This window comes from Pinus tabuliformis, chromosome 2_1 (genome assembly GCF_031772625.1).
Source record: "Pinus tabuliformis cultivar Carrire ecotype Pingquan chromosome 2_1, CPIR1, whole genome shotgun sequence".
In the NCBI taxonomy this organism is placed as follows: Eukaryota; Viridiplantae; Streptophyta; class Pinopsida; order Pinales; family Pinaceae; genus Pinus; species Pinus tabuliformis.
Genome location: NC_142299.1, coordinates 679,603,447 through 679,747,625, shown reverse-complemented (window position 1 = coordinate 679,747,625; position 144,179 = coordinate 679,603,447).

Below are 144,179 nucleotides of genomic sequence, written 5' to 3'. Positions count from 1 at the left end.
GCGGGCCAGGGTGGCAGGAGTTGTGCCAACTCTCATCGCCCTATCCCATGGCCCCTTGGCGGTTGGGCTCAGGGTAAATATTGAAATGTATTCCTTTATTATTTATGTTTTTTTATGTTAATGCTTTTTCTTTATTTTTTTAATGCTTTTTTATTTTTTATTTTTTATAATATATTTTTTAATTTGTTATGTTTAATTAAAATCCTATTTGAATCGTTATTTTTGAAAAATAAATAAATATTATTTATAAAAATTTCATAAAAATTGTTATTTTTTCAATTTTTTTTGGTGTAATTTTTTCCAAAAAATCCTTTATTGGACATGTCATTTTTAATGAAAATTTATATATATATATATATATATATATATATATATATATATATATATATATAACATTCTTTTATTTGTTAAATATTTAATATTATTATCTTTTTAGGGACAATTATTTTATGTGTATTGAAGTATTAATGAATGATACATAAATATATAAAAGAAGACATAAGTTCATTTTTTTTCAACTTTACAAAAGAATAAAAATTTTCATTACAGAAAATAATTGTAAGGAAAAATAAAAAAACACAAAATTTAAAATCCCTTTAAAAACAATTATCTTAGAAAGGAAGAAGAAGAAGACAACTTGACAAATGGTTAAATAACAAACATTAAAAAGAAAAGAATGCATTCTTAAGGGAAAAAAAAAATTAAAGTGTCAAAAATATGCCTCGAAGGAAAAAAATTATGTTTTTCAAAATGAAAATCAACACCATTTAAAAAAAAAAATCCATATTTAATAATATCATAAAATGAGCCCCAAGAGTTAGCTCAATCGGTCAAATCAAGTGCCTCGCCAATGGGAGGTCACAGGGTCGAATCCCGTAAGCTCTTGGGGTTAGGTCAGTAAATAGGCCGAGGGGTGTTGATGCCTTCGGGTGCGTCCACTCAGTGTTGAACAACCCTGCGGCTACCCATTGACCCGGGTATCCGTGAACCACAAGTGAAAAAAAAAATAATATCATAAAATTTAAAGTGTCAAAAATAAGTCTCAAAAAGGGGATTGGTATTGAATCAACAATTTTCAAAACTAACATAAAAATCACTAACATTTAAAAAAAATATGCATACTTATTACATAAGAAAATTGAAAGTATCAAAAACATCATTCGAGAAAAAAAGTGTATTTTGAATCAACACTTTTCAAAATATGATGATTTTTTGCTACTTCTAAAAAATGATTGGTAATTTTGTTGATTACATGACTAAAGATTAAGGATCAAAATGATGAGGTTTACTTGAAAGTTTAGCAATGTATTCAATTAAAGAGAATTTATGAAAACTTGAGCATACAAATAGGGTGATTATCTCTACCAAGTAAATTTCAAATTCCTTGTTGAAAGAATAAAGGTGATGATCTATCCCTAATTAACAAAAATAACCAAAATAGATTCTGTTGGATGTTTAATGAAATTGTTGCATTGAATGAAATATATGTATTTATTATTTATACATGTCAATGAATTTTTTAATGAGTCATGATAACAACTCTTATGGTTTTGTTTATTTCCGGTTAATATGTTTTGATATGACTATCATATTGAATGATGTTAAGATATGTTATTATATTAATATGTGATTCTATATATTAGGTTGATGTACAAAATATGTTGATGTAATTTTGCATCTTTGATAAATATATGTTAATATTATAATATTATGAAAACATTTCATTATTTTATGGCATGTGCTAATTGTATATAGTTTTAATGATAATAAGTATAATGATGATATGGATGGGCATGCAATTCATTACTATTCAGGATGTTGTGATAATAATGATGTTGTATTCTCATGATGGCATGCAAGAGTTGGCATGTGAATTATTTTCTATGATATCATGTTGGCATAAATAATGCATTGGTTGCATGTCGAGAGGTGGTGATTGAGAGAAAATACACCAATGAGACGAGAGAAACTATCTATTTGAGGACTTCGTGGGAGCCCATACCTACAAGGGAGAATATGTGATACCTTATGGGTTGGGGAAATACTCAATCAACTACCTATGCTAGTGTTTCTTTTACCTGTGTAACTCCCAATGGCTTATGAGACTATCTTGAGAAGGCCAAGTGTCTAATATTGAAGTTGGCAAGTTGAAGTGCATAAGTGGTTGTGACACTTCAATGCTTGTGGCTGTACCTGGTAGGATCAATGGAAAGAGTTTAGATCAACTGAAATGCCTAGGGTATGTGAATAATAGACTGGATGCTTGCCTTGCGGCACATAAAGTTTGGGCCTTGGGGTTTTGGTGCAAATTGATGGGAATTTAAGGTTGATTATCAAAGTTAGCAATGAAGGGATTGAGAGTTCTTATTCTTTCCCTGGTGCTATTATGTAACTTTTGATGCATGTTGTAGTCACTTCGGTGGCCCTTATTAGAGTTACAAAATAGATTTGTATAGGAGAGAAGAAACAAACAAACAAATAAATATATGATTAAAATTAACTTCGACGTGAAGTTCCGTGAAGAAGGGGAATATGTAATCTCTAATATTATAAACTAAATAAATAATAATAATAATAATAATAAAATAAATAAATAAAATAAAATAATAAATAATAAAACGTGAATATAATAATTTAATAAATAAATGAAATAATAAATAATAAAGTGAATTTCAAAATAAATAAATAAAATAAACTATATATGTAGTAAGAATAAAATTATAAAAAAAATCAAGTTAAGAATAAAATAAGAAAGACTCCATTATGAAAAAATCCAAGTTAAAAGAAACTTTGTTGGCAAAAAATGCATGATGACACATGGATTATGTGCATGGAGATTATATTTATAATTTTGGAATAAATAATTATATTTAATGGATGAGAGGGAGGATGTGAGGTATTCTTGTGCAGAGGAGAATTTTAAGAGAGAATGATTTATTGGCTAAGGTAGTTGATTGAAGTTCATGGGTAACTAGTTATAGAAAAACTTAATGCAGTTGAGTGTCCAATTAAGTAGATATTTATCCCAAAAAAGTTAGCTGTGAGCAGCTAAATCCGAATAACACAACTATTTTAGAATAATAGATAAACTAATTCTTTGTTGTATAGATAAGTTTCTCTTATAAATTTCATAAATTATATACTAACTAATTAAAATATTACTTATATTTATGATTAATAGCCTTAATTTATATACGTAATACTTTATATTTTAATTTCGGTCAATTATAAATTATTAAATATCATTAATTTTTTATCATTATTTTCATTTCTCATTCCTAATAAGGATTTCCATACTTTCTAAAAAAAATTTCAATTAACTTCTCACTTTTCACCTATTTTTTAATTAATTTATTAATAGAAAAAATAAATAAAATTCGTAAAATACAGTTTGAGTTTCGGTAAATAATAAATAGTCAATTTATTCATTATAATTATTAAATATTTTTCATATTTTATCCTTGGTATAATTTTTGATATTTTATATAGTTTTTTTAACCGTTTATAACACATTCTATTAACTAGTCAATTTTCTTTTATTTTTTATTAATTTTATACATTAATTATTTTTTCACACTATCCCATTTTTGTACTTCGCAACTCTTTCTATCCCTTCTCAACATTACAAAGATGGTGACTTCTGTTATTATATTCATCTCTACTTTGGTTAACAATGGCTTATAACTCATCATTTAACTATATTCGGATTTGTTTTTTACTTTCTGGACTACAACTTATCACTTTATAAATGGCATATAAAGTTTAAATCACTAGAAATTGACTTGAAATATAAAGTACATTTCTTTTTGTGGGAACTTTCTCGAGAAAATAAATTAGAGTTTTAAAATAATTTCTTAAGAACTTAGTTTATTGGTTAAAACAAAAGATATGAGTTTATGAAAAATTCACATGGATAAGGAAAAGTTGTATGGATGGCAAGTTAAAAAAATAATGGCAATCTTTTTAAGTTTAAGGATATGAAAGCCCTATAGAAAGCCAGGTATGGATTTTCAGTGGTGCTGTGAATGTATGGAGATACAAAGTGTTAATGGGTGGCGGTAATAAAACAAATGTAATATCAATGTGAAATGCTTAGTATTATATATTTTAAAATAAGGGTTAAGTACGATTGCCAAAAGCTATCTATTGAACGAAACAAAAAGTGATACAAACAAAATTAATATGTTTTCATGATGTTGTATGGTTGAACCAAGTTTTATATAATGTAATCACTGAACCCTTTTATCACTAAAATGAACGAATATTTTAACAATGATAATATTACAATGAACTTCATGATGGCTTGCTTATATGCATGGACTCATCACAAGGCAAGGCGGAGGGGCATGTGACTTTTGAATTTTAATTAGATTATTATTTCTTATATTTTTATTTATGATTGTAACCAGAAATATGTTGAATTAATTTTTGTTTTAGAAGGAAAATTTGAAAAATATCTTTTTCTTCTTTCATTTAGTGGTTGACATCTTCCTTTGAATGTTATGTTAGCAACATAATATCCTAACCATGAAACCTAATCTAAATTTAAGTATGTTTTTATGAACAACTCACTTTTATCATTTCCACAAATTTCACTTTCATGATGCTTTAAATTGTATTTCTTTACATTCTCAATGCACCCCAAAAGATTTGTACACGAATCATCAATTTATAGAATAATCTAACAGTGAATATGATTTTATAGACTATAGTATATCCTCTAATACCTCTTGTGATATGGAAATGGTGTTTCTCGCTGAAAACACTATTGCAAGCCCTTCATTACTTTCCATGCAAAGACCATTTCTTAAAATATCTTATTTACTCATGATTGCCAAATCATGATTGTCAAATCAAAGACCAACTACCCATTATCATCTTTAAAAATGATAACGAAAAGAGTGTAGTATGCTAGGATTTTTTGACACATCTTTAGATATGTAAAACAACTCACTCTTACCAGTATCATCTCTAGTAGGTACAATATGATCACCCTCATTTTATAGTTAATAAACATTGCACTATCACATTTGATATAGGCCTTTTCTAAGGCATTCCTAAATACAATGTTTCTACTCTCAACTGTTCCAAATTAATTTTAGTCATTTCGTACCAACATCAATGCAACACATTATGTGAAACCAACTGCAATGAGTATAAACTCTATACACATGACAAATTCCATTATTTTACCTATGATAAAAGACATTCTCATCATAATTCTCCCATCCAAGAAGTTAGTTTTCAGAATTGACACTCTTTGTTATCATTGGTACCAACAATTAAACTATAGGAACATCGTTCATCACAACTCTACTAAGATCCCTCCTCCCTAACCTTACGTTCCTCTCCTGAAGATGTCCTCTAGTCCCATCGTTCTCTCACCACACTAAGACATCTATTTTTACCATTATATAAACCTCACCACAAACCCTAGTAACATCCATTATTACGCCCACACATATGTGGCCAACATTCTCAATTAAACATCCTATCTCTCACACCGTCAACTTACAACGCAATTCTCTCATCTCATACAAAATATGCATCTATAATATTCTTACCAAATCATAGTTATTCATAAAATTAACAATCGTATATAAATAAAGAAACAATAGCACACAAGTAATATATATAGGCATCCAAGGAAGGTCCTTAACACTTTATTATGTAAAGACTATTATAAGTATAATAAAGGAGAATGGTGAATCTAATTAGGACTTATTATTGGTTACAATTACATTGGGTATCCTACAATGCTCTCAATTCAAATCCTAGATAAAATATACACCTACCTCTTGCAATTCCTATTTTCATCTATTTCTCACTAAACTAGTGCAAGTCATATTATTTTGCCCAAACATTCAATGTAAACTTGAAAGAAACTCCTTGATGATTTCTTGTCTCTTGTAACTTATGCATTATCACTTTGAGGTAGTCTCCTTTCTATATGATCTTGCTCTGCGTTTGCAATCCAATTCAGTCCAATGCAGACACAACTATCAATTATGGTAACTTCAAAGACATGTCTTTCAAGTCGTTCAAAATTGTTACAACTTGTGTTGGGTCCTTTCAATTAATCATAACTCCACCCAAGTCATTCAAAGTTTCACACAAGTTTTATTGTTGTGACCAATCCATCTTATGACTTCCCAGTTCATCCTAGTCCACCTAATTGCCTAATCCCATCATGCCCAAGAGCACCCAAGTGGGCCAAAGTGTATGATTGTGCCTCCATTCATTAAAAAACTTCATATTCTATAAGATGATACACCACTTAGGTCCATAGTTCCAGCTCATATAAAGGCACCCCCAATTTTTTATAAAGGAAAGGACAAGTCACTGTTCTAATCTATTCATTATATAGGAATCATCTAGCATTGCAACCTTCCTATAAATCCTCCATGCATACCCTGGTAGCACACCTACTACCATCCAAAGGTAAATATTTATTAGTCGGATTCTCATGTGAAGGAGGAAAACAATATAATAATTAGCCAATGCAAAAAAATCATATAATTCTCTATGTGAAAGTGATGAGCAAGTTGTGGTTATGCTTATCAGCCTTTTTTCATGATAAGAAAATGAGAGATTCTTATATTCTAATCAGCAAAGGGAACTGCAATATAATGGTAAGGAGTGAGAACCAAAGAGAAAAACCAAAAAATCATGAATTTTTGTTGTTGTTAATAAATAATGTAATTTTCCTTATAGAGCATGCTTAGTAAATAAAAAGGAAAATACTAGCAATACATTTCCAAGGAAAAGGAAGATCAATCATGTGAAGTAAGCTAATAGTAGGATCCTTGAGCACACATTTAAGCTAGAATTTGCATGGAAATCATGTTAAGTGTAGGTCTAACAGGAAAATGATCATATGTTGATCATCCTAGGGTTGGAAAAAGGGAAATTACTCTAATCCCTAGGAAAAGGAAGAACGGAACAACGTATCAGTGGAGCTTAATTTTGTCAAACAATGTAAAATTATAAAGTTACTGGAATTGAATTTCTTGTGGTACAGAAAGACATTTCTGGGTGGGTACAAGCTAATGATTGTCTCACATGATTCCTTCGTGAAAATTCAAACCTTAAAAAAAAAACAGTTTAGTAACATGGAGAGATAATTCAAGGTACCTCAATAATGAACTAGAATATTGTAAAAAAATGTGAAATGTAGGAAAACGAATTATCTTTTTGAATATATAAGTTTTATTTATAAAAATTATACATATCTATGTGAAATATGAGTTTTCTTAAAACTGGTGTGTTAATTTTCATGTAATATATGATTCATATATTTATTTGAGTATTGAATTTGAGTGTGTAAACAATGAAATTTCACTGAAAATTTTATCGAATTATAGAGAACACATTATTCATATGCACAATTATTTTTTCCAATTTTTTAGTCATAATTTATATCTATTTTAAATGTCAAAGTTCATTATATCCTTGAAATTACAAGTCCTTTTCTTAGTGCCACATAAAGGGGTATTAATATTATCAAATAATATTTTTTTTAGATTGTAGGTCTTAATCTCTACTACTGAACCATATGATATATATTAAATTAGTATATATATATATATATATATATATATATATATATATATATATATATATATATATATATATATATATATATATATATATATATATATATATGGAATCTACATAGTCAACTATATATGTGTCTTTAATTTCATGCACAATGAATTTGTCTAGTTTGTAGGAAGATAATGTCAAAAATAGAGATATATAGAGGTATCCTGGAAAATGGATTTTTTATGTAGTTGCAACCCTAACTACTAGGTTTTTCATTCCCAAGTTATATCCCAGGAAACCAACAAATGCATATGCTATAATTGCCACTCTTTCCTTAAAAATATTAAATTGAAAAGAACATGTGTGCATTCTCAAAAGTCCATGCATGTTTTTAAAACCCAATACACATTCCTTAAAGCATTCATGTTATTTTAAAAGTTCAAAAATTCTTTTAAGAATGTGCATGTGCTTTTGTAGCTATATATTTTGGCCTAATAACATTCATTTCTAAATGCGGATATCATTGAAAGTATAAGATTCAGGCATTAAGTATGGCTATTATGGTCCTTAACATGGTAAAGGAAGGAAACTCAGGCCATAGGCCATAGAGGTTTCTTCTATGCCCATCCTCTATCTCTTCTCTCTGAACCTCTCCCCCTTTATACAACTTGATATATCTCCCTCTTTCTCCTTATGTGTGTGTGTGTTCACCTACACCTTTCTCCTTCATCTCTATCTATTTCCCATCTCACTCCCCAACCTTTACACCTTCACCTCACTCCCTTTCTCTCTTTATATAGTCCTCCCTCCCTCAATCCCTCCTTAACAACAAATCCTCCATCTATGTGTATATCCCCTTCCCTCTCTCTCCCCCCTCACTTCCTATATCTCTCCATATTACCCTCTCTCCTTCCCCCTCCTTCTTTCTCACCTCCCTTTTCCACTCTCTTTCTTCATTTGTATCTTCCTATATCAGTTACTACCTCTACATCTCTCTATACCCCCAACACTTTCTATCCCTCTCACGCCTCTCCACCTAACTCTATCTCTATCTCACCCTATATATTTCCCCTTCTCTCTCTCTCTCTCTCTCTCTCTCTCTCTCTCTCTCTCTCTCTCTCTCTCTCTCTCTTCCACACCTCACTCCCCTTCTCTCTCCACCAAATCCTCTCTCTCCCTTCCTCTTTTTCTCATTCTCTCCCTTAGTCCCTCATTCACAACAGAACCTTAGATCTATGTCTCCCAGCTTTCCTTCCTCTCCCTCCCTCTCTCTCTTACTCCCCCTCTCACTCCCTTATCACTCCATTTATTTCTCCTTCCCATCTTCTTTCTCTCTTCCCTCCTATTCCCTACTCATTTACCCCTATCTCTCCTCTTCCACTCTCCCTTCATCTCTCTCTGAACCTCGTTTCTCTTTCCCTCTCACTCTCCACCTTTATCCCCATCTCTTTCTCCATTTTGTACCTCTCTCTCTCTTGCTCCCTCTCCATCCATCCCCCTTCTTTCTCCCACTTGAGTCTCTCTCTCCCCCTATCTCTCCCCCCACTCCCTCTATTGCCAATATTACTCTCTCTCATTCTCTCTTCCTCTCACTTTACAATTCTCTCATGGTATCCACTTGAACTTCTCTCTTTCCTCCTACCCCCCCATCTCTCTCTCACTACCCCTTCTATCTCACACCTCTACCCTTATATTCCTTTTTCTCTCTATCCCACTCCCTCTCTCCTTATGTTCCCCTCTCTCTATCTCTTCCCCTCTTAATAAAACTTTCTCTTTGCCCTTGTTCCACCTCCTTCCTTCCCCTACCACGATACCCCCCCCCCCCCCCTCCATCCAACATCTCACTCTCTCTCCCTCACATCCCTAATGCTCTCTTTTAATTTATTTCTCTCTCCCTTTAGCCTTTCCTCTCTCTCTCTTGTATCTATATCTATATCCCCCATTCCCTTCATCTTCTTCTCTCTCCCTTCCCCATTATTCCCATCCTCTTTCTCGCTTTACCTCTCTCTCTTTCTCCCACCACTATCTAACTAATCACTCTCTCTACCTCGCTATTCCTTTCACTCACTCACTCTCCATATATCTTCATCTCCCCCTCTCCTTCAATACCCCTCTCTCTTCCCATCTCTATCCACCCTCCTTCATTTTCCTTCATCTCTATTATCCTCCATAATATCCCAGTCTGAGAGGAGATCAATAGAGGTAGCCAAAAACCAAGCTTTCAGTTTGGTAGCTAGACCTACGAAACAAAATAGGGCTCTATCTTTGATCACAACCAATGCATTGACTCGAAAAGGAATATATTTTAGGCTAGGTATACTAGGCTCAGATAGGGTTTGAACCTTTTTAGGGTTTTGATGTTAGGTAAGGGAGAAAAACCAGGTTGCTAGGTCAAAGGATCAAAGGGCTAAATAGCAACAAAGATATGGAGGAGCAAGGTAGAAATAATTATGTGATGGATTTAGGGTTTTTTGGTGTAATGTAATGTTTGGAAGATGAAAAATCATCTTAATGAGCATGAGCACATGAATTCATTCAACAGGAAGGAAACTAACACATAATGATATTCCCATAAAAATGGAGCTTTAAGCAAATAATTTTGCTTATAAAATTTAAGGAAAACCAAGGAAGAACTAATGAATGGAGAGAGAAGATGAATATATTTCATAGAAAGTTATTATAGAAGAAAAGAAAATAACAAACTTAGTTCACATAAATTCCTAGATAATAGCTACAAATTGTATCCTTTGATTTCCAAAAAATTTCCTATTACAAGCTACACGATTTCTCTACTGTGATGTCCAGCATGCTCTACGACTGATAAAATGATACATAAAGACCAAAAAAACATCACCCTACTCTCAGGGGTCAAACCCATGAGCCTATGAACTGATACGTGAGGTTTTCCAACTAAAACACTAAAGGCTAGGGAGGTTAAAGCAACTCCTCTAATTAACTTTGACTCCAATCACTCTCATAAATGAGGCTAAATTTACATAAAACCAACTTTAAAAAGACTAGTTACTCACTACTACATCAAATCTATATTAGGATTAATCATTTACACCATATAAATCTGAATCCAACTGACCAAAATGAAGAAAAACTAGCACAGGCAAAAATGCAACGAATTTGGTAAAAGTGGTTTTTGAAGGCCTTATCAAAGTCCCAATTATAATATTGATGGCTCATTAGAAAGATGAGGATATTTTATACAATATGGAATATTCAGGAGCTCAAAAATTTTATTCGTAGCCCCTAAAAGACGCATTCTCCCACATGCACTTTCGAAAACACAGTGTGGCCTTCAGGAGGGTAGCAAAAAGGTATCTTTTTATATGGTTTTTGGACTTTTTCACCTATCAAATCTTGCTGAAAGTATGTTTCCCTCTGGGAAAAAATGATTTATGAACCATGACAAATCCATAAATGTAAGAAAGGGTTGTTTTGAGGGTTTTCACCAAAGCACGGTGTGGACCACGTTGCATTTTCTTCTACATGACTGCGCTAAAATATGCAAAAATTCTAAAAAAAAGGAAGAAAATTCCTCCAAAAATCTTCAAAATTTGTATGTGAGGTTATAAAGCATTATGATATGCTATGAGGGATGCATTAGGAAGAAAATATAAGTTTACCTTCCCTTTTTTCTTTATTAGGGTTTGATTGAGTTTCTTCTTTATCTGCTTGACCTTAATCCTAACAACCTGATTCATTGTGTAATAATGCATGGCCATGTGTCTTTGCAACCTGTTGTTTCTATTAGCCCTGTTGAGAAGCTTCTCCAGTTTAAAATTCACATTTTCAGCCCAAAATTCTCTATCTTCATTGGTATCTGCTGCAATTAGGTCAACATAAGTCATCTGCTCTCTTTGGTGTTGAAGTGTTATTTTCAAGCCTCTGGTCCTTGGCATTTTCCATGCTAGCTATTCCTGATGTTCATCTAAAACCTCTGCATCCATCACTGCCTTTCCCTTTATGTCCTCTTTGCCAATATAAACCTCATGCTTTTCCAAAATAAGTTGATTTACCTCCAACTGTTGATTCTCGTGCTCTAGGAATGAAATCATGAAATTTTCCTTTGATAAACTATCATTGAGCCTTTCTATGTCAACACATTTCTCAATGAGTATATTATTCATTGTCTTATGCTCCTTACTAGCCTTCAAATCAACCATGTCAATGTGAAGATGAAATATTTCCTCAGGCTGTGATTGTGATACTTGCTTTACTGATGTTGTTGATGTAAGCTTGGCCCCTTCGACAAGATTTGGAGTAAACACAAGACTCCTTCCTTTTTGATCTATCTAAGTTATTTTAGGCCTCAGTGTCCTCTCAACTGCAGGTCTGCTAGATGAGCTACCTTTCACTTGCTTAGGTGGTGCTGATGATGTACTAGGTCTTGCAGATTGACTAGTAGAAGACAAAAGAACATCCAACTGAATGAAATTTTCCCAAGTGATACTCTTTTGAGTCAGCTAGTGCAATACAATAACTTTGATTAGGGCATGGTGGAAAAGATTCTTTTCATGGTTAGTCTATCTATGTTTCACCTTGTGTGTCATCTTAGCCAAAATTTTATAGAGGTAGTTGGATAGGTTTAGTGGCTTTACCCCTGTGAAATGGATGAGAAATATGACTTGGTATTTGTACAATCTTGAGAATCTACTTTCACATGTAAAGTATTTCATTACAACCTTCATCAATGGAGAAAATTTGTCAAGGACTTGCACAAAAGGAAAAACCTTCTTAATAGTATGTACGTTGTGTCATTTGATGAAAGGCTGATAGTTTTGCAGGTCTAAGTACTGATTCTTAAACCATTTTTCTCCATTTTTGGGTATCTGTGTGGTTGCTGCTATGATCTTAGTTGAAATAGTCAAAGTAACACATGTAATAATGAACTTATCTCTCCTCAAATGAGTGGCAAACAAACTAGTCAACTTGGCATGGTATTTCACCCTTTGAACTAATTCAAAAAACCATAACATTGTGCATTCTCAAAGCATTTCTTGGAAAATGGGTAAGACATCATCTCCTGAGTTTTTAGTGGTTCATATCCCAATATTTGACCTCCTTTTTGACAGGATTTCTTCTCCTCCTTCATTTTGACTCTCATTAAGTGAAACCCTAATTGGGAAAATAGGGGATTTGAATGATGGGATGGGATGGAGGGTTTAGGGAAGGGGAAAAGGGCTACGAAAATTTAGGGAGGTGGGGAGGGTGTTAGGGATCTCTAGAAAGTGTAATTAGGGAAAATGAGTGAAGGGTCTAGTCTAGAGAATTAAAACACATTCAAACTAGGGAAACAAAGAAAATACAACGAAGGGGGCAAAATAGGTTTTCAACTTGAAAACAAAGGAAACAAGCTTATATAGAGAGATCAAGAACATTTAAATTACTTGAAGGAGGCTGATAAACACTTGAATTGATGAAGAAAACATTTTAGAACTAGTATTAGGGATCGAAAAAATAAAGTGCAATGAATACTTGGAAAAACGTAGTGAAATCTAGAAAGTGCAGTGAATGCTCATAAAAAAATGAAACGCTGATAAAACATAACAAGACGGCTCATATGGCCCTTGGGAGTGTTTTTCCTTAGAAAATGCTAAGGAAATGTATTTTGGTGGATGAGAACTTATTTATGAATGAATATAAGAGAGAGAGGTGGAATCAAGTAGTCTTTTTAGGTTGTACAACTCAACTTTATAATGGTAGCATGGCCCGCCATAAATTTTGATTTTTATTTTGATAAAACTATGTAACTTAGAACTTTTAAATATAGTTTTAGAACATAACTTATTGCATCACTTTGAAATGAATTACATTCTAGAACATAACCTTTTGATCAAACCCTATCAATACTCATTCATTTCCCGATTTTATGAATGACATGACAAATTGAATGATTCTAACACTAATGAGCTAATGGTGAAACTGAGTTGAATGAAGACCATGATGACATGAGTTAGAAGACGATGATGCATTTTCAGTGATGGCGCATCCAACTAAGTGATGGCGATGATTGGACCGTTAAAATTTTGAAGCAAAAACGATGGACCTAGACACACTAGCCAACGAACAAATTTTATTTTGAAAACCTAGTGAAATGATAAAATTTGACTTAAGACCCTTAACAAAACTTTGTAAGAGCATATTTGATCACTGTTGAGGAAAAACTTACTAGCACTAACATTGGCTCCAACTGGTGATGGAAGCTCCTTATATGTGTCAAGCACTATAGACTAGGTATCCTTATTCATTCAACATCGAGTCAAAATACAAACACTGAAATCAAACTGAAAACTGACTGACGAAATGACATTGAAAAACAATAAACAAAACAAATTGAATCCTTCAAGCCAACAACTGATCAAACAGGCCTTATGGCGTTCTTCTCGGGCTTCAACCTCCCATGATAACCACTTCACACTCTGACATGCAAAGTAAAATGGTATATACAATGATAATGAAAATTTACATAAATGTCTTCAAGTAAGTTAGTCCTTCAGAAGCATACCATTGATCTCTCCTCCTGAATAACCTTGTCAATCCATTTCTTCTAGAAAATAAGAATTCCTACCTCTCAAAGCTAAGATTATATACAGTCCTTTCCACAGATTTTTGAACTTATCGTGCTTACCCTTCTCTTCATTCCGTGCATCCCAAAGAAGAACTATATCACCCATGTTGAAGTTATCTTCTTTATTCTTCCAGTCATAAATATTTTTAATCCTTCCTTGAAGCTTAGAAGTATTCTAAAATACTTCTTCCCTGGTTTGATGTAAATGGATCATCTGACTTATTCTTCGCTACACATCATTAGGTTCGCTGCCCACTCCTTGTAGCATATTTATGACTGGGACAACAAGGGATGGAGGAATGAAAATATCAACCTCGTACATCAACTGAAAAGGATACATGCTTATGGATTTCTTGTTACTTACTATGTCTTCCAATAAAGCAGTAATGAGTTTTTTTATGCGAGTTCTTCTCATTGACCTCTAACACTTTCTTGATTATGTTGATCAAATATTTATTGGAAGATTTAGCCAACCCATTACCTTGCGGATAATAAGCGGTTGAATGCCCCAATTTTATATGATACTTCTCATAGAAATCCACCATATTTTTTGACTTAAATGTGACAACATTGTCAGTGATTATCTTCTACGAGCGGCCAAATCTAGACAAGGTATTAGATTCAATAAACTGAATGACAACAGAATCAGTAGATTTCCTAGTTGGGATTGATTCAATCCATTTCATAAATTAATCCGTGTAAGTCAAGATCCATTTGTGTTGTGTTGACGATGAAGGATGGATCTTGCCAAAATATTAAGACCCCACTGTTGGAAAGGAGTCGAGACTGAAACAGGCTGCAATGGCAATGGTAAAAGTTTTCTTTTCCCCTAAAAAACCTAACTTTCATGACAACTCATCACTATTTTATACACATCAACAAAAAGAGTAGGCCAATAAAACCCATCACTCAAAATTTTGTTGGATGTAGTTTTCCAGAAGAGGTGGCCACCAGAATCTCCCTTGTGGAAATCACTCATGATGTCCTTTTATTCATTTTCAACAAGACAATTCAACAACACACCACTCGGATCTTCCAAAAAAAAACACCATCAAGAATACAATATTTTGAATCTTTCAAATCTCATGATCTACTTTTAACTTTGGGCACTTCAGGCGAAGGATTTAAATGCTGCGATACATATACTATGTCAAAGTACCAGAAAGATGAAGTAAACATGTCTGATACCTATACCTATGAATTTTACGCTTCGTCTTAAGAGAGGGAAGCAATCAGATTGATATCTAATGAATGAAAAATAGATACGGCAATAAGCTTTGCCAAACCTTGTCCCTTGATATGTTTTGTTGGATTTATCTACAATTCATATTCTAGCATTATTGTGATCCATTTTCCTTGCTTTCCTTCTAGATTTGTTTGCATGAGAAATTATTTCACTATTGTTGTTGGAACATAAGCTATAATATGTGATGTAGAATATGAACTCAAAAGTCCTTAAGCTATTTCACCAAGGATAAATCTTTCTTCTTGATAATGTCGTACTTTAGTGTTGCATCTCTTATAATTCGACTGAAAAATGCTATAGGCTGCTCATTTTTCTGATCCCACTTTTGCATTAGGACAACTGCTAAAGTATGCTTAGAGGCAAAAAGAAATATAGTAAAATCTAAAGTATAATCAGGATTGATCAAAGTCGGGGCAGTCAGAAATTAAAATTTAACTGCGTTGAATGATTTCTTAGCATCTTCCAACCACGTTACCTCGCTATCCTTATTCATCATATTGGTCATCTCTCAAGTTTTCAACAAGGTTGGGGATGAATCTCCTCAAAAATTTAATTTTTCCATTAAATGTTTGAATCTGTTTTTTGTTTCTTCGGAACTCTAACTATTGGATTTCTTTCACTCATGTAGGGTCAAAGTAAATACCATCTTTGGAAATGATGTGCCCCATAATTTTTCCCTCATCCATGGCGAATAAGCTTTTCTTTGGATTCAAAAAAATGTCAAATTTTCTGCATCTCTGAGAAACAATTCTTAGATGATGCAAGTTCTCATCATCAAACTTGGAAAAAATTGTGAGGTAATCCAAATAAATAACCAGTAATACATCATTTTCGTTAGCGAAATAAATTTCCATTTCTTACTAAAAAGTGGCCCCTACATTCTTCAAACCAAAGATCATCTTTGCATACATAAATGTATGCCATGGTGTCATACAAGTTATTTTCAACTGATCATATGTGTGCACCAAAATTTGGTTGTAGCCCGAGTGTCCATCAAGAAGTGACATCTTGAAAGACCCAACTACCCTCTACAAAATATGGTCCATCTTCGGAAAAGGATAAAGTAGGTTTTAACCCCGTACAAATACTACCTGCATACAAATTCTGAAACACAGAAAATAAACAATAGCAAGAGCATAACACTTGAAACACATATACACAAATATTTTTCTGTAGATCCCAAAACTAGGATTACCAGCTTGATTTTTCATTATCTTCCTTTCAATGTTACAATGTACATATTCATACACATCGAAGCATCCAATAGCCTGGACGGAAAACCATCGCATCCAAAACCGTGTTCGAAAACCATGCACAAAACCATAGGTAGGTCTGCCCAACCTAGTATAGGGTCCAAATTTTTTTACCTGAGGTGCTACCCCAGACCCCATAGAGGGGGACTACCCTTCCCCCTCAAACCCCCTGGACAGGGTGGGCTTCCGCCCCCTTGTGACCCCTTTGCTGCACAATCAGCGCAACGAATGTGGGGCTTCACCCCTCTCTAACCCCCTGGTTAATTATGGGGGCTAGTTGTGGAAAGAATATAACAAACCTAACATTCTCCCACTTGTTGTTTTCTTTCCAAAGGCAGCCACGGGAGAGCTTAGTTATTATCCAGCCCTACAATTCCCATTATTTCTCTGTACCAAGAGAACTTCTCAGAGCTCATAGATTTTGTCAATGCATTTGCAGTATTTTTCAAAGTGTCCACGTTTACCAGCAACACCCTTTTATCTTCTATCATATCCCTCACAAAGTGATACTGAACATCAATGTGCTTTGTCTTTGAATGGTAAGCAGGGTTTTTTGCCAACAAAATTCCACTTTGGCTATCATAGTCTATCCTTATAGCTCCCTGCACTAAACCCATACTTGAACACAATCTCTACAACCAAACTGCTTCCTTTCTTGCATGAGTGGATCCCATGTATTCTGCCTCTGTAGTTGATAATGCCACTACAGATTTTTTCTTACTCATTCAACTGACTGCACCTCCAAATAGGTTAAAAACACATAACCGCTTGTATATCTTCTCTAATCCAGATCTCTCGCACAGTCTGCATCAAGAAAGCCATGAATATCCATAACTCTATCCAATCCTAGTCTTCCTTGGTAGCACAAACCATAATCATTAGTGTCACGCAAATTCCTGAAAACCAGCTTCAGTATTTTCGAATTTTCCTTCCCTGGTTTTGACATAAACCTACTCAATACTCACACTGCATGTGCAATGTCTGGTCTAGTATATACCATTGCATACATCAGGCTACTGAATGCACTTGCATATGGAACACAAGACATGTCCTCTTCCTATTCTTGTGTCTTGGGACACTATTTAGTAGATAATTTTACACCTACAAGAATAAGAACCTTCATCGATTTACTATCTTGCATAATAAACCTCTGCAATATTTTCTCGACATACCTCCTCTGGTTTAACAAAAGCTTCTTCTTCTTCTTCTTTTAATTTCCATGCCCAAAATATAGTTTGCAGCACCAAGATCTTTCATGTCAAATTTGGAGGACAATTGGGTCTTCAAATCCTAGATAATTTCTTTGTCATTTCGAACCAACAACATATCATCCACATACAAGACCAAATAAGTAACATGGTCACCAACTAATTTAAAATATACACAGTGATCTTCTTTGCTTCTTGTGAAGCCAAGTCCCCATATAAATGTATCAAATTCCTGATACCACATCCTTGGTGACTATTTTAACCCATATGTAGAATTTTTCAACTTGCATACCAGTTATTTCTTACCCTTCACCACAAAACCTTCAAGCTGCTTCAAGTAGATCTCTTCTTCCAGATCCCCATGAATAAATGTTGTCTTCACATCCATCTATTCTACCTCAAAATCAAAAGCAACAACAACATATAATAGTTACCTAATAGAATCTACCTTGGCAACAGGAGAAAAAATAGCACCAAAATCAATTCCCGATACCTGGGAATAACCTATTTCTACCAATCGAGCTCTGTATTTCTCCTCTTTTTCTTTTGCATTTGTCTTCTTATTAAACACCCATTTGCTGCCAATGGGTTTCCTTCCAGCTGGCAACTCCACTAGATCCCAAGCCTCATTTTTGTGCAAAGATTCTATTTCATCAACCATGGCCTCATTCCAGAGTTTTCCATCCACTGAATCTACCACATTATTCACAGTTCCTGGGATAATCATGAGTAATAGATAAAACAAAACTTGAATAGAAATCAGATGGACTATATCTTTCTGGCTACCTTCCTTCTCGAACTAATCTTCTAACACCCAGAGTTTGTGTCTCTTTATCTTTTGATTCCTCTTCTACTGTAGAGTTTGATTCTTCCTCCTTTAGCTCAAACTCTATCTTCTCAGGTTCATTTGATGGGACTTCATGTTTAATAACATGTTTCACCTCTCTGAACACCACATCTCAGCTGTACACAAGCTTCCTTGATACTAGGTACCAAAGCTTATGACTCTTTAAACCATCCTTATAGCTAGTAAAGATGCACTTTTCAGATTTACTATCCAACTTGGTTCTTTTCTTCTTTGGAACATGTACATATGAATCAAATACAAATACCCTCAAATGTGAAAGAGAGGGTTTCTTACCAATCCATACCTCCTGTGGAGTCTTATCTTACAACATTGATGAAGGTGATCTGTTGACCAGGTAACATGTTTTCTCCACTGCCTTTGCCCAGAATTCCTATCCTAACCTGACACCGCTGAGCATACTTCTTGCCCTTTCCACCAGCGTATGAAAATCACCCAATTTTGCTTCCCATATACACAATTATCAAATAAATCAAAATCCAAAGAGCTATTAGTCATACCTTCTACCATAACTTTACCATGAAGTATTTGAAGGCCCTTCTCTCCAATATGTCCGAGCCTTTGATGCCATAGCATGGTCTTTTATCCAGAGACCACTAGATTTTCTGCTCCACTTTCAGGAACCATAGAATCATTGCACTCATTAATAACAGTGCTACCTTGCAGCTTGTACATAGTTCCAATTTGAACTCTGTGCATCAATACCAGTGCTTCCTGAACCATCTTGTAGGTATATTTCTCGAACACTATTTTTACACTTGCATCATCCAACTTGCTTACAGAAATTATATTTCTGGACAATGTAGGAATATGCAGAACATCCGGAAGTGTTCTAACCCTTCCACCTTACAACTTCAACTTTGCTTTTCTGCGATCAATGATTCTAGCCTTCCTATCATACCCTAAGAAGAAATGAGCACCATCATATTTCTCATACTCGCAGAACCACTCTCTATCAGGAGTGAAGTGAAAGGATGCACCTAAGCCAATAGACCATGCCTCATGATCTACATGTGTACTTGAAGAAGCCAAGTACACATCTGCAACTTCATCTAAGGTGGTTTTCTCCTCTGCAAAAGGAGCATCATCAAATCCCTTTCCTTTTGTTAGCTTCCTGTAGCAACCGGTGTTCATCTTTCATGATTGATAGTTTTACATGCCAAATATGTCATACCTTGCAACCTGTAATGCTCCATATTTCCCAAAAGAGGCCAAAGAAGGGACCATGAAAATGTGCCAGTCCAAATGCCACTGCTGTATTCCAATTTTGATGACTTAACCATTTTTTTGAAGAATGTTATGTTAAGGGAAGTCCAAACAGCTTAATCTTGGCTTCCCTAAGTTTTCAATTTCTTGTTTTAGAATATAGAGAATTGATATCTGTCCAAACAGCTTAATCTTGGCAGTTTCGTAGATAGGTAGAGAATCAAAGGAGTCCAACTGCTTAATCTGGGCCCTTGGAAGAAATAAGGATAGATTTAGATAGGAGGGCAGTCAAAAGAAAAATTGTAAAGCAGGGTCTGCAAGTCTAAGTGCACCCAAACCAAAAAGAACAAAAAATGTTAGGTAAGTAGGCTGGGTAGGCAGTTTTGAGGTTGCAGAATGTTGATTTATGATCGGTTTTGTGTTTTAAAGTGATATTGTACTTCAGATCACAGGTACAAGGCAGTTTTAATTTGGAGGAGCTCAAACTGGACATCTCTAACCTCCCCTTCTTCCTCTTCCCCCAAATCACTCACTAATTTCCCTGAAGAGGTCAATATCTGCTTCATTCCTCTTAGTTTCATCATTTTCCATATCATTTGCCTGGTGAAGATCTCCTTCACTCAAATATTTCCATTCTTCCTCTATGAGTCACTTTCCCCCTTTGATAGCCTAAGATCCACATACTTAGTGCTTTCTTGTCATTTCCATATTAACTACTGACTCTATTATGTAAATCCCTATATATGTTCCCCTTCCCCTACTAAAATTATGTTAATATCTCCCCTATATACTTATCCCCTCCTCCTGGTTGAAACATAACCATAAGTTCATTAGCAATTGCTAAGTTTATCTGAAACTCAGCAAGAACCCTCATCTCCACCCTCAAACTATCTCTTCATGCATATTACTCCATCACACAGCATAAAATTCCTTTCATGTGTAAAAAAACCATCTCATTTGACTTATTTTCACCCTCCCAAGGCATAAACCCCTTGTTTTTCCTTAAAACCCTTCTCAAACTGCATAAATCCATCTTTCTAGGCTTTTGGACCCCTTCCGATGCCTTTAAAGATCTGTTATAACCCATAAACCCACATTTCTAATGTTTAAAACTCCCTCCGTTTAATAAATCATTTAAATCGCGCCTCAGGCCCCGTCCCTAATCCTCCGCCACCTCATCTTTGATGCCAACCGTTAGATCTAGCACGCCGCAGATCAACGGTGGGCGGGTCCTTTCCCCAGCGAAGCCGCCAAGGGTTAACACCTGGGAGATCGGCAGTTTTCCCACCGTACTCCCGCCACGCGTCACCCTCTCGACTGTGGCAAAGCCCCCTCTGCCGAAACCACCTACGTGGAGAGGCGGTCCGCCCAGAACCGTAAACCGCCTTTCCCCCCTCCTACGTCAGCACCACGTCACCCTGCCACATCACCATCCCGCGTCGGCCTATTGCCACATACCGCCACATCACCCGGCCATACTACTGACGTCATCTTGCCACGTCACTGCCGTACTAGGACCCATTGCTGATGTCATCGTCAAAAAGTGCGAAAGGCGCAAATCGCAACCTAGGAAGCCCGGAATCAGAATCTGAGGCAGTTTTTCATGCGCGATTAGAGCCTAGCACTAATCGCGCATGGCTACGGGAAATAGGCCAAAACGGAAAGCCCCTCACCACATGTCCCCCAGCAAGCCCAAAAGGCGCAAAATGACCAGATTTTCTTCGCGAAGCATTCAGAAAGGGGCAAACACAGTTTTTAAAGCAACAGAGGGCCGAGCAGCTGCCATGAAAGATCGATGGGACAGTCTAAACCACTCAAAAGACATTAAGAGGCTAGGTTCAGCGCCAAAGAGTATCAGAGGAAAGATGAAGCGGCAAGGAGTATCAGTTCAGCAACATCGAAGCAAGTGAAAATTAAAGACCTTCATCAAAGTCAGCAAAACAATTAAGGCCATTTAAAAGCCTATCTAGTCGAGATTACTGCACATTAATGCCAGTAAACAACAGCAAAGCCAAGTTAGAGGTGGAGATAAAAGACAAATCACAGTTATTATAGGAGGACTTCACTGAGCCACCCAGGACAGACATTAACTCAGTTTGATACAGCTGCCCTCACCGTAGCTTAAAGATATTTTCATGCATTTATTTCTGGATAAGATTAGGTTAAAATAATCATTTTCTTTCAAACCTATTTAGGTCAGCGGTAGTAGATTAAATTTTTGATAATTTTCCTATTTATACCGACCCTCTATATTGTTTAAAGGGTTGGTTGGTTGATAATCCTCATTAGAGACTCACACTGGATATCTGAGATGTTTTACTTAATCAAAGATTGCTGAGAAGCTTTGGAGGAATGAGTGTCTGCTCTGTGTCTAATGGTTTGAAGAATTGAATGCGGAATTCTTGTGTTGTTATATGAATCAATAAGTTTTCCTTACCTCTGTTATTTCGATTTCACATAAGCTCAAGTCGCAGAACAAAGGATTTGTTTAGAATTTGCTTGGTTGCACTCTATGCTCAGTTTCTGTGGCTTCTTAATGTTTTCCTCTTGAATTAGGCATAATATGAATTCTGTTATGGCTCATGTTTGACCTATTTTCACATATGAATGACTGTTATCTAGGAATTCTTAACTGCTCCTAGATAGGGCTCATTTGTCTTCTCTCTGCTAACCTGAATGAGAGATTCTTAATTGCCCCTCATTCCTTAGCCTTTAATCCATCTCTTTTACCTTGAATGATTGTTTCATATACAGCTAGCTTGCTCCATATTCCTTCTTGTGACCAAGAAAATGCACCAACAGTCCTACTCCTTGACTCCATGCCCAATGGTTCTAAAACATACATGCTATCCCTGCCTCTTTACTTGAAAGCATCATCCTTCCCACCTAAAATCAAAACAAAACCCCTTGAACTCAATAACTAGCCTAAAAACCTTATCAACAAAGCTAAATCAGAAAGAGAGAGCCCTCTCTGATTGCAGGTGGGCTAGAACCTGTAGTCCAAAGATTGGTCTGTGGTTACCTCGGCCGTATCCTTTTGAGCTGACCAGAAGGACAACCTGAGTGATAACACCTTTTTCAAGAGCTTTAGATTTACATTCCCTTTTGTAGTGCCCTTCATTTCCACATCTCGAACACACCACCTTTACAAGTTTTCCTGGAGATTTAGATCTGCCTCTAGATTTAGATCTCCTACTCGATGACTTATTTTTGTTTCTGTTCTGGGACCGTCCTTGTACAGACAAGGCATCACCATTCTAGATTTCCACATTTTTTTGTCTCATCTCCTCTGTCGGCAAGGATAAGACTATTTCATCAAACTACAAGGCAGTTGCATTGCTACCTATTGTAATAACCTAACTATCCCATGAATCTGGTAGAGAACACAACAAACTGATGCACTTACCTCATATGAAATTTTAATATCAACAAAAAATCACTGACATACCATAGTATTAAATGCATCCAAATTCTCTCTCATATACTCTCCATATTTCATGCTCAGGTTATACAACTTTTTCCATAGGAACAATTTATTCACCACAAACTTAGATTGGTACAAAGTCCCTAACTTGTCCCACAAAGCCTTTGTCCTAGCTTCCCCTCATAGATTCAGAAATATTGAATCTGAGACACGCAATTGTATTGTTCTCTTTGCCTTCTGATCCAGCTTCTTCCATTCTTCATCGAACACTCCCATTGGTTTAGTGCTCGAATCTACCACAATCCATTGATCCTTGTCCACCAATAGATCTTCCATCTTGAGTTTCCACAACTCAAAACTCTAACCATTAAATTTCTCAATCTTTATCTTTCCTTTGCTCGCCATCTTCTTTCACCACCATAATCGATCCCACAAATCTCCCACTCAACGGGGTCTACCACAGGCCTGAGTGAAACCCATTAGCAATAAATGCATCCCCTTGAAGCCAAAACAACTCTGATACCAAATGTAGGTTTTAACCCCGTATAGAAATTACTTGCATAAGAATTCTAAACACAGAAAATAAACAATAGTGAGAGAGTAACACATAAAACACATATACACAAAGATTTTCCCCTGGAGCCCAAAACTAGGACTACTAGCTTGATTCTTCATTATCACCCTATTCAATGTTACAATATATATTTATACACGCTGAAGCATCTAATATCATTGTCCAAAAACCATCCCCGCCAAAACCATGTGTGAAAGCCAAGAACAAAACCATAAGTAAGTCTGCCCAACCTAATATAGGGTCCAAAAAAAAAAATCCCAGGATGCTGCCCTGGACCTCGTAGAGGGGCACTGCCTGCCCCCCTCAAACCTGCTGGATAGGGGGGGCTGTTGCCTCCCTGTGACCCCCCCGCTATGCAATTGACGCAATGAAAGGGGGGCTCACCCCCTCTAACCCCCCCAGTTAACTAGGGAGGCTAATCATGGAAAGAATATAACACAACCCAATAGATAATTGTCCTTTAAGGACACTTTGTTCAAGTTTCTGAAATCAATACAAAGATGAATATCCCCCGTCTTCTTCCTCACTAGCATAAGATTTGACATGCATTCAAAAAACTGAATAGGAAATATAATACCATATTTATAGAGTCTAATTACCTCTTTCTCAATGGACAAGCTTGACTGGTATTGTATGTTGGATGATGTTCTTCTCATACAATTTAAGATCTGAATAATCCCAATCAAATATATCTAAAAATTCTGTCACCAATGCAATGTACTTACTTTCCACCTTAAGGGATAAAGACTTTGACACTTTGACCATCGTGTGCTTGTCCTTGTACCAATGTTTATATCTTCGACACATTTTTCTGTGCAGACCATGGTGGGCTTTTTGGCAACACCATCATGATCAAATAACTCTTCGAGAGGTACAAGAACTCGAGGGATGTTATTTTCTTTCAGCTGCACCATTTCAACTTTAGTAGCCTCAATTTCCCAATCATTCTCATCAGATGCATCATCATATGAGAATTCAGGAATTCATCCTCCATCTGTAGAAAATCGTTAATCTATTTTTCATCCTCAAACACCTACCAAAATATCATATTCTTAGGGACATTTGGGTTGTGCTTAACATGAATTGACTACTTATTTGAGTGGATGGGAACCTTAACAATACATGTTGCAATAACAAGGGAATCAACCATAATATTTTAAGTTCTAGGAATCAAAGACAAATGGTATTATGGAAAAGTCTTAAGAATGACAAGGACAACATTTTGATAAGCTGGCATCCTTAGATGCTTGGGCTAGTACTCCACTTTTACCTATTTAATTACCAAATCGAAGTTTACATAAACTGAAATTTTCTTTGCTCCCAACTTTTTAAGAATGTTAAGGTCAACAATCAATGCTTCGTACACTGCCTCATTATTTGAGCACTCAAAAGACAACTTATATGAACTCAATCTTACATTACGAGGAATTTTACATGACTCATGTAAGGGGCCATGAATCCACATGCCAATCCCAACTCCTTCTTTCCCCAATGCACCATCAATGGTCCAAATACCATCTTCTTCATCCGAAAAAATAACCTTGGAAGGATGGTCTGTCTGATTTTCTGGAGGACGACTCACTCTCCTAAAATTCTGTGTTTCTGGCACTGATTCAAAAATTTCTTCGAGTGAATTTTCCCACTGTGGAAATTCTGCATCATTTTTCTATTTTTCTGCAATCAAACCTTCTTTTACACTACTTATGACATGCAAAACTTTTGAAATCTCTACAATTTGACTATCATCATCAACTGAAATCAAATCACTATACAAACTGAAAGACACTAGGTTAGTATGTACAACATGGATGGGTTGATTATTTGGTTTCTCTTTGCTACTAATCATGAAATTCATCTTCTTCTTCCATCACAATTTCATAAGTTGCCCGAATACAAGTATAATAGCATATGATAAATCAAGCTGCAAGGTTCCTTTCAACTTTTCTCCCAAGACCGTTAGAGAATTATGGCAACTCGTGGAAGTATATCAATGACCGCCACATCCATCAACACACTTTTGGCTAGAATTTGGTCAAGGGACACTACTAAGTCTTTAATAAGACCAAGGCATTCCACTCTCCCCGAATCAAATGATTATAGGTCATGGTAAGGTTGGGTGATATCTAATCCAAGTTTCTCCATAATAGATTTGGGCATAAGGTTATGTGAGGCCCCAGAATCCATTATGGCATTATGGAGGATAAACTCATGGAGCTTCAAACTAATATAGAAAGGTGGGACTTCATTATCTTCAGGATTTCCCTCTACAGCAGGACTAAGCATAATTACGGGCTCATCATCGACAACATTTACCATGTCTAACATCTAGTCTACATTCAACATCTTAGCAATCTGGGGTTTGTATTTGTCATTCTTAACTAGTTCAGTTAGAGGAATTGAAACTTTTAACTTTCATATTTCATTCTCTAAACTAAACAGATGGGATTTCTTGCCTACCTCTTTGGCAGTGATCTGCTTCTTTTCAGGTTTCCTTTTGGGATCAGACACTATGACCGTCAGTTTGAGCCTCTCTGTCCTTCCTTACATTGCTGGTGGAAGCTTCATTGTTTTTGTCCTGACTCAGAATGATGATCTCCTTTTCTTTGTTTTATTCTGCAGAAGCTATTTCTTTGTCTGGTGCATCCCTCTAATAATTTTTCCTTTTTTGATTCAATGTGATAGGCACATTCCTTCTCCTCAAATTGTATTGTTTCTAAAAATGAATGGGAGAATTGTAATATCCCTGTTGGTACTCTTCAATCTGCACAGACCATGAATCATCATTTGCAAGGACAAGCTGCTGATCACTTGGTGCAAGAGATTCCTGAGAAAACTAATATTCCTTAGGTAGAAAATTTGGTAGTTCATCTTCCTCAAAGAAATTATTAGCTTTAGCAGTGTCTTATTCATCTTCTTTCGGACCTTGAGTCTAGTTTTGTTGAAAAGGAGTTTCGACCTCTCCCTAAGGATCCTGAGTTTTCTGCTCTTTCTTCTTATTTATGAATTTGTCCCTGTAATTTGGATTCCTTATTAAGTGCTCCTCATTTTGATCAACGATGGTCATTTTTTCCATGTTCTATATGAGAGTGTCTAGTTTACCATCAACATAAGAGGAATACTCCTCCTTAATGGTGACTTTCTTCTCCAGTTTCTATGGTGACTTCTTGATCAGTAAATTAACTTCTACACTTATAGCATTGCGCTGCATTTCTTCTAAAGTGTTTGGATATCTCTTCCTAAGCCAATATGCCATGTTTGGGGTAAAGGCATCAGGATAGTCGAGGAGGGCTAAGCCAAGGGGAGGTTTCATGTCATTAGGAATTGAATTGTATATCAGATTGAACCTTGATGTAAATACCTGCACTGTCTCATTCGGGCTCATTTTCATGGAATTATACTCCACCAAAATCTCTAATGGATTCTTCTTCTCTGGCCACCGGGCTAAGAAAAACTCTATGAGCAACTAAGAGCTAATGATGGAATTAGCTATGAAACTATGAAACTACTTTTTCACATCCCCATAAAAGCTTTGTGCTATTATTCTCATTTCGCATATCCATCATCAACCTCTTCTAGATCGGTGAAATCCACCAGTTTGTTAACATGTTGTTGCATTGTGATTTTGGGACTTCCATCAAACAGAGGAAGTCTTGGCCATAGTTTTGAGGTAGAGCTGCAAGTTTATCAAGCAATATTAAAGGAGCAAATCTTTCCATGACGGCTAGAGGAAGTTGTACGAGAACTACAATGGGTTGTGTTGATTGAGATCATCATGTCAAAGGAGGGAGTGGTGGCTTAACAATAACATATGTGGTGCCTGATGTATTTGGAGGTACGGTAGAGGATGTAGTAGTAGATAGAATTTCAAAGTGATATTGAATGTAGGCCTTTTCGGTGGTGATTTGAAGGTGGTTAGCAATGATTTGGAGCTTATCAAAGTTGGACCAAACCTCGTGATCAAGTTTAGAAAACAAAGAATTAGCAAAAGGTCTAGGAAACAAATATTGCGAAGTAGGAAAGTACTTTTGTAAGAAAATAACTACTTTTGTAAGAAAATACTCACACGTTAATCGAAAAAGGGATAGCTTGAATTGAATATCAAAAGGAAGATCTTCACGAGTAAACAATTGATCAGGTAAAGAGGTGGTTCTTAGCAATTTCCAAGTTTCACTTTCAAGAAGATGGGTTTTGAGTTTTCTCACTAGTTTCTCTGGATCATCAACAACTCGAGGTGTATTTGGGTCAGGATTTGACCTCATGTGTCATTTAGGAGCCAGAGCTTTTACACTTTGAACATAATGTGATTTTTAAATCACCCTTCTTTGAATACTGGAATATGTCACCCACATAACCCGTCTTTAATGAACTCTTAGAACTAATCCTAGGAATAATATATTAGTCGTTTCCCTAGAAACAAAGCCAAAATGTTATCCTCTACAATTTCCCAGGCTGAGAGGAGATCAACAGAGGTAGTCACAAACCAAGCTTTCAGTCTGGTAGCTAGCCCTACCAAACCAAAGAGGTCTCTCTCTATTATCACAACTGATGACTTGAGTGGAAAAGGAATAGATTTTAGGCTAGGAATACTAGGCTTAGATAGGGTTTGAAAGATTTTAGGTTTTGATGCTAGATAAGGGAGAAAAAATGGTAGCTAGGTCAAGGGATCAAAGGATTACAACAAAAAAGATATGGAGGAGCAAGGTAGCAATAATTATGTGATGGATTTAGGTTTTTTCAATATAGTGTAGTGTTTGGAAGATGTAAAAGGGCCTTAATGAGCATGAGCACATGATTTCATTAAACAACAAGGAAATTAACACATAATGATATTCCCATAAAAACATAGCTTTATTCAAAGAATTCTGTTTATAAACTTGAAGGAAAACCACTAAAGAACCAACGAATGGAAAGAGAAGCTAAATATATTTCATATAAAGCTATAACAAAGAAAAAAACATCACAAAATTACTGCACATGAATTCCTAGATAATAGATGTAAAATGTATCCTTTGATTTCCATAAAATGTCCAAGTACGAGCTACAATATTTCTCTCCTCTGATGTCCAACCTGTTCTATGATTGAGAATGATACATAAATACCAAAACAACACCTCCCTCCTCTCAGGGGTCGAATCCATGAATCTAGGAACTAATACATGAGGTGTTCCAACCAAAACCCTAAAGACTAGGGAGGTTAAAACAACTCCTCCAATTAACTTTGACTCCAACCACTCTCATAAATGACACTAAATTTACATAAAAAGAACCTTAAAAAGACTAATTACACACTATTACATCAAATTTATATTAGGATTAATCAATTATGCCATATAAATCTAAATCCAACTGACCAAACTGGAGAAAAACTGCCATAGGCAAGAACGCAACAAATTTTTGAGAAAATGCAGCGAAAGTGGAGAAAACACAACAATTTTGGGAAAACATGTTTTTGAAGGCCTTCCTAAAGTCCAAATTCTGATCTTGATGGCTCATTGGAAATATGAGGATGTCTGCTATAATAAGGAATATTCATGATCTCAAAAGGGCTATTCATAGGCCCTCAAAAATGAATTCTCCCACAGGTACTCTAGAAAACGTACTGTGGCCTTCAGCAGGGTGGTAGAAAGGTGGTTTTTTGATGGTTTTTGGACTTTTTCACCTGTCAAATCTTGTTGAAAGTATGTTCCCCTCAGAGAAAAATTGATGTATGAACCATGAAAAATCTTGAAATGGAAGAAACAGGTGATTTGGAGGTCTCCAACAAAAGTGCACCATGGAGAATGCTACATTTTCTTCTCCATGACTATGCTAAAATATGCAAAAATTCTCAAAAAACAAAAATTCTTGCAAAACTCTTCAAATTTGGTATGTGAGGTCATCAAGCGCTATGCTATTCTATGATGGAGTCATCAGCAAGCAAATATAACTTTAGCTTCCCTTTTTGCTTGATTATGCTTTCATTGAGCTTCTTCTTTAATTGCTTGACCTTAACCCTAACTGATCTAAAATTAATATAAGATAATGAATAAAGTATTACAGACTCATGTGCATGGATGTGCCTATGTTATTTTATGCAACGGATCAATAACATTGCGAAATACACCGGAAATGAAGCATTTAAAGAAACCATAACAGGAAAACATATAAACACAAGAAGTTTAATAAGGAGTTTACCCAATACTCCTGGGCTACGTCTCCTGGTCCAACCTTCAGTGGTGGCCTCTCTATTATGTTTTCAAGCAGATTTTTTACAACAGTGAGCTCAATTTGAGTCTCACATAATAGATATAAATCAGCAAGACTGTACTTGGATCCCCCAAGTCTCTCGAGTACACAGACTCTCCTTACCGACTCTCGACCTCTTTTGGTCACAGTGGTATGAGCCCAATCTGAGACTCATACATGACAGGCATATATAGAGGAGTTTTCTTGAACCTCTCAAGCCTTCTCTAGAGTATACAGACTCTCTGACTCTCTCTGGCTCTATCTTATCTCTGGCTCGATGTTGCCTTTGATTTTGTAGGTCAGCTAGGCTCCTTCTCTCTGCTTTCAACCTCCGCTTCTCTCTCTATCAATTTGTTGCTTTCATGCCAATCTGCTTCCTGACTATTCGTTTCAGCTTCCCCTGCCTCTGTCTATTTGAATCCCTCTGTCCTATGTAATCAGTCATTATATAACACCTCATAGGGAGGTGGCCACTTATTTCATAACGGATGAGTGTCACTTCTCTTGGACATATTTGAAATGACCATTTTTCTATTAACTCCAAGAGTGCCTGTGAAACACGACCTTCTGCCAATGCATCATCCATATCAGACTTCAAATCCTATGTGACCTCACTTCATAACCTTGTCAAATCTGGTCATCCATCAGAACGCGTCTCTGCCATTTATATAGGGCCTCCAAATCCTACGGTGATCGTCCATATTGTGGGAATAACACAATGTTTACCCGTCCGACGTAAGTGGTTTTCTCTCTCTTCCGCGGGAGACATGGCACTCGTTGTATGGCATCAGGCGGAACTTGGTTGAAACTGCTTACCGCTTACTGCTTCCGATTTTGTGGAATCCCGCTTCGATGGAACCAAAACAAAACTTTCCGCATTTTATAATTATTTCAGGGTCGGGTCCTCAGGGCTTCTCTTCATTGAGGGATTTTCCCTGCAATATACAATTAGCGACTTGTCACTAATCGCATAGCAGAAAATAGCTCCGCTGCTTACATTTGTCCCTTCATTTTCTGGTTGGTGTCAGTGCGCATTACCATGGTCCACCGCTTTGCGTGCTAGATCGACGGCCCTCGTTGATCTGCGCTGATTTCCATTGCAACTATGTGAGGATTCCTTCCAATAGATTTCTCTTTATAAGACTTTTAATATTTGGCATGATTTTTAAAGAGTTCATAAAAACTTAGAGAGTGTTCTAGGATCCAATTTCGATCATGCCTTCCCACTGAAAAGGATTTTGGACCACCAAAAGTTGGTTTTTAAGCATCAATCAAGTGAGGATATAGATTCCTTGCTTGCACAATTTCTATCCATCTTGCACTGCTTGGTTTTGAACCTTTGAGTCGAATCCTGAGCTACTCAGCATCCCCTCTGTGCATAGTTCTCACCTTCTTGTTTAGAACTATATCTTCTTGCAATTTATTGAGATATTTAGGAAACAAATCACCAATAGAAGGCAATTGACTCCGTTCTTCAGGATCTTCAATCAATGAAGGTTCAAATAGTCTCAAGATTTCTGCATTAACTACTAAATAGATGTGCTTGCAATCTGGCAAATCAAGGCGAAAAACATTCTCACCGGTTTTCTCAAGTATTTTGAAAGGTCCATACCTTATTGGCTTCAACTTCTTACCTTCACCTTGCATTTTGTCTTTGTTGATATGCAGCCAGACTTGATCACCAACTTGGAAACTATGCTCAATCCAATGCTTATCATGCCTTGCCTTATACTTGGCTTGGCTCTTTTCCAGTTGTTCCTGTACTACCTGGTGAATCTCTTGGATTTGTTCAATGAACTTGGTTTTCTTATCCACATCACTGTGTCCATCAACCGCTATGTCTTTACCAAAGACAAAACCCAAGGGAGACATTGTTGTGAAAGAAAAATAGGTCTCAATAGGAGTTCTCTGTGTAGAAGAATGTTTAGCTCACCTGTAAGCATGTTGCACATAACACAAATGTTCATCCAAAAGCTTGGGATGCTTGCTAAAATAACCTCTGAGCAACTGGATCACTGTCCTGTTGACCACCTCTGTTTGGCCATCTGTTTGTGGATGAAAAGTTGTGCTCTTCTTAAGTCTGTTGTCCATCATTTCCCAAAGGCTTGACCAAAATTTCCCAACAAATCGGGAATCTCGATCAGATACAATGGAAGTGGGTAATCCAAAATGAACCCATACATGTTGAAAGAACAACTTTGTTGTTTGTTTAGCTGTAATATGTTTGTTACAAGGTATTAAAATAAACATTTTGCTGAACCTATCCACAATAACATATAAATAGTAATGACCTTTTCTAGATTTAGGCAGTCCCCCACAAAGTCCATGGAAACACTTTCCCAATGATGAGAAGGAACTGGTTGTGGAGTGTACAAGCCTAGTTTTCTATTGCTGGGCTTGCTTTTAGCACACATGGTACACCCTCTTACATACCTAGAAATTGTTTCATTCATTCTTGGCCAATAACAAAATCTTTGTAGTTGTGAAACTATTTTACTTACACCAAAATGACCTGATATTAGGGAAGTACGTGCCTCCCTAATTATGTTAATTTTATTTGTTTGTGGGATGCATAGCTTTCCCAAATGATAGAAGAGAATCCAATTCTTCTACCTTTTTGCCATTACTTAAAGTTGCATATACATCTTTAAAGTCTATACCTTGGGCATATTGTTCAAAGTAGATTTCATGCAATACTAAGTTATGCTTAAGTATAGTAGATGCATTTATGATTGGTCTAGACAACATATCTGCAACTTTATTGTGTATGCCCTTTTTATATCTAATGACAAGATGAAACTATTGTAGAAAACCCATCCACCTATATTGTCTTGATTGCTACAACTTAGTTTGTGAATGTAACTATTAAAGTGGTTGATGATCAGTATGTATAATTGTCTCTTTGCCCATTAGATAATGTTTCCACTTTTTCACACTCTGTACTAATGCATACAATTCTCTATCATATGTGGGATAATTAACTACTACATAAGTAAATGTCTTAGAATAATAACATATGGGTTGATCGTGCTGCATCAACATTACTCCCATGGCATAGTCACTGGCATTCGTTTCAATCTCAAAGAGTCTTTGAAGATTAGGCAATGCTAGTACTGGTGTTGTGCTAATCTTTTCTTTTAAAGTGTCAAAGGCTTTTTGCTATTTGCCTCCCCACTGAAACACCTTGTTCAATCCCGTTAAAGCATGTAAGGGAGTTGCAATCAAGGAAAAGTTAGCAATAAACTTTCTCCAATACGGTGCTACTCCTAGGAAGCTTCTAACTTCTGTAGCAGATTTGGGCTTAGGCCAGTTTACAATGATTGCAACTTTAGAGGGATCTATCTTCAATTCACCACCCCCTACAATATGACCCAAATAAATCAAATATGTTTTGCCAAATTCACATTTTGATAGCTTAACGTAAATATTTTCTCTTTTCAAAACATCTAGAGTCTGCTTTACATGCTTCAATTATTCTTCCCATGTTTTACTAAATATAAGGATGTCATCTAGATATACAATGACAAAATCATCAATAAAAGGCCTGAGTACATCATTCATTATTCTCATGAAAGTAATTGGAGCATTAGTTAAGACAAAAAGGCATAACTAACCACTCATACAATTCTTGCTTCGTTTTGAAAGTAGTCTTCCATGCATCTTTCTCTGCAACTCTGACCTGATGGTAGCTACTATACAATTCCAACTTGGAAAAGTAAACAACTTCTTTCAACTGATCTAATAGATCATCTATGCATGGAAGGGGATAACGATTTTTTATTGTTATCTTATTCAATGCTCTGTAATCAATGCACATTCTCCATGAGCCATATGTCTTTCTCACCAAGACAATTGGAGACCCACATGGTGATGTGATAGGTCTTATGAACCCTTTCTCGAGCAGCTCCTGTACCTACTTCTTGATTTTTGAATTCTCTAAAGTAGATAACCTTTTATACCTATGGTTATGATCGTTGCTCATCCCTTGAGTCTAAACCCAAATCCTTCTGAATTGCTACACCAGTCTTCTTCTTTTTTCCATTGAAATTCTTGGGCCTTAGCTCCGGATGTAGAATCCAGCAGTGTTCATTATCATGCCCATCCTTCTTGCAGTGAATGCATGAAGGTTTGGTATTTTGTAGAGTATCTGTCTTCCTCTCTTTCCATTTCTTCTTTCTCTTTTCCTTGTTCTTGTTGGCAGTGGGTTTTGATGACCCCCAAACTTCTGGGTTCACATTCTTGCCTCTAGCCTCTAGATGTGTAGCTTGAACAGATACCTCATCTATGCTAGTAGGATTAAACATGAGAATGGTGTGCTCTAAATAGCTGTGTATACGACCTATATACTTCAGCAGAGTTTCAGGTGAGTCTAAAGAAATACCCAAAATCAAACCTCTTCTTATAAATTCTTGGGTGTAACTTTGTACACTTTTCCCTTTCAATTGGCGAAGAGTTTTCCAACTCATCCTAGCTTGCTGCACATAAGCTAGTGGATAGAATTGTTTTTTAATGGTAGAAACAAATTAATTCTAGGTAGAAAGAATTTTACCATGCTTCTTCAAATCAGCGTGGGTTTTGCCTTCCCACCATACTAGGGCAGTGCCTCCAAGGCATAGGCTAGTCAGTTGAATCTTTCTCCTTTCCGAATCAATTTTCTGCACTATGCAATAAACATCAATCTCTCTAATCCAATTATCTATCTTTTCTGCATTCAATTCTCCATCATAAACTGGCAAATCAAACTTCACTTTTAATTTAATCAAAGAAGGTTTCTTCTTTTTATTTTTAGGACTATCAGGAGGTGTGGGAAGCTTTTCTTCTTTCCTTTGCCTTTATAATGGTCATTTAGGAGAGATTCTTCTACTCCTTTGTCATGCTCGGAAGTTGAAGAATCTTCACTTTGACCTTTCTTAAATTCTCTATACATTTCTTCCACCATGGCTCTCATGGTCATGAAACTGTCCATGAACTGGGATTCTGATTCCAAGGGAATTTCTTCTGACATTTTCCTCCTAGGATAGACTCTTTCAATTTCTGGGTTTCTTCAACCAACTCTCCTTCTCCTAATTTGAGCCTTGTTCTAGTTAACATTCAACAAAAAAATCCAGCACAATCTTGTCTAACTTTAGAAACCTAGAGCTCTGATACCACTTGATCTGAAATTGATCTAAGACAATGAATAAGGTATTACAGACTCATGTACATGGATGTGCATATGTTATTTTATGCAACGGATCGATAATATTGCGAAATACATAGGCAATGAAGCAGTTAAAGAAAACATAACAGGAAAACATATAAACACAACAATTTTAATAAGGAGTTCACCCAATACTCCTAGGCTACGTCTCCTAGTCTAGCCTTCAGTGGTGGCCTCTCTATTATGTTTTCAAGCAAAGTTTTTACAACAATGAGCTCAATTTGAGTCTCACACAACAGATATAAATCAGCAAGACGGTATTTGGATCCCCGAAGTCTCTGGAGTACATAGAGTCTCCTTACTGACTCTCGACCTCTATTGGTCACAGTGGTATGAGCCCAATCTGACACTCATACATGACATGAATATACACAGGAGTTCACTTGAACCTCTCAAGCCTTCTCTGGAGTACACAAACTCTCTGACTCTCTATCGATCTATCCTAACTCTGGCTCAATACTGCCTTTGCTTCTGCAGGCCAGCTCGGATTATTCTCTTTGCTTTCAACCTCTGGTTCTCTCTCTTTTAATTTTTGGCTTTTAAGCCAATCTGCTTCCTGACTGTTCATTTCCGCTTCTCAGCTTTCTGATTCCCCTGCCTCTGTTTGTTTCAATCCCTTTATCCTGCATAATTAGTCAATGTATAATGCCTCACAGAGAGGTGGCAACTTATTTCATAACGAATGAGTGTCAATTCTCTTGGACATATTTGAAACAACCTTTTTTTTTTAACTACAAGAATGCCCGTGAAACACGAACTTCTACCGATGCATATTCCATATCAAACTTCAAATCCTATGTGACCTCGCTTCGTAACCTTGTCAAATCCGGTCATCCATCGGAATGCATCTCCACTGTTGACCTAGGGCCTCCAAATCCTATGGTCATTGACCATATCAAGTGGATAAGTAACACGATTTCTACCTGTCCGATGTGAGCAATTTTCTCTCTCTTCCGCGGGACGTGTGGCACTCATTGTATGGCATCGAGTGGAATTCGGTTGAAACTGCTTACCACTCAAAGCCCCTCTGATATCCTTCCAGTTTTGTGGAATCCTTCTTCCATGGAACCGAAACAAAAATTTCCACATTTTATAATTATTTCGGTTCTAGGTTCTTGGGGCTTCTCTTCACTGATAGGTTTGCCCTGCGATATGCGATTAATGACATGTCACTAATCACATATCATAAATTACCTCCGCTGCTTACATTTGTCCCTGCATTTTCTGGTTGGTGTCAGCACGCGTTACCATGATCTGCCACTCTGCGCGCTAGATCGACGGCCCTCGTTGATCCGCGTTGATTGCCATTGAAACTGTGTGAGGATTCCTTTTGATAGCTTGATCTTTATAAGACTTTTATTCTTTGGCATGATTTTTAAAGAGTTCATAAAAACTTAGAGAGTGTTCTAGTATCCAATTTGGATCACTAGCAAACTGATTCCATTTGTAATAATGCATGGCCATATGTCTTTGCAGCTTGTTGTCTCTTTTAGCCCTCTTGAGAAGCTTCTCCAAGTGACAATTCACCTTGTCATGCCAAAATTCTCTATCTTCATTGACTTTTGCAACAATTAGCTTAACAAAGGTTATCTGCTCCCTTTGCTGTTGAAGTGTTCTTTTCAGGCCTCTGGTCCTTGGCCTTATCCTTGCTACTTGTTCCTAATGTTCATCTAAAACATCTGCATCCATCACTACCTTTCCCTTTATATCCTCTTTGCCAATATAAACCTCATGCTTTTCCAAAAGAAGTCGTTTTACCTTCAGCTGCTGATTCTCCTGCTCTAGGAATGAAATCATGAAATTTTCCTTTGATAAATTGTCCTTGAGCCTTCCCATCTCAGCATATTTCTCAATGAGGAGCTTCTCAATTGTCCTATGCTCCTTACTACTCTTCAAACCTACCATGTCAGTGTTAAGATGAAATATTTCCTCATGTTGTGAATGTGATCCTTGCGTTACTGATGTTGTTGATGTAATCTTGGTCCCTTCCACAAGATGTGGAGTAAACAGAAGCCTCCTTCCTTTCTGATATGACTGGGTTACCTCAGGCATTAGTATCCTCTCAATTGCAGGTCTGTTAGATGGGCTACCTTTCACTTATTGAGGTGGTGCTAATGATGTATTAGGGCTCGCAGATTGACTAGTAGAAGAAAAAAGAACATCTGACTGAATGAAAGTTTCCAAAGTAATACTCTTTTGAGTCAACTAATGCAATACAATAACCTTGATTAGGGCATGGTTGAAAAGGATCTTTTCATGGTCACTATGTCTATGTTGCAACTTGTCTGCCATCTTAGCCATAATTTTATAGTGGCTTTACCCATGTGAAATGCATGAGAAATCTGACATGGTATTTGTACAATCTTGAGAATATTCCTTCACATGTAAAGTATTTCATTATAACCTTCATCAATGGAGAAAAGTTTTCAAGGAGCTATGCAAAAGGAAAAACCTTCTTAATAGAATGTGTGTGGTGGACTTCTATGAAAGGTTGATAGTTTTGTAGGTCTATGTCCTGATTCTTAAACTATTTCTCTCCATTATTGTGTATCCCTGTGGCTACTGCAATGATCTCAGTTGAAATAGTGAAAGTAACACCTGCAATAATGACCTTATCTCTCCTCAAATGAGTGGAAAACAAGCTAGTCAATTTGGCATTGTATTTGACCCTTTCAACTAACTCAAAATACCCTAAACACTTTGCATTCTCAAAGAAATGCTTGGACAATGGCGAAGACATCATCTCCTCAATGTCTAGTGGTTCATAGCTCAAGATATGACCTCGTTTTTTACAAGATTTCTTCTCCTCCATTTTCAGTGTGAGCAAGTGAAACCCTAATTAGGAAAACATGTGATTTGAATAATGGGATGGGATGGAGGGTTTATGGAAGGGGAAAAGTGGTAGGTAAGTTTAGGGTGGTGGGGAGGGGTGTTAGAGATATTTAGGAAGTGGAATGAGGGAAAATGAGGAAAGGGTTTGGTCCAGAGAATTAAAATAGAGTCGAACTAGGGAAACAAAGAAAAGTTAATGAAGGGAGCAAAATAGGTTTTCAACTTGAAAACAAAGGAAACATGCTTATGGAGAAAGGAAGAACACTTAATTTCCGAAGAAAACCTTTTAGAACGGTGTCAGGGCTAGAACAAAGAAAATGCAGTGAATACTTGGCAAAACACAACGAAATCTAGAAAGCATCACGGTAAAACACAGCCAAACACTCATAAAACAAAGTGAAACAATTCAGATGGCCCTTGCGAGTGTTTTTTCCTCTGAAAATGCTGAGGAAATGTATTTTGGTGGATGAAAGATTCTCTAGCAATGAATATAAGAGAAAGAGGTGGAATGAAGTAGTCTTTATAGGTTGTAGAACTCAAGTTTATAATGCTAGGGTGGCCCACCATACATTTTCATTTTTTTGTTGATAAAACTATGTAACTTGGAACTTTTAAATGCAGCTTTAGAACATAACTTATTACATCACTTTGAAATGAATTACATTCTAGAACAAAACCTTTTGATCAAACCCTATCACCACTCCATTTCTGGGTTTTATGAATGACATGACAATTTGAATGATTTCAACCCTATTGACCTAATGGTGAGACTTTGTTGAATGAAGACCATGATGACATGAATGAGAAGAGGATGATGACCGAGTGATGGCGGTGACCAATCCATGAAAATTTTGAAGGAGCGGCGACGGACCTAGACACACTAGCTAGTGACCAAAATTTATTTTGAAACTCTTTCTTTATCCTTCCTTCCTTCCTTTAGTTCCTCCTTCACCAAAATGCCTGTTAACTCTATCTCTCCCTCTCTCCCTCTCAAATATTATAGACATAAAAGCATGACACCTTCCAAGAATGTTCACACACATTTAAAAATTTATGTACATTGTAAGGGTAGGTCGAGTGGTTAATATGGGATGCTAACTCTCTCTCCACTAAAGTTTGATTCTACAAAATGACATGTTAAGTTTGTTGTGATGAGGCTAGAGGAATAGGTGGCCCCAATGAATCACTACATTTGTTATCAATACATGACATCGTTATATATTCGTAGTATATTTAAAATACAAGTTTGATGGATATTAGTCTAACAAATTACCAATTCAACATACTTTAAAACAATAAAAAAATTTATATACATTATTGAAAATGCATACATGTTTCTGAAAATGTGTGCATGCTTTTAAAAACACATTAATACTTTTGAAAATGGACTTCCACATTTAAGAACATGGGCACATGCATGCATTCCCAAATACGGTAAGAAGTTAGTAAGCTTCAAGGTGTTTTATAAATTCGTAATTATCATATATATCTCCCTTAAATACAAAAGGCAAAAACATCATAAAATCATTACTATATATGCCGTTCACTTGATTCTGATCGAACGCATCTAGGATTTTCAGAAGATGCAAATACGGTAACTTCACCGGGAAAATGGGCAAATTTAACTAAGCAACGAGGCTTAGCGTGAGTCACGCAGGGATCCGAGTGAAACCATGATGAAAACTCCCAAATGGAAAAAAAAAGTTACAAGTCCAAATCAAAAATTAAAATCAGGATATGCATGAATTCTCAAAGTCCAAGATAAATGACCTTATTTTCATCAAATCTATCCATGCACACATTGAAGTGCCTTTTCGTAGGAGAAAACTGATACGGTATAATCTTTGACCTCCAAAAATAAATATATACGTGTCGCCCAACCATTATTCATTTTATATCCACAACGCGACCGCCGAAGAAATGTCCACAAGTACTCTTCCTATATAAGCAACAACTCTACCTATATAAGCAACTATCAACGTAGTTAGAGATGCACACTTCTTTGTGAGATTGAATTTTTTCACGGATCATGGCGTCGGCAGAAATTCATACAATGTCCATTGTTCTTGGCTTTTTCTTAAGCTACTTGGCTTTGGGTGCTGCCACTAACGATGCAGCTCAAGAGAAGGCTTCTGACTCTGTCGTGGTTGTTGGGAAGGTGTTCTGTGATGTATGTTTAGAGGGCAAGCCCTCTGAAAATGGCTACGTTATATCTGGTATCATTTCATGTCATGTTCATATTTATTGATGTTAAAATACTTCATTTTTCGTGATATTTGTGGAATCTGCCATAAAAATGACTTACTTACACATAATTTCTTTATCTTTCTGATGAACATAGGTGCATCCATAGCTGTGGAATGCAACCTCAACAGGAAAGCAATGACCGTATCCATCACGGGAGAAACTGATGGAAATGGAGAATTCAAGGTGGAGCTTCCTTCCAGTATTTTTCCATTTGCGGATCAATTAAGCAGCAAGTGTTCAGTGAGAGCGCGCAATAGCCCTCACGACTCGTGCAGGATTCCCTCAAATTCTGCACCATCAAAGCTCACGCTACATTCGACTTCCAATGGAGTTCTCACGTACAGTGCAGGGTCTTTCAGCTATCGCCATGAAAGCCTACCTCCATCGTGTTACAGGAAAGATATCTTGAAAATAATGAGGGGTCGACTGATCGCTGAAAATGTTGATCAGTTTTGGAAAGCGGGCTTACAGACGTCCGCAAACGATAATTCCTACGCTTCTGAACCATCTCCACAATCGACCACTCCAGGCTTCGCTCCGTTTCCACAACCGAACACTCCAGGCATTGCTCCATTTCCACAACCGAGCACTCCAGATTTTCCTCCATTTCCTCAACCGATTACTCCAGGCCTTCCTCCTTTTCCCAAATGTCCTCCAGGGTCCCCATTCGCTTGGCCTCCTCACCACAATTTCCCTCCAGGGCCCCCATTCGTTTGGCCTCCTCACCACAAGTTCCCTCCATTTCCCTTTCCACGACCGGGTACTCCAGGCTTTCCTCCATTTCCTCCAGGGACTCCTTTTCCCAAATTTCCATTTCCATTTCCTCCGGGGACTCCTTTTCCCCAATTTCCATTTCCTCCAGGGACTCCTTTTCCCAAATTTCCATTTCCTCCACTTCCTCCAGGGACTCCTTTTCCAAAATTTCCATTTCCTCCATTTCCTCCAGGGGCTCCTTTTCCCAAATTTCCATTTCCTCCACCGGGCACTCCAGGCTTTCCCAACATTCCTCCAGGCCCGCCGTTCAATTTTCCTCCTTTTCCCAAAATTCCTCCAGGACCGGGCACTCCAGGCCTTCCTCCCTTCAGTGCTCCACAACCGAGCACTCCAGGCTTTCCACCTCTGCCCGCTAATGCTCCTTCCACCACCCCGCCGCCTCTGCCCGCTAACGCTCCGTTTGGCAGCGCCCCACCTTTCGCCATTAGCCCGGCACCATTTTAGTACGCCAGTACCTGGGCCGACTAGTCAGTGGAAATCCCCATTGATTTTTCGGGTCTCAGCAGGTTGTGTTTGATTCATCGTTATCGTTTTCAGGTCTCAGCAGGTGTTTTTAATGTACAGTTATCGATTATGTCATACAGTAGGTCTCCCGACATGTAATATCGTATCTATTTGTGTGCCCTAATATAGATGCTATCGTCATTATAGAGCCTCATTTGCCATGGTGATTGTGTTAAATACAGATTTGTTGCGTCTAACAGTCATTAAAATAAATAAATTATTACACCACAGTTTTGTTAAAACGTGATCTAAATAATCTACGTATTTATTTTTCCAAATAAAATACCTGCAAGCCTAATATAAGCTCTGATTCATACTTCGGACTAACCATAAAACAATCCTTCGATACACAAAAAATACTTCACATTAATTGAACAATATAATCACTTTGGCTGAAGAGAATTCGATATGGATTGTGATGCTTGGCCTCAACCACAACCACGAAGCATCATTCTAGAGACAAGTTTGTGATGGTATTATTGGGCAAGATTGAGTTATTTATTTATTTCTATGTTATTGTTTTGGATTAATTATAATAAATGAATTGTTTTATATAGACATTTCTAATCAACCAATATGGTTCATTATGAAACATTTGATTATTTCAAATTTGGTTGTCTCGCAACTTTTAAATCACTATTATGTCACTCTATTTTAACTTAATCATACTTTCCTAAAACCCAATTGGTTTGCATTACTTTCAGTTGATAAAACACTGATGAGTTAATAGATTTTATCTACCTTGCAAAGATAGATTTCTGTTAAATAATATTTTTCATTCTAAATTAATAGGCATAGACATGTACATAAATAAACATATAAATGTACATAAACATAAATAATACTTTTCATTCTAAATTAATAAGCATAGACATGTACATAAATAAACATATACATGTACATATACATGAAAGAACTTTGGATCCTCATAATAAAGCATTTCACCTGACATCAAAAGATTAACGACCTCATGCTTTAGGGGGCAACTGTTATAGACATTTTTGGGCCCTACAACCCCAAGCATGAAATGTCCATAAACCAAGGGCTCCTAAGTCCCTAAAAGTGTTGTTCTAACCCCTAAAGGAACAAGGTCAACAGATTACAGCTTCTCCCAGAGGTTCTCCATGAAAAACTGCTCAGAATTGGTCAAAACGGGATCATTTCAGCTGCTCCACAGGCTAGGTGCGTTGCTTCTCGCCTAAATACACTGTGTGGGTGCATTTCATTTCAAAAATCCCTTCTATGGGGTGCGATGGGCGAGAAATGACAAATGGCAGTGTCATTCCGCAAGGTGGAGAGGCAATGGAAGCTTCCAGAAACTTCTCCTGTGACACTTGCCTCTCTGAATTCGACCAAGGATGAGTAAGAGATCATCAATGTCCAAGTGGAAGCAAGAACTATCAGAGAGAAGACACTAATCAAATCATAAGCTGACTCATCTCCATTACAGATATCTATATATGGATCCCTCATCCCAGAGATCCAGACGCTGGAATTTTGCATATTGTGAGGAATTGTTGTTGGTTTCTTGAGACAAACATCAGATTGTTGGGTGATTTAAGCTTTGTATGAGGTGAAGAGGGGCTTCCTAGCTGAGAGGTTGATACTGGGTCAGAACAACTGGTTGTAATTCCTCTTGGCTTTTTCTTGTTTATCAATAAAAGCTATTCAAGTTTTCCTCCATACTCTTGTGTCATTTATGTTTGTTGCATTTGTATGGTCAATTTACATCTGATCTTAGATTTTTTATGATTATAGATCCATGTCTTTATATAGTGCTATGCTACTGTGATCTTACAGGTACTCTGTAAAGCTGGGCGTGAAAGGGAACAAGTAGCGAAAGACTATCAAGGAAGAGAGGAATCAAACCAGGAAATTAGTGCAAGACCGAGGTTGGTGTTGTTTGTTCCTCTCTATCTATACTTTATAAAGGAAAAATGAAAGTAGCTTTACTGTGTTTGTTTCTAAGGTAGCTATCACACCTTAGTGGGATAAGCAGTTCTGAGTAGACACTTTTCCCTGTAACAATAGGATCTAGTTATGTCAAGATATAAATGCTTCATGATATTTTTGGCATAATATTATGTGATGCACCATAATCAAGCATACAATTGTATAACATAGAATCATTCGTTTTAAGAGTCACATAGAAAGGGGGTACTATTTCATCTACCATATCTAAGCTAGTACCAAAAGCAACTGCTAGTTTTTCATATTGAATACTAATGATATCACTTTCAGCATCAATCGAGGTATTTTGTATCCATCTGGAGACTTGATTTTTATATCCAAGGTTTTTGGAAAGTTTTGAAAGTGGTATAGGAATTTTAATTATTTCTAACTCTTCAATATTAAATGCAGTTAAAATAGTTTTTTCAATTTGAGTAGTATAAGTTGACTGATTTAATGGTCGAATAATAGTTGTTTGAGTTTCAACAACTTTGGTAGGAGGTTCAATTATTGGAGCTTCATTAGGGGGTCTTCCAGGACCAGGTCTAGGCCCAATATCATATCTTTTGTTTAGTTCTACAATTAGGAATTTAGAGAAGGCATGGTATTTGGAAGCCTATGAGAAGTCTTGATCTAATTGAACATTCTTTTGCATGAGAGAGGAATAATAATAGTCTGACCAAAATAGGTATCTATATTATTAATATCTTCAGTGATAGTCATAGTGTTGTCATCAAGCTATTGATCATCTATCAATAAAGGAGTTGGAACCTGTTGATCATTACTAGGACTTCGAAGAATTTGTAACGGTGGATTCCCTTTGTATTGACCTTGATTTTGATTTTGGGGTTGAGTGGCCTTTTGTTGAATTGTTCTAGGTTGAGTCTCAATCCTGGAAATTATATTGGACAAATTTCTAAGAAGTGAAGTTATTTCATCTATTTTAGAGTCATTAATTTTAGTCTTAGAGGAAGTTGAGGCTCTTGACATGATTTAAGTTTTCTTTAGCCTATTTCCTCTTTATCTTTTAAAGTGGCTAAGGCAGACCTATTTTCATCCACCTCTATAGAATTAGTCTGCATGTCTTCAAGATTTTTTGAAGTTATTTCTCTTAACATCACAACAAAATCATCTTCAAAAGCTCTTGAAAACCTAGATTTAGCTGCTACTACAGGTGGTTTTCAATTAGGGGGCATCTTATGATAAAGTTTGTTGAACCTTTTGATAAAAAAGAGACAAGTTCATCAATGTTTCTTTTAAGTTCTTCAAACTCAGTCAAAAAGTAAAGATCATCTTTCTTCACTCTCAATTGATTTTTGAATATATTTGTTAACTCTTCCTAGTTCCTAATGGAACTGCCAGGTAACTTCCTAAACCAGGTCCTCACATTTCCCTCAAGAGACTGAACAAACAACCTAATGTAAACATTTTCTTCTTCTATCTTCATGTTATCTACAAAGTCTGGAAACACTTGAAGGTGATCCTCAACTGAGGAACATGTTTCTTCATTATATCTAGGAAGATGCTTTAAATATCCGTTAGGGAAAGCATCAAGGACTGGAGGTAAAATTAAAGCTACATATCTTGCCTATACAATGGGTTGAAATGCCATAATAGAGGATGATGAATGATATGTTTGTGAAGATGATGATAAGGAAGAGGGAGATGGTGAAAGAGGGGGAGAATTAGTATGTGGGGGTGAAGAAGGAGGAGATAAAGAAGGTGGAGACTCCCTGAATGATTTTAAAGAAGTTTTAATAACCAACTTGTGGACCTGAGAATGAATATCCTCTTCAGTTTCAAAGAGTGGAATTGAAAGCAAAGGTCCCTTTAGGTTGTTTATAAGTAGAAGATTCTAGTGGTTCAGAGGTTGAATGAAATGAATAAGTGGTGGGGGATATAAATTCTATAGGTTTGTATTCAGGAAGATGAACACCCAGGTCAGACATAGATTTAGGTGATCTTGGTGGAAGTAGTGGTTCTGGATGAGATTCAAGTGAATGAATAAGGAAATATGATTTGAAATCAAATCCTCTATCCAAGAGCTCAACAACCCTAGGTGATAGGTGAGTGTACTCTGGATTGGATGGAATGTTTTTATAGGGATCAAATTGTAATATATCTTCAGACTGCAAGGTTGAAGCAGAAGAAGATGTTTGATGTCTTCTTCTTAAACTGGACTTTATCACAAGTATTTCTGGATCTGACAAAGGACTAACTGTGTTAGATTCTAAATGGGACCTAGTGTGCTTAGAAGGTGCCAGTTTAACATAGTGGAGTCACCATGTGAAGGATCTTGACCTATCTTGACATTTAATTACCTTCAAGGAATAGGAATAGTATCGTTGACCCAGGAAAATGTAATGAAATTCAAATCCCTAACAACAACGCCAGATTGATGTTGTATCTCTGAGATGATAATGGTTAGCTATCATGGCAGGGAATTTAAGAGAATTGTTTTGGGGTTCTTATTTTAATTTGGAGGACCAATGTAGGAAAAAAATTTAAAACAATGATGCCTAACCTTTTGAATAATATTAATGTTGGAGCAGAGGGATACTATTAGAGTTCACACAGTGATATAACTTGCATGGTGGTGAGAAGAAATAGAGAGGTCATATGACTATCACATATTCAAGTTGAAAATTAAATAATAATAAGTAAGAAAACCTTTAAACTATGTTCAGAAGGTTTAACAAGATATGCTTAAGCTTACAACAAATGATGATGATTTTATGATTTATAGGGAATTAATAAAACAAACAGTTTATATAATTCATTCTCTTTATAGATGATCACTTTATAAGCTTATACGAGTAATTGAAACACAATTAATCCTACCTGGTTATCTTTGTGAAACATAAGGCTATGAAGAAAACACTCTGAAATAAAACTAGAAAAAACCTACAGAAAAGTGAAACAGTATGAATTAGAATTCAGAATCTATTTTCTTTTGTATTAATGATTTAGAAAAGTCATGTACATTCGATGTTTAGAAATGATTCTTCCAGGGTGAAACCCTTAATAACTCATGAAAGAGAGTTATTTATACAATGATAGAACTGAGAAAATATCTTAAACTATTTTACAAAAATAGATAGTTACAAAACCAGGAATAAAAATTGCTAGCTGATCTGGCACTATTATGGTGCTGAGTTGTTGATGACTGTTGCTGAAAAAATTGAGAACTGTTGATCTTGTGATGACTGTTCCTTTAAAGGCTAAATGTTTTTTTATCACCTTCTAGTCAAGTAAATCAACAAATTCTTCCCAGCATTTCTTATCTAGGATAGATATCTTGGTTACCCTTCTGTAAATTTCATCCATCTCTATATATTTTGTAAAGCTAGGTTTTACCGAGAATATATGCATAATCTCATATAAAATGAAGAAGGTGCCCTTGAAAGCATTTGTAACCACTCTTGGTGTTGCTGCAACTCTTATGTTTGAAACTGAACCAACATTTGTACCCACCTCTGTAAGCTTTCGAACATAATCCTCAATGGGCATTAATTTTTAATTTATCATAAGGATAGAGGGCAAACCCTTGTTGATCAAGGGTTCTAACTTGCTAAAAAATTGTTTAACTATTGTATTCACACTACCGAACAATTCTTCCAACTTAAGGATGAGGTTCTTCTTGGTAATGATCTTCTTTACTTCTATTATAGTTGTTGTCCTGTCATTTATCCCTAATTATTCAAGCTTATAGTTGTCTTTAGAATTGAGGAGCTTGATTATATCAGAAGAAATTTCTGGCATATCATAAAGCTCCTTATAAATAGTTTCAACAACTTGCTGAGCTTTCTCCAAGAACTCTTTTTCATAAAATACCATCTTGATATAGGGATAGATATCCTTAATTGCTTCAGTAATTTCTTTCCACAGAATTTCCTTTACCAAACCCAACTTGTTTGCAAGGTAAGATTTAACTAAATTCTAAGAATATTAGTAATTTAATACTATTTATTTGTATTTAAATAAATTTGGGGATAATAATAAATATAGGTTATTTAATAAATATGAAGATATAATTTAGTAGTGACCATTATAAATTATATAATTAGGGGTTTGACTTTGATCATCGGGTCAAAGTTAGCCGTTGCAATATAGCTGTTGGAGTCTCTGCACACTCTATTTAATCAAGCTAAGCCAGATTAGTCCTTCAACTTGTCCTGACGATGAACCACACTAGTTGGTTCGAAACACGTCGACAAAAGATTGATTATGTGATTTTGCCGAAGATTATCTAAACAATGTTATGGATCACAGAAGTCTAAATTCCTTAAAGGTAAGATTATTTGAGTTCCCTCTACAATGATTCAATTTGAACTTTTTGTCTCTGCAACTCAGTTGCATGTGAAGTTCCTGCAACTGCTTTCATATGTTGTAACTCCTTGAGTTCATTTTGCAACTTCTTTATTTCTCTTTTCTAAATAAATAGGTTCTTAATAGCTTCAACAGGCTATTCGGCTCCTTCTGGTGTACCTATATTTGATGTTGTGTCTGAAGTAGAAACCTTGGTTATAGGGATTGCTGCAAGGGGTACTACATCCATTGGAGCTTAAGTTCTTTTGGCAACATCCTCTTTCTCCTTGACCAATTTATCCATCTCCTCTTCCATCTGTTTTATTTGCATATTTTGTTCCATGATGAGCTTCATCATGTCAGACTTCTGAGTTTCAGTTTGTTCAATCTCTTTAGCCAATGGGTCCTTAGAAGCTGGCAATTTCAGTTGCTTCTTTAATGCTTCTACTTCAACATTTTTCTTCTTAATTAGTTCTTCAGCAACATTTATGTTGGAGGGATCATATGCCATCTTCAGCACCAGATCTTCTAAAAATTTTATCTTTGCATCCTTTGTCAATGAGGAGACTTTCTCCAACTTTAGCTATGACTATGTGTTTGCTAAGGTAACCTACAACTTTGACAAACTCATGGTAGTATGAGTTAAGTTGGAAGAAATCAACAGTACAATTTATTTGTGCATCTCAATTTGATCAATTTGATGCATATATTTTACATTACACTTAAATGATGATTGCTTATGTTAATGTGCATGAGTCCTGGGTTGTGCAATCTGAGCTTGTAGGAAAGCCATCTGCATTTTTCCCTCCTCAAAGTCAAATACTGAAAGAAGTCTCGCCTGAGAGATGGAGGAATGTTTCCAGAACTGGGTGTAGGTATTAAACTTCAACTCTTCATTCTTCCTTTTAATCTCTCTAAAAACATGAAAGATGTCCTTCTCCTTATCCTTTTGAATGCTTCCACTGGTATGATTTACCCGTTGTTCTTGAGAAGTAGTGGAATGAGTTGGAGACTAGGTAGGCTATCCACCAGACTTTGTATAAAGCACAATTTCTCCAAGTCCATGAAATGTTGTTTTTTGAGACTCATGTGTTGCTTCAACAATCACAGAGATCCTAGGTCTCTTTTTCCTATGCACAATCCTAAATCACCTGCTTTATTCTTTAGTTGTAGTGGATGATTGTTCTTCCATTTCTCTTTTAATTATCTTTTCTTGTGCAAGTGGATTTTTCATATTTGAAGTAGAAACTTCCCGCTCTTCAGCTTCTTGGAGCGCATTGTTTGTCCATTCCAGCTAATTTTTATATCGTTGTATTTCAGGCCTGGCTGTGTGGTGATATGAAGTAAACTTGTCTTCCACCCTAATTTTAGAAATCACTCCATTTGGGTCATAAGACCAAGTGAATCTGAGACCAAAATTCATTTCCCTTAATAACCTATCTGCTTCTTCTCCTACTACTCTAGTGTTGCAGATGAGTGGACCAACTTGAACATTCAATTTGAATTGTGATTTCTCCTTTGCAGCCACAATGTGTAGTTCATCCTAATTTAACCTCTGCCTAATCTATTTCAGTGCAAAGATTCTGATGTGGAGGTACTTGGTATGTTTGTAGGGTGGTAGCTCACAACCATAAACATTGATTTTTGTGTAGTTTTCGTAAAGATACCAATCTCTTGTTGTGGCTTGGTCGACCAGCTGCAATACTTCGACAATCTCATAATTGATTCTTGGTATTGGAGTGTTGCTCATAAGACTGATAGCTGGATGAATAAACAATTCTATGAACTATTTATAGGTAAACTCTTATTTCTCATTCATTCTCATTGTAGCCCAAAATATCAGTAGTTGCTAGTTGCCTTCTTCATCTAGTTTGTGTAAGATGAATGGAAATTTGTCTCCCTAATAATATATAAAAAGGTACACAAGTACTAAAGCATACTTGAATTCTCTTTTAGTGTTAAACCAGACAAATTTCTCATGTATGGCTTTAGCTCGGAATTGGCTGAAATTATAAATAACAGTGGGTTTGGAATCAACAGAAAAGATAGATAAGAAACCTAGGATGGCATCATTAACATATTGATTAGAGTTATAACCAAGTAGATAGGACAAAATAGTGGTGTTTTTCTTGGTTGTATCAAGGAACATGGATGAGTAATAAGGAGGGTTTCTTTTAGGCAGAGGACTATTAAAAGCTAGGAAAAGTTCAAGAGTCTGGGATATTTTAGTAAAATATAGTTTCTTATAGGCTTCTATTAGGCTTTCATGGGAAAAAGGATGGGTTGGTGTAGTAGTAGGGGCCTATAACATATTTTCAATGGACTCAACATTGATTAAACAAAGGATTTCTCCTATGGGTGAAATGATTTCTCTTTGGTTGGGATCATAGGATTCATGGAATTTCCTGACAAATTCAGGTGCTCTTTGCATTTGAGGGAAAATGTAGTGGGGAAGGAGGGAGTCCCAATGTCCTATTTCATCTATCTGATTAATTAATTGATCTTCCATCCAATACTAAATTTCATATAGATCAAATTGAGAAGAAGTCTAAATGGTTTTACAATATTTGTTAATCAGGGGGGTATGATGGAAGTAAACCTGTGGATGTACGTGAGGACTTGGGATTTCTTCAACTCCTTTTCCCTTGGGAGGCATTTTATCAAATGAATTTGCATACTAAAAATGATAGAAATGGAAAAATCGGTCTAAAACAGAGTGATCACAGTAAAAACAGTATAACTAAAAAAGAGACAAGTGAACCTGGATGTCGGCTTTCTTCTGAACGGGACCAAATAACTTCTTAACTGTTCAACTGTCCTTGAGCCGTAAGGAGGAAATATTCAGTGAACAATTTGGCTACAGAAATGTACTGTGTAACCATTTTCATTGAGGAATAGAGATTTTAATGCAAAAATTGGAGTGGAGTTGTTGAATGAATGGTTAAATGTGCATTATTTATCCAATAGGATTATTAACGTGTCTTTGGGAGATAAATTTGTGGGAGTTATGAATTGAATGAACAATGGATAGGTGACAGTCGATTGGATGGAAGAAGTGATGTGGAGTAGACGTGGATGGTGATATGGAGTGGTGGTAAGCGGTCACTTGTAAACTACATTCGGGAGTAGCTTGAGGTGGCTAGTCATTTCCGAATTTTGAGTACTGAAAGACTAAAATGAGGATAAGGTGGTTTAATAAGGCAGTTTGGAATCTACCAACTTTAGACAGCCCCCCCCCCCCCCCCACACCAATAATGTTCGAATGGAAAATGAGGGCCGAGGAGGGATGTCAGCCTTCGGATCTTGGGGGAGCATACATGATTGTTGGGTGTGGACACTGATTATCTTTTGTATTCAAAGGTATCACCGTATTGGACCCCAGTTTGAAATGGGGTAGCAACATTTCCTGTAAAATATTCACTACAAGGGGGCTTTAGGGGGGGCAGTTGCGACCTTTTTGGAGCCCCACCCCCCCTTAATTCATCTGAGTGCATTTAGACTATCAACTCAATATTTCCCTTTAATGACTAATCTAAATCTATCCCTTATTTTCTCCATGGGCTTAAATTAAATTGTTGAGCCAATTTTATTTACTACCTATTGACAAAAAATTTAAATAAAATCCAATCATGATTAAATTGTACAATTGGATTGTATGAACTGAGTGTGGAATTTAAGCAATCTGCACAGAACCTTTATTTGCAAAAATAAAATTAACTAAGAGTAGTGGCATTTGGATTTGCAACACTTTCAGAGTTTATTGTTTTTCCTTTACAAACTAACACTTTATTTTTTCCTTCATTTTTTAGGGAATCTATTCTAACAAGTAGGATGAATCTCTCCAATAAAATCTAGTCCCCATTGGAGAAAAGTTGCTCAGACAATTGTTGGGATCAATGGAAGAGATGCTAGTTTTTTCTTACCAGTAAACATCTCACAAGGGACATAAATTCTGACCTTTGCTCCTACTTGTAAGAACAATTTGGGCCAATAAAATCTTGCCCACAATATCTTATATGTTGTTGCTATCCAAGCATAATGTCCTCCACAAAATCTTTCGTGAAACTGGTCAATGATTCCTTCAATTTCTGATTCTGTCAAACATAATACCAAGATATTTAGTGGGACCTTCCAGTAAATATTTGCATTTATAGTAAATTATTTGACTGTCTTCAATTTGAGAGAATTACATTGAATTTTGGAAAATGATGTTGGACATTCAAAATGGATTAAGAAATTTACAATATCCTGATACTAATTTCTCATCAATGTGTAGAGATATGGCCTGATCTAAAGTTAAAGGTTCTGATGGATTCTTTTCTTCAAGATGGTGAGGAGGTTCTTGTGTATTCTCTTCATTCAAAAATTGGGAAGGTTCTTGTGGATTCTCCCCTTCTTCATGAACATAAGGTTCTCATGGATTCTCCCTTTTTGAACTTTGAGGAGGTTCTTGTGAATTCTCCCCTTGTATTTCCAAAATAGAGTTAATGCCAAGCACTTTACAGTTTGATTCAGCTAGAATCTTAGCTAATCCTTAACCCTTTACTAGTTTTGTAGTTTTGATAATTATATCAAACTCCAGTATTTGAGTGATCCTTCTACCCATCTTCCCATCAATGTCAGGCTGGGTTAAAACAATTTTGACAACACTGTTAGGAACATAAGCAGTAATAGGTGAATGTAGCACATACATCCTGAATGATTTCAAAGCTTGTATGAGGGAATAGGCTTGTTTCTCAATTATATCATACTTAAGCTCGACATCTCTCATAGCCTCACTGAAAAAGGCTATGGGTTGGTCATGGGAATCTTCATTCTTTTGTTAAAAAACAATGGGAGGGTTGTTTCAGAGGAAAAGGAAAATATACTAAATGGTTTGGTATAATCAGGATTGGCCAAGGTTGGAGCTTCAAAGGTAGCTTTCTTGATTTTTTCAAATGCATACCTAGAAGAGACAATCCATTTAACTTCATGATCCTTTCGGAGCATATCATTTATGTCTTTTACAATTTCAGCATAATTTGGGATGAACCTCCTTAAAAACATAATGTTGCCTAGAAAATCTTGGATCTCCTTCTTGTTTCTAGGTAATGATAATGTTTTTATTGCATAAATATGTTTGGGATCTATCACCAATCATTATTTTGAGATTATATGGCCTAACATCTTTCCTTCTTTGATAGCAAAAAGATACTTTTTAGGATTGGGGGATATTCCAAATTTCCTACACCTGCCAAAAACCTTCATCAAGTGCTTTAGATGTTTATGATCAGAATTAGAAAAAACAGTTATGTCATCAAGATAAATGACTACAAATTTGTTTACCTATCCCACAAAGGCTATGTCCATAGCTCTTTGAAAAGTTGCTCCAGCATTGGACAAGCCAAAGGGCATTCTAGAATACATAAATGTACCCGAGGGTGTAGTAAAAGTTGTCTTTTATTTGTCTGCTGGATCAACATTTATTTGATTGTAACCTGAAAAGCCATCAAGCATGGAAAGTCTTTGTGCTCCTAAAACCATCTGAAGTAATAGATCCATTTTGGGTAAAGTGTAATTTTCCATTAATGATGCTTTATTCAAATTCCTTAAGTCCACACAAACTCTGATTTCCCCATTTTTCTTTCTGATAAGAACTAAATTAGCAACCCAATTAGTGTATCTAAGAGGGATAATAATGTGGGCATCTAGGATTTTATTAATTTCTTTTTCTACAGTTGGTAGAAGTGTTGGATTAATCCTTCTAAGTTTATGTTTACAAGGTTTTGTTTATTGTTTTAAAGGAATGTTATGTTGTATTAATGATGTATCATAAGTTTTTAGATCAGCATAGTTCCATGCAAAAACATCGTTGTATTTTTCAAATAACTTAAGGTATTGAGCTTTAATTCTGGGATCTAAGGATGCACGTATTTTGATGCTCCTAATGTCATCATTTTTTCCAATGTTCACTTCCTCTATGTCATCTTTTGGAGAGATTGACTATGGGTTTCTAAGGACATCATTTTGATCAAGCAGTTTTTCTAAAGGAATGAGTCCTTTGGGAATAAAATTGTTAGACAACTAAATGATATCATGATTGGTAATTTTTGAGTTGGAATTTGAATTATCATTTCCATTCGAATTCTCAATTATTTCTGTTGTATTTTCGTCAATTTGGAGAACTGAAAATTCATCTATAAGTTGCAAAAAATATTTTAACTGTTCATCATCGTCAAATATTTTCTAGTATTTTAGGTTATCTAGGATGGATGGACTGTATTTGACTTGTATTTGATAGAGCACATTAGTTTGATCAGGCATTTCAAATGAACTAGTAGAAATAGCTAGGGAATTTGCATGAATATTCTAATCCCTTGGTATATAATTCCAATTAAAAACATTGAAGAAATTTTCAACTAAATCCAAACCTCATTTTGATAGGATCTAAGCCTAGGATGTTTTGTTTGGAAAATATTTCTAATTTGTTTAGCAATGAGCTCTAAATCAATAAAAACACTTAGGTTTTGTACTTTTAAGATCCTGGCTAACTTCAATCCTAAAAGGAAAGCTTCATATTCAGCGATATTATTTGTAACTTCAAAATCAAGTTTGCATGATTGTGTAATGTTTTCTTTTTCCAGTGAGATTAATACTACCCCAACTCCTACTCCATCCTTTATACAAGAACCATCAAAGAATAGTTTCCAGATATTAGTCTGGTTTGGTATAGGTCTTTCAGTTACATCTTCAATTTTTTCTTGAGTTTCATGTGTTTGGTTTGAAGAAAGTTGCAAACAACCAAAATCTTGATCAATTGCATATATGGGATGGTTTCTTGATTGATCTGTTTTGCAAAAATTGTGCACAAACCTGACCTCTCTATACAGCCTTAGTTGCTCTCGCCCATAAACTTGAATGGTGGCATCAGGCATGTCCATCTGAGGAATTCCCCCTAACTTGGCACAACAAGACCTTGAAAGGAGCATTCCAAATTTGGGAGGGATATGTGTGACAACTATATCTAACACTACACTCTGTACTAGGATTTGAGCAAGAGTAACTACTAAATCCTTAATCAATCCTAGACAAGGCACCCTTTTGGAATCAAAGGTGTACAAATCATGATAGGATCTAGTTATGTCAATATTTAAATGCCCCATGATATTTTTGGCATAATATTATGTGATGCTCCATAATAAAGCATACAATTGTATAAGATAGAATCATTTGTTTTGAGAGTCACATAGAAAAGGGGTACTATTTCATCTACCATATCTGAGCTAGGACCAAAAAAAATTGCTTTTTTTTCATATTGAAGACTAATGGTATCACTTTTAGCATCAACCGAGGTATTTTGTATCCATCTAGAGACTTGATTTTTTTATCCAGTGTTTTTGGAAAGTTCTGAAAGTGGTATAGGAATTTTAACTCTTTCTAACTCATATTCAACACTAAATGTAGTTAAAACAATTTTTTCAATTTGAGTAGTATAAGTTGACTGATTTAATGGTCGAATAATAATTGTTTGAGTTTCAACAGCTTTGGTAGGAGGTTCAATTGTTGGAGCTTCATTAGAAGGTCTTCCAGGACTAGGTCTGGGCCTAAGATCATATCTTTTGTTTAGTTCTAAAATTAGGAATTTAGATAAGGCATGGTATTGGAAGCCTGTGAGGAGTCTTGATCTTATTGAACTTGATTTTGTCATGAAAGAGGAATAATAACAGTCTGACCAAAAGAGGTATCTATATTACTAATATCTTCAGTTATAGTCATAGTGTTGTCATCAAGCTATTGATCATCTACCAATAAAGGAGTTACAACCTTTTGATCACTACTAAGCTGTCGAAGAATTTGTAATGGTGGATTCCTTTGTATTGACCTTGATTTTGATTTTGGGATCGAGTGACCATTTGTTGAACTGTTCTAGGCTGAGTCTCAATCCTGGAAATTATATTGGACAAGTTTCTAAGAACTAAAGTTATTTCATCTATTTTAGAGTCATCAGTTTTAGTCTTAGAGGAAGTTGAGGCCTCTTGACATGATTTAAGTTTTCTTTGGGCTTTTCCCTCTTTATCTTTTAAAGTGGCTGAGGCAGACCTATTTTCATCCACCTCTATAGAATTAGTCTGCATGTCTTCAAGATTTCTTGAAGTTACTTCTCTAAACATCACAACAAAATCATTTTCAAAAGCTTTTGAAACCCTAGATTTAGCTGCTGCTACAGCTGGTTTGCAATTAGGGGGCATCTTATGATAAAGTTTGTTGAAAATTTTGATAAAATCAGAGACAAGTTCATCAAAGTTTCTTTTAAGTTCTTCAAACTCAGTCAAAAATTAAAGATCATCTTTCTTCACTCCCCATTGATTTTTGAATATTTGTTAACTCTTCCCAATTCCTAATGGAATTTCCAGGTAACTGCCTAAACCAAGTCCTCACATTTCCCTCAACGGATTGAACAGACAACCTCATGTAAACATTTTCTTGTTCTATGTTCATGTTATCTGCAAAGTCTAGAAACACTTGAAGATGATCCTCAACTGAGGAACCTATTTCTCCATTATATCTACGAAGATGCTTTAAATATCCATTAGGGAAAGCATCAACGACTCGAGGTAAAAATAAAGCTACCTATCTTTCCTATATAATGGGTTGAAATTCCATAGTAGAGGGTGATGAATGATATGTTTGTGAATATGATGATAAGGGAGATGGAGATGGTGAAAGAGGGGGAGAATTAGTATGTGGGGGTGAAGAACGAGGGGATAAAGAGGGTGGAGATAAAGAAGGTGGAGACTCCCTGAATGATTTTAAAGGACTTTTAATAACCAACTTGTGGATGTGAGAATGAATATCCTCTTCAATTTGAAAGAGTGGATTCCAATATATAGCAAAGGTCCCCTCAGGTTGTTTATAAGGAGAAGATTCTGGTGGTTCAAAAGTGGAATAAAATGAATAAGTGGTGGGGGATATAAATTCTATAGGTTTGTATTCAGGAAGATGAACACCCAGGTTAGACATAGAATTTGGCGATCTTCGTGGAAGTAGGGGTTCTAGATGAGATTCAAGTGAATGAATAAGGAAATATGAGTTGAAATCAACTCCTCTATCCAAGAGCTCAACAACCCTAGGTGATAGGTGAGTGTACTCTAGATTGGATGGAATGTTACTATAGGGATCAAATTGTAATATATCTTTAAACTGCAAGGTTGAAGTAGAAGAAGATGTTTGATGTCTTCTTCTAAAACTGGCCTTTATCACAAGTCTTTCTAGATATGACAGAGGACTAACTGTGTTAGATTCTGAATGGGACCTAGTGTGCCTAGAAGGTTCCAGTTTGATACAGTGGAATCGTCAAGTGTAGTATTTTGACATCACCTTAAAGGAATAGGAATAGTATCGTTGACCCAGGAAAACCGAATGAAATTTGAATCCTTGACAACGATGCTAGATTGATGTTGTATCTATGAGATGATAATGGTCAGCTATCACGGCAAGGCATATAAGAGAATTGTTTTGGGGTTTTTATTTTAATTTGGAGGACCAATGTAGGAAACAGATTTAAAACAATGATGCCTAACCTTTTGAATAATATTAATATTGGAGCCAAGGGCTACTATTAAAGTTCACACAGTGATATAACTTGCATGGTGGTGAGCATAAATAGAGAGGTGGTATGACTATCACCATCTTCAAATTGAAAATTAAATAATCATAATTAAGAAAATCTTTAAGCTATGTTCAAAAGGTTTAACAAGATATGCTTAAGCTTACAATAGATGCTGATGATTTTATGATTTAGAGGGAATTAATAAAGCAAACAATTTATATAATTGATTCTCTTTATAGATGATCACTTCATAAGCTTATAAGAATAATTGAAATACAATTAATCCTACCTCATTATCTTTGTAAAACATAAGGATATGAAGAAAACACTCTGAAATAAAACTGGAAAAAACTTAGAGAAAAGCGAAACTGTATGAATCAGAATTCAGAATCCATTTGGTTTTGTATTAATGATTCAAAAAAGTCAAGTACATTCGATGTTTAGAAATGATTCTTCAAGGGTGAAACCCTTAATAACTCGTGAAAGAGAGTTATTTATACAATGATAGAATTGAGAAAATATCTTAAACTATTTTACAAAAATAGATAGTTACAAAACCAGGAATAAAAATTGCTAGCCGATCTGGCACTATTATGGTTCTGAGTTGTTGCTGACTGTTGCTGAAAAAATTGAGAACTGTTGAACTTGTGATGACTGTTCCTGTAAAGGCTAAATGTTTGATCACCTTCTAGTCAAGTAAATCAACCAATTCTTCCCAACGTTTCTTATCTAGGATAGATATCTTGGTTACCCTTTTGTAAATTTCATCCATCTCTATATATTTTGTAAAACTGGGTTTTAACGAGAATATATGCCTAATTTCATATAAAATGAAGAAGGTGTCACTGAGTGCATTTGGAACCACGCTTGGTGTTGTTGCAATTCTTATGTTTGAAACTGAACCAACATTTTTACCCAGCTCTATAAGCTTTCGAACATAATCCTCAATGGGCATTAATTTTTCATTTATCATAAGCATAGAGGCAAACCCTTGTTGGTTAAGGGTTCTAACCTACTAAAAAATTGTTCAACTATTTTATTCACACTGTTGAACTTTTCTTCCAACAAAAGGATGAGGTTATTCTTGGTAATGATATTCTTTACTTCTAGTATAGTTATTTTCCTATCATTTATCTCTAATTCTTCAAGCTCATAGTTTTCTTTAGAATTGAGGAGCTTGATTATATCAGAAGCAATTTCTGGCATATCGTCAAGCTCTTTATAAATAGTTTCAATAGCTTGCTGAGCTTTCTCCAAGAAGTCCTTTTGATAAAATACTATCTTGATACAGGGCCAGATATCCTTAATTTCTTCAGTAATTTCTTCCCACATAATTTCCTTTGCCAAACCCAACTTGTTTCCAAGGTAATATTATTTGAGTTCCCTATGCAATGATTCAATCTGACCTTTTGCTATCTGCAACTCAGCTACATGTGAAGTGCTTGCAACTTCTTTCATATGATGTAACTCCTTGAGTTCATTTTGCAACTTCTTTATTTCTCCTGTCTAAATAAATAGGTTCTTAATAGCTTCAACAAGCTATTCAGCTCCTTCTGGTGTACCCATAGTTGATGTTGTGTCTAAAGTAGAAACCTTTGTTATAGGGATTGTTGCAAGGGGTACTACATCCATTGGAGCTTGAGTTGTTTTGGAAACTTCCTCTTTCTCCTTGACCAGTTTCTCCATCTCCTCTTCCATCTGTTTTATTTGCATATTTTGTTCCATGATGAGCTTCATCATGTCAGACTTCTGAGTTTTAGTTTTTTCAATCTCTTTAGCCAACAGGTCGTAGAAGCTGGAAATTTGAGCTACTTCTTTAATGCTTCTACTTCGACATTTTTCATCTTAATTAGTTAATCTACAACATTTATGTTGGAGGGATCATATGCCATCTTCACCACCAGATCTTCTAAATATTTTATCTTTGTATCCTTTGCTAATGAGGAGACTTTCTCCAACTTTAGCTGTGACTGTGTGTTTGCTAAGGTAACCTACAACTTTGAAAAACTCATGACAATACGAGTTAAGGTGGAAGAAATCAACTGTCCAATTTGTTTGTGCATCTCAATTTGATCAATTTGATGCACATCTTTTACATTAGACTCAAATGCTGATTGCTTTTGTTAATGTGCATGAGTCCTGGGCTGTGCAATCTAAGCTTGTAGGAAAGCCATATGCATTTTTCCCTTCTCAGAGTCAAATACTGAAAGAAGTCTCGCCTGAGAGATGGAGGAATGTTTCCTGAACAGGGTGTAGGTGTTCAACTTCAACTCTTCATTCTTATTTTTAATATCACTGAAAACATGAAAGATGTTCGTCTCCTTGTCCTTATAAATGCTTTCGCTGGTTTGAATTACCCACTGTTAATGAGAAGTAATGGAATGAGTTGGAGATTGGGTAGGCTATACACCAAACTTTGTATAAAGCATAATTTATCGAAGTCCATGAAATGTTGTTTTTGAGACTCGTGTGTTCCTCCAACAATCACAAAGATCCTAGGTCTCTTTTTCCTATGCACAATCCTAAATCACTCACTTTATGCTTTAGTTGTAGTCGATGACTGTTCTTCCCTATCTCTTTTAGTTGTGTTTTCCTGTGCAAGTCAAGTTTTCACATTTGAAGAAGAAACTTCCTTCTCTTTAGCTTCTTGCAGGGCGTTGTCTGTCCATTCAAGCTAATTTCTGTATTGTTCTATTTCAGGCCTGACTATGTGGTGATATGAAGTAAACATGTTTTCCACCTTCAATTTAGAAATCACTCGATTTGAGTCATAAGACCAAGTGAAATTGAGACAAAAATTCATTTCCTTTAATAACCTATCTTCAGAGAAAATTTTAGGGGCGAATGTTCGCCCTTTGGCGAAATTAAGGGGTTTTAAATTTTTAGTGGGCGAATATTTTGTATCATAGTACATTTTTACAAATCACCTCAAATAGCCCACCTTATTTTAAGGGAGAGGGTAAAAAAGGTAAATTTAGCCCTTGAAATTAGGAGTTACAACCTTCCATTCACCCATTTTCAAGAATAGGTTTTATTTAAGTGAATCCATTCGCCCATTTTCAAGAATAGGTTTTATTTAAGTGAATCCTATGTGCCAAATACCATATTTATAAAAGAGGTATGGTAAATTAATAAAAATATAAATAAATGAGAAGTATGGTAAATAAATAAAACATTTTTTATATTTACTCAATAAGTCACCTTATATACATGCAAGGGTGTAAACAAATAAAAATATAAGTAAAGTGGAGGTATGGTAAATAAATAAAACATCTTTTTATACTTACTCAAAAAGTATGGTAAATAAATAAAAATATAAATAAACTAAACGTATGGTAAATAAATAAAACCTCTTTTTATATTTAGTCCATAACCCTCGTTCTATTTATGAAGGCTCAAGAAAGAGGTTTTATTTAAGTGAATCCTATGGGCCAAATACCATATTTGTAAAATAGGTATGGTAAATTAATAAAAATATAAATAAACGAGAGGTATGGTAAACAAATAAAACATTTTTTTATATTTACTCCATAAGTCACCTTATATTTACGAACACTCAAAAAATGCGTTATATTTAGGTGAAACCTATGGGCAAAATACTATGGGACAAATACCATGGACTAGATTGTTATTAATACCATGAAAAAAAAACATTATTAACCCTAATATTAGTATTAATAAAAATAAAAATGGCACATGGTATTGACCCATGGTTTTCACCAAAATGGCACATGGTATTGACCCATGGTATTCACTAGGAATGTAGCCTATTTAAATGGGGGAATTAAACCAGCATAGATCCATCTTTACTCTGGATCTACTAACCCCCGAGAGGTATCAAATATCGTGATATGCAAACTAGCATAGAGTGATCTTTACTCTCGATCTACTAACCCCCGAGAGGTATCAAATATCGTGATATGCAAACTAGCATAGAGTGAAAAAATATTTGATCCCTCTCGCGGGATCAAGAGTAAAAATGGATGTTGTAATTTAATGTATGTTAAACATTTTAGCTTGATTAAAATAAAAAATAAAATAGTGATATGCAAACTAGCATAGAGTGAAAAAATATTTGATCCCTCTCGGGGGATCAAGAGTAAAAATGGATGTTGTAATTTAATGTATGTTAAACATTTTAGCTTGGTTAAAATAAAAAATAAAATAAAAATCAACTATTAATTTTATTAATTTTTATAAATTACCAATAGTAATTTTTAAGCTCCAGGTTTATGATAACCCATGGTAATATCAAGATCTTACAAGATTTTATAATTGAGTAAAATATTCGCCATGCTTGGTGAGAGATTCGCCAAAAAATTATATATACATATTATATTATTGATAAAATCGCCTTCCATTTTTCCTATATACCATGGAGATTCGCCCATTTATTATACTTATAAATTTAGGGGGGGTTCTTAAAATCTTCCCTGAGTTAAACCAATTGTAAAGGATAAAATCAAGGATATTGAAGACTATGAAATTGATACTTATGAATAGGAGTTTTGGTAATTTCTTATATTTAGAGCTTTTTGTCTACTAGTCAACTAGGTTTTTGAAATCATGCACAAGAAGCTATATTGTTTGTATTTTAAAAACAAGGATAAAGATAACCTCTCTACTAATATGACAAATATGATAAGTCTTTTTCTATTTTAAAACAAGGATAAATATAACCTCTCTACTAATACCACAAAGATGATAAGTCTTCTTCTAGTTTAAAAACAAGAATAAAGATAATCTCTACCAATATGACAAATATGATAAGTCCTCTTCTAGCCAACTAATCCATTATAATTTTCCAAAGGAGAAGAGTAAATGGTTAGAAATTTAAGAAACAGGTTATAAATCACAAGCTAATTTACAAATCTATTCTTACACTCGTGACAACCTAAGGCCATTTTGGAGGAATGGCATAATAATAAAACCAATATCTTTCAATTTTTTTTTTTTGTTGACTATAAGAAAAAAATTGATATGGTATTTGGAATTATAATTTGGAATAGATCAAAAGAGTTAAATTTTCTATTTGAGTTGAGAGCACCTTTGAAAGGTTGTAGATGAATGTAGCTGGTTAAAAGAGATTACTTGTAATATAGGAGTTATGCAATGATTTTCTCTATTCCTTACCCTTTTGGCATTTACATTGACAAGTTAGATACATATTTCAAATAATCTACTTGTGCTAGCACTACCTTAGCTAGAATACTTATCATTCTTCTTCTCTATGTGGATGATATTTTTCTTATTTTGAGGAGTGCCTATGATCTCATCCAATAATGAATAATCCAGAAGGATTTTATTTTATCATGGGTATGAGAGGAGACATTGACAAAGATTGCGATTATCAAATAAAAGTCATCACTTACACATATTTGTTTTATGAAAATAAAAAATTTTAGGGTGTGAACATGAAGATGATGGACCCAAGAGTGGCGACAGGGCCATCATAAATGCATGCATACAGGAAAGTATGTGTGGCCTTAAGAATGTACATTCATTCTTGGGCATCTAGGCTTGGTAAGGTTTGATTTTCCAACAAGGATGTTAGCTAGGACATCAACTTTCCATGGCTCAAGAATGCGCACACATTTCTAGGAATGTGCATGCTTTCTTAGGGGCATGCACATGGTCCTTGTTCAATACATATTTTAAGCGCCTATCACCCCATTTTTTACTATTTTAAGATTGTGCAACACGTTCTTTGATGTCATTAGGTAAACTTGTTGATTCCTACATATAGCTCATATGGATTCAAGCTAAGCAGTATAATGGATTATTTTTGTTTGTATTTGTATTTTTTAAATTTGGTTTAAAATTGAAAATAATACCTAAATAACACCCGAAAAAAAATCACCATATTGAATTACAAGGAAATTGGTTAAAACGAGACCTAGTCAGAACACAAACCTACTATCACCATACCAAATTTATAGCAACCAAACCCCAACCAAGAGCATAGAAATCCAAATGATAAAAATGATGCATCCTTGGTTTCTTTGAGGTTACTAATATAGAATATCCAAAATACTAGAACGTCATCATGATTGTCTCTTGCAATTTCATTAAACTCAATTGTATCATATATCCCTAACGCCCAAAGAAAGTTCACCAATATTTCTTATTATAGCGCTAGAATATATGAACAGTATAGAATGAATCTAAATATAGAATAAATCATAGACATAAGCATTACTAAACAAGATTTTTTTTCCTTGTTCATTGACCGAAGAAAAAACAACATTTATTATTGTCCGAAAAGCACATTTTTATGGACTAGTGCAACTACCAACTATTTTGAGACTATTGGATGGAGAGGTGGATCATCGTATTTGATAAAATTCCTTGTAATAATAGGCAAGTACATCTGTATTCTTTTAGTATTTTATGGGCAGAGTTTAGGCTAGGACTAGATGTCAACTACTTTGACATGGGAGAATTCCAAGGGATGGGTTGTGGGCCTTCACAAGATAGAAAAAAGCGTAGGTGAAACCCATCACTAGGTTCTTGTTCACTTAGACAAGCTTTAAATCATTATTATATCATTGAATTTCAAATTAATCATACCTTTCTAAAACTGAGTTGGTTTGCAATACATGGAATAATGATCATGGGTTAATATTTATTAATAGCTTTTATCTTCATTCTAAAGATAAATTTCACTTTAGGAAAAAATTTAAATAATGTTATTTATCCTAGAATGAAAATGCTTGAGGTTAATTGATAAGCAAATACATGTACACTAGAAAAACCACATTATTAAATGGGGTTGACATACACCGATAGGTGTATATAAATAACATGCATAACCACTATTAAACACACATGGAATGTCGACAAAATATGAATGATAAAACATTTAATTGCATTTACTATTCACATTGATGTACATTTATAAGACATTGATATGATCATTGGATTCATATTTGAAGGTCTCTTATACTCCCTTTGACTGTTCAACTTCCACATCATAAACCTTAGCAAATTAGGTGACCAACATTCGCCCCCTTAATCCAAAGGGGTATATAGAATTCCAAGAAGAGAGATTTCAAAAAATAAAATAATGCATGACAAGAATACGTTTAATGTACTCTCTGAGATGATGACATAAGGTGGGAGGAGGTCTCAATTGATGGTGGTTTAAGGATGACCACCAACATTGCAACACTTAGTGGAGTTCCTAGAACTCTTCAAAACCTAGCAAGAAGTTGAGGTCTTCTGCTAGAGGAAGTGCTCCATATTATTTTGAAAAGGGAGACTACTGGGGTCTCAACTTGGAATGCTTAGTGTAGTTCCTGGAAGTCTTCCAAAAATGGCAATAATTTAAACTATTCTACTAGAGGAAGTTTTCCTTAATGCTTTGAAGAGGGGGACATTAAGTATAGGAAAGGGGAGGTCTTCAGCCTGTAGTGGTTTAATGATCGCCACCCAAGTCATGCTTAGGGGTTTCTATATATCTAGCTACAACTTTGAATTTGGGTATGGTTATCTCTGGCTACAAGCTCAGGCAACAAGTTCAAGTTGTGGCTCATGCTTACTTGATGTGGCTTTGAAACTTGTAGATGACCATCATCTCCCCCCCCCCCCCCATCAGATACAAGGTGAGAAAATGGGGAAAACTCAATTTCCATACTTTTTAATAATCTAGAATAAATGAAACATTTTGCTTTCTGGTTTTAGTAGTCCTTTTAGCAGTGAAAATCTAGGGGGATTCCTGAGTAATTGAAAACTCATTTCTGAAATGTGAAAGAGGCTTTTATTCCTAACATACTTAACCACAAAAACCTCTTTCAGTTTCTTCAAATTCAGTATGAGGTGGGAGAAATTGATGGTTTAACTTGCGCTACGAAACTGCTGAGAGGAACTTTGTTTTTTGGTTTTAGCAGTATTTTTAAAGATCAGTTTCTGGCCACATGAAAAATTATTTAGGAATTCTAAAGGAGAATTCTCTTCATAAAATCTCCAACTACAATAACCTATCTCTTTTTCTTCATAAGTGTCACCAGATGGGAAATACAAGGCTTTCTTTAAAGTCATAAATGCTGGAAACAGGTTCATGGTTTTCAGGACAAATAAGGGACGAGTCAATAGAATATAACAACAAGGTTAAAGGCTTCATCAAATTCGAATTCATTGAGTTATAAGTGTCAAAGAGAATGTTTAATTCCTAGATAAGGTTGTTTTAGTCATAATAAGGAGTTTTACTCCTAATTGTATTAGGACTCTAGAAGAGACAGTTAACTGTCAAATGCATTTAAGGATCTATTTTATGGTTAGAATAGGTATCAATCATAGAAATCCGAATTCTCTTGATGAAGGATCATGGAATCCTTATTGTAAAAGATATATATGAAGCAAGAGTTTGAATGAGAAGGGGCTGGAATTTGTATTAGCAAAAGAAGTTGTGTTATGTGAGCAGACTATGTGTTTTTTAAACTTAATGCAGAGATCAATTTGACTAGTTAAGATTCACAAAGAGTTTATGTGTTTGATGTTGTTATGGCTTTGTCCAATTACTTACTTCTAGTGGTATGAGCTTGTTATACTTAGAATTCTTTGGAAAATGTTCTAACTTCCATCACATGCTTGTAAACTATGTTGTTTCATTGTGTTACTATTTTATTCGTAAACCTAAACTCTAAGTGACTTACTTCCATGTTAGGCTGATAATGTTGTTTTCTTGAGGAATATTTTGACTCCATAGCCCAATAGATATTTTTTAATCATAGTTTCAACCAATCAACAAGTTATACTTCTATTCATTTCGTTCCTAGAGTTAGCCATATAATCATTAATCAAAATCCCTAAACCTAGTGAGAGAGCCCTCTCAGGTTGAGGAGGCTAAGCCTCAACTAAAATATTGGTTTGAAATAGTTACTCAAAGTCTTCCTAATCAACAGCGTATCAGGGTTTGGTTTTGTGATAATAGATGCATTGGAAGTATCACTTCACGTGATCAGGCCCTTGCACCATTAGTGTAGGAGTAGGAGTAGTTTTTGCTTGCATGCTTGTTTGCTTACATGCTTTGTTTGCTTGTTTTTTTTTCTTGCTTGTTTGTTTACTTGTTTTTCTTTCATTTTTGCTTTTACTCTTACTTTTCTTTGTTGATTGTTAGTTCATTCACTTGTTTCTTTCATGGGATAGTTTGCAAGAAACCATGTGTGACTCATGAAATGAGATGGGTAAACTACAAGAGGGTTTGTACAACTATCACTACTTGGTTATATGTCATCTTGCCTCTGTATGATGAACTTGTTACTATTAGTCCATGATATGCCGAAGAAAAATACATACTCTTCGAAGTGAACCTTGGTGTAAACACAATGCTTGCGCTCTAACTATTGTCACATTCTCTAGTCAATTGTTTTTTGGTTAACCCTTGTTAGCTTAGTAAAGTAGAGTAAGGTGATAGGGAAAACCTTAATAGGCACGTTAGAGATACATTAAACTACTTCTCTACTGGAAAAACCTCTTCTACTCTCAATAAGTAGTGATCCCTCTTCTGCCTTTGAAATGAATAAGTGTTATGCACAGTGAAAATGAAAAATTAAAAAAATGAAAAGTCAAAAAATTCAAAATTAAAAATGAGTAAGGCGAAAAAAGAGAAAGGCTTCTAGCATAGGGAGGTGATGCAAACAACTCTGCCGAGGTACTGACCAGGCTCACGGCTGTGAAGCCATGCTTGTGTTCCTATGTGACTCCACCGGGGTACTGTCCAGGCCTGCTGGTAGTGGAGCAACACCAGAGATGAAAATTAGACTCTGACAACTATACTACTTGTGCACTTCTACACCCCTCAACCCCAATAGAAACAACTGTGTTACCTTGGCTTGGAATGTGTTTTAATCGACCAAGAGTCTGGCAGATGCTACATCTTGAAATCAAGCTAGTGTGAAGCCAAGACAAGATGAGAGATGAACAATACTTCCAGAGGTGTTAGACTTTCTTTTCATGAACAAGGTCTATTCAGAGGGCTGGAGTTCTATCAGTGTGTCACCAAGTGTTGTAGCAGCTACAACCACCCTCCAAAATTTTTCCTTAGCCTGTTTTGGAGCCTCCCTACCAACCTTCACAAAAGCTTTCCTTGCTTCGTCAAGTGCTCAAGCTTCAATGTCTTTCTTGCTCAAAGGTAGCCTATTGATCGCAATTTGATCGTTTCCCTTCACAGGCTGCTCATCCAGACTTGGTCTAGTTGTAAGCTGAGAAACTTCCCAGTGAAATTTACACATTCCCAGAGTGCATCTAGCCTTCCCTCTAGGAATTGCGTTGTTCCCTCTGACAGCCTGCTGGGCCCTAGGATTGCGCAATCCTACCAGCCAACCCTCCCAGCAGGATTTGCATGATTTTTCCCATCAACAGGGAGTTCAACCAAGGATTTGTACAAATCTGGGCAAGAGTCAGTTGTTGGGCCTAGAAATTGCACAATACCCTTGGGTAGTCAGCCCAGCTTACAGTTAGGAATGCAAATTTTCCTCCAGCACTCAAGCAGTCCCTTGCATGTGTAGCTGAGTTGATTGGTTCCCTCCACGACTGAGAGAAACAAACTTGCATGCATGGGTTGTCTCTCCCATGGAAGCATGCAAAGGCATCACTTGTTTAGGCATCTATTTTTAGCAGTTGGAGGTTACATGCAAGGAACAATTCAAAAACCTCCCTCCAAGTGTCACTTCCCCTAGATTTGTGGCATGCACATCACAACCTCGATGTTATAAAAACTCATCAAACAAATGCTACAGAGGTCATTCCTAACATCTACCTTTTAGCTCTGACATCCCATATCGCATCTAGGAGTAGTCAGCAGATTCAATTTAGCTGTTTTGGGGTAAGCTCAATTCCCATGCCTTGTGCTGCATTTCTGTTGCTTTTTGTATATTCTCTTGTGTGAGTTATGCTTGCTTGATTTCTTTGAACACTTGCTACTGTTTACATGTATACTAGCTTGACCTAGCTCTGTTTCATTTTTTGTTGCTATCTCACTACTATCGCATGCATGAAACTGTTTTGCATGGACATTCACCCAACCGACGAACTGCCTCACCCACATGCATGTTGATCTATTTGCTAATTCTTTCATTCATGTTTTGCATGCACTGTTAATCACTTCTGCTATCAATTTGTTTCGCCATGCATTTCATCAACTTACTTTCTTTCAGTTTCCCATCTGTGAGTCGGGCCAACCTTGTCTTAGCCTATGCCTTCACCGAGGCTGCATTACAAAATCTAGAGAAGGATGGATCACCTTCCTCTCCATATTTATGCATTTTGGCCCAGCACACACCTCCTGGAGTGAATTGCACATTTGTGGATGTTGGTTGTTGCTTGGCACAAAAAATTGCGCAAATCTGTCCCTAGGCCAACAGTGTTTCCCAGCTGGAATTGTGCATTGCATAATCCCAATATCCAACTGCCCAACTAGATTGTGCATTTTGCAGTTCTATCAGTTAGTCAGTCTCCCAAAAGCATGAACTATGCCTTGTGTAGTCTTGGCAATTAGTCTCCCGACCTCCTGACTGAAATTGCGCAACCCTCATGACCATTCACCCAGGTATGTTGCAAGTCAGTTCTCATGTTCATTTTTGTTTTCGACTAACAGATTGCTTGTTATGATTGTTTCCATGTCTCTAGGTATCATAGTTCTTCATCTGCCTCTCAGTAGTATAGGTACAATGGTGTCCAAGAGAGCAGAGATGAATAAACTATTCAGAGAATGCTTGGGGATCCAATCAATCAATTTTCCATAGGCTTACCTACTCACGGAGACATCAAGTTGTTCGTGGACAAGGACATCAAGTAGTAGCATCATAACGAGCAGCATCATGAACAACAACTGAAGGCAGCATACTGAATGCAGTGAACATAGTGAATGCAAGAGGAAGGTTTTTAATAACATAGACATGGAGCAAAGTTGCAAGATCAAGTAGATCCACTCATAATGAAAGCAACTTTGGAGACTCAGGCTATGAAGTGATGATGCATCATGAAGATCATGCGAAGGCAAAAGATGGAACAAGGAAGGATTTTCATGTGTTGAAGCAGCTACTTAGGAAGAACATGAAGCTACATAGATAGCCCAATGAGTTGAAAGAGGAATAGGAATAGCAATGGGTGCAACATGCACTCACAGATGAAACTGTGCCAGTGCAAGTCAAGGATCCATCCTAGCAGGTGACACAAAGCAAACATGGTTTCTTCAGTCCCCCCTTCATTCCTAGAAATATAGGTGGGCTAGCATAATTCAAACTCATCGGCCATGCAAGTAGCTCAGATAAACTGACACGAGAAGGAAAGGAGGTCGTGTGTGCCATTGAGTTCCTCACTATTGCCAATCTTGCACACTATATCTTCGCCACAACTTAAGGTTCATTCAGTAAACGGTTCCATAGAGCATCCGTGGAAGCCAAGGTGTAGGGTTGTTCTAACCTCTACTTATCATGCCAAACTTTTATTCTGAAAGGAAATGAACATTAAACTATACTGAAAAATAAAACTATGAATAGCTAAGAAAACAGAAGGGAGCTATCGTATAATATGGGGCTAGCAACCTTGGGGTTACTAGGTAAAATAGAACCTAAGGTCTTGTCCATTCACAGGGAGGGGTTCAACTCACCCTCCTAAGGTTTGCAACTTAAAGGTGTGTTGGCCAATTATATCTTTGATTTGGAAGGGGCCAATCCACAATGCTTGGAACTTGGTGTGTTTTCCCCTGTCCTCATGGGCCTGATCCCATTTAAAAACCAAATCGCCCACATTAAATTCATAGGTCCTTGCACTTCTTGTCAAACCACCTTTTAATCTTAGCTTGGTGAACGACAAATATCTCTTTTGCCTTTGGCCTCTCCTCTTCCAATCTCATAAGTGTGTCAATGCTGCTCTAAATGGTAAGGCACGAGGAGACTTGTGACTGTTGAGCTAGTTTGAGGGCCAGGAGGTAGGGGTTAGGTGGAAATATGGCTTCTTTCCCATAAACCAGGAAGTATGGGGATGTGCCAATGGATGGTTTGGGGGTAACCCAGTCAAGCCACAGGGTGTTGTTGAGTGCATTGTGCCAGTTTCTTTAATGAGAAAGAAGGGTTTTCTTGAGGATGTAGATGAGGTTTTTATTGGTAGATTTTGCTAGGCCATTCCCCTCAGGGTAGTAGTTGGCTAAATTCCTTAACACGATATTGTTTTCCAAAGTGAAATCATACAATTTTAAAGATGAAAATAATTTAGAATTATCAAATACAAGTGAGGTTGGGATACCAAACCTGGCTATGATGTACTGATTAATGAAAGATATTACCTCATCATCGTTGACTTTTCATAATGGAATTTCCTCTACCCACCTGATGAAATAGTCAATGGTCGTGGGTATATACCTATGGTGTTTTGATGAGGCTGGAATGATCTCACCTATGACATCGAAAACCCCATTGCTCAAAGGGATCTTCAATTGATATGGGTTGTAGTTGAGCAAATGATCTTGCCTACCTGCATGTGTGCTTCTGGCAGATGAGACATTTCCTAGTGTAGGCATGCATGTCCTTGAATAGTGTGGGCTAGTAGAAACTTTCCCGCATGATCTTGTGGAGTGGTGTCGCCTGCATAATGACTTCCTGCGGGTACATCATGTATATCTTTCAGCACTCCCTGAGCCTCATCGTATTCCAAACATCTTAGCAATATACTGAGGTGGTGCTTTCTGAAAAGGTTTCCTTGAACCATTTGATATGCAGTAACCTTAAGGCTAATGACTCTCTTCTACTTGGTAGGCATGGTCTCGTGTAGAGATCCTCACACTATGTATTGCCTCAAGTCAGAGTGCCACGAAGAGGAGTTGTGTGAGCTAAGTATTTCCTTCAGGTACATTTCAATCTCATGTTCCCAGCCTTCTACCTCTGAAACCAATTGATCTTCCTCCGGAACCTGTTGATCTACTGCCTCGGTGGTTAGTTTATAGAGTTCGTGTCCTTTCATGGTGTGAGAGGGTTTGAAATTGAAATCATACTCTTAGAGGGAGGTCATCTAGTTAGCTCTCCTCTCACCCAGCTCCTGTTAGACGAAGAGTGATCTGACGGTCAGGTATGGGACCATTACTGTGGCTCGGTTTTTTAGGATGTATGGTCTAAAGTGTTTCACCACTTTATAGAGTACATATGCCTGCTTATCGATGTCCTAGTTAGTTATGAGCCTTATAGCCCTGTACTCATGAAGGATATGTGACGTTCATCGTGGTCACAATACTTTTGTGTGAGGATCGCGACCAAGGACGAGTCTGAGGTGAAAGTGTATAAGATGAAGTCTATACTGAAATCTAGGCTAAAAAGGGAAGGAGCCTCAACGATCGTTGTTTTGATGTGATCAAAAGATTCCTTTCCTTCTTGATTCCATTTGGAAACTGCATATTTATTTATCATATTCTATAAAGGTTTGACAATTTGCGCAAAATATGAAATAAATTTGCAAAGATAATTAAGTTTATCAAGGAAAGATTGCATACCTTTTTAGGTGCTCGCTAAGGAATCTGTGTTATAGATTTCACACAGTCAAGGTATATGCTGATTCCATCTTTGGTGATGACGTGTCTGAGCATGTTTCCCTCAGAAACCATGAATATGGTTTTTTAGGGATTGACAGAGATTCCATATTTCCGGGAACATTTGAAAATCTGTTTCAAATGGTGAATATGGTTAGCCCATTTCTTCGAGAAAATGCTGAAAACATCAAGGTAGACCACTATGATATGACCCATTAAACCTCGGAATGTGATATCCATTGCTCTCTGGAATGTTTCCCCAACATTTATCAGTCTAAAGGGCATACGGCGAAATGCAAATGTTCCCCACCTTGTTCGGAAAGTTATTTTGATCTGATTAGTTTTAGCTACTAGGACTTGATTGTAGCCAGAGAAGCCACCTAACGAGGAGAATTCTTCTGATCCCTAAACAATTTGGAGATTATGTTCCATGGAGGGAATTGGGTAGATGTTTTTATTTGATGCCCGATTGACGTTTCAAAAATCGATGGACATACATATTTCTCCAGATTTCTTTCATACTAGAACCAGATTGGATATGCAAGTAGAGTGTCTAAACTTAAAGATGATGTGAGAATCTAGCAGTGTCTTGAGTTCCTTTTGGATGAATGGTTGTAATGCAGGATGTATTTTCCTTAGTTTGTGATGAAATGGTTTAGCCCCTTCTTTTGTAGGGATGACATGCTCGATAATTCGAGTATCATATGGTTTAAGGTCATCATATGTCCAAGCAAAATTATCATGATACACCATGAATAGGCTAATGGGTGTCTGTCTTTCTTCGGAGGTGCATCCACGCCCTATGTTGACACACTTGGGGTTGGATTCGTTCCCGAGGTTGATCTGTTCATGTGAGAGAGTGGAACTATGAGTCTTGGTGTTTGATGGGCCTCGAAAATGATTATGTAGGTTGAACAATTTCTCTAAAGTGACCACCCCTTTAGGTATGGGGTTTCCTTTCTGTGAGTCTGATTCTTCCTGTCGGACCTCTCATGTTCTTCTTCATCGATGGTTGCATCTTTAGACACTTCCACACTTGTCATGAACTCTAGAATCTATTGTTCATCATTGAAGACACGCAATTTAGTTATGTCATCTGGCACTACCGGTTTATACATAATTTCAATAGAAAATGTGTCCCTAAGGTGCATGAATCTAGCTGTTGCATTAGCTAAAGTGTTAGCAGTGGTACTATTAAATCTAGGAACATAAATGATATTGAAAGCTTTAAACGAGTTTATCAAATACCATACCTCTTGCTAGTAATTCTTGAGGTGAGGGGACAAATAATGAATTGTATTGCGTACCTTCCTCGTAATGATTTCAGAATCCTAGATCCCCTTCAAACAATCTCCATTTAGGTCGATGGATTTTTTGAGGTTGAGGACCAATCCCTCATACTTTGCATTGTTGTTGGTGCATTGGAACTCTAATCTACAAGAAATCAAGAATCTATTTTCTTTAGGGTCTAGCAAGACACAACCTCCTCTAGCTCTGTCATGAGTCTTGGATCCGTGATAGTATAACGTCTAGATTCCAACACTAAGGGAGGAGGGATCTGGACTATGCAAGTTCAAGGTGAATATTTCATTATTATGGCTTCGGGTTTGTGTTGGAAGTTCTAACTGGGTATCTGGAGAAACGGTTGATGTCTGAGATTGACAACAACCAAACAGGGTCTCGAGGATACACAACCACAGTTCTTCTTGGGTGTAGATGATTGGTTCGATAGATCCCTCAAGGTTAGTGATAGTGTGCTTCATTCAAGGCTCACTATTAACCCTCATCTGCTTATTCTTTCCCTTGTAGGGCAGCCATTAATGGGACCATTCTGTGCCGAAGTAGCATTGAAGCTTGGAATACCAATCTCTACTAAGGAGTAAATCATAGGCTTCTGGAATGTCTACAACGATTATGTCAATGCACTGATGGACCTGAGAATCAGAAGACAACTGAATAATAATGTTAGTTAAATCTCCCACAGTCGAAACATGGGATTTATCGAGTTCAATGATTTTAGCATTAATTTTGTTTGGTTGGATGTTTATCTTTCTGCATACTGACCATGGCATGAAGTTGGATGACACATTAGAGTCGATGAGGTAGTTGTGTACATTATAGTTGAACATCATGAAGGTCAAGCAGAAAGGAGGGGTTGAACCTCTCGAGTTTGTGTTTGCAACATTTAATATGGCCTGAAGATAAATCATGGCTGGGGATGGGCCTGCGAAGTTCGTCTTACTCGATGAGGGGGCTTTTGAAGGTGTAGGAGAGGTAGAAAAAGTTTTTATAATCAACTCAAGTTGCCTAGTCAACTTGCATAACTCGTACAATGAGATATTAGCTCGAGTATTCTTCATATCCTCGATGATATTGTAATCTAAGTCTATGGAGGAAGTATCTTGTGTCGAGCATTAAGTTAATGAGGTAGTTTTAGTTGTCACTCCTTTGGTGGAACTTTTGGGTGTGGATGAGTCCCCTCTCACATCGGTCGGGGACTCCATAGAGCTTAGATCATTTGTCCCTTTTGGGGAAGGGGTGGATGGTTGGCTGGTATTGGTGGGTGGTAGATTCCTTCTTAACAAATCCCTTTTCTTATCTTCCAGTGTAGCACCCGACACAGGACCTCTACTCCTAAGGTTGTAGCATTTTTGGGGTTTGAGTGGAGCATTTCCTATGATAACATCTTGAGTGGTCAATACCTCTTCCCCATGCATGACTTTGAAGGTTAACACAGCGGATGGAGCATCATTTTTGGGAGGGCAGTCGTCGTCTTCAGGGTCATTAGTTTCTTCTTCACCCTCTCCCGTGGCTTGGTCTTCTAAAAGCTGGGTGACTACAATGGTCATGTTATGGAGCCATTGCGAATACGTCTTCTGAGAGAAAGAGCCCTGATGGAAAGTGCACATGTTATCCTTTCCTAGCTCTTCCACATTGAAGTTTAAACAAGAGGCCTGCGATGCTTTAGGGGGGCATTGTTATTTTTCTGGAAAGGGGTTTCACAGGTTTTCCTCCCTCGAAAGAATCACCGGTCTTTCTCTTTGATTCAAACACTTCGTTAGTCAATTTATTTAAGGATTTTGGGAGTCCTTCGAAATCAAAGGAATTCTTGTCTTCATCTGTGGTTATACTTGATGAGGCCTGATTTTACTTACTGCAGGGTTTTGCCTCCTCCAAGGACTCGTGCTCTAGGGTGCCTATAAAAGGAAGATTCTTTTTGAGCTCGACTGTTGTAGAAAAGTTATTAACCAAGGTGGGTTTTTGTTCACATTTAACCAACATGGAAATACTCCATGGCAGGGCCCTGGCATAACAATCAATCATGATGGAATCATCAAGGATGATGTTCATCGGGAACTTATTCAAAATGGTGGTGAATCATTGGTTCAAATATTTCACCGTATCCTTTTATGACACTTCAACGCGATAAGCTTGGTGAGGAGCATAGAAGTTGTCTTGTCTTCTAAAAATTTATCGAGAAACATTTCCTAGAACCCATCCCAAGTTTTGATGGAGGTGTTAGGCATGGAATCCCCCCAAGGCATGTTTTGGGTCCCAAAGCCCAAGTTTTGACCGAATCTTGTCGTAAGGATCCATGAATTGCGGGTGCGGGGTGCAAAATTATGATAGAGTCACAAGGTTGTCCGCCCTAGTTTTGTAATGTAATGTCAGTTGGATAGACCTACCCATGGTCCATGGACCATGGGATTGTATAAATAGAGCGAGGCTCTAAGTAGAGAAGGAGAAATTGAGAGGAAAACGTCTAAGTGATTGAGTCGCAAATTGAAGTGTGTCTTTGGGTCGTAGAGTAGGAGAAGGCTCTGTAGCTGAGTGTGCAAAGGCCTAGGCTGAGTGCGCAAGGTGAAGTTGAGTCTGTAACTGAGGAAGGAATTAATAAAGAGAAGTTTTGTTATAATTTTGTGTATCTACTTTTTGGTTAATGAACGACTGATATAATTTGCAAATATGTTGTTTGTTTACTACGCGCACCTGTATGAATGATTTTTGTTGTTAAGTATAACTTAAAGCACGCAAGTAGGCTAAAACAATCAACTAACATTAGAATACTAGTAAGGCACTTGAGTGCATTTGGGATGAGGGTGGTTCGTTTGGCATTCACCTGTTTATTCAAGGTCACCAGTTTGGTGTAAATCCTTACTGGTTCTACCACATAACATGTGATATTCCTTATGGTGACGGGCATGTCCTCTGCACACACTGCTTGTTTATATGTATCCACAAAAACTCATACTTCCTTTGAGATACCCTCCTACCTCCTCACTTTCCCGAATTCTCTGATAGAAGGGACCCCATCAAGTTGGCTCATAGATTCTAGACAACTAAAAAGATGCTCGTGGGAAGCTAATACCCTGTCCACATCGTTGGTCATTTGTCTTTCGATTGAATCTTGATGTGGAGTTGAACCTTGGCATTCTGCATGGTGATCCAATCTTTCTTATGGACCACCGCTTGTGCTTCTAGGTACTTAACAAACCATTCGTGTATTTTATCTAGAGAGATCAAAATCTCCTTTAGCATTGCGACTCTTTCCTTTGTGTGAGCTTGCATTGTCAAGATTGGGGCCACTATGTGATGCAGTTTAGACATCTCTTCATAGACCATCTCCATGGCTTCCCCAATGGTCTCGGCCTCTCCTTTGATCACTCCCTAGAATTCTGTTATGCTTGAGTGAACTAAATAGAGAGTTGCATTCTCTTCATCTACTCTATTTATGTCTTGCTCTGCAGTGGTAGCCCTTTGTTCAGACGCGTAAGACATATTCTGAAGGTCTTTAATTGTTTTCTCATCCAGGCCACATTTTGTTTCGTGTTGGAAACAAAAGTTGTCCTGGTCGAGGCGATGATTTCCCGGTTCGCTGTGATGTTGGGCACAATTTCCTTGGTCATGGTGACTCATAAGGGTTGAGCTAGATTCTTGGCATAACACTTTTTCCTTTCTTGCACAATTTTGAGGTTGACTTCCTCAAAGGTGAGCCTTGTGAGATCTAGGACTTCCTCTTTTTGTCCTTCCCAGAAACCCATCTCTTTGCAAGGGAAGGTGCCTGCTAGTGAGGAGACTAGAAAGAGGCACATCCAATGGGGGTAGCTCACTTTTTTCTCTATGTAGCTTGGTTGTTTTACTAGTCTCTCCTTGCTCAATTCCCCTGATTTCCTTTTCTTTGTTATTCCTTAGTTCTTCCTCCTGCTGCTTTCTTTCTTGGTCTGCGAATGCTTGTTTCCTCTAGAGCTCATCTTCCATATTTTTTATCTCCTGCTCCAATCTCCTTTTCTCCTCTTCTTCCTTAGCCTTGCGCTCCTCCTCCTGTTTTTTCTTCTTTTCCTCTTCATGAGCCCTTCTTTCCTCCTGCAACATTTCTTGTCTTTATTTCTCATGTTGCTCCTCTTCTTCTCACCTTGTCTTCTCAAGCTAGCCTTGGTCGCTAGAATCTTGAGACTATATGATCTCTTGCTCTCTTCCTCTCTTAAGCTCCTACTTTTTTCTTGTCAGGGTGGCATTTCTTTGTTCTAGCATTTCATTGATGTCTTCATCTTCATGGTCGCTAAAAATATCTTCAACGTCTTTCTACTTTTTCTTGTCAGATTCCCCAGTGCCGTTTTGTGTCTCCTGTTGTTTTCTCTTGGTGGTGGAGGTTCTTTCTTTAAGATTAACATTTTCCTAGGTATCCTCAAAGAGCTCCTCATCTATGGCTTGCTACTCACTTGAACTAGGTTCCCTCGTGGCGTTATACCAATTCTTCACCTTGTCCTCGGGATCTTGTCTGGTGTGCAAATATAACCAACTGAAATTTGCTTTCTTTTCTTTCTACTGAGGTGGTAAAATATTCTGGAATCACATCTAACATACCTCTGTAGGCAGTTTCCCGGGAGATCTTGTAGTGGCGATGCACAGGGTCAGCCGCTGATGTATCCCAGTTATAGCTCCAACCCTCAAATTCGCATCTTGTGCAAACAACATCTAGGAGGTATGAAGCCATCTGGAATTCTGGAGGTTGTTCTAGCTATGGGTTCTTAGTTGTATCTATGTTTGTTTTCAAAGACGAGGCCAGGATGTTTTCCCAATTGAAAATAGTTCCTTGAGTGGTGACAGCATGCATGAGGGGCACCAAGGTGCCATAGAATACGTCACAATCTGCCTTACCATACAAGCGGCACATCATAGCGGCAATTAGTTGAAGTACCTTTTGTAACCCCTTTGTGATGTATGTCTGATGTGATCTAACCTGGAACTTTGACATGTCCTGCCACCATTCCCTCAGGATATCTTTAACTAGGGTTACAAAACCTGAGAGCCACCTAGTATTGAAGGTCTCCTGTTTCTCCTGGAGTCTATAGTAGGCGGCAATGTCTGTAGGGGAGATCGAAGCCAAGGATGCTCTAGTGTGATCTTTGACCATCCATGAACCTGCATCTATATTTTGTAGGATCCATTCAATAGTCCGTGTGTATGGCAAGATCGGTGGGTGTGATGCTATCTAGTGTAGCATTGACCTTTTGATATTTAGGTATATTGGGAAATCCTCTTGTGTTTTCGGTATATCTTTCTTTGCAAACTCTTCGTATATGTTATGCCAGGAGAGTTTCGTGGTTTTATTAATGTTGCAAGTTCTATCCCCATAGATTAGTGGCTCCTCATCCTAGTAGATCTCCCACAAACTGCTTCTCGAACCCTTGCACACGGCCTTAGTAGTTGCGGGATCCATCTCGTTTTCAGAGGAGAAGATGGATATGCACTCGAGGTGCACATCACCTGGCATGTCGAAAATACAATCCCATGATGAGAGTGATGGCATGAAAATTAGGGTTGAAGAATGGTACTAAGGGGTCAAGAAAGGCTTAAAAACGCCAGGGAACTTGTTTCTTTGGTATGAGGTGAAAACCCTAAGGAAAAGGGGATAAAAGTCCCTCTCGGGTGGAAGGTGGAAGGTCCAAAAGGCATGTAATGACACTTGGTTAAAAAACATGATTACCAAGAAGGTGAAAGGTCACCTACGTGAAGAGCGCGCAATTCTCTTTGTCTTTTGTGCGACCAAAGGAGTTGTTACAAATGAATGAGGTGACCTCCCTATTTATAGTTTTGGTGACATGTGCGAAGGTCGCGTGGGTCTAAAGTGTGACCTTGCGACCTATGCGACTTGGTGGTCACGAGGGTCACATTGAGGGTTAAGTGCGACCTATGGGACATTGCGACCTGGTGGTCACGAGGTCGCAATGGTCGCATGGTCGCATCGAGGGGTAAGTGCGACCTATGTGACCTTTGTGACTTAGCGACTTGCGGGTCGCAAGTGTCGAAAGTGTCTGAGATAGTCGCATTCCGAAGTTGCGACTGACTTACTTAAACAAGATCTTGCGACTTAGCTTCACTTAGCCAGAAAACTTAGGTTTTTATGGGGTTCTTCTTGGCTCGCAAACTTCTTCTTAGATCTCAAAGGTGTAGGAAGTCTTGCACAGTACGGGGCCTCTGAAAATTTTAAGGATTTCGGAATATGTGGAGGGGTTGTTGCAGCAGCTACAACACAACCACAAAGACACACTTATGACCATGATTGGTGGAGGGAAAAGCTTGACATGTAATCCATTCCTAGGGATTTTCTTTTTCAGGAGGTAGAAGAGTGTATGACCCTTGTTTCTTAATGTTCATTGTAGCTATGCTAAAGGAAGTGAAATGTTTCATATACGAGTTGATGTTCTTTTGACGGCTCGAATAGTAGAAATACTTCTAAATTACAACTATTAAGTCTCCTCCATGTTGAAGTTCCCTACAGTTCGACTATAATGTGCTCCCTAAAATAACGTTTCATGCTCATTTAAAGGAAAGACATATAACGAAGGTAGCACAAGAATGCATCCCAAAAGTGGAATTGTAAAACTTGTTTTCCTATCCCTAATCTGTAATAAGTAGCCATGAATCCCTTTGCTTCCTGATAAGAAAATAAAATTATGTGATTTGCTTAAAAAAAGGTGGGAACCATGTACAAAACCCAAAACAAATCTCACGGGAACACTATCTTTCAAGAGACATTGTGCTTTGTGCTTTATTCTTTAGAGTGTGCTTAGAAAACGAAAAATAAAGATTGATATAGCATTTCCAGTTGGAAGGAAGACTCATGATGTCAAGTAATCTAATATTAGGATCAGCGAGTAGCCACTTAAGGTAGTAGGGTGAATGTGTTTGAGAAGCAAAGGACTCAAACTTTTTTCCCCAGGTTTGTTTCGGGGATGGCTTAAACTTTATTATTGCAGCGGGAGACGACATCTTATTATCACACGTATCATATCATTGACCTTTGCGGGAAATCTGAAATGAGCAATGATTGATAAATACTTGCATAACTAATATTTTTTGTGGCTACTGCTAATTACAAAAAGAATTACACACAAACGGAAATACATTGGGAAGCAAAGCTTCCACGTATAAATCAAATAATAAAAGAAAAATATGTATATTTACTTCATTTAAAAAGAAAATATTGGCGACGGGTAAAACAATCGCAACTCCAAACATAAATATAAAACCATCGTCTAGTTCACTGAATCTAAAACTGAGGCCAGGAGGAAAACACGCGAACGTAAAAGTGACCGCAACTCCAAGCCCAAATATAAAATTAGGAAAACTCAAACCATGAGGAAAACTCGCAAATGGAAAAACGATGTATGGCAACTCCAAACCCAAATATAGAATAGCGGATGTACATGAATTGTCAAATTCCAAGATAGATGTAGATAGCCTTCAAAACTATCCACGTACACATTTTCTCCAAACCCAAATATAAAATAGCGGATGTACATGAATTGTCAAATTCCAAGATAGATGTAGATGGCCTTCAAACCTATCCACGTACACATTTTCTACGATTACGTGGAATCATTGATCTCCAAAATTAAACATGGAGTACGCGACCCTTTTTACATGGAAAACGCGACAACTGCCAAGGAAATCTAATCCACACCACTACCTATATAACCTACTCTACTCTCAATGAGTGACAGATACATGCACACACTTGTGTGTAAGTCTAATTGAATTTCTTCACTGCCGATCATGGCGTCGCTTGAAATTCCTGCAATAAACTTGGCTTTCTCCTAAGCTACATGACTTTGGCTGCCGCCACTAATTCAGCAGCTCAAGAAAAGACAGGGTCTTTCAGCTACCACCATGAAACCATACCTTACAACAAAGGCATGTTGAGAATGATGAGGGTTCGAGCAATGGCTGAGAATTTTGATCAAAACTGGAAAGTAGGTTCGCAGATGTACACCGACCCTGACCCTTCATTGCAGTGGTGTCCCTTGGGTAATGCATCATTTTTTCAACCTGATTGCATTCCCAAAGTTCCTCCAGGCATTCCCTTCGTTTGGTCGCCATTTCCCAAAGTTTGGCCTCCTTTTCCAAAAACTCCTCAAGGGCCTCCATTCAATTGGCCATGACCGGGCACTCCAGGCTTTCCCAAAAATCCTCCCAGCCCTCCCTTCAATTCTTCGTCCACTCCAGGTTCAGGCTTTGCCTTTTCTCCTCTTCCCGACACTCCCTCGTTCAGTACTCCACCATTTCCACAACCCACGCCCACCACTCCAAGCCTTCCACCTTAGCCCGCCTCTGATTCTCCTTTTGGCACCCCCAGTACCAATCAATATTTGACTGAAACCGGCCTACAGGAGTCCACAAACCCTTTGCGCAGTTTTCCACCATTTCAACAACCACGCACTCCACGCTTTCCTGCATTTAGACCAGACACTCCAAGCTTCCCCAAATTTCCTCCATTCAGACCCGACACTCCAGGCTTCCCCAAATTTCCTCTGGGGCCTCCATTCAATTTTCCGTGACCACGACCGGGTTCTCCAGGCTTTCCAAAAACTCCTATAGGCCCTCCATTCAATTTTCCACGACCGGGGTCTCCACGCCCTCCCTTCGATATTCCACTACCTCAGCCCCCGTCCTCTGATGCTCCATTTGGCGCACCCATTGCTCTAGGATTTCCACCTGAGTCCGCCCCCTCGATGCTCCTTTTGGCACCTCAGGCCTTCAAGCGTTCACAACCCCTTCGTTGCAATGGTCTTCGCATGGTTTTCCACCATTTCAACAACTGGGCACTCCACGCTTTCCCAAATTTCCTCAGAGGTATCCATTTAATTTTCCACCACCGGGCACTCCAGGATTCCCCAAATTTCATCCAAGGCCTCCATTCAATTTTTCACGATCGGGCACTCCAATGTTCCCCAAATTTTGTCCCGCCCGATCTCCATTCAATTTTCCATGACCAGGCCCTCCTCGCTTTCCCAAAACTCCTCCAGCCCCACCCTTCGATATTCCACCAACCCCACAACCCACCACTCCCTTTGGTATTCCACCAACCCCACAACCCACCACTCCCTTCGATATTCCACCTCAGCCCCCCTCTAATGCTCCTTTTGGCATCCCAGGACCTTCTAGTCAATAGAAAATCCCATTCATCATCTTTTGGGGTTCTCATCAGTTGTATTTGACGTATTGTAATAGTTTTTCGGGGTTTTTTTCCTCAGCATGAGTTGCACTTGATTTACAGTTATCATTTATATCATGTCGTTGTTGATAAAAGAGTAATTGGTACGACTCCTGAGGTGTAATAAGAAACCTACCTGTCTGCTGTATAGATTGCTATTATTATTACTACTATATTTTTATAAATAATCCTTATTTGCTTCTATATACCGGTGTATATTGTTATTACTATATATATTTCCTTATTTGTCTTTTTGGTTACAGTTGTTACTATGTATTTCCTTCTTTGTCCTTTTGGCTATGGTGGTGATTGTACTACAGCCTATAAATGAATTTAATCATGATTATATAAGTAAATTTCATCTTAATCATTCATTTTTCTTTCTAAATAACCAACTTTAATGATCATGAATTAAATAGCGAGAGAGTTTTGTAATATTGAAAATAAATTATTGTCGAGATTGTTTTGTAATTTGGAAATAAATTATTGTGCAGATTGTTTTGTAATATTGAAAATAAATTATTGTATGAAGTTTCTAATATCTTTTATGAAGTTTGAAAGTAATGATTATAAATGAATAGATTTTTATAGCTAATACAATTTTTTTTTAAATAATATTATACATTTTAAAATGAAAATATACCAGGCTAATTAATAAATAAATATAATTTATCATTTGACATCAGAATAAGGTGTTTTTTTAGGACAAAGAAGCATCTTTCTGAACTCTAAATATTTAACGTAATGATCATTAAGATTGTAAAATCTTTTATAATTGAAAATAATCGTCATATAATTGAAAATAATCGTCATAAATTCATACACTTTATACTGAACACAATTTTCTTTAAATAATATTATTCTATTTTAACATGAAAAAAATAAAATTAATTAACAAATATAATTTACATTTTGATAGTAATATAATGTTTGTTATCTTTTTTCCTTTGAAATAAAGAAACACTATTCATTTTAACTCTAAATATTAATCAAATAGCTTGCTTCTTTGTATACAAATCAACACATTTTAATTAGTCACATAACATTTTAGAAAAAAAAACTATTTGGAATAAGAAAAAAGGAATAACAGAAATTAAGTCAATTGGTTGTTAGATGATTTATTGTTTTTATTCATAAAAAATTAACTATATGTAAAAAAATATATTATTTTCATTGTTTTGGTTGTTATTTTTACATTTATAATAATAATAATATGTTATAAATGTAATTAAATTAATATAAAATAATTTTAAAAAATTTAGATACTAATTTAAGTGATTCGTTTTTCAATATTATAATTTAAATTAAATAAATAATGAAAATAAAATTATGTTGTTTTTCATTATATATTATACAAATAAAAGGTAGATGTATTCTTACATTTTTAAAATTTGATATTCAACAATTACAAAGATATATTTGAATTAGTAAAATTAAAAAAATTAATATTATTTCATTGTTGTATCGAAATTCATATCTAACTAATATTTATGTATCTTGCAATGTTAAACATTTAACAAAACAGAACAACTTTTTAGCTTGAAAGGTATAGAATGTTGGGTTAAACAAGTTGTAAAGGAGAAAATTCAGGAGGTCCAAAGCTATCAAATTGAAATCCTAAATTAGGAGGTCATATTTTGATCCTTCACGCTATCAAATTGAAATCCTAAAATAGGAGGTTATATTTTGATCCTTCACACTCACAAGCTATTCAATCTAGTAGTCAAGGAATTTTTCCCAAACCAGTGACTTAAAGCTTCATTTCTCCTTTTTTTTAAACCGATGACTAAATTATCCCTCTACCTAGACTACCATTATGATACACTAGGATATTCTAGCCAAGTGAGACTTATAATAATTTCTCAAAAAAAAAAAAGATTAGGATATAGGTATAATGTTAAGGGAAAGGAATAAAGAAGCTTGAGAAGATTCTACAAGCCATCATTCCACTGTGGACCACCTACTTATAGCTTAAGGTCATTATAGAGGAATGACATAGTAATAAAACTAATAACTTGTGTTCCATTATCGACTATAGGAAGGCATTTGACATGGTTGGTGGAATTTTCGTTTGGAATCTATAGGAAGAGTTATATGGTCCATTTGACTTGACAACCTCATTGAAAGGTTGTGTAGGATTTTTTTTCACAAAGTTTAGGAACATTGATGGTTTGTGAGAGGAGATTACTTGTAATATAGGAGATAAGCAAGGACGTTCTCTATGACCTAACCCTTTGGCATTTACATTAACAAGTTAGACGCATGTTTAGGAGAAACTGATTTTGTTGGAACATTGTAGCTATAGGAGTTATCATTCTTCTTCCCTACATTGATGATGATGTTCCTATGCTAAAGAGTTTCTCTAACATTATTAGTTAACTGGGAATTTGCAAGGATTTATATTATGGCATGGGTATGAGGGTAAACACTAAAAACATAAAGGTTATGTTTATCAAATAGAAAATGATCACTTACACTAATTTTATATATGGAAACTAATTCAAAAATATACCCTAAAACCTCTAAAAATATAACATTAAGAAAGGATTCATAGAGGGAAGAAAACCTATATTAGTCTTGAAAATAATTGTGAATCAACTAAATTTTAGTCTCATGAAAGAGAACATCCACTTTGATTCTCTTGGTACTACTTTTATCTTATATGGATGTGAATTTTGGGTGATAACATCTATAGATAATTGCAAAAGTAAAACCAAAATCCAAAAAGATTTTATAATTTATAATCTTAAAATTAAAAACAATATAACATAGTCTCCGCCCTTTAAGTAATCCAACATTTTCCCATTAAAAACGTAGCTATGGTTTTTTATGAAATTTACAAAAAAACCAAAAAATAACATGAAATATAAGAGGGTGACTAAGTAATCTATAACATTTTCATGCACTCGACAAGGAGGATTCGGCCACAATAGTACCTAGCTCTTACGAGAGTTCTCCCCTGATTTCTAGCACATTTACTTTGCATTTAATTCATACGTGAGCATACACATAAGAAGTTTCATCTTTGTGCCCTCTGCGATATGCACATTAGTTTATTTATTATGTATTCATCCTATTGAAATATTTGCATCAATGTTTGAACCCATTGCCAAACTATAGAAGGCTATTTTCTATGAAGAATACGATGAAACCATTTCAATTTGAGGATATTGGTATATATTTTTTCTTGCTCCCTTATTTTAGGGTATCATTGATTTCGAATTTTGTGCTTCCCTCTCCGTGATTGGTTATTTGGTTTGACAGGTTCCATTTTTTCGATTGGTACATGATATTAAAATTTGGACCTGTATCCCTTCTAGCATTATACTTTGAGGACAAACTCCAGCTCCACACGCTCTACTCCGTTATATCTTGCATCAATGTTTGAACCCATTGCCAAACTATAGAAGGCTATTTTCTATGAAGAATACCATGAAACCATTTCAATTTGAGGATATTGGTATATATTTTTTCTTTCCTTTATTTTAGGGTATCATTGATTTCGAATTTTGTGCTTCCCTCTCCGTGATTGGTTATTTGGTTTGACAGGTTCCATTTTTTCGATTGATACATGATATTAAAATTTGGACCTGTATCCCTTCTAGCATTATACTTTGAGGACAAACTCCAGCTCCACACGCTCTACTCCGTTATATCTTGTTCCTTCTTAGAGAATTCCTTTGTACTCAAATCTCACTTCATTGCAAACACTAACACTAGACATCACTAGCTAGAAAACTTAGGTTTTTACAGGGTTCTTCTCGGCTTGTGAACTTCTTTTTAGATCTCAAAGGTGCAGGAAGTCTTGCACAATACGGGGCTTCCAAAAATTTTAAGGATTTCAGAATATGTGGAGGGGTTGTTGCAGCAACTATAAGACAATCACAAAGACACACATGACCATGATTGGTGGAGGGAAAACCTGACATGTAATCCATGGAGATTGATTCCTAGGGATTTTCTTTTTGGGGAGGTAAAAGAGTGTATGACCCTTGTTTCTTAATGTTCATTGTAACTATGCTAAAAGAAGTGAAATGCTTCATATACGAGTTGATGTCGTTTTGATGGCTCGGATAATAGAAATACTTCTAAATTACGACTATTATGTCTCCTCCATGTCGAAGTTCCCTACAGTTCGACTATAATGTGCTCCCTAAAATAACGTTTCATGCTCATTTAAAGGAAAGACATATAACGAAGGTAGCACAAGAATGCATCCCAAAAGTGGAATTGTAAACCTTGTTTTCCTATCCCTAATCTGTAATAAGTAGCCATGAATCGCTTTGCTTCCTGATAAGAAAATAAAATTAAGTGATTTGCTTAAGAAAAGATGGGAACACTGTTTTGCAAGAAAGAAGACTCCAGCTAGAAAGAAGACTCGTGATGTCAAGTAATCTAATATTAGGATCAGCGAGTAGCCACTAAAGGTAGTAGGCTGAATGTGTTAGAAAAGCAAAGAACTCAAACATTTTTCTCCCAGGTTCGTTTGGGGGATGGCTTAAACTATATTATTGCAGCGGTAGACGACGTCTTATTATCACGCGTATCATATCATTGACCTTTACGGAAAATCTGAAATGAGCAATGATTGATAAATACTTGCATAACTAATATTTTTCGTGGCTGCTGCTAATTACAAAAGAATTACACACAAACGGAAATACGTTGGAAAGCAAAGCTTCCACGTATAAATCAAATAATAAAAGAAAAATATTTATATTTCCTTCATTTAAAAAGAAAAGATTGGCGACTGGTAAAACAATCCCAACTCCAAACCCAAATATAAAACCACCTTCTAATTCACTGAATTTAAAACTGAGGCCAGGAGGAAAACTCGCGAACTTAAAAACGACCGCAACTCCAAGCCCAAATATAAAATCAGGAAAACTCAAACCATGAGGAAAATTCGCAAACGGAAAAACGATGTATCGCAACTCCAAACCCAAATATAAAAAAGCGGATGTACATGAATTGTCAAACTCCAAGATAGATGTAGATGGCCTTCAAACCTATCCACGTACACATTTTCTACCATTACGTGGAATCATTGATCTCCAAAATTAAACATGGAGTACGCGATTCATTTTACATGGAAAACGCGGCAACTACCAAGGAACTCTACTCCACACCACTACCTATATAACCTACTCTGCTCTCAACGGAGTTACAGATACACGCACACACTTGTGTGTAAGTCTAATTGAATTAATTCAGTGCCGATCATGGCGTCGCTTGAAATTCCTGCAATAATACTTGGCTTTCTCCTAAGCTACTTGGCTTTGGCTGCAGCCACTAATTCGGCAGTTCAAGAAAAGGCACGGTCTTTCAGCTACCGCCATGAAACCGTACCTTACAGCAAAGGCGTGTTGAGAATGAGGGGTCGAGCAGTGGCTGAGAATTTTGATCAAAACTGGAAAGTAGGGCCGCAGACTTACACAGACCCTGACCCTTCGTTGCAGTGGTCTCCCTTGGGCAATGCACCATTTTTTCAACCTGATCGCATTCCCAAAGTTTCTCCAGGCGTTCCCTTCGTTCGGCCGCCATTTCCCAAAGTTCGGCCTCCTTTTCCAAAGACTCCTCAAGGGCCTCCATTCAATTGGCCACGACCGGGCACTCCAGGCTTTCCCAAAAATCCTCCCGGCCCTCCCTTCAATTCTCCGTCCACTCCAGGTTCAGGCTTTGCCTTTCCTCCTCTTCCCGACACTCCCCCGTTCAGTACTCCACCATTTCCACAACCCACGCCCACCACTGCAGGCCTTCCACCTCAGTCCGCCTCTGATGGTCCTTTTGGCACCCCCAGTACCACTCAATATTTGACTGAAACCGGCCTACAGGAGTCCACAAACCCTTCGCGCAGTTTTCCACCATTTCAACAACCAGGTACTCCACGCTTTCCTGCATTTAGACCGGGCACTCCAGGCTTCCCCAAATTTCCTCCGGAGCCTCCATTCAATTTTCCACGACCACGACCACGACCGGGCTCTCCAGGCTTTCCCAAAACTCCTCTAGGCCCTCCATTCAATTTTCCACGACCGGGGCCTCCACGCCCTCCCTTCGATATTCCACTACCTCAGCCCCCCTCCTCTGATGCTCCCTTTGGCGCACCCACTGCTCTAGGCTTTCCACCTGAGTCCGCCCCCTCTGATGCTCCTTTTGGCAACCCAGGCCTTCAAGCGTTCACAACCCCTTCGTTGCAATGGTCTTCGCATGGTTTTCCACCATTGCAACAACCGGGCACTCCACGCTTTCCCAAATTTCCTCCTAGGCATCCATTCTATTTTCCACGACCGGGCACTCCAGGATTCCTTAAATTTCATCCCAGGCCTCCATTCAATTTTTCACAACCGGGCACTCCAGGGTTCCCCAAATTTCGTCCCTCCCTACCTCCATTCAATTTTCCACGACCAGGCCCTCCTCGCTTTCCCAAAACTCCTCCAGGGCCTCCCTTCGATATTCCACCAACCCCACAACCCACCACTCCCTTCGATATTCCATCTCAGCCCCCCTCTAATGCTCCTTTTGGCATCCCAGGACCTTCCAGTCAATAGAAAATCTCATTCATCATCTTTCGGGGCTCTCAACGGTTGTCTTTGACCTATTATAATAGTTTTTCGGGTTTTTTTTCCTCAGCATGAGTTGCGCTTGATTTACAGTTATCGTTTATATCATGCTGCTGCTGATAAAGGTGTAATTGGTAGGGCTCCTGAGGTGTAATAACAAACCTGTGTGCTCTATAGATCGCTATTATTACTACTATATTTTTATAAATAATCCTTATTTGCTTCTATATACCGGTGTATATTGTTATTACTATATATATTTCTTTATTTGTCCTTTTGGCTACGGTTGTTACTACTATGTATTTCCTTCTTTGTGCTTTGGCTAGGGTGGTGATTGTGCTGCAGCCTATAAATGAATTTAATCATGATTATATAAGTAAATTTCATTTTAATTATGCTTTTTGTTTTTCTAAATAACTAAATTCAATGATCATGAATTAAATAGCCATATAGTTTTGTAATATTGAAAATAAATATTATATGAAGTTTCTCATATTTTTTTTATGAAATTTGAAAGTAATGATTATGAATTAATAGATTTTTATAGCTAATACAATTTTTTTTAGATAATATTATACATTTTAAAATGAAAATATACCAGGCTAATTAATAAATAAATATAATTTAGCTTTTCAAACGAGAATATGGTGTTTTTTTAGGACAAAGAAGCATCTTTCTAAACTCTAAATTTTCACGTAACGATCATTAAGATTGCAAAATCTTTTATAACTGAAAATAATCATCATAAATTCATAAACTTTATAGTGAACAAAATTTTCTTTAAATAATATTATTCTATTTTAACATGGAAAAATAAAAAATTAATTAACAAATATAATTTACCTTTTGATACTAATATAAGGTTTGTTACCTTTTTCTTCCCTGAAATAAATAAATACTATTCTTTTTAACTCTGAATATTAATCAAATAGCTTGTTTCTTTGTATACAAATCAGCACATTTTAATTAGTCACATAACATTTTAGAAAAAGAAAATATTGTTAACCAAAAGACCTGATTTTAGAATATTGAAAATAACACCTTTTATATATGGATATTTAATTTGGAATAAGAAAAAAAGAATAATAGAAATTAAGTCAATTGGTTGTTAGATGATTTATTGATTTTATTCATAAAAAATTAACTATATGTAAAAAAATACATTATTTTCATTGTTTTGGTTGTTATTTTTACATTTATAATAATAATAATATGATATAAATGTAATTAAATTAATATAAAATAATTTTAAAAAATTTAAATAATAATTTAAGAGAATTGTTTTTTAATATTATAATTTAAATTAAATAAATAATGAAAATAAAATTATGTTGTTTTTCATTATATATTATATAAATAAAAGGCACACACATTCTTACATTGTTAAAATTTGATATTAAACAATTAGAAAGATCTATTTGAACTAGTAAAAGTAAAATTAATATTATTTCATTGTTGTATCGAAATTCATATCTAACTAATATTTATGTATCTTGCAATGTTAAACATTTAACATAAAAGAACAACTTTTTAGCTTGAAAGGTATAGAATGTTGGGTTAAACAAGTTGTAAAGGGGAAAAATTGAGGAGGTCCAAAGCTATCAAATTGAAATCCTAAATTAGGAGGTCATATTTTGATCCTTTACGCTATCAAATTAAAATCCTAAAATAGGAGGTTATATTTTGATCCTTCACACTCACAAGCTATTCAATCTAGTAGTCAAGCAACTTTTCCCAAACCACCTGACTTAAAGCTTCGTTTCTCCTTTTTTAAAACCGAGGACTAAATTATCCCTCTAGCTAGACGACCATTATGATACACGAGGATATTCTAGACAAGTGAGACCTATAATAATTTCGCAAAAAAAAAAAAAAGATTAGGATATAGCTATAATGTTAAGGGAAAGGAATAAAGAAGCTTGAGAAGATTCTACAAGCCATCATTCCACTGTGGACCACCTACTTATAGCTTAAGGTCATTATAGAGGAATGACATAGTAATAAAACTAATACCTTGTGTTCCATTATTGAGTACAGTAAGGCATTTGACATGGTTCGTGGAATTTTCATTTGGAATATATAGGAAGAGTTATATGGTCCATTTGTCTTTACAACCTCATTCAAAGGTTGTCTAGATTTTTTACACAAAGTAAAGGAAATTTGATGGTTCGTGAGAGGAGATTACTTGTAATATAGGAGATAATCAAGGACGTTCTCTATGACCTACCCCTTTTGGCATTTACATTAACAGTTTAGATGCATGTTTAGGAGAAACTGATTTTGTTGGAACATTATAGCTATAGGAGTCATCATTCTTCTTCCCTACATTGATGATGATGTTCCTATGCTAAAGAGTTTCTCTAAAATTATTAGTTAACTGGGAATTTGCAAGGATTGATATTATGGCATGGGTATGAGGGTAAACACTAAAAACATAAAGGTTATGTTTATCAAATAGAAAATGATCACTTACACTAATTTTATATATGGAAATTAATTCAAAAATATACTCTAAAACCTCTAAAAATATAACATTAAGAAAGGATTCATAGAGGGAAGAAAACCTATATTAGTCTTGAAAATAATTGTGAATCAACTAAATTTTAGTCTCATGAAAGAGAACATCCACTTTGATTCTCTTGGTACTACTTTTATCTTATATGGATGTGAATTTTGGGTGATAACATCTATAGATAATTGCAAAAGAAAAACCAAAATCCAAAAGGTACTTTATAATCTTAAAATTAAATGCAATATGACATAGTCTTTGCCCCTTACATAATCCAACATTTTCCCCATTGAGAGTGTAGTTATGGTTTTTTGTGAAATTTACAAGAAAACAAAAAACTAGGTAATCTATAACATTTGTGTGGACTCCATAAGGATGATTCAGCCACAATAGTACCTAGCTCTTACGAGAGTTCTCCCCTGATTTCTAGCACATTTACTTCGCATTTAATTGATACGTGAGCATATACATGGGCAGTTTCATCTTTGTGTCCTCTGGGATATGCACATTAGTTTATTTATTATGTATTTATCATATTGAAATATTTGCATCAATGTTTGAACCCATTGCCAAACTATAAAATTCCATTTTCTATGAAGAATACGATGAAACCATTTCAATTTGAGGATATTGGTATATACTTTTTCTTGCTCCGTTATTTTAGGGCATCATTGATTTTGAATTTTGTGTTTCCCCCTCCATGATTGGTTATTTGGTTTGACAGGTTCCATTTTTCTTCGATTGGTACATGACATGTCTTCACATCTATGCCCTAGAGTCCATTTTTTCCACACTTACAATCATCACTTCTCTCATTTTCCCCTTCTCTAGGTGATTCTTTTTAGTTGTGTTATAATCATCTATTACAATGTAATTGGTTGTCTTTGAAAAATCAAAGGTTACCCCACTTTGAATATTGAGCTTCCTTTAGATTATGTTTTTTTTGCTTCTATATTCAACCAAATTTATAGGCCTTGATACTCTTAGCTCACTATGAATAATGGATATTAACCTTCAAATGTAAAATTTTAGTAGTTGATATTTTGTGAGGTCTAGGAACCTAGTAGCTAGTCTTCCCATTCATGGGTATATTCACTAATTTTTCCTCTTTATTTTAAATGAGTTAACCTATTAAATGTGTCATCTTCCTCATCATCATGAAATATTTTTAGAAGGTCCTATATGAACATTTTCCAAATAATAGATAAACCACTTTCCTTATTTGACTATTAGTTTATCTAATAATAAGCATCACTTGCTAAGTATAGGGAAATTCATTAATATTTTTCTATATATTTAGCGAGTTGGTTTACAACACAAGTCCCTTCGATGTTATTAATCTACATGATAACGTTTTTGTCATCTAGTGAACCATCATATTTAGGTATATCAAGATTTATTTTGTTAGACAAGACACATTATCTTGATCGATCTAGATTCTCCCAGCTACCAGAATTAACCAAGATATTTTACATATGTGATGTTAGTAGTATTGCATGTGATAGAGCATGAAGAAACCACATGTGCATAATTTTAAAAAGAGGAAACATAAAGATAGCCATAAATTCAAAGAACACATGAAATTTGATAACGAAGTTCTTCCATTGTGGACTACATTTCTGGGTCCAATGTCAAGAGTGGGGAGGTTGCTTCATTAATTTCTACAAGACAATGATGAGTACATGATGAATTATTTGTCAAATACAAGGATGAAATTCCTTAACTAGAAGAGATCTCACTCATATAATCTCTCCTTCAGCATGACAAAGTATCAAACTCTCACATGAAGTGACATACAAGGATCCTCCAACAAAGTGGCAAACAAGGATCTCAACATCAAGTCATCATCTCAGAAAAAATCAAAATAAGACATGGTATCAATGCATATTATACCTCCACTTCCGGTGATGACTTTAAAATGCACACATTTTCTTAGGAAACAAATTGCATAGTTGAATTCCTGGCAAAAAATCATGAAATCTAATTGTAAACTTGACCCTTTTCTTACTCGGTCAAATTTGGGCTCCCTTGGAATCTCAAAGATTCCTCAAAGATTCTATTATGTAGTCCAACTAATATTTGCTTCTCAAAAGAATAAATTGATCAAAATATCATGTTCCTTGCCAAAAAGCTGAGAAAATTGAGTACAAAGTTGGTTTTTTTTTTAAGTTTCATTTTCAGGTCTCTAGGTTATCTTTTAGATTCCATTTAGATTCCTACATCAATGCTCCACCTTCATGGTTCGCCCTGAACATCCTGCTTCTAAAAAATCAGATGCTCAAATCCCAAAACCGATCATGCCATCGGACTCCTAACAAAATTATGATCAATCTAAGTTTAAACTTGCCATAGTTCCAACACTAACAAATTTTGGTTCCAGAGGAATCTACAAGATTCCTCTATGATTCTTTAAATCATGGATCTTCCCTCCTTGTTCTACATGCTCACCTAGGTTTCCATTCCTAAACTTGCATGCTGGGTTCTACGATGCAGTTGGGAAAATGAAAAAACTAGTACATATATGTATTTGTGGTTACATTTCCCAAAGTACCCAAGTGGGTGTTCTTGATTGGCACTACTCCATTTAGTAATTGGTTGGGGGGTGGGTCAGGTTCAAAACCCGTCATCCCCAATTTTCACTGCCTTCTATTATTTTGGTTATGATGGTTGGTGATTATATAACGTGTGGGTACAAACCCCACCGACAGACCACTAATGGAATATTTTTAATACAAAAAGAAACAAATTTCGAGCCACAAAACTAATCGTGACCATACATAAGCTTGACTACCGAAATTTTGGATAGTTATTGGTTGACCACTTGCTCTAAAACTTATTATGTGCCACCATAGTTTTTAATAATCATAATGTGGTTTCTAATGTCATATATGGCACACACCTGTTGAAAAAATATTTGAATATTTTATTTTTGTTTTCATATGGTTATAACAATATTTGAACATATATAACTTTGGATTATATGGTTATTAAATAACCATAAAGATATATTGATTTTAAAGTATTTGATATATATATATCTATATATATATATAGATATATAGATATATGTCTTTTCTGTAGGCGCAAGGAGCCAATGATGGAGTTCCATGTGTCATTGGTCAACTCACCAATCACTCACCACAAAAACTTACTGTGTCCCACTTCCCTATGTAACTTTAAATATTCCAATGATAATAAGTTGGTCATAAGGAATCTGATTGAGGTGTGGTTCACATCATTGGCTTTATAATGACAGACACTACAACTTGGTACCATTATTGCTCACATCTATGAACTTCAAAAATTGAGCCTCTCCATAGCCATTTGGATAATTCCTCCCCACTAAGGAGCTTTTGGTCCTCCAAAAGCATGAACACTATCTGTAATATGTTATACTCCCTTGTCTTCACAACAAGTTCCCTAACATGCCACACTTCCCTCTCCTTCACCTTTGTTATACAAAGCCATAATTGATTGATCAACGCCTATACTCTTTGCAAACCTGCAGTACATACTGCAAAATACATGTTCAATTACATGACCTATCATGACCCAAGAAAACCCCATACTTTCCAATATTTTGCAACACACTCTTTGGTCAAGTTTACACCATAATCATATGAGAAACCAATACCCCAGCTATCACCAAGAGGACAAAATATCATCATGTTGCTCTTATAAGTGATGGAAACGACATCATCACTTTTACAATAATTTTGAAACATATGATCGTAGCAAGCTAATACCACCACCTCTAACTCGTCAAAGTGAATGGGTCATCATTTTGGACTTGATTCTCTTGTCGAAAATATTCATTAATTGGTTCTTGCACAAACACCTTTTTCTTCTTAAGATGCTTCTTTGGACGTAGCCTCCAACATGTAGCTCTTTGATGCTCACGGTTGTTACAATGGCTGTAATAATTCGTCTTCCTTCAAACATGTTTTTCCTTCTTCTTATAATGATGTGGAGAAGGGTTTACATGTCTTATATTTTTCCTTGTTGCCATTCTCTTCCAACACTTGGTGACCACATGGTTATGTAAGCCATAAAAGCTACACAATTTTATATGCCACAAGTTTTGTTTACTGTTACCAATTTTCTTGTAATCAAAAATAACTTTAGAATACTTATTCTTTTTATACCTTACTTTATCCCTCTTCTTCAAATGCTCACTTCCATTTGGAAATAACTGTAAATTGTGATCAATGGAGGATTATGATGTAATCTCAACATCCTTCATTGTCTCGAACTTATCACCTGAATATTTGATTGTCTCTTCCTTTCTGACATAGCCCAATATTACATGTCTTGGTAATTCCACCACTTGGATGGAATTCATAATTCCTTGCTCATTAGCTCCTAGGCCCTTTCTTTCATATCCCATATTTTTCATTAATCTTGAGCCAATGGATGTAGTGTGGTTTCCAAAAACACAGAAATCATCATCATCATGTGAAAATGAAATTAAAGAACTACCAACATTGTTTACCTTAGTTGTCGATTTTGAAGGAGGTGATGATGGCTTCGCTAAATGTTCATTGAACTTCAACTTTTCCAAGGCCTCTTATGTGGCTTGTAATTGAATTTTCAATATGTGGTTCTCCTCTTTGGCTTCTTGTAGAAATCTCCTCAGTTTAGCATTCTCTGCTTTAAGGCTCTAATTGATCTCTTGATTTGAATGATCAGAATAATATGAAGAAGAATAATATTCACTCAAAGATGGAGATGGAGCATCATCATCTTCTCTCTCTTTCTCCTATTATGATTTTTCCATTTTCTCCACATAATCTACATACATTATATCTACCATGCTTGTCATCCTATAGAAAGCCTCGTAGAGATCTGTGTTACCCTATATTTATCTTTTCTTATTGCACATTCAATCTTTGGTTATCATTCAAATTGGCAATTCACATCAGCTAGAAGACTGCTTTGATACCAAACTTGATCTGGATCCTCTCAGCTATGGGGATTAACCAAGATCTTTTACTTATGTGATGTTAGTATAATTGCATGTGTAACAATATGAAGAAACCACATGTGCATACTTTCAAAAAGAGGAAACAATTGAGCTAGGTGGCTATTGAGCTCAAGTATTGGCTATATATCTATATTTGTCATTGAAAATCCATATGTTCATTCAAATTCGTGAAAAACTCCTCTTAATTTCAAATTTTGCAATCTGAAATCCAAAAACCCCTATTGCATGAGGATTGTGCAGTATACTCAACAACCGATATTTGTAATTTCAGTCATTTTTCTATGTTTTGCACCACATTTTAAATAAGAGCTATCTGGAAGATGCAACCTGAAAATTTCCAAATCGTACCATGCTCTTAGAGACATATTTAGATTACAATATTTTGAACTTCGTGGGAAACAAAACCCATAATTTTATGTTAGCAAAAGGAAAAACAATATAAGAAACCTTTCAAGTACTTGGCCAGGGAAACATTCCATGAGCACTCAAAATGTGCTTTCGGTGAACTCGTGAGGAAATTCAACCATGGGACCCAGTAGGCCGTACTTCACAAACCTTGACAGAAGTGAAGCATAGCTGCACAATCATAGAGCTGAAAAAATCTCTTAAATTCCAAGGAAGATCCTTATAAGAATTATTGTACGACAATATTTGTTTGGAACAGATGGGAAAAGGTTCCCCCAACGATAGTTTTGGGGCTAAAATCCCATGCTTTGGGACAAATTTTGGAATAAAGTTGTAAAGTCTCTGCATTTTGTGGTCGTGGAGTGCGAAGGTGTCAAGAGTCATAAAGAGTTGTCTACCCTTATTTTGTAAAGTGTAAAATTGTTGTAAAGATCCACCCATGGTCTGCATACCATGGGATTGTATAAAAGGAGCTAAGTAAGTAAGCTCTAAGTAGTTAGTAGGAAGACAAGTTTTGAAGTTTTGGTAGAGAAGTCTAATTGTTTCAGATCTTAGCATAGGTAGAGGCTCTGCAGCTGAGTGCATAGAAGCCTAGGGTGGAATCTCAGAGCTGAGTGTGCAGACCCCTGCAGTTGTGTGCGTAGGGTGGATAGAGTCTGTATTAATCTAAAGATATCAATGAAGAGAAGTATTATGAAAACTCTATGTATTTATCTCTTGTTAATGTATCTAGTTATATTATGTTTTGGGTTTAATTTACAATGTTCATGTGATGCGCGAATGTATGTGACTATATGGGTTAATTGAATGCAAGTAAGAATATCAGTTTACACGGTGCTAACTGTGGTTGATTAGTAAGATAAGTAAAACACTTAAGATAACATGGAAACCTATACAATACACAGTCATAGCAGTGTGAATGTACCTGGATTGGAAGTTAAGGCTACGCGAAGGGCAATCATACACCTTCGCGGAGGTGGCAGAATAAAGAGGTAGACTAACAAAGCCCTAAAGCTTAGTGACCTGCACGAAAGTAGGAACATAGGGTATAAACTGACATCACGACCATCTCACGGTGCGGAAAATTGCTTCCAACACCCCCCCTATTACTTCGAGTGAGACTTTGGGCTACGCTCTGCGGGTTGATGTTGAAAGGGCCAGTAGTGTAGGAATTTGTTTGGCTAACTAACTCTGAACCTAGGTTAGGCCCCATGAAGCCAAAAAATGGATCAGTTGTCGTGACCTAGAATCTACATAAGAGATGTGTGATGTCGTATCACTAGAATCCAACTAAGAAAGAGGTATAATATTGGTTAGATAGGAAGATCCACTAATTCGTGATGCCGGAGAACAAAATCCATGACTGACAAAGGAAAAGTGGCTAGACATGTACTTGTATACAGATATCCACGATATATTTTTATGTTCCTTTCCAGTTGAGTTACATGAGTGGATCGTGAAGCTAGCGGATAGCGAAGGAAGGTGGAGACTTGATGGTCCTATTGTCTAGACCCTGGAGTTAGTACAAAGACTGGAAACCTCTAAGGATAAGTTCACCCGTGCTATTGATCATTGGATTGATCACATCATAGGAGAATTTGTGGTTGAATTTGCGGTCGATACCTAATTCAGTTACAGCAAGGCGGAGTGACACTTTTTCAAAGTTCTGCAAGGTAAGTACTTGAAGTAATTAAATACCTGGATTAAGATGTTATTATGTGAAAAACAGGTTATGCATCTACCTTTATGTTTAGAGCTAAGAGAAGTGGAAAGACTTACAGAAACAAAGGAAGAAAGGGTCTTGAATATAGTCCATTGATTTCACCTCCATTGTGTGACAAAGAGGGAGTAGCATAGGCTTCTCCGCGAAGTGTAGTTCAATTAATACGACGTGGATTCCCACGATTGCCACCTCCACCTACACCACCTCCAACTTCACCACCATCACGTGCGACTTCATCCATACCACCACCACCTCCACCGTAGTTCAACATGGAAAATTCAGTGAAGCTACCTTTGTTTAAGGGCTTTGGAAATGAGGACGTGGACCAGTTTTGGTTCATCGTGAAAGTTGTATGGGAAGCTTAGGGCATCACACACAATCACATGAATAAGGAAATATTGGTTAGCACTTTGCAGGATCATGCACTAAATTGGTACATCAAGTACTCTAATGATAATGCAAAGTTGAGGCACAGTCGATTTTTGGGGTTCAAGGAAATTATAATGAAACCAAGTGAGACACCTTGGGAATTGGATCAGAGGTTGAAGTGTAAAATCTGCGAAGCCAATATGAACTTAACAAATCGACAACACCATGAGTGGTTCGTGGCTTTTCTCTTGCCACACCTAAGGGTTGCAGTGTCACAATAGAAGTAACGACTCAGGTAGAGGCCTTGGAGATTACCATAAGACTACATGAAACACCGATGCAAGAATCGAATCTAGGAGTTCAGTAGATCCATATGCAGTTGTAAAACCTTTGTCTTGAAATGAAAAGTTTCAAGCAGGATAGAACAGTTTGACTGGAGGTGCGCGAAGAGATATGGTGCTTGAAATGTAAGGGTCAGGGGCATGACAATGACCACTGCCTGATCTTTGTGAACTATATTGTAGGAGGATGACCGATGCCTTTAAGGCCGAAAGCCCAAGCAGGACCGAGCGTGGGGCCTATGTTGTGGTGAGCTATATTTCAGGTAGCAGGGAAACATACAACTGATAATTTCCATTTGCTGCAGAGGTTTGTACAAACATAGCAACAATTGTTTTGCAAATTCTATAGGTCATTAGGGCATGATGAGCATAACTACCAAAGTTAAGAATTAATGATGGACAGAACACCCGCCTATAGAGTTTAGGTAGCAATGCACCCCTTTGACCAGAGCACTGGGATGGCACGAATAGGCATGCAAGGGCATGGACGAGGCCAAGGCGGAGGAGTACCTGGCAGAGGTCAGGGATAGCTAATATGCTACAACTACGAACGACCAAGACACTATGCTCATGAATGCACTAACCCAATGTGACTTTCATGCAAATATTGTACTTAGTTTGATCATGAGACAGAGGATTGTCCTACGTTGATAGCAAGGATATGTGACAGGGGGGTGCTACCACCTCAGGCAACTCAGAACTTATAGATGATGGTGGTTGAGCCTGACAAAGAGGATCTGAATGGGATATAGTGCTCTGAAGTGGAATTGCAACAGGCAATGACAAAGGGAAACAACCCGAAGGCAACGTATGGGTTCACAAAGCTCCAGTGAAGGAGGTTGAATTTGATTTGAAGCACGCATGCGAAACATTCATGGAAGCAAAGAAGAGCTTCGTTGAGGTCTCTACCTCAGGGAGCAGGGATAAGCCTAATTAGGAAATGGGACCTTGTATGCTTACGAACTTTTGAGAGACCTGCATGAAGTTGTTGTGTGACAACAAGGCTGTGAAGGGTTTATAGGAGCTTATAAATAGATGCATTGGAAACACTCCGGCTGAACCGCACATGATACGAACGATTGGTAAGCACAAAGCAAGGATAGGACGAGAGATGAGACTGGCTGCGCAGATAGGAGAATATGAAGTGGATCTGGTTATTTTGGATCTGGGGTTAGACACAAATGTTTTACCAAAGCTTACTTTGGAGTATATGGGGAGACCCACGTTGCAGTGGTCTCTGATTCAGTTAAGGATGGAAAATCAATAGAAGGTCATCCCCATGGGATGATTGCAAGGAGTAACTGTAGATATTGAAGGTGCAAGTGCATTTGATGACTTTGAGGTCATAGAAATTGTGGATGACAACAACCCCTACCCTACGCTCCTTGGCATTGATTGGGCTATTGACATGAATAGGGTAATCAACCTAAATATGAAAAAGTTGATATTTGAAAAGAAATACTTCTTGTAATAGTACCCCTAGATCCTACTGAAGGATCGCGCTATACTGAACTAGTCCACGATTACAATAGCGATGATGATTTGGACTACATATATAATATAATAGCACGAGACCAAGATTCGGTCAATCCGACAGCGAATGGATGAATTACATGGGATCGGGAGAGTTCCTGGACCTCAAACTCTGATGAAGAATTTGAGTGTTGACAGAATCAACGACATCATGTAACCATGCTGAGTTGTAACATGATGACCCGATTGTTGCACTGTGTATCGGCAGAGGTAAGAGATTTTCCCACTTACAATGGACTAAATGATGTAGATGTATTTTTGGATGCATTTGAGAGGGACGTACCAGAAAAGTAGCGCTTCTAGGCTTTGGATTGGGCACTGCGTGCTACCCCCTCAAGATGGTGGGGTACGCACAAGGGTAGCTTTGATGATTGGTGTGACTGTAGGGGGATGATGAGAACATGCTTTGCGAAACTGAAGGTACGAATGATAGACAAATATGACAGGAAGGATGATCCCCATGCACACTTGGCCAAATGGGCTAAGGCTTATGGAGCAAAGCCCCAACCTGAATGGGTCCAATTTTACTATTCACACCTTTGATGTCATCCCAATGAACTGGTACTTGGAGATAGAGCTCTTCCATGGCATAGGTGAATGGGATATTTTGAACGAAGGATTCATAATAACGTGTAGCTTTGAAGACATGTTTGACTGTATTAATGAAGCATTATAGGAAGTTAAAATACAAATATTTAGGATATCGTAGGATCCTTTGGATCTAATCCAACCCAATTGGACTACTCAGTTAAGCCACGCACTGGAATTCTATAACGTGACTACTAAAGAAGAAGACGAGGATCCACGAAAGATTAATATCCCTAAAGCCGAGGGTCACCGCGAGGTCGAGGGTCCGCCGATTGCAAATCCTTATATGACCGTGCCACTAAAAATGAAATGGGAAAATATTGGTACGAAGGTGGAGCCCAAATTTGCGAAGATTGGAGATTACTGGGATGACGTGACGGTAGATTAGGTCTCTGAATTACTCTGTGAATACTAGGATTTGTTCCCTACCAAGTTTATGCAGCTAAAGGGGATAACAGTAGACCTGGGAATTATGAAGATCACGTTAAAACCCAACGTGAAGTCGTTTAAGAAAAGACCTTACCGTCTCAATCCGAAGTATAAGGAGAATGCCCAATTAGAGCTAGACGAGATGCTTGCGGCAGGCATCATTGAGCCCGTAGAAGAATCTGATTGGGCAAGCCCAATTGTGGCATAGGAAAAGAAGAAGAAGGATGAAATAAGGATATGCGTAGATCTCAGGAAGTTGGATGATGCTTGCATACATGATCCTTTCCTCACTCTGTTTACTAATGAGGTATTGGATAATGTAGGTGGCCAGGAAGCATACTCCTTCAATGATGGATTCTCTGGGTACTATCAGATTAAGATCACGCTTAAAGATAGAAGCAAGACGACCTTCGTGACTGAGTGGGGATTCTTTTAATACACTATAATTCCTTTTGGATTGAAGAATGCACTTGTGATTTTTTCACACATAGTCATTGCTGCATTCAAATAATTCATTAATAAGTTTCTGGAGGTGTACTTTGATGATTGGACTATGTTTGGGCTGTTAAAATTCCATTTGATAAGTTTTCGCCTGATGCTAGATACTTGTCAAAGGTACCAGATTGCGCTCAATCGAAATAAATGCCTATTTTGTGTTCCTTTTGGGACTCTGTTGGGTCATGTGGTTTGTAGATAGGGACTAATGGTAGATCCCGTGAAGATCGAGGTGATACCTAAGTTGGAGGTGCCGAGGAGTGTAAAACAATTGTGTGCAACCTTAGGACATATTGGGTATTTTAGAAAGTTTATCAAGGGCTATGCCTAGATCACCATGCCTATGGAGAAGTTGTTGAAAAAGGATGTCACGTTTTGTTGGAATGAGGACTATCAGAAGAGCTCAGATGTATTGAAAGGAAAAAATGTCACCGTGCTGATTTTAGTCTTCCTGGAATGGAAGAAGGAGTTTCATGTACATGTAGAAACTCATGTATAGCACTGGGAGCAGTACTGACACAGGCTGGTGGAGGCGAATTGTAGCATTCTATAGCATTCACAAGAAGGAGGTTATCCAAGGTTGAGAAGAACCATTCCACCACCGAGCGCGAAGCGTTAGCCATGGTATACGTGCTCAAGAAGTTTAGACACTATTTCTTGGGTGGACATTTTAAGATTTATAAGGATCATTACGCTTTGAAATACATGGTCAATAAGCATGTGTTGGGGGGTTGAATCTGTAGGTGGTTGTTATTGTTCCAGGAATATGATTTTGAGGTTATTGTGAATCATGAATGACTGAATGCAGGACCATACCATCTGTCGCACATCAAAACAGGAGAAGAGCCCACTAATTTGGAGGAGGGATTGCCAGACATGTAGCTATTTATAGTGCATGTTGCGGATGGTCACTTTGAAGACAACATACACTTCCTAACAACAGGAAATGCCCCAGAAGGTTACACCGTCCAGCAGAAAAAGGACTTGGTGGTACACACGACAAACTTTTCTATCATTTCCAAACATCTATACAGAATAGGGACTGATGAATTATTGCGACGATATGTATTGGAGTTTATGCGGACGCTCATGGGGGATCTGTGAGAGGGAATTATGCAAGAAGGGTGACCACACAGAAGATTCTACGTGCAGGGTTGTGGTGGCCAACCCTCCATTAGGATTCAAAAACTTAGTATAAGGCGTGTGATCTATGTCAAAGGTCTGGCAGGCCATCATAGAGGGATGAGCTGCCTCTGAACTCGCAGATGACATTGCAACCCTTCAAGAAATGGGTGACAGATTTTGTGGGACCCATTCAGCCCCAAGGGAAGAAGAAGGGAATGCGATACATTATCACCACAACTAAATATTTGACTCGATGGTCAGAGGTTCAACCTATGAAGGACTACACAGGTGCAATCACTATGAAGTTTCTCTTTGAGTATGTACTAACACGATTTGGGTGTTAAAATATTTTGATGAGTGATCGCAGTATGTAATTTCTGAACTAAAAAATCAACACGATGACAGAGGAATTTCAGGTATATCACTAGAAAAGCATGCCTTATCACCCACAGGGTAACAAGACAGTGGAAGAATTCAATAAGGTGTTAGAGAAAACGTTGACCAAGTTTTGCATTGCTCAATGAAGTGACTAGGACGTACGCATACCCGCAGTTCTATGGGCCTATTAGACGACATGCAAAAAGTTGACTAGATAGACACCCTTTCTGCTTGTATATGGTGTTGAAGTAGTGATGCCCATGGAATACATTATGAATAGTCTACGCATAGCGGAACATAGGGGTATGACCTATCGCGAAGCCTTGGAAGAGAGGCTTGCATACTTGGCTGAGATTGAGGAAGACAAATTTCTATCTAGATTTCACCAACAGGTCCAAAAAAAGCACAAAAAAACATTGCATGATCAACACATTAAGTTGTGCACCTTTAAGGTAAATGATCTAGTTTTGTTGTATGAGACTTAGTTTGATAAATTTCCAAGGAAGCTTAGAATGCACTAGTTAGGGCCCTATGTCATTAAGGAGATTACCAATGGTGGAGCAGTTCAGTTGGTTAAATTAAATGGAGATCCCTTCCCAGGAAAGGTGAATGGCAGCTGATTGAAGCCATACACCGGTGATCTGGCTAGATGATGATATGAGGGTAGCATAGTCTTAGTGCTCCAGGCAGCTCAAAGGAGGAACGGGACTATTAACTACACTGTTTAGGTTGGGGAACTGTGTGACTGGAGGATTGTGCGGGACGAGGAAATGTCACAGGGTTCATGAAAATGCAAAGGGAGTTGTACTACCCAGGGATAAATCACACATGACAGCCAAAAAGTGATTGTTAAAGTGATTGTTCATGATTTGACGGTAGGAATGCAACCAAATGGAGAGAGCGACTGACATTTAAGACAAACTTTATCGGTAAGATCCTTGGCAATTGGTTGCCAATATGGCATTAATAAACTGAATGTGGGGGGAATGGTTAGATTTGAATGCAAAATGGCCTATAAATTACATGTGGAGGCCCAACAAAAAACACTTGACATTTTGAGAATTGAGTTGTTGAGCTCTTAGGTGCACATGAACCATGAAAACTTCGAAGCTTTGCTAACCAGTTTAGTATTTGAGACGTTACCAAAGGAGACACAAGAGTTTTCGCATAGCGTCATGTCGACACTCACAGAAGTTATGGACTCCGAAGCAGTGACAACTGAGGGGGCTGTGTCGGAAGTTATTAGGGAGGCAGAGGGAGCTGCCTCGGAGGTTTCTGAGGTATTAGCTAAAGTTCCCAAATCACCACGGATGCCTAGACCAAAGCCAAACCCAACCAAGGAGAGTGCAAAGGACAAGAAGGGAAAGCAGGCTATGATACCGGTGCGCACATCACTGAGAAGAAACCCACTGAAGGACAAGCCCATTGCATAGGAAAAGGGAAAATCCATTAACTTGGAGCTGGAGGAGGAAGAAATTGAGGACATCTGATGGATGATGAGGACTTGGGGGTAGAAGCAGAGGAGGTTGAAGTCTAGGGTGCTGACTCTATCACTAAGTTGCCTGAGTATGTACCTCCACACAAGGGCAAGACAAAGGTGTGTTATCGAGCCATTTGGGCATATCAACTCCGACTTACAAATTAGTACTATTAGGGCCCATCAAACCCTAATTCAGTTTTTACATGCCCTAAAGAAGTCAACCATCAGAATTCCTAGCTTCCCAAGAAGTTCCATTACTGAAATCATCTAGAAACTGCCTCTAAGAAGATCAACGTAGGTTGGCCTTCATCAGGGCGCACTGTAATGTAGTCCAGTACACTACTAGGGTGCTATGCATTGTACTTAAGCCCTATTTGGCCTATGCTAGGTGAATTTGAGTGAAATTTCATTGGGGTTTGGGAGTATTCTTATCCATTGGATGCTTCTAGAAGTTTGCCAATTTTATCTACTCCTTTGGGCTTGAATTTGGATGCGGTAGGGAGTTAAGGAACATCAATCCCTTTATCCCTTCCTCCATGGAACTAAATCCTATGTTTGGGAAGGCATTCATTATCACCATTTATGGCATAACTTCCTTCATTCACCTACAAAAAGACCACTCATCTAAGTGACCAGGGGCTGGAGAGGCTAAAAATCATTGAATTATAGGGAGATGCTGTTAGTATGAGACTTGAGTTGATTTCAAGTATTGCGATGATGTCAAAATGTCTTGCTTGATATGAGGAGAGGATGGGATTGAACTAGAGGAGGGATGTTGAATCAAGCAAATTGGGTTGTAACTCTTCCTTTATTAATAAAGTGTTCGAAGATTTTTCCATATGTTTGTGTTATTCATTGACGCTTTCATATTTGTACTATGTCTTTAATCAATAGATCATTATCACATTCTTTGATCAGTTTCTGTCTTCTGTTTGTGTGTAGGTACTCTTCAAGCGGATTAAGTATGGAAAGGAGCGACAAAATTGGTCAAGGGAGATAAGGAGTAAGTGAAAGCTTTAGGTAGGCTTCTTTACCTATTATTTAATCTATTTTTCATAAAAAAAGTGGAGAATGCTTTGCACTATTGTTCTAGACTTAGCTACTAGCCTAGGGGTTTAAGCGTTTAACTGTAGACACTAAAACTTCCCAAAACAAGGTGCCAAAGGACATTGATGAGAGCAAGGTCCCCTTGCAAACCCCTCTGCTATTGGATGGGATTGTCTTTGAAGGACCGTGCTTGGGGCGGTTTTCTTTGTTAAAACTAGAAGATTGAGACTTAGCTGACCATGAGAAGTTCCTGCACTTAGTGACAGAGTAGCTAATGTGCTGCATTATTGACACAACCACCAAGATGGCTGCATTAGAACCATGGAAGTGGCTTAAGGGAGTAGAGAAGGCAGGTTTGCTCAACATAATATGGGTGCCACACTACAATCACACCCCCATTACAGTGTTGGTCATCAAGTAGCTACTATGCTTGGTGTGTGATGGGGGTCTATGGCTGGAGGAGCCGATACCCATCACCAAAAGATTGATCCATAGGATCACATGGCTGCCCTACACAGGGGAAAATCCGACATTGATTTTTGGTAGGAAAGGTGGCAAGCTGGCCCTTGTGGAGGCCATTAAGGAGAAATTCAAGCTTGTGAAGAAGCTCCGAGGCTATGCCATCTCAAGAATCTGCGACCCTGCAGTTAAGGTGGCCACGTAGATTTTCGCAGGAAAGGTTATGAGGAAGTGTTGCACAAATCAAGTGTCGGCACCAGTCGTCTCTCTTGTAGCCCAATGTGCTAAAGGAGTCTAGTTTAATTAGACATGTTATCTCAGTAGTGAGTCCCTTGTGAATTGTCGCGAGGAATAGGAGCTCAACAAGGCCTTCCACTATGCATTGCTCTTGCTGTATATTGTGCTGGTAGCCTGGGAGCTACCGAAAGATAGTAAATTCCCCTCGGTCGAGCCAGACCTACCAGAAGTAGAAAAATATGCTTTGTTGTGGGTAACCAAGGATGATCAATGCATCAAGGACAACAAGATCTTTTGGATCTTGATGGAAATGAACATCTGCATGGCTATCAATCGCAAACTGCAGTGGTCGCCTATTGTGTTATACAAACTGCAGGGGTACACAGAGCTCAAGGTAAACTTTCACCGGGTATCAATCAGGACATCGAAGGACCCTGAACTGACATGGTATGACTTGCCTTACCTAGCAATGGATGACATGATTGATAGAGTACTTGATCACTGGCCAACAGAGTGGCGCACTACCTCAGACATGGCAGTGGGGTCGAGCAAGTCCACCGTGCAATGCAAAAAGGAGGAGGCTAAGTTCAAGATGGTGTAGCTAGCCAAGAAGAGGAAGAAGGGGGCCATTGACAAGGCCCAGGAAGGGCATGATGCCACCCAGTGAATAGAAAAGTAGACAAGTGATACAGAACGTGGCTCTGGAAAGGGCGCAAGGTCACCTTCACTTGAAACAGAGGAAAAAACACATGAGCAAATATAGAAGCATAGCGTAGACCCAGAAATGATGTTGGACTGCATCAAACATCTAAGGGAACAAGAGAAAGTGGGGTCAAAGAAGAAATCCAAGGCCACTAAGGCATCGCTAGACCTAATCACCCTCACTGAAGGTGATTTTCATGACATTGGAGACACAGTGCAGGATGTCACCATAGAGGCACCACAGTAGCTTGAGAAGCAACAACAGGTAGTATTGGGGACCATCCAGACAAGTCTGCAAGAGCTATAGACCCGTGCATCATAGGCTGGCACGGTGTCCACCAGCCTCACTATCGATACTTCAAAAGATGCTGAGATGCTGCGAGCAATGGTCTCCTGAGTGATAGTGCTACCGGATGGAGCATTGACAACAAAAAATGAAGCTGATAGGCCCACTGTTAATGCTCTCGAGGGAGTGGGGTTGAACTTGGCAATTCTCCCTGGCAAGGTGCTCCACATATTACAGGATGGAGTGAGGCATGCCAAATGGTCCCGAAGTTGGCCATTCCTGAGGAAGAACTAGTCAAGGTGCACGTCTGCCAGCTCGCTACACGGTTGTGCGACACTCGCATAGAGTTGGCTAGGATTTAGCTGGAGCTGAACCTAGAGATTGTAGATCTATAGTTGAAGTGCCAACCTTCAAATCCACCAAAATTAAAGGAGAAACATGCAACCACTATCACAAAGGTGATAGCGGCGGTAGACAATATAGTAGTAGACTACAAACAACTTTTTGAATAGTCGTTCGAGGTCCTAATGAGCCTACAGGAGGACACTAATGTACAACAGCTAGAGACAAAAACGTGGGAACTGCAACAGTGATATGACGAAGTAAAGGGTACAACATGAACCATCACCTTCATGTAGAGACTGGTGAAGCTGCAGGATGCCAAACAATTGAAAGAACAAGTAGATGCAGTGCATCATCAGGAGGTATTGTTGAAGGTGTGCTTGAAGCCCTGGTTAGAGGAGGCTTATTCACTCACGACCTCTATTAAGGCCAAGCTTGCAAATCTACAAGCAACTCAGCAGAAGCTTCATGTTGATAGTTCAAGACCAGTGACAAAGACGTTGGTTGAAGAAGCGAAGTAGGTGACCGCACAGTGCACTGTCGGGGTTGCCGTCATACAGGTTGAGGGGGGTGGTCGTTGGGCCAAAATCTTCGCGCCCTCATAGTGACTCAAGGGAAATTCACCATGATTTTGTTCGGGGCCTGTAGGGAATGGGTTCCCCCAAGGACAGTTGTGGGGCTAAAATCCCATGTTTTGGGAAAAATTTTGGAATATAGTTGTAAAGTCTCCACATTTTGTGGTCGCAGAGCACGAAGGTGTCAATAGCCATAAACGGTTGTCTACCCTTATTTTGTAAAGTGTCAAGTCAACTGTAAATATCCACCCATGGTTTGTGGACCATGGGATTGTAAAAAAAGGATCTAAGTAAGTAAGCTCTAAGTAGTTAGTAAAAAGACAAGTTTTGAAGTTTTGGTAGAGAAGTCTAAGTGTTTTCGGTCTTAGCGTAGGTAGATGCTCTGGAGCTGAGTGCACAAAGGCTTAGAGTGGAAGTCTATAGCTGAGTGCATAGACCCCTGTAGCTAGGTGCACAGGGTAGATAAAGTCTGTATTAATCTGAAGATATCAATAAAGAGGAGTATCCTGCAAAATATTTGTATTTATATCTTGTTAATGCATTTGGTTATATTATGTTTTGGGTTTAATTTACAATTTTAAAGTGATGCACGAATGTCTATGACTGTATGGGTTAATGGAACACAAGTAACAATATCAGTTTACACAACACTAACTGTGGTTGATTAGTAACATAAGTAAAACACTTAAGTTAATGTGGAAACTATACAATACGTGGTCATAGCAGTGCGAAAATACCTGGACTGCGGGTTAAGGCCGCACGAAGGGAAATCATATGATTTCGTGGAGGTACTAAAGGGAGGAATGAAGGGGTAGACTGATAGAGCCCTAAAGCTTAGTGACCTACTCTAAAGTAGGAACAAAGGGTATAAACTGACATCACGACCATCTCAGTGTGCGGAAACTTGGTTCCAACATCCCCCCATACTGCTTCGGGTGAGACTTTGGTCCATGCTTCACGGTTTGATGATGAAAGGGCCAGTATGTAGGGATTTGTTTGGCTAACTAATGCTAAACATGGGTTAGACCCCACAAAGCCAACAATATTGTGCACAACATTTTTTATCAACACCATGAAAATAGTGGGGGTGGGCTTCCATATATCATGTAGGGTGGATCAACTGTTAAATATGTCACATGTTTAGTGGGTTTTGTGTTGCAGTAATTCTATGGTAGATGTGTGTAATGAAATATGGAAGCCTCCAATAAATGTAGAAATTTGTAGTGCCCAAAGGCCTACTCATATATTAAATCTATTCATTTTCAACGATTCTCTTGACAACATGAGCTCGTTAATAAGTCACTCTGTGAATTATTTATTATTAAAGTGCATGTGATAGAATAATCCATCGTATGTGTGTCAGGTTTAATTAGGTTGATAGGTCTAAGTAATCTTTCATTTAATTAAAATATTTATCATAATAATTAGGTTGATAAGTGAAGTTACCTCACTTTCCAATGAAATATTTATCATATTGTAATAAATGAAATATTTTTATATTTTATCATATTCTCATAAATGAAAGATGTTTTTAAGGATACTGTTACACATGAAAGTCGCCATCATTGTCTCTAGATCAATAGATGGACAAGAAAGTTGTGTATCGTTTTCTCTAAATCAATAGATGGAACTTTAAATATTAAATAGTTTTTATTTTTAAATTTATGTTTACATTTTTTTACATTTATCTAGTGTAGTTATGAAATAATCATGAAATTGTTCATGTTTTCAACTAGGTAGCTATTAAGCACAAGTACTTGGTACGGTTATTTTTTACTATTATTTGATGTATTAGACATTGAGCAATGATAAGGATAAGTTGCTTACTGGTTCATTACTGAGTCAGTTCCATAGGGACGAGGCTCTTGAGTTTGGGCCCAACCTAGTGGCTTAGGTCCCTCTTATATATTTTTATCTCTGTTTAGTTCAGAGTGCTTATTATTTTCTTTCATTTCATTAGAGAACAGTCGATCAAAAATCTATGATTGCAACCTTTACCTCATCTCTCTCATGGGAGCATGAATAGAAGGACTTACAACCATAGCCAAAAAAATATTATGTTTATGATTTCTTGGAAGAAGATTGATGTTGGTTACCTTTTTTGCATGTGCTTTTTATAGCTTAGGAGTTGATTTATTGATTAGATTAGTTTTTTGGCATATATTAGATAACATTTAAAGTCAACTCATCTTTTCCACTATTAGTTGTTTAATTTTGTCAATGATAAATGGGTACATACATGTGATGATTATAGAACTATTTGGATCTACATGTGAGGGCACCTTCACCACGTCCATCTTAGAATTACTCACCTTCCCTTATGAATCCAAAATTTGTCCTAAGAGTTCTTTTCATGAGATCATTTTCCTATACCATTGTGAGCATCTCTCTTAGTGAAAAACAAGCCTTCAAAAGGTTACAAGTTTGGCTAGGGATTTATTCACCCTTCATTCATTTACCTCAACCTCCATACACCTTTCCATACCTTGAATCCATCATTTCCACCTCCTAAACTTTGTCGACAACCTTCCTGTTGCATTACAGGCCTTCTTGTAGCAATACAAGGCACTTGTAGTAGCCTCCTGTAGCACACCTATAGCAGCTTGTTTCTTCACCAGTTTTGACCTTTGTTGCAATTTGGACTTAGTTTAGTAGTATTTTTACCCTGAGTTATGACTCCATGATCAAGGGAAGCTCCTAGGCCATTGCAAACCCTCCTTTTCCTTCACTAAAAGCTAGAATAGTGTTAGTTCAATTATCATAGATTTGGTAAAAATAAAACATTGATTGATATGAAAGTGTTAGGTAGATAGATGATACATCAAATCTTGATTTATGATTTGGTAGGTAAGCTTCTTTTCTACAAGTAGATTTGATACCTAGATGATTGATTACAAGATAATGTAGTATTCTTTATGTAAGTATTGTAGCTCTTGTCTTTCCATGAATTGATTCAATAGCATTTGCAAGTTGAAGTTAATATAATATCCCTTTCCATAGTTGTAGGTAGCTTATAAATTTCACCCTCATTAGCAATTTTTCTTTCTAATTCAGTAGGAGGAACGGGATTGGAGTACTATTGATCAAATTTCCTAGTTGAGGGTGGCATGAGTGGAATCCCATCTATTGTGCATATAGCATTGTCCCCTCAAAGTTTGTATGAACCCCAAGTTGATAAATAGATTTAAGGATCCCTTGGGAGTTGCAGCACTCTTGGTGCAATACCAGGGCTCACCATTTTGTGGCACTATTGACGAGGAGGTTTCTAGGTAGATGTTATTTATGCTTAAGTATTGTTTTCTATTTTGCATATAGATTTGAAAAGGTAACATAAAAGAAAAAGAGAAAAATTTTCTTTCATTCCTTGTAGGAGTAGAGATACTTAATGAAAATTATTACCAAACACCAACACACCCTCAAGCAGTTAACCTCCACTCTTCTTCGGTGACTATCAACTTCCCTCTCTAACTACAGTGGAGTTAGAAGACCCTCTAGGTGAGAAACTTGAAATCTTTGAAGAACATATTGACGAAGAAGAAGAGGCCGCTTAACCTACCCAACCTATGGCTAAAAACATGAATAATGATTTTTTCCCAATCAGAGAGACTAATATAGAGGCTAGAATGAAGAATATAAGCCCTACTGTCCTTCCACACTTTCATGGCTTAACCTCTGATGATCCTGATAGCTTCATGTTTGAGTTTTTTTGTTGTCTATAGGACCTATGACTATGCCTATGATGATAAAAAGTTTAATTTATTCATATGTACCCTTAAATATGCAACATTGTGTTTGTTTATGGGTTTATCTCAAGGTAGCATCAGTACTTGGCCTCAAATGCAATAAGCCTTTAATGAAAAGTACAAGGAGTACTATAGGTCCAAAGAAACCAAGGAAGAAATATTTAGAATGACTCTTAGACTTAATTAATCCATAGAAGACTATGAGGAGAGATTCAACTCAGTTATAGGAGGGCCAGATGCACCCTTGATCTTTAATCACTCAAACTAGTTCTTCTACGATGGATCAAGGAAAATATGTTGGATACCCTCAACATGTTTCCATGGGGAGATATATATGAGTTATCCTAATAATACATTAAAAATGTGTTGAAGAATCACTCTAGGGCCACTAGAAAGAAGGGTAGGGCTAGCCAAGGATTGCTGAACTCCTCTCCTTCTCTAATATCCATCAAGAATGAGATTAGGAACATGTTGAGGGTTTCCTGAACTTGGAGAAGTGCTTGAAGCACAGGGATACTTCAGACTTGATCAAGGGATAATCTTAGTATATTAATTCTATATATTCTCTCCTCCTTAATGCCTTCCCATTGAAGTCTTTTTATACTTCTCCCAAATTAATTTTCTAGTTGGGAAACAGTTGGGAACAGTTGGGCCACAAGAACTAATAGGTAATCAACAGGTAAAACCCATGATCACCGCCCATATTTAAGGAAATTTAAATTTTTTAAGTGTTTTAACACATATACGTGGGTTGGATATAGACTGACCCACGTGTAAATGCTTTTAACATAGGGCAAAGTAGTGTACAAGGAGTAAAACATTGTTTTTAAAATATTTGGACCAAGTCTGGAAGGAGGGGTTGCCCTAGGCCATAGACCAAGCATCACAAATACATAGGGTGATATTTGGAGCTACAACAAACATCCATCAAGAATGATATTAGGAACATGTTGGAGGACTTTAAAAGTGAAATTATGCATAACTTTTCTTTGAAAATGGATACCACGTAGGTCAAGAGGAAACAAGAGGAAGAAGAGAGAGCCCTAGCTATTTTATACCCTAAATGCACTAGAAAGCACCCCAGAAATGAATGTCCGTTAAATCTCATAGAGGTCTACTCATTTTGTGAGGAAAACCATGCCACAGATAAATTCCCATCTTTTCCTGGATCAAAATTTGTATAGCAAGGTGCTGAAGGTGGGTCTGAGTAGCTCTACTTTATAAATTAAAGGACACCTCAAGGACCTCGACCATATTAGTAGGGCATGCATGGTGTATCTTACCCTTATTACCATCCCAACCATAATGCACCCTTTCCACCTAGGTGCTCTTCCACTCATCCATCATGGTCCACACTTCCTTATTGGCCTTATTCTACTCAATATCCTCCCCCACCTGTCAATCAACCATTTGTGCCATATGCTCCTCAACCTCCTCAATGGAACAACCCATCACAAGGGTAGAGGCCTCGACTCAACCAGCCCCCTACTTTACTGCCTCCACCTCAAACTCAACCACAACCCACTCATCCTGCTCCACCTAAGAAACCTTAGTTCCTTTCCCAACCCAATCTAAACCCGATTAACAAGAAAGAAAAGGATGTCTAGAATGAAGAGACATCTGTCCTTGCCTATGTTGTGGATACCCAAGAGATCAAACTTACGTCTAGAAGAGTTCTTCCAAATAACCGTCCATAATCTCCACTTGAAGAGCTTGAAGAGGAAAAGGATGATAGTCTCCCTCATGTAAATCCACCTTCTTTACCTCAGATATTGATCCACCCTAGCTAACACACACCAGAAAAAATTGAACTTCTGGGAGAATCGAAGAAACTATGTGTTAAAATACCCCTTCTCTAGGTTATTAAGGATGCTCCCACATATAATAAGGTTATGAAGGAGAAATGTTTCAAACACCTAATTTAATGCTGGGGAGAGTGATGTTTCCAAAATATTTAGACCTTGGAAGTCCAGTAGTAGATGTGCACATTGATGGCATCATTCTACCTCATACCCTGATTGATCTTCAGGCTTCCATCAATGTGATAACTAAAGACACCATGATAAACCTAAACCTCTAAGGAGCTTTGCCACTATAGTGCTACAACTTGTAGATAGATCTACAGTAGATCGTGAGGGAGTTGTTGAGGATGTCATGGTCACAATTGACTCTTAGGAGTATCCTACCGACTTCTTAGTTCTCTAGCCCAAGGACAAGTTCAATTGGTATCCTTTCATATTTGGAAGGCCATGGTTAGTCACTACTAATTCTTACATTAGTTGCAGGGATAGGAACATGACCATTAATAATGAATATTTGCCTAAACAATTGGTGACCTGCCCTTGTGGCTAGAAGAGGGGGGTGAAGATGAATTTTATCATACAACATCCTACCCAATCTATACAATAGATATTTTTATAGAAGGGGGGAAACTTGATGAAGATGACCTTATTGACTAGATCCTTTAGAGCCAACCCCCCAATATCATGCCTCTTGATGAACTAGTGAAAGAATCTAAGGGTAGTGTTTGGACTTAATTATGATAAGTCGACCCAAGTCTTGCCCATGTCAAAGTTGTATAATTTGTGCCATCTAGAACCTTGAAGATTAACTCCTCTCTCTTGACCAACCAAGAAGAGAAATTATGCAAGATATTGAGAGAGAACTTAGATGCATTTTCTTGGAACTATAAAGAAATTAAGGGGGTGCATCACTCAATTGTACTCATCACATCTACATCAAAGAGGGATGAAAACCTATGTGCCAACCTCATAGGAGAATGAACCCATCCCTCAAGGACATAGTAAAGTAAGCGTTACAAAATTTGTTCAACGCAGGGTTCATATACCTCATCTCAAATAGTGAGTGGGTGTCCCCTCTGATCTCAGTCCTAAAGAATAATGGGAAGTGGATGATCTATGTGGATTATAGAGAATTGAAAAAGGCCACAAAGAAATACCATTTCCCTTTTCCTTTCATTGATCAAGAATGTTGCAACTCCCAAGGCTACCAAGTTAAACTATCAACTCGAGATTCGTACAAACCGAAGAGGTGTCAACATTATATTTGCAACATACAATGTGTCCTTCCTTCATTGATATGATGTAAAAGAGTGAATGTCATGAAATCAAATATTAAACTAATTGCAGAAATGGAAATGTTCATTTGAAAAGAAATTAATAGTAGGCAAGAACAACAATTTGTAACTGAAATTCTAAGAGAATGAATTCAAATAAATAGGCCTAATATATTTTCTAAAAGATATTTACATGGTTGTTATTATTACAACAATTTGATTGGACTATCATGGACAAGCAAGGAAAAAAATGTAGTTGTAGATTTTTTATCTAGAATTATTTTTCTTTTAGATGAAGGGATGGTCGATGATTAGCTTCCATATGAGCACCTATTTTCTATCTCAGTTCTATCTCCTTGGTTTACTAACATAGCCAACTACCTAGTTACTCGAAAATTTCCTCCAAATTTGTCATCCAGGGAGAAGGGAAAGTTTTTAAGGAGATTTGGGGCAATCTTTTCAATCTGGGACCAAATCTAATTTTAAGGAGATGTATTAGGGAAGAGGAAGTCTTTTACATCCTCTAAGCCTGCCATGATGGGCCCTCTGGGGGTCATTTTGTTTCCAATAGAAAAACTTTCAAATCTTTACAAGTTGGCTACTATTGGCTGACTCTCCACCAATATTTAAGATGGTATACATGTGATCAATGCCAAAGGATGGGGAAACCCACACCAAGGGACGAAGAATTGGATTGCATCTACCAAATTGCTGCACAAAGTCCAATAAAGGGTAAGGTAATGGAGGAACGTAGAATTTCACAGGGTTACGCAGAACCATACACCGATGATTTGGAGGAAGAAGATGAGCAATGGCAGAAGAGAATGAATTGGGCAACTGATTTAAGCTGCAATATGTTGAAAAAATCATGTACTACGTTAAAGCTCAAGACTGCAAACTACCGGTGTATGAAGGGCTCACAATAGTAAATAAATTCTTGGAGAAGTTTGAGAGTGCAGTACCAGAGTACCAGCGATTTAATGTGCTCAAATGGGCATTGTGTGTGACACCGGCATGATGGTGGGGTACACATGAAGGCACTTTCGCAGATTGGCAAAGCTATAAGTGCATGATGCAGATATGATTTGGGAAGCTAGCACTCCAACTAACAAAGAAATATGATGGATGAGAAAATCCACACATACATCTGAGCAAATGGACCAAAGCCTATGGCAAAGAGCCGCAACCAGAATGGGTGCACCTATTTTATCATACCTTAGATGTCATCCCAAGGAATTGGTATACTGAAACAGAGCTTTGACGTGGCACAGGTGAGTGGGATATCTTGCGTGAAAGGTTTCTGTCAACATTTCTTTTTGAGGATCAATGGATGGATACAGTGGAAGACACGTTAAAGCTAGTAAAGACCACAATTTTCACGTTTCCTCTTGAACTGGAAGAATTCGTGCAACCAAATTGGTCACGACAGCTGAACTGGGCCTTGGAATGTTAAAATGTAAAAGCAAAAGGAGACGAGGATGATCTGCGTGACATCAATATACTAGAATATTAAGGAAGTCAAGAAGTGCGTGGCCCCGAAATAGAAGATCCCGTAGTAGCAGTTCCATTAAAAATGAAGCAAATGAATATCAGAACAGAGGAAGAACTGAAGTATGCTACGCTTGGAGATTACTGGGATGACGTTACCGTGGAAAAGGTCATCGAGCTACTCAAGGAGTATCGAGACCTCTTCCCTACTAAGATTACGGAGCTGAAATGGATTCGGGGCAAACTAGGAATGATGAAGATAACCTTGAAGCCTACGCAAAGCTAGTAAATTAGTGACCTTGCCGATTGAATCCAAAATACAAAGCAAAAGTACGAGAAGAGCTGGACAAGATGTTGGCAGCCGGGATCATTGAACCAGTCGTGGATTTCAATTGGGTAAGTCCGATGGTGGTATAGGAGAAGAAACAGAAGTGTGAGATCCACATTTGTGTGGATCTATGGAAACTAAATGATGCTTGTGTTAACAATCCATTTCCCGCACATTTTACTGATGAAGTCTTAGAAAATGTGGGCAGACAAGAAGCGTATTCCTTTACGGATGGATTCTTTGGATACCATCAAATCAAGATCGCACTGGAAGATCGAAGCAAGACAATGTTTGTTATAGAATGGGATTGTTTTCAATATATGGTGATGACATTTGGGCTGAAGAATTCACCGGTAATATTTTCCCGCATTGTGGTAGCTGCATTCAAGGAATTTATACATGAATTCTTGGAAGTCTATCTCAAGAATTGGACTGTCTTTGGCCTGGTTAAGAAACATACTTGGTGAGCTCCAATATTGCAGCAATAATGTTGCAACTCATGTGGCTTCCTTCTTTACTTTTATCAACCCAGTAGTTCGTAACAAACTTGGAAGCAATGGTGCTGTATGCACAAGTACTAGCTCTTACTACAGGCTATCACTTGATCAGCTAGCGCAAGTTCGCTAGGAGCATAAGCCAACTTCTATGAGTTCTCAACAGAAGCTTTAACTGTGATGAAAGGAAACTAACTTTACAGGGGCTATTCTACTTGCAGAAAGAGAAGGAAAACTGAAATGAAACACAAACCCTAACAAACCCTAGTTGTGCAAGAAAAGAGATGGAAACTATTGAAATGAATGCCATTGATTATTGACAAGGAAATTTGCATTTATTCAAGCTACTTCTAAAGAGAAATGAGAAGAAATCATCTTTTTGTACTTTTGAGTATTTTTATGTGGAATTATTATGCTTATGGTTTGACTGGTTGTGACTGTGCAGAGGTTTGGTGGAAAAGGAAGATGGAGTTGGCTTGTGCAGATGGTGAGGAAGGTATGTAGAGGTCCTAAGAAGTCTCTAGCACCCTTCTGGAGACTTCCATTTTGATTAGACTTTGAAAAATCACTCGCAGGAAATTCTATAGGAGGCTGCAGGGGATCTACAAGAGATTCTACAGGAGGATCTATAGGAGGAGGCCAAAAGTGGTTTTTTGGAGGTTTGAAGGTGGAAAAATGATGGTAAAGGGGAGATGAAGGTTTGATGTAGGTTTTGAGGGGCCTAGAACTTTGCCAATGAGGATCAGGGCCGAAGGAGATGGTTGGATTTGTTTAAAAGGGAAAAAGAGCAACTTTATGGAAAAATGCAGAAATTAGGGCAGATCAGCGGAATGTGGCAAATGAGAGGGGAAATATTGAGAGATGAACTGGTGCAGGCTATGTTATGGAGGAATGATAAGCTAGAATGTTCTATAAGAGAGCTGCACACTTACTTCTCAAAACTGACCAAAGCAGGAACTGAAAAACAGAGTTTTGTCTATCTTAACCTAATTCTGACCTAAAACCAGAAAAATGTTGAACAAACTTTATGAATAGAAAATTATGTGAGAAAACCATGGTAAATGAACATGAAATGATCTAAGCATGTGAATCCAAACTAATGTCAACTTCTCCAACTCGAAATATCACACTAGCATTTGCATTGGAAGAGCAAAAACTGTGTTTTTGGTGGCAACAATAGTGCCTTGACCTCAAATCATGGTACCAAGGAGGGAGAAAGGAGATCAAGACTTGCTGGTGGCCTTTTTGGATATTTTTCTATTACTATAGCAAACTACCTAAGAAAATTGAAGCAAAAACAACTATTCTAACCATCAAAAGAAACCTAATTTAACAAAGCAAAATTAACCTAAACAACATAAATTATCTTATGAATGCAAGAAAAAGCATATAAATACACAAAGGAGGTGCTACACACTTGGGTTGGGCCCTAACCGAAGAGTTTCAACCCTCTAGAAAAGATTAGTGCTGGTTCAAAACTTGGTTCCACTTCATTTATCAAAAAATAGCAATTACATCACAAAACTGTTTTCAAAAAGAGCTCGAAAATGATCTGAGTACAAGGCTGCACAAAAGTGCGAAAATATACTATGAAATGGCTAACCTACTGAGGCTTGAAGCCTTCTTATTTATACAAGTGGGGACTCCCAATAGTCCTCCAAAACTTAAGGGACTCGGCTGCCTAGAACTAAAGATAATAGCAGCCCTACTTGACTTTCTCGGCTGCCCCTTGGAATCATCAATGTGGGCCTTTGTACTCTGAGTTGCTAATGAAGAATTCGAGGAAGGGGTCATTAATGAAGGAGACACCCCTTCTATAAGTCCTCATCGCTGTTTCCTCGAGTTTGGCTGTCATTTTGCTCATAAATTCCTTGTCGTTGTCCAAAATTTTCCAAAAAATCTGCAACAAACACTAATTAGATTACATGGCAAAGTGACCATCCCCATTCACTCTATTGATATAAATATATTCAAAAACATGCACAAAACTATTGATAATGGTGGATTAAATGAAAATAATAGGCAGAATGAGCCCATATAGTTACCCATTTATGGGGCTCATCATCACCATCCTACTGAATGACTTGCTCATCCTCTAAGCAACTAATCCAGTTCTTCATCTTTAATAGCTTTAACAGCTTCCCTGACATCCCAAGCCTCTAATGTGATGTATTCCTCTCTGTCATGGAAACCCACTTTCCTATCCACTTCCTCCCATTGTTCCTATTCTTCCTCCTCCTTAACTCCTTCCAACAGTCCTAACAGTAGTGGAGGACTGAACTTAAGACCAATCTAGTTGGCTTTCAGGTTTTGCATTGTGTGTTTGTATAGGGGTACTCTCCTCATGGCCTCTCTCATTCTGCTTGGGGAGTTATAATCCCCGATCCTTAAGCTATGTGTCAATGTATTCCACCTCCTAATGCATGCATGAAGGCATTCATCGCCAAACAATCTCTCCATATCTTCAAAATGAGCAATAACTTGTGCTTTCCAGTCAACATAATCAAGGAGAACTTGGGGATTGGCTGTAAGGTTTTCATGGGCATAGATGATAGCCAATGGTTCTATTGGTTCTGCCCTTATCATCGGGGGCTCACTTAGCTCTTTTTCCATTATCTTTTGAATTTCCACTGCTCTCTTTCCCTCATGGCTCATCCAGGAAGCCATAGTCTGATATTTTTACTTTTTCCTCTGCTGTCTCTGGTGGTGTCTTCTACTTTTCTTGCTGAGTCTCTGCCTCTTCTGTGGCAGTATTTTTCTGTTCTTTCTTGGGCTTCTTTTTCTCAGCTTTTGTTCTCTTCCTCTTCTCTGCTTTTGATGCTATTTTCTTTCCTGACTTAGGTTCAACTGTGGTTTTGTCCGGCTTCTCCTCTTCTTCTAGTTTTTCCTATTTTTTTCTCCTATTAGAATATTTTATGGCTTCTCATGAATTTCCTTCTCAAGTTCCTCTTTCTAGTCCTCCTCTTCACTACCGGATGGACTAAGTTCATCAGTAAGAGTTTTGATGTTGTATCCTCTAGACATGTTCTGGAAAATTTCCCAAGCTATAGGGATGGTGTATGTGTGTAGGGCATCTTATACCAACAATTTGATGAGCCCATGGTGGGCCAGTTGGTTTGGAACCCCTGCATTCAACTTGGTGCCACATTCTATCAAATATTGGAGGAGGAAATATGGGAGATTGAGTTTTCTAGCTACAGATAGGTCCATCCCATATCTTACTTCATGTAATAACCTAAAGTGATAACCATAAAAATACTGAATCTTCCTTCACAAGAGATATATTTCATGATCCGGTAGCTGACCTCACTCCATGGAGGAGGTAAGTTTGTCCTTCTGACCCCATTCTTATCCTCTACAAGATGCTCATCAGGCTGAAAAATTGTCTTTTTAGCAACCTGTCCTAATGGTTTTACTTCTTTGCTCCAGGGGAGCCCAAGTGGAAGACCTGTGATTCTACTGATAAAATCTGGTGTAATCTCTAGGGTCAAACCCCTGAAACTAATTGTAGCATGTGTTTTGGAATGGGGTCTTAAGGACAATAAAATTTCCTCGGTCACCTCTTCGTCATAACGATGAATTCTCTCATAGAAAGACATCCAGTTTGTGCTGGTGAAGAGGGCCACCACATCAGGGTGCTCATGCAATTTGTTGGATTTCAAAGGCTCCTTTCTCATAAAACCTCCTGGCACGGTGTTTAGTGACTTCTGAAAATTCTCAAGTGAGGAAGAAGGCAACAATTTTCAAAACTGGAAACAGAGGGATAGCTAAGTTTTGTTTTTTTTTCTAAAACTAGAGAGAGAATTTCCCGTGTTCTTCTTTTTCACAACATCAATTTGCAATTTTTCCCTCCCTTCAAACTCTTTTCAACCTGAATTTTCTTCTCGGCTTTTGGAAAAAATCAATACTTTGACAAAACAGAGAATATATAACACAGTGTTTTTTCATAGAGTAGACAGACTTGCAAATTCATTTTTTTCACAGGCTTGGTTTCTATGGTTGCATTCCTTTTTTAGGAGAATATTGGAAAGGAAACAAAAAAAACATATTTTTGAGCACAGAGAAGAAGATTGAGACACTGTATGGAATTCAAGAAAATGCAAGCAAACTTTTAAGCTCTCTTTCCTTTCCTTTTTTATTCCAATACTTTACTTCTAATCCACCACCTTGTGTAGATATATCACATGTAGAGTGAATTTCCGAGCCTACCTCTTTTCAAGCTCGAACTTGAAAAAAATTCTGAATTTTGCCTCTGCAGAGCTTCTCTCTGGCTTTCCTGTAGAAAGGCTCCTGTAGACAGTATTCATGCTCCTGTAGAATGCAATAGTGCTCCTGTAGAACCCAATAGGTAAGAGGGTTTTGAAAAACTGGCAGAAAACAACTGGTTCGCTATTTTGAAGGTGGTAGGTGAGTACTGCATTCGAGAACTCATCGATGCAATTGAAGAAAAAAGATGGTGGAGGCTTAGACCACACTATACTTAAGGTGATGGCGTAATCTGCGGTGACAAGGTGAGGTGGCCGGATGGGTATGTTATCCCCATCCGGACCATTGGTCCTATGCCAGTGTCATTATGGTTTTTCATGTTGCCTAACTACCATTACCTCCATTATTCCACTTATACGTCGCCACCACTACAGGTTTTGATTTTTCCTTCATGAGTTGATGGGCCACATGTGCTGACTGCATATCTGAACTGTGGTTTGAAGTGGACGAGGCCCATTTGAACTCCTAAGGTTGTTTTTAAGTGAATGAGGGTGTCCAGTTAGTTCGCCACCGATTCCATTTAATTTTGACCATCCCAATAGTTCATGCAGTTCATAAATAATATTCATGCAATTGAGGAATAGGTTTAGCCACTTACCTATTAGTTGTTGTTGTGCTCTGCATGTTTGGACTTTGGCACTTCATTTTCTCATTGCTGCTGCTGACGGTGCTCTGAATGCTCGGACTTTGGCTTATGCTAGTGATTTTTTGATTAGGTTCTGGTCCTTGCATGTTGCATGCATCTTGGCTGCGTTAACCCTATCTCTGGAGCTTGTTTTTTAAAGGGATCAGCTGCTACAGGAATCCTGCAGTATTTCCTGTAGCTGCTTCTTCCTCTAAAATTTCAGGCTAATGGTTGAGCAGGGCTAAAAAGACATATGAGGAAGGCTTTGAATGAAAGGAATAACAGCTGGAAGACAGCAGGTAGGAACAAGTGAAGAACACTGTTGCTTTATTTATCATCATTTTTTTGTTTAAGGAATGAAGGAAACAGAATTTTCGTATTTGTCTATGCAGGGAAAGAAAAGCAAGTGGAAGTGTGGGTGTGTAGGGATGGAATGGATAGTTAGGTAGATGGATGGTGGCAGGAAGGTCCACAGGCCTTCTATACAAATTTCCAACCCTCAGATTCTTCTTTGAACTTGATTTTGGGCTTTCTATAGCTTCTACAGGAGCCTCGTGTAGAATGCACAGAGTTTCCTGTAGGATGTAGAATTTTCAGAACAAATGAGACCAAGGCCTGGGAAAAGACAATGGCGATGGAGGAATGAGTTATCAAGGTTGTATGCAGCCTGGCCATGTTTTCTCTTGTGTAACCCTCTTGCAACCTACAATGCATTAAAAAAATTTAGGTTTTTCTGTTTTTTTTTTGTTCTTTTTTTTTTTTTAATGAGATAGCTGGAGCGTCTCAAGGAGGTTTTCACCCTCACTGCCTACCCTGGGTGCCTCCAAGAGGTTTTCACCTAAGGATCTTTTATTCCTTTTTCTATTTTTTTTATTTTTTTGCTCAGGGTGTGGGTGGAGTGGAGACAGGGACCTGCTCCACTACCAACACTGTTTTACCCAAATTCTCAATGAATTCTATCTTGGAAAGGGGCTTCCTGTAGATCTTCACCCTATGCCCATTGACGAGCATGGGAATGGATTCTTCATCAATGGTCCGGATCAAGATTGAACCATTTTCATTGCATTTTTCTGCTGTGTATGGTCCCAGCAATCATGTCCTCAGTTTTCCATTGAAATCTTTATATCTTGAATCATACAATAGCACCCAATCTCCTTGCTAGAATTGTTTTTCTTTGAGGTGTCTATCATGCCATATTTTTCTTTGAAGTTGGACTACCTCCAAGTGGAGAAGGGCCTGCAAGCTCTACTCATCCAATCCATTTAGCTGAAGTAACCTTTCCTCTTGTGCATGGCTGAGATCTAGGTCTAGCTGATCTGCCATCCTCAATGTGTTATATTCAAATTCTATTGATAGCAAAGCCTTCTTCCTGTAGACTAGCTCATAGGGTGTGAACCCTGTGATTGTTTTCCAGGTGGTGTTATAGGTCCAAGTGGCCTCAACCAATCAATCTGCCCAATATTTTCTGCTGTTGCTCACTACCTTAGTCAAAATTCCTTCCAAAGCTCTATTAGTGACTTCCACCTGTCCATTTGCTTGTGGATGATAAGGGGTGGAAGTTCTGTGCTTAATCTTGTGATGTGTGAGCAGGTCTTCAACCAGATTGGAGGAAAACTGACTCCCTTGATCTGTGACTAACTCTCTTGGATAGCCAAACTTGTAGAAGATATTTCCCTCAAAAACTCAGCTACTTTTTCTTGTGTTGCTACATTGATCACCTTTGTTTTTGCCCATTTTGTCAGATAATCAGTACACACAATGATGTAAGATTTCTGTTTTGAAGGAGGGTTGATAGGACCCACAAAGTCCATGCCCCACTTCTCAAATGGCTCGAAAGTCACTTGAGGTTGTTGGTAGGCTCCAGTATTGTAGCAATAATGCTACAACTCCTGGAGCTTCCTTCTCTAATCTTATCAACCCGGTAGTTCGTACAAACTTGGAAGCGACGGTGCTGTATGCACAAGTACTAGCTCTTGTCGCAACTGTCACTTGGTCAGCTGGCACAAGTCTGCTAGGGCTCAAGCCAACTTCTATATGTTCTCAGAAGAAGCTTTTTAAGTGATGAATGAAAGCTATCTCAAAGGAAATTAACCTACTTTGCGAGAATGAACTGAAAGCCAACAAAACATGGAAACCCTAGTAAACCCTAATTCTACCAGCTTAATCCTTATGATGCAATGGTGGGAATGCAACTTCTAAAAGTGATTCCATTACTTCGATTGAGATGAGATGCATGTGTCTACACTACTTTCATCTGAAGAGAACATGTTTTTGTATTTTTGCTCAAGTTGTTGGAGTTATTATGACCGTGCTTCTTACTGGGTCTTGACTGTGCAGGGGTAGATAAAGGGGAGGAAGGCTTGGAAAAGGTCAGGAGGACTCTGAGAGGGTCTAAGGGATCCCTTACATCATTCCACAGAAGTTCACAAAGTTCAGATGCCTCGCAACCGTATTTGCAAGCTTCTACAGGATGTCTGCAGGGGATTCTACAAGAAGTTCAGAATTTCTACAGGAAGTCTGCTAACTTCTGCAGGATGTTCTGCAATAGGATTTTTGGGTGATGGATGAGTGAATGAGCTGTATGGGTGGATAGAGAGGTAGGGGGGGAGCTTGTCATGGCTTATGCACAGAGAGATGAGATGGAGAGGGAGTGGGTAAAGCTGGTTGGTCTAGAGGGGGGTAGAGGCAATGGAAGGCCGAAAAGATAAAACAACGTGGATGATAGAAGAGTTGGGAGGCAAATGATCTAACTGGGAGATAAGTGGATGGCTTAGGCACGGCTTAGAAGGATAAGGAAACGATGGAGTGGTGCTGCGCAGTGTAAATGAAACAAATTACCCTTGTTTTGCGTATAACCGAAATGTCATCAACCTACTCTAACTGTTTTATTAGAAACCAAAGAACAACAATGTAGTTCAAAGGGAAATCGTGCATGGTGCTGAAACAAAGAGTTATTGCTCAAGATCCAAATGCATGGACACTCCTACAAACGGAAATATTACGTTAAAGCTTGCATGAACATGTAAAACTGTGTTTTTGGTAGTTGGCACGGTCTGCACTCCCAATCTCTAAACAGAGGTGGAAGTGAGTGTGCAATCAACCTTTTTGGAGCTCTGATGAATTCTAATCCCCTTACTCTAATTTAAACTACTGAAAGCACTTTATCCATAAAACTAACCTACTTAATCACATCAAGAAATTCAACTCAGCAAACTGTGTTTCCAAATGCATGTAAAGGCAAAGAAATATAATGCTGAAAGAAAGACAAGTAACAATACAAAGGAAGGAAGCCTTAGGCTCTCAGGTTGGGCCCAACCCTGAGAGCTTAAGCTCCTTTAAGAACTCAGAGCTGCCTCAAATCTGCCTGCTTATTCATTAAGAGATAATAGTCAAAAGTCTGATAACATGCCAAAAATGGCTTACAAAAAGCAAAACAGAGCTATCAGCTCGTAGTCTAGAATAAACAACAAAGTTTCAAAAGTCCCCATCGAAGGCTACAGCCTCAATATTTATACATTATGAGGGCCAAGCTGGCCTCCTAAATTAGTGGGGCTTGGCTGACCAACTAAAAGTAAACTGTTGTTCCCTTAGAATCCGTTGGCTGCCTTCTAGCTCGGTGGTGATAGATGTTGGAGCTCGGAGTTGGGGTGGAGATCACGAGGAAGGCCATTCAAGGCTTGTGGACAACCTTCCTACAAAACCACAATGCCACCTTGGCTGTCTCCTTGCCTTCATCTACGTGGTTTTGCTCCATTTAATGTCAAAAAACCTGAAATAAACATGTATTAGCCACCTAGGAATAGTGACTGCCCTCCTTCCTACAAATAACATGAATATACTAAAAAATGATGCATAAGTGATGAAAAATGAAGGGTTGAGCAAGGGTAAGTAGGCCAAATGAGCCCAAAATGTTACCAAATTTGGGGCTCATCAGTTGTAGGGGCATCTCATCCCTTGGAGTAGGTTTCCCCATCCTTTGACATCAGTCACATTGGTTGATATATCTCCTGACATCGTGATGAAGAGTGGGCCAATAGTAACCTGATTGCAAAATTTTGAAGGCAATCCTTTTTGCTTCAAGGTGTTCCCCACAGGGTCCATCATGATAGGTTAGGAGGATGTCAAAAACTTCCTCCTCCCTGACACATCGCCTCAAAATCTGATCTGCACCAAGTTTAAAAATATTTCCCCCAATCCAGGTGAATGGGGAACTTTTCCTCATGACCTTGCTCTTCTCTTTTGAGGACAGATGTGGTGGAAATTGTGTTGAAACCAAATAATTTGCTATATCAACAAACCATGGAGAGAGTACTGAAATAGAAAATAGGTGTTCATCTGGCATTTTATCATCCACTATTCCTTCTCACCTGCAGGCAAATCTAGTCTAGACAGAAAGTTGGCGACAACATTTTCCTTACCTAGCTTATCAACAATGGTCAAATCAAATTCCTGCAATAAAAGTAACCATCTAATGATATGAGCATGTACATCTAGTTTATTCATCAAATACCTAATTGTGGCATGATCAGCGTGTACGAATGTTTCATAGTTGGTGATGTAGTGTCTGAACTTATTTAGGGAATGGACTATAGCTAGGAGCTCCTTTTCGGTTACAGTGTACATTAGTTCAGCCTTGGATAGGTTTTTACTGACAAAATATATGGCATAAGACAACTTATCCTCAACTTGCCCTAAGGCTGCTCCTATTGCTTTATTCGAGACATCTGTGTGAATGTGGAAAGGTAGGGCCCAGTTTGGACCTCTCAAAATTGGGGCAGTTATCAGTTTACCTTTCAAGGTATCTAGAGCCTTTTGACAGTTGTCAGTTCATATGAACTCAACATCTTTTCCCAAAAGACCAAACAACGGAGAGGCTAGCTTATGAAAATCCTTAATGAATCTTCTATAATACCCTTGTAGGCCCAGGAAACTCCGAACATCTCTTACCTTTTAAGGAGGTGGGACCCTTTGGATGATAGCAATATTGTTGGGATCCACCTGTCACCCTTGGTGAGAAATTGAATGACCTAGCATGGTCCCTTCAGTCATCAGGAATTTGCATTTTTTAGCACTGAGGGACAGGTTCATTTCGATGCATTTGGCTAAAAATTTTCCCAAGTTAGTAAGAACTTCATGGAACTTAGAACCATAAGGGGTAAAGTCATCCATATAGATTTCCACTGAATCATGCACCAGTTTAGAAAATATGCTCAATACTGCTCTCTAGAAAGTGGTGGGAGCATTGCACAACCCAAAAGGAAGGACTCGGTAGGAAAAATTACTCCAAGGACAAGTGAAAGTGGTGTTATCCTGGTCTTCCGGGTTGATTTGGATCTAGTTGTACCCGCTAAACCCATCTAGGAAGGAGAAGAACTTCTTCCCTACCAGGCCATCTAACACTTGATCTATGAAAGGCAAAGGGAAATGGTCCTTCTTGGTGGCCTTGTTTAGTTCACAGTAATCTACACAGATTCTCCACTTCCCGTTTTTCTTTGGCACTAGGACCAAAGGAGAAACCCATTCACTGTCAGAGATGGGATAGATGAATCCTGCATCGAGCAACTTTTGCAGTTCTTCTTTGACAATGTCCTTAAGGGTTGTATTCATCCTCCTTTGAGGTTGCCTGACTAGTTTACAATCTTCTTTAATGTAAATGTGATGAGTATAGACTGAAGAGTGGAATCCCTTCATCTCCTTATAGCTCCAAGCAAAAGCATCCAAGTGATATTGTTTAATAAGCTACATAGTTCTTTCTCCTGAGAGGTGGATAGGGATGAGTTGATCTTCAAGGTTTTTTCTGGGCCAAATTCCACATTCTTAACTTAGATAGAGGTCGGATCAGACACACAAAGATCAACTAAAGGATTGGCTTGGGTTTCTTCCACTAATTCTTCTAATGGCAACACAATGGGGAGTGGATTCTGAATCAAGTTCTCATTAAGATCATCCTCCGTTTGTGGACCCCCCATGGTAAACTCTACTGTACAAAATGGTGCAGAATAGACTTCATCCTCATCTTTCTCCTCCAACCAAAGGGGTAGATCATGTTCTAACAGAGGTTGGGCAGGAGGATATAGGACTAGCTATTTGGCCATATGCCCGTTCTCGATCGTCATGTTCCCAACTCGACAACTAATGTAGGCATATGTAGTAGCCAACCAAGGTCTTCTCGGGATGAGAGAATACTCGGTGAGCTTTTCCTATGGCTAGAGAACTAGGAAATTAGTAGGGTACTCCCAAGAATCAATAGAGATCATTACATCTTCCACAATCCCCTTAGGGGTCACGGTGGAGTGGTCTCCTAACTGCAGTACTATTGAGGTCTTTCTCAGGGAACCCTGAAGGTTGAGTTTGAGCATAGTGTCCCTGGTCATCACATTAATGGAAGCCCCTAGATCAATCAAGGTATGGGGGATTATGGTGCCATTGATGTGGACATCGACTACAGGACTCCCAGGGTCTAGATATTTCAGATAGATCACTTGCCCCAACATCAGGTCGGATGGTTGTCTTATGACATTGATAATTGGGGCATCTCTCTTGTGCCTGCCTGGGTGCCTGAAGCACTTCTCCTTGATCATCTTGTTGTATATAGGCACATTCTTTATGGATTGGAGAAGCAATATCTTTACACGTAATTATTTCAATTCTCCTAGAAGTTCAATTTCTTCTAGGGTCAATTATGTGGTTCCAGTTAGTCTTTCAGGAAAGGGTGGAGTGACTTTTTGTTCACTTTCCTATTTTTCTTCCGCATCCCCCTTATGAGGAGGTTGGCTATCTGGGAGAACCTTCCCAGATCATAGGTTAATCTCATGAATCTCCACAACATAGGTTGGGCATGCTGTTTCTCCACTATATACCTGTTGGGCCTGTCTGTTATTAGGGTTCGGGTTCGATTGAGCATGTATTTGGGGTTGTTTTAGTAGAGCAGGAGGTAATGGTTGTGGTTGAGCAGGTGGTGGAGGCAAAAGAGCGGGAGGAGAGTTGTACTAGGGCCTCCACCCTTGATAAGGTGCATTCCACTGAGGCTATGGCTAGGCATAAGAGTGAAACAAATGAGCAACTAGCAGAGCCTGGTATTGAGGAGGATACAACCAAGGAGAGGGTGTGGACTAGGAAGGATGAGCAAGGGGACTCCAAGAAGGCATAGAAGTGGCTTGATTGGGGTTGTAATAGTTCTGGGATGTCCCTTGCATTCCCTGCTGGTAAGGTTTGGGTCCATGTGGCCTCCTTTGGTTCATAAAATAGAGTGGTTTAGTGGCTCCTTCAGCCGCTTGATATGCAGCTTTGATTTTGGGCAAGGAAGGACCCTGATTCGTAGGATGGTATTCTTCACAGATTAAACACACTTCTATAGAGTGCAATGGACATTCATTCCTAGGATGCTTTCTAGTGCACCTGGGACAAAAGATGGCCAAATCCCTCTCGGCTTCCTCTTGCTTCCTTTTGATATGGAAGGTATCCATTTACATGGCAAGAGTCTGTCTCACCTTACTCTTGAAATCTTCTAGCCAATTCTCAAGTTCATTTCTAAGGGATGAAGTAGATGAGGATGTACTAGGTAAATGTTGACTTCCCCTACCTCTCTTTCTTGCTGACTTGGAATGGTTTCTCAACAAAGTCTTTATGTCATCATAAGGTAGGTTGTAGATGTCTCCCCCAACCAGCAAATGGAGGGTATCTAGAAGGTATTCAGCGACTCCTCTGAGCAGAACCAACTTCATAGATTCGGGGTCAATTGTGCACCTGGACCTTTTATAACTGAGTGGAAACCTTTATTCATAGTCTTCTAAAGATTCATCACATCCCATGGTAGTTCGAAAGATTTCTTCCTTAGTATCCTTTGACCTATAGTAGTCCTGGTATTTGTTGTTAAAGGCTTACTGCATCTGAGCCCAGGTTGTGATACTGTTTCTAGGTAACCCCATGAACTAGCGCAAGGTTGCATCCTTGAGGGTAGAAGGAAATAGTTTCAACTTCTTCTCATCTTCTGCATAGTCATAGGTTCGAAAAAGAACAACAAATTCAAACAAGAAGGTATCAGGATCTTCAGTAGTCAATTGATGGAAGTGAGGTAAGGCTGAAGGGCTTATGTTTTTCATTTTTTTGTCCCCATTGGTCTCTCGGATAAGAAAGGCACCTTCTATTCTTTCCCCATTTCCTCTAACGTTTCTGTTTTCAGCCATGGTCTTAGGAGGAATGGTTTCTTGCTCTTCTTCTGTTATAGGATCTTCATATATCTTTGGAGGTTCACCTATAGGTTCTTTTAGATCACTACCACCAAGGAGGAGAGAAGGGTGACTCAGTGATGTGGTGGGGGTGTTGGGTAGGAATTTTCCTGAATTGTCTCTGTTCCTACGGGGCATGAAAGGAAATCTCTTTTTTTGGGTGATTTTTGTTTTTTTTTTGCTTGTACCTGCAAAAATGAAATGGATTGAACAACAAATTGCAACTAACTGAAATAAGCCTTTCAGAAATGGAAATTGCAGAATTGAAATGAAAGCAGGAAGTGCCTACTCTACACTTGCTGAAATTAAATTGCAAAATTGAAATGAAAGCAGCAAATGTCTAATCTACGCTTGCTGAAATGAAATTGCAAAATTGAAATGAAAATAGGAAATGTCTAATCTACGCTTGCTGAAACGAAATTGCAGAATTGAAATGAAAGCAGAAAATGTCTAATCTAATTTTGTAGAATTGAAATTGCAGAGTGGAAATGAAACAACTACTCTACTTTTGTTGAAATAAACTACTTAGTAGAATGTTGCAGTAGAAAATAGAAGAAAAGCAGTAATCACAAAATACTCTGACGCTTCTCTGGCAATGGTGCCAAAAAGAGTGGTGAGCTCCAGTATTGCAGCAATAATGCTGCAACTCCCGTGGCTTCCTTCTTTACTTTTATCAACACGGTAGTTTGTAACAAACTTGGAAGCGACGGTGTTGTATTCACAAGTATTAGCTCTTACTACAGGCTATCACTTAATCAGCTAGCACAAGTTCACTAGGATGTTAAGCCAACTTCTATGAGTTCTCAGAAGAAGCTTTAACCGTGATGAAAAGAAACTAACTTTCCAGGGGCTATTCTACTTGCAGAAAGAGAAGGAAAACTAAAATGAAACGCAAACCCTAGCAAACCCTAGTTGTGCAAGAAAAGAGATGGAAACTACTGAAATGAATGCCATTGATTATTGAAAAGGAAAATTGCATTTATTTAAGCTACTTTTGAAGAGAAATGAGAAGAAATCATCTTTTTTTACTTTTGAGTATTTTTATGTGGAATTATTATGCTTATGGTTTGACTGGTTGTGACTGTGCAGAGGTTTGGTGGCAAAAGAAGATGGAGCTTACTTTTGCAGATGGTGAGGAATGTGTGTAGAGGTCCTAAGAAGTCCCTAGCACCCTTCCGGAGACTTCCATTTCGATCAGACTTTGAAAAATCACTCGCAGGAAATTCTACAGGAGGCTGCAGGGGATCTACAGGAGATTCTACAGGAGGATCTATAGGAGGAGGCCGAAAGTGGTTTTTTGGAGGTTTGAAGGTGGAAAAATGATGGTAAAGGGGAGATGAAGGTTTGATGAAGGTGTTGTGGGGCCTAGAACTTTGCCAATGAGGATCAGGGCTGAAGGAGATGGTTGGATTTCTTCAAAAGGGCAAAAGAGCAACTTTATGGAAAAATGCAAAACTTAGGGCAAATTGTCGGAATGTGGTGGATGAGTGGGGAAATCTTAATAAATGAATGGGTGTAGGCTGTGTTATGGAGGAACGATAAGCTGGAATGTTTTACAAGAGATCTGCACACTTACTTCTCAATACTGACCAAAGTAAGAACCGAAAAACAGAGTTTTGTCTATCTTAACCTAATTCTGACCTAAAACCAGAAATGTTGAACGAAACTTTATGAACAGAAAATTATGTGATAAAAACATGGTAAATGAACATGAAATTATCTAAGCATGTGAATCCAAACTAATTTCAACTTATCCAACTCGAAATATCACACTAGAAGTTGCATTGGAAGAGCAAACACTGTGTTTTTGGTGGCAGCAGTGATGCCTTGACCTCAAATCATGGTCCCAAGGAGGGAGAAAGGAGATCAAGACCTGCTGGTGGCCTTTTTGGATCTTTTTCTATTACTTTAGCAAACTACCTAAGCAACTTGAAGCAAAAACAACTATTCTAACCATCAAAAGCAACCTAATTTAATAAAGCAAGATTAACCTAAACAACAGAAATTATCTTATGAATGCAAGCAAAAGCATATAAATACACAAAGAATTTGTTGGGCACTTGGGTTGGGCCCTAACCCAAGAGCTTTAGCCTTCTAGAAAAGACCAGTGCTGGTTCAAATCTTGGTTCCTCTTCATTTATCAAAAGATAGCAATTACATCACAAAATTGTCTTCAAAAAGAGCTTGAAAATGTGTTGAGTACAAGGTTGCATAAAAGTGAAAAAATATACTATGAAATAGCTAACCTATTGGGGATTGAAGCATTCTTATCTATACAATTGGGGACTCCCAATAGTCCTCCTTTTTCCTCAAGTTTGGCTATCATTTTGCTCATAAATTCCTGGTCCTTGTCCAAAATTGTCCAAAAAATCTGCAATAAACTCTCATTAGAATACATGTCAAAGTGACCATCCCCATTCACTCTATTGACATAAATTTATCCAAAAACATGCACAAAACTATTGAGAATTGTGGATTAAATGAAAATAATAGGCAGAATGAGCCCATATAGTTACCCATTTCTGGGGCTCATTAATACTGAGAGCTTAAGATTAATGCTGGATACCTGCCATCGACAGCAGATTGCACTCAATCTAAAGATGTGTATGTTCCTTGTTCCTTTCAGGAATTTGCTGGGTCACGTAGTTTTTAGGCAAGGCCTAATGGTGGATCCAGCAAATATCGCTGTCATACTAGGTCTGCAAACACTGTGCAATGTCAAACAACTCCGCAGTACACTGGGACACAGGGGGTACTATCGAAAGTTCATAAAAAGTTACACCCAGATCACGGCTCCAATGGAATTGTTGAAGGAAAGAATGGTATCTGCCCCTATCTTGATCTTTCCAAAATGGGACGTGGAGTTCCATGTGCATTTCGATGCATCGTGTATCATGTTAGGAGCAATACTTACTCAAGAAGGCGTGAAGGGAGTTGACCACCCGATTGCGTTTGCAAGTTGAAGGTTGTCAAAAGCCGAGAAGAAATACTCCACTACTGAGTGAGAGGGATTGGCGATGGTGTACGCACTCCAGAAGTATTGTCACTATTTTCTTGGAGGACATTTTAAGATATATACTGATCACTCTGCACTAAAATACCTAGTGAATAAGTCTGTGTTTGGGGGGTGCATCTGTCGATGGTTGTTGTTGTTTCAAGAATATGATTTTGAGGTTGTTGTAAAGCCAGGACGTCTGAATGCGGGTCTAGACCACTTATCCCTGATTGAGACGGGAGAGGAACCCACGAATCTAGAAGAAGGACTCCCGAACACCCATTTGTATGCAGTGCACAATGTGGATGGCTACTTTGAAGATATAATTTATCTTTTGACTACCGGCACTGCGCTGCAGGGGTATTCTGTGCAACAAAAGAAGGAATTGTTGACACGACTAGCAGATTTCACTGTGATTGCTGACCATCTCTACAAGATGGGCCATGATGAGATATTATGCATATATGTACCAGAGTTTGAGCGAGAACAAATCATTGTCGAACCACACGAAGGGGTTGCTGGCAGATATTATGCGGGTCGTGCCACAACCCAGAAGGTTCTTCACACAGGATTATGGTGACCCACCCTACATCAAGATTCAAAAGCATACTGTCAGGCCTACGATGTATGCCAATGAATAGGCAAGCCATCGCAAAGGGATGAAATGCCACTCCAGCCACAAGTAACACTACAACCATTTGAGAAATGGGCAATCAAATTCGTCAAGCCTATTGAACAGCCAGGGAAAGACGGGCACGCATTATATTATCACTGGGACCGAATACTTGACCCGATGGGTAGAAGCACAGCCAGTTAAAGATTGCACAACCACGACAGTGGAAAATTTCTTGTTCGAGAATGTGTTGACCAGGTTTGGGTGTCCTAAGATTCTCATGAGTGATCGACGAATGCATTTTTGAATGAAACCATCAGCGCACTCACTGAGGAATTCCAGATATATCACCAAAAGAGCATGCCATACCATTCGTAATCAAATGGGACCATTGAATCATTCAACAAAATTTTGGAAACTGCGTAGACTAAGATCTATAATGCACGATGAAACGATTGGGACTTGCACATCCCTACTGTGCTATGGGCATATTGAACCATGTACAAAAAGTTGAAAGACCGGACACCGTTTCAACTAGTCTATGGTAAGGAGGCTATGATGCCTATGGAATATATCATTCCTAGCCTGTAGATTGTAGCAGCTACAAGGATTGCAGATCATGGGGCTTTGGAGGAAAGGCTTGCAAAACTCAACGAACTAGAAAAAGAACGATTTCTGGTCGGATTTCATCAGTAGGTACAAAACAACGTGATAAAGCATGGCATGATCTCCATATCAAGGTGCGCATGTTCAAGAAGGATGATATGGTATTACTATATGATAGTAAGTTCAAAAAATTCCTAGGTAAGCTCTGTATGCATTGGTTGGGGCCTTATGTCATTAAAGAAGTAACTGATGGGGGCATAGTTCAGCTGGCTAAGCTCAATGGAGACCCCTTCCTGGGAAGAGTGAGTGGCAGTCGCCTGAACCTGTATACAGGTAGGCTGACTGCGTGACTAACCATTCCATGGAGAGTCTCACCGCTCCAACCAGTTGAAAGAGAGCGAGGGACAATAAAGCAGTCTGGGGGAAAGATGTGTGGGTATCAGGGTACGTATACAATTGGCCAACAATTAGGAGCGTGGTTCCACGAATAGAGCCACATGGTTGCACCGCTCCAAGGGATGATGATCATTAATACCACTGTTCATGGCAAGATGGTTGCACTATGGCAAATGGGAGCGTGTGGCGGGAAATTAAGAGCCACAGTACAAGCCAGATATGAAATGATCGACCACAGATTTTACATGGGAAGGTTACACGAGCTGGAATGAGTGGTAATCTGGGAATTTGAAGTTCACATGGCCTATAAATCACCATGGGGAGTCTGCTAGGCAACCTATGCTTTGAAATAAAGATGGATTTGTTCATCATCTCTGCACTCGGCATGCACCCGAAGGTAGTAATCTAGCGGAAGAAGGGGTAAGACTCTCTAAGGTGTCTAGTATTAACAACTATGGGTATCTCTCAAGCTACAGTGTCACTAGTAGGAGATGTAACAGGAAACAGGGAATGCGAAGTAGAATTGGTCCAGATGCCATCGCCCTGCCTAGGGGCAGGATGGTGCATTACAACAAAACAACAGAAGGATGGACACACGGTGACCATGGGTGGAGATGTAGTCAATAAGTTACCTCTAATGGTTCTCGATGAGTGGGATTTGGTAGATAGCAACCAGGGTCTTGCAAAATTGCAGCACAGGTTTCAGCAGGCAATGCAAAGAGAAGATACGTCGGTCAGAATGGGCTACGGTGGTACCAAGAGGTCTTGTATGCGGCTCCCCCACTGGTGCTAAAATCATCGAAGGGGGTGTTCTGTGTTAACCGAGTAGAGTAGAATGAGCATCATCGGTTGCGAGATATGGTAGAAACACTGAAGCCAGAAAAGTGTTGCAGGAGACAAAGCAAGAGCAGCTGGATGATGAGCGCCACTCAATGAAAGGTGAACCGCTAAGCCAAAACTGAGCATCTAGCCACACCAGTAAGTGACTTGGGATGAGTCATGATGATTGTGTTGGGGGACTGTTGGGTAGCACAAACCCCATGAAACAAGTATGGGGTGCAAAGCCTGGAATTTTGGGTAATAGTAGGGTAAAAGAATATGTGGAAAGTGCGGAGTGAAAACTATAGTAGGATGAGTCAAAGCATAGTCCACCCAAAAATCATGTAAAGAAATAGTAATAGAGTCAACTTGCGAAGGGATCACATGGTAAGGGAGAGTATAAATAGAGCATGGCTCTATGAGGGAAAAGTAATTCCTTTGAAAGATGGAATGTAATGGGTTCTGAAAGGCAATAGCTTGAAAACATATGTAAGTTCGAGTTAGGGGAGTAGGGATTTTAAGGAGATGTGCTAGGGAAGAGGAAGTCTTTTACATCCTCTCAACCTGCCATGATGGGCCCTGTGGGGGTCATCTTGTTTCCAATAGAAAAAATTTCAAATATTTTCAAGTTGGCTACTATTATCTGACTCTCCACCAAGATGTAAGATGATATACATGTGATCAATGCCAAAGGATGGGGAAACCCACACCGAGCCTCAGAGCCATTTGATAAGTGGTGCATGTATTTCATTGAGCCAATTGATCCACCATTAGGAGAGAGAAAATACGTCATTGTCTACACTAGTTACTCGAAAAAGTGGGCTAAGACAAAGGTTGTCAAAGTGACAACAAATGAAAAAGTGGTTGAGACCTTAAAGGAAAATATTTTCTACATATTTGGGTACCCAAGGGAGATAGTCACCAACCAAGGTGCTCAATTCACATCACATATAATTGAGAATATCCTAAGGAAACATAATATCAAACAAAACATCTACTACCTATCACCCTCATGAAAATGGGCAAGTAGAGGATAGAAATAGGGAATTGGAGAGCATCCTCACCAAGGTTGTGAGAAAACAATGAAGAGATTGGTTAGACAGATTAGTGGAGGCCACTTGAGCCTATAACAACACCTAGAAGAAAACTATTGGGTTCACTCCATATGATCTAGTTTATGGGAAGAAAGATTTGATTTCTATTGGGTTTGAGTATAATATTATGAGAATGGAAACCCAATTGGACATAGATGTCACCAAAGCACATCAAGAGAGGTTAATTCAATTGAATGGCTTGGAGGCATTCAGAATGTAGGCCCTCATCCACACTGAAGTTATACAATTGCAAAGGAAGGTATGGCATGATAATCCTATCAAGGAAAACGTTTTTCAATAAGGGGATTGGCCATTATTATATTATTTCAGGTTCAACGATTTTAAAGAAAAATTGATGACAAGATTGTTATTTGTGAAAAAATACCCAATTTTAAAAAACAATTGGACGAATCAGAGTTTGAATGAGGGCGATATTGTTGATTTAAAAAATCACCCGTGTTGCAGATATTTTTTGGGGCGGCAAGTTTATAGATCAGCTCTATAGATGCTAGGGAAATATTTGGAGAATATAATTATAGATATGGAATTTTTTTGAAAAAATACCCAATTTGAAAAAAAAATCGGCTGAATTAGAGTCTGGATGAGGGAGATATTGCTGATTTAAAAATCTGTTGTGTTGCAGACATTTTTCAAGGTAGCGATTTTGAAGATCAGATATGTATGTTCTAGGGCAACATTTGTAGAATATAATTGCAGATATGGGTTCTTTGCAATGAAATACCGAATTTCAAAAAAAAATCAGTTGAGTCGAAGATTGGATGAGGGAGATAGCGCTAATTTAAAGTCAACTCTTTTTTCAAAAAATTTTGTGATGACAGGACATTTGTAGCGCAAATCTGAAATTCCAGTGCCTAGATCGGGATTCATATCACATGGGAAGATCCAGAATGATTATTCCATTTCTGAAAATAGGTCATACTAGAAATTCTGAGAAATACTGACTAAATTGTGGTCATGAAAAATCAAGTCCTAAGAAGACTACTGATCCCATAGAAATAGAGATACCCAAAAAAAACAAGTTTGTTTCCAGGAACCACTGAACATGAGGCAACTACAACTTTAGCTACCTTAAGCACCCTAGCCAAACTTAAAAACAAGAGACAAAGACAAGCTCCCCGTATATTTTAAGACCAGTGAAAGCACCAGGATCAAGCAAGGGAGGCGACAAACTCCTATAAAGGTTCCCATCACAATTGATGAGTCCCCAATCAAGAAAGAGGAGGTAGGGCCAATTGAAAGGAAAATTGAAGAGGTCACCTTTCCAAAACCCACATCAAAGACTCCAATAGCATATGTAAGGAGGGCCACCACTTGATCAACCTCCTTCAAACAACCCAAGCCACCAATAACCCTCCCATAAGAAGAAAAAGGGAAGTTATAGGAGGGGAAGAGCCTACTACAGGAGGAAAAGAGGATGCTATAGGAGGGGTTGAATATGCTACAGTAGGGAGAAAATGAGCTACAAGAGGGGAAAAATGTGTTGTTAGAGGGGAATAATGTGAGACAATAGCTACAGGAGGTAGAAACCTCCCTAATAACATTTGAGTACTTCTAAGAGCTCTAGGAGCCTAGTCCATAACCCAACCTAAGATCATACTACAAATTCATTGAAGGAGGGAGGATTATTCCCCAAAAATTCCCAGTTCCAATTTTCTATGAGCTAGAACTAGAAAGAGGAAGAACCCACAGGTGGATGAAAATTTCTAAGTCTAAGAAGGTAGAGGATGTGGGCCTCCTGGAAGAAAAGGTCCTTGAAATGACTAAAGAATTAAGTGAGTTGAGAATGAGGGAGCCTATAATGAAGGTTCAACTACAAGTATAAAATATGTCGTTGAAAGAGAAGATGCAGAAGGAGAAACCCAACTTACCGCCATGACAAGCCTATGCATGGAGTCATTATAGTGCAACCAACCATCCAAGTCTTATGCACTCTTTATCAAAGAAAAATGGATCCAATTCCAAATGAAATCCTTAGCATAACATGGATCTACACCCTTTTAGGATTATAAATAGTTCATTGAATTCAACAACCAAGCTAGCATGGGGGACAAAGAAAAATTGGCTAAGTTTTACATACACAACCTCACTCTGACTGATATAATGTTTTGGGATCCTAGTGCAAGATTTAGGATACAGAGGTGATGGCCTTAGCATCATGGATTATTCATGAGGAGGAAAGAGCTTAGGAAGTGTAGAGACTCATGGCAATGGAGGAAAATGAACCTTTACATATCAGGGTAGAGCTAGTCATCCCAATGGATTTCATTAGCAATCATAGCATTATCTCCAATGAGTTTGACCTGGTACCTAAATACCTGTCCAACAAGGAACACGCCATCTTACATTTTGAAGACACATTCAGGTTTTTAGGAAAAAAAGGCCTACAAGACTTCTAGAGGAGATGGCATGCCTTAACACACAACCTCGAGATCAAGGAATATCACTCCCCTGAAAGGCTAAGGAATGACTTGGAGAGGATTCCCATGTACAAGAGGATCATGAAAATATTAAAAGTTAAGTGGATATGACTCAAGCTCAGTCCACCCTTGCTACTAGGTTGACAGGAAGGAAGAGATGAAGCAAAAGACAAAAAGGAGTGGACAGAAATAGAAAAGGATGCAGATTTCTATCCCTAAGAAGGAAAACCATCTAAGTAATCTTAGTATGTCAGGGAGGCCACCGAGGCCATGAAAGAGATCCACATGGATGATTAAGTTGCTCAGAGGATAAGAAAAAAATTCGTTAGGGGGTTGATGATGAGGCTTATGAGTATCTATATTATAAGGGTCATGATGCCATCCCTAATATTTATAACTATCTCCTTATCACATTTATTTACAATTTATGTTATATTATTCTTAGTGATAAGGGAAAAACACGTTTTCTATATCATGTGGCCAAATATGGTTTAATTACAAGAAATGAAGCATTTTTTAGATGATTTATATGAAGGGGATTTGACTAGACAAGTATTCTTGAGTTTAGGGAGACAAGTATTCCTATTTTATATAGAGTTTGTAGTAGCCGCCCTCTTGTATAGATAAACATGTAAAAGATCTAATTTGATTTGAATTTTTTTTTTTTTTCAGCTAGGTAGCTATTCAAATCAAGTACTTGGCACTATTATTTTCTACTATTATGTGATGTACTAGACATTTATGCAATGATAATGAGAATTTTCTCATTAATTCATTATTGAGTTAGTTCCAGAGGGTTGATGCTCTTGGGTTTCAGCCCAACCCTGGTGGATTAGGTTCCTCTTGTGTATTTGTATCTCTTTTTTGTTTAGAGTGCTTATTAATTTCTTTCATTTCATTAGAGAATAATCTATCAAAATTTTGTGATTGCAACCTCTACATCATCTCACTCATGGGAGCATGAATAGAAGGATTTACAAGCACAATCCAAAAAAATTATGTTTCTGATTTCTTGGAAGAATATTGATTTTGGTTACCTTGTTTGCATGTCCTCTTTGTATCTTAGGACTTGATTTATTGATTAGATCAAATTTTTGTCATAGCTTAGATAACATTTACATTCAAATCATATTTTCCACTATTAATTGTTTCATTTTGTCAATTATAAATGGGTACATGCATGTGATGATTGCAAGGATATTATGATTTGCAGGAAAGTGCACCTTCACCACCTCCATCTTTGAGTTCCTCACCTTCTCTTATGAATCACGAATTATGTCCTAAAATTTTTGTTCATGAGATCATTTTCCTAGAACACTGTGAGCATCTCACTTAGTGAAAGGCCTTTAAAAGATTCTGAGATTGGCTAGGGGATTTGGTCGCCCTCTATTCATTTACCTAAACGTCCATCTACCTTTCCATACATTGAATCCATTATTTCCACCTCCCAAACTTTATCGACAACCTTGCCGTAGCATTATAGGTCTTCTTATCGCAGTACAGGGCACCTCTATCAACCTCTTGTAACACACCTATAGCAGGTTGTTTCTTCACTAGTTTTAAGCTTTGCTACAATTTTGAGTTAGTTTAGTAGGATATTGACCCCCAACTATTACTCCATGATCAAGAGCATCTCCTAGGCCACTCCAAACCCTCCTTTTCCTTCACTACAAAACATAATAGCATTAGTTCCCTTATCGCATATTTGGTACAAATAGAACATTAATAGATATGAAAGTGTGACCTAGATAGATGATACCTATAATTGTGAGTTATGAGTTTGTAGATTAGCTTCTTATATGCATGTGAACTTGATACCTAAATGATTGATTGCGAGATAATGTAGTTTCCTTTTTGCAAGTAGTGTAGCTCTTGTATTTTCATGAATTGATTCAATAGCATTTTCTAGTTGAAGTTAATAACATTTCCCTTTCCATAGTTAGAGATAGCTTCTAAATATCACCTTCATTAGCTAGATTTCATTCTAATTCTATAGGAGGAATGGGCTTCGAGAACTATTAATAAAATGTCCTACTTGAGGGTGGCATGAGTCGAATCCCATCTACTATGCATATAACACTATCACCTCGAATTTTTTATGAACCCCGCGTTGATAAATAGAGTTGAGGATCCCTTGGGAGTTGCATCACTCTTGGTGGAATACCAAAGTTCACCAACTACTATGCATAAAGTTATTAAAGAAGGATATTAATGTCCCACTTTATTTAAGTATTCCCATCCCCCTGTCAAAAAATGTGAAACCTGCCAATAGACAGTTGGCATACTTAAAAATATGCTTTCCTTCTTCATCTTATCACTGTTGAAGCTCCATTTTAGCAATGAGGCTTATACATAATTATAAGAGTCTATCCTCCCTCATCCCAACAACATAAGTTCATTATTACAACCACTAATGATTTCAATAGGTGGGTTGAGGTAGCACCTTTTTTGTGGTAAATATTAATCAAGTCTTTGATTTTCTGCAATCACACATAATCACTCATTTTCCGTGTTCTTGAGCCTCTATTATTTGATAATACATCCCATTTCTTATCACATGAGTTGGACACATATGCGATAGACAAAGGGACTAATATAATATACTTAGAAAACTATTATCCACAAGGAAATGGTCTTGTTGAATCATCAAACAAAAACTTGCTAAAAATGATTAAAATAACAATCTCATAAAACCATAAGAATTGGCATACTGCACTTTTCAATGTGGTGCGGGCTGATAAGGTCACAACCAAATATTCTATAGGAAATTCACCCTTTTTCTTGGTTTATATTAGAAAGGCCATTTACTGCCTCACGTTTTTCTGCATTCTCTCCAACTGTTTCAAAATGTTCAAGAAGTAAAGTCATCAATGATGGAAAACATAATTAATACCTTATTGAAATTAGAAGAAGAAAGATAAAATTATAAACCATGTTGTATCAACATCAACAATTAGTAAAATAGTGGTTTGATAATAATAATTCTTCTTACCGCGACCTTAAACTTGGGGACCTTGTCTGAAAATCGGACAAATGCCATGAAGACAAGGGTGAACATACCAAGTTTCAAGATTGTGGTTGGGGCCTTTCATTATTTCAAAAAAATATTGGACCCAACACTTTCTCATTGTAGACTTTGGAGGATCAACCTGAGTCCCTCCCATTCAATGGGAAAATTCTAAAGATATATTTTTCATGATCTCGATTGGGAAACTTATGTATATATTTTTGTATGTATTTCCATTGTTGCTCTCTAATTTTATTTTGTTTTGTATGTGTGAGTTTGGGCCTTTTATTTGAGTATTTTCTACAATATTATTTTTTTCTTTCCATTCCACAACAAAATTCTCCTGCACATAATTATTTTTTAAGGAAAAAATTTCTAGTATGATTTTTGACTCATGTGTTGATTGATAAATAAATTCTTCTAGTTTTGTTTAAATAAAGAGATATCTTGCTTAAACTATTTTTAAACTTGTCCTTCATTGTAGAAACTATCTAATCCCATTTCATTTTAGAAGAATTCTAATAATTAGTAAACAAATTATTTTAGTAACAACATTATTATTAAGTTGGTAATTTAAACTTTTCATGCCATCCCATACTCTTAAGGAGTAGATTTACCTCCGCATCTATTATGTGATCCATTAAGGATTAATATTTATCGAAGTGTAATTAAAAAATATAAAAGGATTAAAATACAAGTAAAATAATTTATTGATGCTACTAAATAATTAACTGAGTGATATGCGGTCTCAGTATGAGTTGGACTACCATGATCATGAGTATTAATGGAAGTGACGTTACCATTTATGGTCACCAAGCCATGGTAATGGCCTCTAGTTTAAAAACTAAAT